The sequence below is a fragment of the Pseudorasbora parva genome, chromosome 16, assembly GCF_024679245.1.
Source record: "Pseudorasbora parva isolate DD20220531a chromosome 16, ASM2467924v1, whole genome shotgun sequence".
Lineage (NCBI taxonomy): Eukaryota > Metazoa > Chordata > Actinopteri > Cypriniformes > Gobionidae > Pseudorasbora > Pseudorasbora parva.
This window is the reverse complement of record NC_090187.1, coordinates 33,269,875-33,414,053: the sequence shown is the minus strand read 5'-3', so window position 1 is coordinate 33,414,053 and position 144,179 is coordinate 33,269,875. Positions and strand designations below refer to the sequence as shown.

The window sequence follows — 144,179 nt, the reverse complement described above, 5'->3', positions numbered from 1 at the left end:
AGAAAAGTAGAAGTATCCACAGCAGACTCCCCAGACCAATGTTCAATCTTAAATTGAGCTTGGTCTGGTGATAGCCAGACAACCTTTAAATCACTACATAAGCAAAATAACGGTTCTCTATTTTAAAAGGTAATTTATTCCTGTGATGTCAAATCTGAATTTTCAGCATCATTACTCCAGCCTCGTGTCATATGATACTTCAGAAATCATTCTAATAGGATGATTTGATGCTCAAGAAATATTCGTCATCATAATCAATCTTAAAAACAGTGGTGCTGCTTAATAGTTTTGTGAAAACATTATACATTTTCAGGATTCTTTGAATAATTTAAAAGAACAGCACTTATTTGAAACAAAGGTTTTGTAACAGTAAAAAATGTAGCGATTTTATCCATCTTTGTGGTAGTGTAGTGTAACTGTAGTTTTAAAGACTTTACTGTTATTCTTAAATGTAGGCCTGTCAAAGTTTACTGGAGCGCATATTGTTTAAATCATTTCATTCTCTTTTATTACTATTCACCATTGTCAGGTTAACATGTACATTGTATTTTAATATGAACAAAATAATTCTCACAAAAATGTAATAATTTCTGTCCTTTATCCCCACTCAGCTATTCAGACTTGTATCACACTCCTGAAGGTCGGACGTCCGGCTCCACACCACGAGGCACGGCAGAAGCGGCGAGAGTTGCGTCAAAAGCAACAGGCCGAGCAGGAAGAACTGGAGCTGAGGATGAGAGAGCTGCAGACGGCCAATGAGAACAAACAGAGAGAGCTGGAGGCCATGAGGAAGGTCTGTAGTGTTTGACAAACAGCTGCTGAGCTTTCAATCTCTAAATTTCTAGCAACTCATAATGCCTCTCTCGGCCCTTTTACCAAAAACTGCATGTTTTGCTCCTTCTACATTTTAAATGTAATTTATATTTGACTTTTACTTTGTGAAATTTTTTTTTAAAAACAAACAATCCTTTGGGAGATGTGACCTTGCACTGTAAAAAAATATTTAGAAAAAAAGTTACCTGGTTGCCTTAAAATTGAGTTAATACAATGAACATTTTTTGAGATTCGACAACCTTTATTAAAATATTATTAAAAGATTTTGTACGCATATTGGGTAATTGTGTGTTTTATTTCTGATGACGCAGTGCTATTTTCATGATTTATAGGTTGTTTTTTTTTGTGCGCTTCAGATACAAAAATATTTTGAGATTTTTATTTATTAAACAAATTTCCTTCATTGTTTCAACTCAAATTTTTAATTTCACTTAACTCAAAATTTTAAGGCAACCAGGTTACTTACTTTTTTAAGTTACACCAACAAAAACCAACACATTTTTTTTACAGTGTGGGCTTCATTTATAAAACGTGCGTAGGCACAGATTTGATCTCGGAGTGTGCGTATGCTAAAATCCACGGCAAAGTTCATATTTATAAAAATGGTCTTGGATGTGGAAAAGTTCTTACCGCCACGTCAGGGTCTGAGCAGACTTACTCACTTTTCCTTGTGGCTGAGTCGGAGTACTGCAGGTATTTGGAAATCTATAAGCAGCATCAATAAAATATATATTCAGGTTTTTCTTTCTCTTGTTCAAAGAGAAAAACTTGTTCAAAATAAAACATAGCCTGCATGGTTTTTCAAAACCCTGTAAGCATAATTACATGGCATTAAAGTTAAATTATTTAGCATTTATTGGCCTATTTTGATTCCACATTTGTAAATTATTTAGACTAATCTATAAAATTATATTAATTAGGAGGTGTTTACAAGGCGGAGCTCTGAAACCATTCAGCTGCGCACAATTTCAAGATCATTTGTGATTTATAGATTTCAGATGTGAATGAGAGGCATATGGACTCTATTGTGCATACGTTCGTTTTTTTTTAATCTCACACACACACATTTGAGAAATGACCTTAGATCAAACATAGGACAGTTTCTACGCAACATGTTATAAATGAGGCCCTCTGGTCTGGAAAATGTGGCTATAGTATGGGACTTGTAGCAAAACTGGTATTTAGTCATGCATGGAATGGCAACACAGCATTATGCACATCAAATTAAAAGATAAAGTGCCGTAGGTGTCGTAAACAGAACTACAAACATACCGCCATGCCGTTTAACAAGTGAAACAGGAATTTGTCTGTTGCCACACTGACCATTCATGAAACAATGTTTCCCCAGAAACCCATGGTGGCTCTTTGTAATCTCTCTCTCTGCTATTCATGAATTTTGATTTCACTGAATCCCTTCTCTTTGATTTCAAGTACCACCTTCCCTATTCATGCCCTCTACAGAAACTTTCAGCAGAAGTTTGTTTTAATCCTAAATAAGCCTGTACTGCAAGATGAAACCAGATTAGCTTGAGTGTGTTGTTTCACACCCTATAGAGAGATGTGGATTGAGCAAAGACATAAGTGTAGTATGTATGTGTGACAATTGGGGGTGGTGGTCTGGAAGAATTGAGGTTTCTCATTTAACCCCTCTTAACATTCTTTCATCTCATTTCTCATTTTCCTAATTATCTTTTCCAGTTGAGGGATTTAATATAGTTAAATCAGGGTTTAGCCAGACTTATCCGCAATTAGTTTTGTCATCAAGTGGATTTAGGTGTATTAAATAAGATAAGCATGACCATAAACAGATTTAGAACACTCCAACCAAGACTCAAAAAAAGAGCGTTTAAATGTTGAGTAATGGGCAGTAAAGGGATTTGTTTCGTTTGTCTGTTTATAGACTTTAAGCAATACTATATATATATATATATATATATATATATATATATATATATATATATATATATATATATATATATAATATAATTTTTTTTTTTTGCCATACAAATACAAATCCATCTTGAAGACTTGATTCTTTGACTAGCTATATACAACAACCACTATAAACAATTTGAAAACATATATATATATATATATATATATACACACACACACACACACACAAACATAGTATTACATATTACATTACAGTATTACAGTATGTGTGTATTTAAAAAAATGAACACTGTAAAGCACATTAAAGCATGAACAGGGTATATGCAGGAATCCTGAAGTTAATTTCAATACCTTTTTAAGACTTTTTAAAGACCTTCTCAAAATATTTTAAGACCTCATCGCACTTCAAGTTCTAATCGGCAACAAACCTTTAATAAACAGTTGTAGTCGAATGTAGACTTAAAATCTCTATCGTAGGCCAATTTTGTATTGTTTATATTGCATATCTGTTTTACAACGTATGGAGGGCGACACATCACCTAACTGCGCATTTCGCAAAATACATGACGTCACCCGTGGACAGCGCTCGCCAGGGATGAAAATGAACTTTTTTCAAAGTCTACCACTCAATGTTTTTACCAGCCACTTTTTTGTTTTTAACAAATTAATACTACAAGCTCTACAATACTTAAGCTGTTTATTTAATCTCAAGTCTCAATGAAATACTGACACTTTCATGATGATTTGTGGTCTTTTATGGCTTCCAGTTTTATGGTTTTTAGTCCCTAGAATGAAACTATTCGTTCTGGCATCTTTGAAGAGTGTTGACAACATACCGAGCAGAACATTCCACATCTCTTATTTATTTTACTTGATTTATTCATAATTCTACATATGTATATATATAGCAACTTTATCCCATTCCTATTTTATAATTTATTGTGCTTTTTTTGTTAATTGTTATTTGCTGTCCATGGAGCGGACCTGTTTACATTTCACTGCCGGTTGTAATCTGTATAACTGTGTATGTGACAAATAAAACTCTTGAACTCGAACTTGAACTCTTGAACATTGTCAGTAGGGATGCACCGAAATCAAAATTCTTGGCCGAAACAAAAAAAGAAGAAACCAAAGCCGAAAACCGAAAAATAAAATTCAAACTAGAATGTTTAACTCGACCTCACTCATGTGTACATTAAATAATAATGCACAGGCCTACTGGCCTGCAGAAAGGTACAGAAATTGAATAAAGTAATCAAATGTAAAATAACTGCATATTTAACTGTTTAAATTAAAGATTAATCCTTATTAAACTTACAAAAGCTATTCAATCAAGAGCATTGTTTAATGTCAAACTAAATATAAGGACATCACTCAGGCAGCAGTGAAGGCTACTGCGCCTTTAAGACCTGATGCAGGGATATGCTCGTCTTTCACTTAAGGCATATTCAGACTATGTCTGCTAGGATACTCATCAAGATGGACATGTTGACATACTTCTTGTGTGAGTTTGTCCGTGTAAGCGCAAGACTTGAAAGAGAACTCAATAATTGCTCGCTGTGAGACGAGCGCGCGCTCTCGGATGATGCACAGCGTCAGATCTTCTCTCAGCGCGCGCGAGTCTCACAGCGCGTCTTCACGCGAGTGATGACGGAGAAAACGACTGGTTATCTGCGCACATACGGCAGCACTCGCATGCATTGAACAAAGTTTACAAAGAGGTGAAACAGCTCGGTAGGTGAAGCGAGTTTACCCGCCACAACTCTAAATCAGCCGCATTTGGCTGGTGGCGGTGCTAATTTCCATCCCTGGCGCACGCGCTCCGAGCCGATCTCAGACTGAGCGCCCCGTTGTTTTTTAATACTTATTGGGATGAAAAGAAATATATTCATAAATACATTTTGGAGTCAAATTCTTTTTACAAAGCTTGAACAAAATACTTTCAAAATTTAAGACTTTATAAAGCCGTGATAAGACTTTTTAATACTTTATAAGGGTCTTAATTTTCCCAAAATTGATTTATCACCTTTTAAGACTTTTCAAGACCCCGCGGATACCCTGATGAATGTGACGCTACTTGAATTTTTTGACAAAATGAAATGTAATTTTTGTATGGATAATGGACAAAAGCAAGCAAAAAAGGTGTTCTTCAAAACTGAATTTTTCAAAAACTTTTTTTGAACTCAATTTTTTTTACTTTTTATAGTAACGTGCAATAATAATTCAAAAGCATTTAAAACCAAACTTGCTGCAAAGTCTTACAGCTGACAGCTGATTACAGTAAATTACACACGACACAATATTCTCTGATAGAAAACCAATCTGACACAGTCAATACAGTGTTAACTGAGAACAATCATTTTATTTATAGTGATGACAAGTTCTCATTGTCTGATCCAATTGTGTCTGAATGGAGAACAGTCCAGCATTGATGTGTCAGTGCCTTTCCCCCTGTACTCTAATACATGGCAGGACAATAGGAGCCCGGGGAGAGAGGGAGAGAGCTAGAGAGGGCCGATCCAAACCCTAAAGAGTTCATACTGGAACAATACCTGCCCTGTCACTCAGCACGGCCACCTGGGATCTCACACTGACCTGCCATCTGACCACAACCATATAGACAGTGATTGAGGGGTGAGACTGTGGTCAGCTGTGTAAATGGAGGATATTGTTGCTGTTCGTTGTATTTAACCAGAAATTTAAAATTTGCACTCTGGCTTTTACAACATTGTGCTGATTGTTTTTCAATTCTGTAGTGTTAAAAGCAAAAAAACATAAGACAATTGACATTTTTTCCCCACAATGTGTAAAAGGGTTATGCGTGCGATTGGTTTGCTGAAACATCCTGCTGTGCTATAGTTTGCATATGATACACTTTCACTGGCCCTAATCCAGATGGTACTGCCCATCTCTGACCATTTGCATTCTGGGTAGTGGTATAATTACCCAATGAGGAGAAGAAAATACAGTTCATTATGTGTATCTGTTTTCCTTACAAATGAAGAAAGTCTTTGTGTTGCACAGAAACTGGAGGAGGCCGCAGCCAATGCATCAGAAGAGGAACGCAGACGCCTGCAGACCCAGAACGAGCTGCAAGATCTCTACCGGGTGGAAATGGAGAAAGAAAAAATGGTACTTGTTTTCTCTGTAAACCTGATTGGTGACTTTTTGGCTAGCACAGGTCCACATTTGATTATTACAGGAAGTACGCTGCAGCATATGTTCTGCTTTCTACTATTATAACTGGAAATGTGGAAGCACAAAATCCGCACACGTTCTCAGATAAAAACATCAGTCTCATTCACTCTGCACTGATACTTTTGATTTTATGAAGGATTTTTTTTATAAAGATTTTATGAAAAAATATTTATTGAAAGAAGATATTTTGGGGGGGAAAGTCTCCAATGAAAGTCAATGGGGGATTGTTAAAACATTCTTTGAAATATTTTCTTTTATGTTCCGCAGAATAAAAATATTTGTATTAATTTCCAAATGTTATGTGTTTTAGGTGCGGCAGCATATGGAGGAACAGGTGGCTCAAAAGTCCAGCGAGTTAGAGCAGTATCTTCAGCGTGTACGTGAGCTGGAAAGCATGTACCACCGCTTAGAAGAAGCACTAGAGGAGGAAAGACAGGCCAGACAGGATGAGGAAACGGTCAGAAAACTACAGGCCAGGTAAATGTGTGTGTATGTAGTCAGGGCTGGTTCTGACCATTTTGGTGCCCTATATCAGCAATATAGATTAAGATGTACAAAATAACATAAGAATTATTAGCCTATTCAAAATATTTGATGGGAAAAAGATCTAGAACTGTTCGGGACATTTTTTTTAAATACCACAGCAAAACTTATGTCATGGTAATGGTCACCCAACAATTGCACTATTTTAGCGTCACATCACTTACAGTGGTGGACTTAAGTGAAGAGAGTCTGTCTCTTCCCATTTGTTCAGTTCCTCACTAAAGTGTATGTGAGAATAAGCTGTAGGCTGATCTGTCCAGCAGTCCCAAAGCAACATATTATTATACCATAGACACACAGTTGAGGCATGAAGGTCATGTGGCACCTGGAATCTGGCAACCGACAAAAGGCCGTCCATTTCCTTGTAAGGTGGGAAGTTGGAGTAGCGTCACAAACACATGATGATGTCTGTTCATGTCTGCAGTTCCTGTTCCCTGTCTCACCCCACAAACCCATCTCTCTTCCTGTGTTTGTGCTGACCCATCACAAGCTCATCACTTTACCAAAACACACACAAACTGACAATCTGAACTATTACCCGTGTGTGAAATCCCCTCATTTATATTCTCCCATATCTTGTACTTGGCTTGCAAGGCCACAACCCATTGCACTTTGGATTCATGTTAGTACTACAAACAGAAATAAATAATAAGTGTAAAAGTGAGCTTTTGATATATAAAAGGTCATGGTAAAATAAAAATATCCTGTAAGTTTCAGAGCTGAAAACATCCTTGTTAGTCAAAGAAAAGCTTTTATAGACACCAGGCCCGGAAACCGATCGTGACGTCATTTGTTGCGAAACACCGTCTCTAATTCAGTAGCCCCGCCCACAAACTCATGGATCTGCAAAGAAAATAGCAAGATATTGAGCTATTCCTGATTGTGGAAGAACAGTCGCTGTATAAGCTTCCTTCGGATCCTAATATTAGGAATGTGTGGTTGAACTTTATTTTTAATGAAGTTTCAGCTGACGTGACATGGTGTTCACTTAATTTCACTGCGGAATCGTTTGTAAATAAATCTCAGGTCGATGCTTGATTTGCCTGACAAGCCAGACCCACATCAAGATGTTTGGTCTGGAAACTCACCAGACAGGGCTCAATCCGAGGGGCGGATAAACGGTTGTCTTTCAAACTCCCTCTACATGCGATAGTTTAGCGCTACAGCCAACCAAAGCAACGAAGGTGAAACAGAGCTTGTTGATAGATTAAACATTCACTGTATCCGGTCGGCAAAACTCCGAACACATCTTCTCTTTGTAAGAATGACTTCAGTGCCGTTCTTTGTTCTTTTTTCAGAGAAAAGCTTAACTCCAAGTCTTCCAGAGTTGCGGTCAAAGCTGATTCGAAAGACCGCCGTTCGCCAGTTTCTGTGTTTACTAGAAGCACGCAAACGCAACTCGGCCGTCGTCATTATGGCCCCGCCCACCGACTCTATACACGATGTGATTGGCCCGGCAAGAGTTTTGCGAATACAGCTCAGAAGTGTATTGAGAGTTTCTAGACGACACTCGCGGACAGATTAGATTTGCTGCCGCTAGGGTGCGTCTAGATTTCTAGGCTATGATTTGCAGGCATTTGAGATTAAAACACAATGCTATATTGTCTATCTTCTATATGGGATCTGACAGGAATGGTGCAACACACCAATGTGCGTAAAACGTGTTTTTTATATGTAATAGTATTGGATTGTTATAGATCGTTTTTCTTATGTGTACGTGTCTAACAGAATATACTTTTTTACACGCTGGACTCAGACATGTATGGTCCTGGGCCTGCAAAGCCCAACGTCCCGGGGCTGTGTGTTCTCTGGATAGGGTACCAAAACGTAAGCCCGTCGGCAGGCCAATGAATCTCATCATATTCCTTTCTTGTTCTGCGCTGTTATCTCTCTCGTCTTTTGACATTTGAAAGGCTGTGTGTGCACGCTTATATCCACTGATCGTGCGGGCTATGTAATACAAAAATAATATTCCAATCAATCGCGAGTGGATGAGAAATAAATCATTGTGACGTTTACAAGCCCTGTGATGAAGAGAATCATTCCGGTGCCGCCTTCAAAACAATCCCTTCCTTATGTGAATTGAACTGATGTCAGGGGAGCTGATGCTCATTAAATATGCAAATCTTATCCAATCCTAGCCGTGGGCGTTTACTTCCAAGTCTCCAGTGGGCACACCTATCAAAACCCAGCGCTCAGGAGAGAGCCTCAAAAACAGTGTAGAAAATAGCCTATTACTTATTCGTTATGATGTTTTTGAAAGTAAAAACCACACAAAGGTCATTAATTGACCTCAGACAATTCATGAAACCTTTAAAAAAAAAAAAAACTACAAAATGTGGCTGGCGAAAAGACGGTATTGATAAAGGGGATAAAGAGTGTCTAAAAATCAACATTTAACCTGATAAATTTCTTCTTTTTTTAAATTAACATGTTATTTCATCTGCAACAAAAATGTTACTTTTAAAACTTTTAAAAGAATCATAATGCAAACACATTTGGTTCTCCACATAAAAAAGACCCACAACTGGTAGATTGTTCAATTTCCTTTTTCAATATGGTAGAAAATTAAATTTAATATGAAATGTGGAGGATTTTAACTGTGGCAAGATGATTGACAGGCAAATTAGATGCAGCACAACATTCTTACATCAGAGACTAGGATTTCCCATTTCCTTCTGCCACTTTTCTATTGGTCTCTCTACCGGTTGTCTACTAAAGATCCAAAAAGCTTGTAAAAGGGAAAATAATAGTTGCATTTGAATATGATTTATATATACATATATATATATATATATATATATATATATATATATATATAATATATATATATATATATATATATATGAGCATATGCACCTATGTCTTCTGCAGTCTGTTGGAGGAGGAGGTATCCAAGCGTGCAGAGCTGGAGCAGATACACCTGTATCAACAGCAGACCATTTCTCAGACACAAGCAGAGAAGCAGGAGCTGGAACGAGAACGGCTGGCAAAGGAAAACGCTTTGCAGTCTGCCATGGAGCAGCTGCAGCAGCTTGAGGCGGACAGACAGGGTGCACTGGAGCAATATGAGGTAAGAGACCAGAATAATATAGCTGCAGGCTGATTATACTGAAGTTGTGATTGTTCTTGCTCTCAAAATTGTTCCTGTGGAGATTGCCATCTAGTGGCTGAATGGTGCAATGCAACCACTCATATATTTCTACTTCCCACGCTGAGTTTGTTTTTGTCTGAACAGGAGGTGATGAAGAAACTAGCAGATGCTGCTAATAATACAAAAAGCTGGAAAGACAAGGTGACTCAGCACGAGGGACTCATACGGCTCATTCAGCCAGGTGATTGTCTTTTTCTTTTTTTAATTTAAAGGGATAGTTAACCCCAAAAATGAAAACTCTCTATAATTACTCATCCTTATGTCATTCCAAACCCGTAAGACCTTTGCTCATCTTCAGAACACAAATTAAGATATTTTGATACTTTCTGTCTCTCGATTAAAGGTGCACTATGTGTATTTTGCAGTAAAATATCCAAAAACCACAGTGTTATATATTTTGTTTAGTTGAGTTCTTACAATATCCCAAATGTTTCCAACTATTTGTAAATTGTGAGAAAACTGCTATTTTAACCAAGGAGCTGTAACGTCTGAGAAAGTCAATTGCGTCATATCTGCGTTACCCTCGGTTTCCGGTTTTATTTGGAAGCACTTTACTCTTAGCAGTGTGAACAAGTGTCACAGCAGCCGCTGAGTGAAAGCACAGAGTAACGACTTAACATCATTTTAAACACACTTAAATGTATCTAATATCATAAACAGAGCTTTGTTTCCTCCTACTCATGACCGGAAAAGCGGAAATGGCGTCGGCGACTGTGTCCCGTCATAATAAAAGTCCCGCTGCTGGCGAGCCTTGTGTTGTGTAACAATCGTTCTAGGGGCCTTGCTTAACTCCACAACACTCTGTCCTGCTTCATACTACAGTAACGTTAATAATCTCATCCATTTCTGTTACACCAGCTGTGAGAATCATGTCCCAAGATTCTGCGCTCAAACTTGGCGTCATCAAACTGTGCCTTTGTTTTTAATAGGCGTCCTTTAGCGGACGGAAAAGTTACATAGTGTAGCTTTAACAGCTACACAACTACCCCTTTGTAGCTTCAAAAAGTTTATAAAGAGATCTTAAAACTAGCACATATGAATTGAGCAGTTTTTAGTCCAAATTTTTCAGCCGCTTTATATGATGAACAGATTGAATTTAGCCTTTTCTTCACATTAACACATTGATCAGTGGACATAAACAGAAGCTCAGCCGAACCTGCTTAATGCGCGAGAACAATCCTATTGCAGAAGCTTAAACGTGCTGTGCAACACGAGAATGAACCTCATTGGTTCTCGCAACTTTTTGAAGCGTCAGTTTCGACAACAAAAGATAAAATAAAACAAAACGAATCTCTACTAACACATCCACACCAATTCTGTAATATACTGTGATGGTTCATCATTTTTTGATTTATTAAATAAATATCATCATCATCATTGTACTTATTATTGGTATTAATAATAAACAACATTACAGTTGACCATAATGTTCTGATAATTCTAGTTTAGATAAGTGTCTGCTGAATGAATACATTTTCATATAGTATTTATCTTATTGTATGTTTGGTTTTTTCAGGTCCTAAGCACCCTCAGAAAATCACAAACTGGGGACCTGCAGCATTTACAGAGGCAGAGCTGAGTCTAAGAGAGAAGGACTGGCAGGAAAAGAAAAACAGGCCTGCTACACCACAGTAGTGCCCTTAAAATGTTTTTAGTTACACTGTGCTGTTAATACACCGTTACTGTAGATAGTCACTAGTGAAGTATGTATGCTGCCTCTGTGGGGTTAGTCTCTGACCACACTAAACCTGTAGGCCACTTGACTTTACATGGGGTAAAGTGTAGCCTGGACTCACCTGAAGAATCGTGTCTCACCATTCCAATCTATACTGAAACATTCCAATGTCATTTTACCCTTCTCTTTGAAGTGATTTTATACATTTTTGTATGATGTTTTTGTTGATTTTGGTGCATTTTCACCAAAGTAGTGGCAGATGTTTCTTCCCTGTAGTTCATGAGTTTAAAACCTTTTTTTCATTTTTATAAAAGTAAAAAAAGAAAGAAAAAAAACCTCATTGACCAAGTAACTTATGCATACATTGCAGTCATCTCTAATTTACTTTTAAATGTATAAAATATTTTACATTTTAGATAGTAATACATCCTGTTAAGTGGACTAATGAAAAAACATTTCGATTATTTATACTAAACATAACTAGCTAGAACAGTTCACACAGCAGTTGTTTCCATACCCATTCAAGAAGACATGATTGCAGTATTAATTAATTATTAACAAAACTTTTTACTACAATTTATCTTTGTTTTTAGGATTATTCAATCATTTTTAATTCCATACCAAACTGCTGTTTGACCAGATTTAAGTCCTGAGACTGTATTGTTTATCATTCAATAAAAGTTATTTAATAGTTGTAAATTATATATTTTTTGAGTTACAGAAGCTACTGCCTTAATAGCTAAAACTAAATGTTGCAGAGTCATTTTTGTTCGGTGCATGCTGATCTGAATAAAACCGTCCACAAGGGGGCGCTAGATTACTATATTTGCAGTGCATCTTTAAAGTGATAGTTCACCCAAAAATGAAAATTGTCATCACTTACTCACTCTGAAGATGTTCTAAACATGGATGAGTTTTTTCTTCTGTTGAACACAAAAGAAGGTATTTTAAAGAATGTTGGTTATGAAGCAGTTGACGGTAGCCACTGACTTCTATATTAGAAAAAAAACTACAGCTAAAATATCTTCTTTTGTGTTCAACAGAAGAAAGAAACTCATACAGGTTTGGAACAATTTGAGGGTGAGTAAATGACAGAATTTTCATTTTTGGCTGAACTATCCCTTTAAATTGCTGCTTGTAGAAATTGTTGAATACTGAATGTGAAGGAAACTAAATTGGGTTGAAAAGGAACATGGCTATTTGTCGAAATCTATTTATAAATGTTTTTTTGTTGTTGTTGACAATTTCAATTTGAGAACACAAAAAAACTCTCACAAGTATATCATTTGTTTTAAATATTATTCAGTTCTATTTAAGATATATATTACATTGGCCAAACTCTGAAAAATGATGGATCTTGAAAGGAAAATTCCGAATGGGAGGGCAGGAGACTGTACAATGTGGTCTTTGAACTGGTGTGTGCATAAATGTGTTCCTGATCAAGCGTGACACAAGGCTATTAAAAAGGTTGGCCACCTTTCAGGCCACCATCATCCTCCAAGGACATGATAATCGGATTCCTGATCCACTCACAGTTTCCATAAACTATTCCTGTCTATAAATGATTGAAAAATCACTTAGTCTAAACAATCAACGCACAAATTTAGCATTGACTTGTTGGAGCAAAGATGTATCGTCAGCTTAATTTCTCAATGGGGAGCCATGTATTCAGATAACAGGGAGGAAATTGAATTTCCTATTTAGCATACTTGCTCGCGTACAGCATGGAATGATTAAAATGAGATAAGAATTATGATTATTTTAAGCTGTAGAATTGACTTTGACCAGAGGTTAATGCTTCTCTTACCTAAGAGGATGACATACATATCAACACTTGCACACACTAAATTTGTATTGCTGCCATTCTTGTTCGGAAGTGTCAGATGTGTTATTAGGCACAAGGGTCCATTTGTTTTCCATGAACTCATCCTGTGAAATATCACAAAAATGCCTAATCTTGTCAGATATTAATTTCTAGTGAGTTTACATAGTTTCTTTTGAGTGCTGCGTGCAATATATGGAAAATAGGAAAGCATTATTACATAGTCAATATTTTTTTTTATAGGTGCTTAAACACAAATGTCAATAAAATGTCATCATTATAATATTTACTATTATATATATATATATATAAACACTATACATTAAAGGGATAGTTCACCCAATAATGAAAATAAGCCCATGGTTTACTTGCCCTAAAGCCATCCTAGGTGTATATGCCATTCTTCTTTCAGACGAATACTTGTACAATCGAATTTATATTGAAATATGTCCTGGCTCTTCCAAGCTTTATAATGACAGTGAATGGCTGTTTCTATTTTGAAGTGCATAAAAGTACATCTGTCCATTATAAAAGTAACAGCTCCACACGGCTTCGGGGGTTAATACAAGCCTTCTGAAGCGAAGGTTTAAAAAAAAAAAAAAAAAAAAAAACTTTACAAACTGTAATCTCCATCTTCCACTAACTGTCCTTATTGTTTATAAGAGAATAAGACGTTCCAGCGTATGACACAGTCATAGTTACTTTTATAATGGACAGATGTACTTTTATGCACTTTAAAATAGAAACAGCCATTCATCGTCATTATAAAGCTTGGAAGAGCCAGGACATATTTCAATATAAATCCGATTGTACAAGTATTCGTCTGAAAGAAGAATGGCACATACACCTAGGATGGCTTGAGGGCAAGTAAACCATGGGCTTATTTTCATTTTTGGGTGAACTATCCCTTTAATGTATAGTTTATATATATATATATATAGTAAATATTATAATGATGACATTTTATTTAAAAGAAAAAAAATGTATTATTGAAAGAATAATGTCATATTCACCTAGGATGTCCAGGTAAAACATGGGATAAATTTCATTTTTGGGTGAACTATTCCTTTGATATAGGTCTACTTAAAAATAATGGTAGCATTTTTTACTACACTGCTCTGTGGAATACTTCTGATTGGTCAATCGCGCCTTCCAGAGGTTCACCTTTGAGTTCACTCAAAAATGTAATTGAACCTTTATTTAACCAGGCAAGTTACTTAAATCAGCACTAGGTAACTTTTCAACCTTCATAATATATTTTTAAGACTCTTGTGATGATAAATCGACTTACAATAGGTTGAATGACACGTCTGCCATAGCCTGATGGGGTCTGTATCGTTTTTAATCGTACTTTTAAACTTCGAGTTTGGGGTAGTAACCCGAGAACAAAAAGAACTACAAAATTCGACTGCTTTACGGCATATACGTCACTTCCACCAACACCCACACTTCCTTACATTCGGACGTGCGAGCCCAACTTTGTTCGTCGGATAATATAGTCATGTCCGAAGCAGCACAGACAAATAAGAAAGAAAAGGTTTTGTTGGAGAAAAGCAATAAAAGGAAACGAAAAAGTGATGGGATTAAAGGCAGGACGAGGATCAACATTGGACCAGCGTTTGCTCATTGGCGTGAGCTGAAGGAGGCGTGCCCGACCGATGCTGTCCTGCTTGTTATGGTGATTACCTACCACTCAAACATTGAACTGAAGTATCATATAGATTCTGTAAAACGGTAACCAATAGACTACTATAATGACGCTGGCTTGTAAACATGAGCATCGTGATTATTTGTCGTTTGAAAAAAATAAAACCCATGAAATGATATTCATATGACATGCTGAAACATATGCCACTGACTGTACCTGGGATGAAGACATTTCACGCGCGCCGCCAGAAGAACACCTGCATGTGAACTCCTCCTGCAGTGTTCAGGTTAACTGTTAGTGCTACACCAACCCGCGGGCCGCTTTTATGAAGTTATTTGGCCCGCCCCGCACCACTGTATATATTTTTACAACCCGCCCCCCACCCGCGACCATTAAATAGACATACGGGGTCCGCGGGTTATGAGACGACCCGCGCATCACTAGTTCAGGGCTATCATGGGTGTCATGTCAACAAATGCACGCGCGATGGCATCCGCTGCTGTAGGATGACAGAGCTTACGACAGTAGTTGAGGACTTTATTTTTTCCAAACTGTAGGAGGACCCTGAGAGCAAAAGTAGCCAAGTGCTGCTTTAAGAACAAGTTCTTATTTTCAACAACAGCCTGGCACTGGCACCTGACATTTTCAAAAATGAAAATTAGTCCATGATTTACTCAACCTCAAGTCAAAGGTGTATTATGAAATTCTTCTTTCAGATAAATAAAATAAAGTTATATTTTAAAAAGTATTTAACGTGATCCACACTGCTCTGGGGGTTAATAAAGGCCTTCTGATGCAAAGCTGAGTTTGTGTAAGAAAAATATCCATATTTAAAACTTTATAAATTAAAATTCTGGCCAATTGCCTTCCATAGGCTATTCAATTTATGGGAAAAGTGTTGAAAGTGTCTCTGCAGTTCAAAAGGCTTACTTGCATCTTGAATTGCAAAAAGGCACTTTAAACACTTTTTCCACGGAAGGCAATCGGCCGGAACTTTACTTTATAAAGTTTGAAATATTGATATTTTTCTTACACAAACGCATCGATTAGCATCAGAAGCCCCCAGAGCCATGTGTACCAAGTTATTTGATGGACAGCTGCATTTATGGACCTAAAAACAGAGCTACAACTACTGCAGTTATAATGCTTGGATTAGCCAGGACTTTCTTAATATAACTCTGATTTTATTCATCTGAAAGAAAAATGTCACACACTTAGGATGACAAGAATGTGAGTAAATCATGGGCTAATTTTAATTTTTGGGTGAACTATCCCTTTCAGCATTAATTTCAACATATATGGTAAAAAAAAAAATCTTTTCAGTAATGGATAAAGATTTCAGTAATTGATAAAAATGGATAAAGGCTTAAAGCAGTTTAGAACTGTTTTTCTTCACGGAAGCTTTGCGTGAGAGCTAATAAAATATTTAAATTCAAAACAATACTTCATGTCTAATTTACTTGAGACAAGTAGCCGTATAATAAGCAGGATAATGTACACCCAGCCAGTTGTTATCACAGAATAAACCCCTTCAGAGTTTTTTGCATAAGTACAATATCCCTTACGTAATAAGGTCACATTTGTTAACAGTTAATACCTTAATAATATGAACTAACAACGGGCAATATGTTTTTTTTTATTGCATTTATTAATCTTGGTTAATGTTAGTGAAAATAAATATAGGCCTAGTTCATTATTTGTTCATGGTAATTCTCAGTGCGTTAACATTTTGATTAGAAAAAATGTAATCTATATTTTACAATACTCATACCTAAATGTCTACCAGTACCACGTATATTGTGCATGTTTTAAAGTGGGAAATGTGCAGATGAATGATATTTTCCCCGATCTGGTTTAGACAAATGATTGTGTCCATGAAGTTTGTACTGCTATAGCTATAGCATACAAACACAGAGGGCAAAAGGTGGACCACATTAATATCTTATGTAACACGTAGGCTACAGCTGCGGTTGTAATAAACGTTGTAACTGACAATACCACTTAAAGCTGTATTTACTGCCACGACCGACCCAGTGACCCCCAGGCCCGTCCAACGATCGCAAAATTTTGCAGTCAATTTATGCTGAAATATTTTGGCTCATTAAAGTAACCCGGTCCTCGCGTGTGTTCTCACATGCAATCAGATATTTGATGATAAAAGCAATATTTATTTCAACTACGTCCCCCGGCTGATTGATTGGCCCCGGTGAAAGACGTCATTAATGATGTAAGTGGGCGATTCTCTGCATTCCTCTAAATCTATCTGATGTACATCCAGAAAAAAAGTGCTGCACGTATTAAAAAATGAGCACAACAACAGAATAATTTGCAATATCGCAGGCAGCCCATATTTATGCATCCATCATCATTTGTCGTTCCGTCACGGACTTCACGTCTCACCACTTGATGCTTGGGTTGAGTTGATGAAATATCTTTTCACTGACCTTCAAAATTATTTATATATTAAAAGAAAAATCTAAGGATTGTGCAAATATCTGCATACTACGTGAGTGACGAGCGCAAGCAACAGGCTATGGGTAAATGTGCACTCCAGATGCAGGCGTTCTGGCTGAACTAACTGGCGTCTCTTTACGCAACGAGATGGAGGGTCATTAACGGCGGTGCTTGCGAGGCGGTGCTCCGGATGCGCCCCGCTCCCCAGCAGCGCCTGTATCCCATCATTCCTCTTTCAAACTTCCCTGAATCCATCAGCTTCGGTTTGGGGCCTTCTGCGCTAGCGCAACATTCCAGAGAAATGATGTGAAACAGAAATGCATCAAATTCCTGATCTGGAATACATCGCTGGGTTATGCCTGTCCGTGGCCCCTCAGTAGATACTGTAAAAAGGGGCTCTGGGGTGTCCACGGAAAGGCATTTTTACATCTGCGCTGTGAGGAGCTGCTAGCACCTCTGGGGAGCCATGTGTTCAGTTTAATTCTTTGAGTCTTTGGAATGTGTGAGTGCTGTAAAAGTCACAGCTATCTATGGAACTGATTAGTGGCTTGTTCTGCATTGATAGTCTGAAAGCGGTTGTCATTTTCTTTCAGGGTTCTAAATAAATTACAGTGAAAGGATTCATAAATGTTACAGTTCCAATAATATTTAATTTAACTCAGGTTTATAGGATAATATGAAAACAAAACAAGGATCTAAGCATTTTTCGTAATCAAAGATGGAAAAGTACAAGTAAATAATGATGTCCACAGCACTTCATGCATATACATACATACATATATGCGCATATATATATATATGAAAAATCTCTGACATAATCTGCTAGTGCTGCTGACATTTTAATAACGGTCACCCCCTTTTTGAGAATAGTCATGCAAATGCACTATCCAAACTTAAAGGGCTGTAATTCAAGAATGCTTGGAATATAGACTTAAGTTTGGTCTTGCTTTAAAGAAGACACTTAGATTATTGACTGAAGTGAAAGCATTTCAAAATATGAAAGAATGAAAAAGTTATGGAAGTTTACATTTTCTGAAAATGAAAAAAATGCCTGTAAGTCTACACGCTGATATTAGCAAATATCCAATCAAGTTAGGGGGTGTTTAGCCATGCTTGAAATGCTGGTGTAGGAGAGTTATACTCACAGAACACTATAGTTATTCACAATCACGAAGGTTCATTATTTGCATGCGTTTTAAAGCCTTGCCCGGTAAAAACATTTCATTAGCATGTTTGCGCAGTTTAAACATGCGCTGAGCGTGCGCACTAAAAGCCTGACAAACACACGTGATTACTGTACTAAGTAATCTTACTGCGCTAATACTGTCAAATACACATAAGGTTAACATATATAAACACAGTCCATTATGTCTAAAGTGAAAGTAAAATTGTGTGTGTCTGTATATGAGATGCCAGCACGAGCGGGCAGCAGCGCACCTGGCGAATATGCAGCTGCTTGTCCTTAAAGGTGGGGTAAGTGATATCCGGTAACCGTTGTTGTTATTTCAAATCACCAAAATAAACACGCCCCTACCCCCAAGAGTCTCAGCCCTAGTTTGATAGCTCCGCCCCACACATACGTAACTCAGGCAACGTGGCAACTGTGTTGTGTGTTTTGAATAATGACGTGCACTGAACCTTTCTCACCACCATCATTATTAGACACGCCCCTTACCTGCTTATTGGCTACACGCTTGTTATTGCGCTCGGCTGAAGTCCGTTTTATAAAATGGTTTTGAAATAATACTTACCCCACCATTAAAGGGACAGTTCACCTCTAAAATTATGTTACTAAAAGAACAAAAGACAAAGAGAAAATCTCTCTTGAATAAAATAAAATAAAAACCTTTAATACAGCGTTAATAGCTTTTAATCAATGTATATTGTATTTTTAAGACTATGTAATTTTACCCTACATTTATTCATTCAATTTCATACTTAAATGCTACTGTACATCTGTACTGAGCTGCCACTGTAAATCTTTATATATAAATTTATGTATTATACAATACTATTATTATTGATATTATACAATACACTAGGAATGTGTAAATGGGGTTTTTCAGTAAAGTTTTAAATTTAAATAAGGTGTCTCAAGTCTTTTAAGTAAAACAAAGAAAAGAGTATTACAATAAAAACATTTTCTCCTTAACCTCTGTCTGTTTCTGACGCCTATGAATATTTAGTAAAAAAAAAAAAAACCTGAAAACCGTGGTTAAAAACTGAGGTATGTATTGAACTGTGTACTAACTGTATTGTTGCATCCCATATATATATATATATATATATATATATATATATATATATATATATATATATATATATATATATATATATATATATATATATATGGGATGCAACAATACAGTTAGTACACAGTTCAATACATACCTCAGTTTTTAACCACGGTTTTCAGGTTTTTTTTTTTTTACTAAATATTCATCTTCCTCTACCATATTACATCTTTTTGTTCGTAATTGACATTATTTTCCAATGACATTATATTCTTATGACATTATTGGTGATTCTCATTATTATGCAGTAATGAATTTCAATGTATGAAAAGTAGTATATTTTTCTCTCTCGCTCAGTTCAACTTAGCGTCAACTTTGCCATCAAATTACTTTTTTATTTATTATTATTTATACATTTCGCAATATTCCTGTTCTTTGGTCAAATAAAATGCAGCCATGGCAAGTATAAGAAACTTCTCAAAATCTTAAAGGTGCCCATTATTTGAAATGATAGCGATATCGCGCGTGCATATGGTTGCCAGATTGCACGTTTAGGTAAAACACTGGATAGTATAGTGTTCTTTTCACAGAAAAGCTCTGATTGAGGATGTAAATGACTGAAATTTGACAAAAGCAAAAACTAACACGTGAGCGCTTTGCTTTTCCCCCCAACAAAGCCAAAACCAGTGCTTTTTGTTCAAGTTTTTCTTTTTTATTATATAACGTTAGTCACAATGTAGGTTATGCAGTGACTGTGATGTACTCTGAAATACAAGCATGCATTTATATATGAATATATATTTTGTACAAATCACTATCGTTTTAACTTATATGGTGGAGAAGGTGACGTTAGCTAGAAGGATCGAGTGAACGATCTGTAAATAGCATACATATCTACGGTTGTATTTTGTAATACAAAATAATATTAACCTTTATCATTAGACACTATTTATTGTTGTATGATACTTGGAGTTTCCTATTGTTACTGTAGGCTACTAGAATCTTGCGTTATAGACAATGCTGTCTAAACTTTCAATTTAATAAGAAATTTTTTAGACAGTCAATAAGTGGATTAAATTACTTACTGCTTGCAGGAATATAGTTGGAATTGCCCCTTTCTTCAGTTTTACACGCTGAGAGAAGCTTGCTTGATATTGTCCCAGGTTAGAAAAACTGTCTGCGGTGAAATGGGCCGCGCAAACAAACCATTTTTAATTAAACTGTTGTGGTATCAGATTATAATAAACATCAACCATGACTGTTGACATTTTTTTATCTGTGGGAAGGCTATGAAAAATCCTCACGTCCCCTGCACAGCCTGGAACATGACATTTGTGTCCATAATCTGCCATTTTCCTTGCGTGATGCTTGTTCACCTTGTTTCTCTATGGCATGATTAATTAAATTTTTCATTCTAGGGCACCTTTAAAAAACAAAAAAACTACAATCAAAATGCTCAATATTATTCTGTCAAAATAATGTTTCTTTTTCGCAAAACCTTATATGCCTCCTGAACACTTGCCATATTATCATATATCACTTTCACTGTATCATTATGCGATACAGTGAAACTTCTGCATCCTTTTTTATAAAGTTGGTCGCCATTCACTTCTATTATATGGAGGTATGCGTGCAGGACGTTTTTCAAAATTTCTCCTTTTGATGTCCAAAAATTATAGAAGGACATAAGGCATTAGAACAACAGCAGGGTGAGTAAAAGATTAATTTCAGAGTGAACTATCCATTTAACCAAAACTGTTTGTTGTTTTACATGTTGCAAGATATATTAAATATGCTGAGCAATGAATTGATACTGAAATCAAAATCATGTCATTTACTTTGCTTATTATTTTCCCGTTTCTTGACCTCTTCCTGAGGTAGTGGTAAAGAACGAGCCCCAAATAATTTGAATCCAAACCTGGATCATTTTCACAGGAAACTCAGTGGGATATTGAACCCTTCCCTTCCAATTGTTCTCTCTGGTTATAAATACGCTCAGTGGCCACTTCGACCTTTGTCAAGCAGTTTATATAGAACGGAGACTCAAACAACACATAAGATAATCATACGTTTCATAACGATGGACAAAAAGTCTACACCGCTGCTCTAATTCATTTCTCTGTCTTTTTCTCTCGTGTCCTATGGGAGCATGGCGTGAGTAGGGCAGAGTGGATTTGTGCATCTGTCTGAAATGGTGGATGTGCCAATAAGTAGATTTTTTTATAGGGACAGTCCTTCCTCATCCCTGTTCCTCTTCTTCTTCTAGCACAGAGGAATGTGCGGAAATGAGCAAATATAAAACATCAGTGCCTCCACAAAAAATGTGAAGCACCCCCCATGGATCCAACCCCTTTCCCACCAAATCCTCACAATCTGTGTCTCCTTATAATTCCTCTGGCTTAGAGATGTCTGGCCTGGTTCAAGAGTCTGGAGTTCAATCAACATATTATTTACCAGCATCCTTTTGAAGAAATTTACAGTCAACCTCCGAAAATAGCAGAAACAGAGAAATAATAATTTAAGGAATAGTGTTTGGTATTCTTTTATCTTATGCATTGATTGAGCTTGAGTACTAGGTTGGACATTTTTGCCTTCAGGACTGCCTTAATTCTTTGTGGCATATGATTCAACAATATGCTGGAAACATTCCTCAGAGATTTTGGTCCATATTGACATGATAGCATCACACAGTTGCTGCAGGTCTGTTGGCTTCATTCCCACATCTCAAAGGTCCTCTATTGGATTGAGATTTGGTGACGGTGGAAGTAATTTGAGAATGTGAACTCACTGTCATGTTCAAGAAAATCCAAGCTTTGTTGGCACATTACCCTGCTGGAAGTACCATTACACCACCACACTAGCCTGAACTGTTGATACAAGGCAGGATGTATCCATGCTTCATGTTGTTTACACCAAATTCTGACTGTGCTGACTGAATGCGGCAGAAGAAAATAAGCCTTGTCAGATCGGATATGTTTTTCCATTATTCTCCAATTTTGGTGAGCCTGTGCAAATTCCTGTTCTTATTAGGCACACAAATTGTGTTCCTCTGATGTTCTAGCTCATCTGCTTCAAGGTTTGACGTGCGTTTAGAGATGCTCTTCTTCTCTTGTAATGAGTGGTTATTTGAGTTACTGTTGCCTATCAGCTCAACCAGTCTGGCACCAACCATGCCACGTTCAAAGTCAGGTAAATCACCTTTCCTAAAGCTCAGCATAAAGCTCAGTTACATTTGGTTTCACAGTTGCACTGATTGCTGTTGGCACTACAAACAGACAAGTCAGATGTTGATCAGTATAGAAGCACTAAGCGCAGCTTGTTATTTTTGGGTCAGTATTAATGACCGGTAGCAGACAGATCCATCCGTCTTGGCTGGAGACTGGAGCTCAGTATCATGACCCAATATCTGGAAAATGTCCGATACAAGTTTGGACAGCCTGTTGCCCTTGTAGAGGGACACAGAGAAATGAAAGAAAAACAAACCCCAAACAAATAAGGATTCACTCACTGGCCTGTTAAATTAATAAGTGACAGAAGCTTAAACAATGAAATGAGGACGTAGGTGGTGACTGGAATATGGTAATACGTCTGAGTGCTTTGCTTGTGACTGTTTAGTTAATTCCACATTGTGCACAAAATATACAACTGATTGTGGGTTGAATAAAGGTCTTGTAGAATTATTTTTCTTTCGATCAAGAAGACAAGTTAAACCCTATACAGAGAAGCAATATAATCTGTTTGTGTAAATTAGTGTTTCTCAACCTTTTTGACTCTCATTGTCCACAACAAGAATAAGAATTTAAGAATAAGAAGTTCTTAAAAAAATAAATAAAAAAAAGACCTTTTCTGTTCACTTAAAAAAAATATTTTGACCTTCATTGCGTTGTTTTTAACGGAAATGCTAATAAAATTACTGGATAATGTCCTGGTCATTTTTTTGCCACACTGTAAAAAATAAAAACAGAAAATGTACTGGTAATTTTCCATCAACTGCAAGATGCTATCCTATCAATATGGGCCAAAATTTCTAAAGAATGCTTTCAGCACCTTGTTGAATCAATGCCACGTAAAATTAAGGCAGTTCTGAAGGCGAAAGGGGGTCAAACACAGTATTAGTATGATGTTCCTAATAATCCTTTAGGTGAGTATATATAGTTAATGTGTAATGTTTTTTAGTTTTAAACACTATTTTAATGACAAAATTTCAAATAAGAGGGCACGTGACAAATATCAGAATACCCAACCCCCCCGAAAAACATAAAATTAGTAAAATTAAAATTCGCTTTTGAAGCTTGCCAGGGATGGTCAAAATGAATGTCTTATAAAGAAAAAATAACAGTAGTATACAGGTTTGGAATGACGTGAGTGAGTAAATAAATGACAGAATACATTTATTTGGCTGAATTATTTTTTTTCTGTCACAGTATAGCTAAATTGCTTTAGATGAGTGATTATATTATAATTATTGAATTTAGTGAAATACCTGATCTGAATATCTTGGCCGTATCACAATGATTCTATTAATAGTAGTATAAACCAAATCTCACACTCACAAGTATACAATTATAGCATATATTGTCTGATGTCATGGTCTCTAGTTGCCTGTGGTTATTGGACAGAGAGATGAGAGACTAATAGAGAAACTCAATAGGGGCACCTCTGACCTTTCTCTGTGTCTGTAGCCAGCTGGCCCAGACTGCTGCATTTAAGAACTGGATGTGCTTAAAATATTACAGGGAAGACCGCTCTGAGGGCCAGTGCAAAAAGGTCAACAATAAATAAATGCAAGTATTTACTCTGGAATACATCTATAAACAACACAGACGGGAAGTGCTAGAAACACGTTTGCAAATGATTAAGTAGGGTGTTTGTGAAAATTCATTTAAACAGTGTTTCACAATGGAAAAATGTTTTTGTTGTTTGTTTACCGTATAGGCAGAATCTGCCGGTTTTGTGTTAAATCTGAAGCAATCACTTGTAAACTGAAACTTGCACATATACCATTAAACTACAATAATTACCCAAATGTCAGCTGATCGAAAGCTGTGAGCCAAAAGTGATGTCTAAAGATTTGTGTTCTGCTGGAATCATAGCAGTGGCTTTAAACAATAGTTTACATTCTTTTAGTGGGGGAAAGCCAGAATGCACCGGAGTCCACTTCACAATACGGTTGTGATGGATATCAACAATAAAGGTAGGTTTGCAAAGTCCTTTCCAAGCATGTCATCATTCAATAAGTTAAACAGTGCAAATGCTGCCAACACTGAGCAGTGGGGTCCCAATCACAAGGCTAATTAAAAAAAAATTGAAATGCCGTAAAATGTTTTTAGGCATCAAACTGTAAACATTCTCTAACATCAAAGGGTTTCATAACCCGGTGTGCTGTTAATTTGACAGAGGCGGGAACAGATCACCCTGTGGCGGTGATCATGTGAGCTTGGAATGTGTCAGACCTGCACTCTCACCCTCAGCAGATCACTCATCTTCTGCATCCTGATCCCAATGGATCACCACTAGAAGTCCTCTGTCATCACTTGTGTAACACTGATGACTGTGTTAACTGAACCTTAGTAAGTGGTTTCTACCCCAGCAAAACTTGTTACATGTGCTTATAAGAGGTCACAATGAATGGGTTATTTAAAATGGGTGCTAGAAAGGACAAAGCAAAATATGAAAAGGATAATTTACAATCAGCCATCATAGCAAAACAAACACGGGAATGGGGGAGATATGCGATTTCTGACGACCCCCAGAAGTCACCACAGAAATGGACGTTAAGAAGAAATGCACCATATGCTGCTACTTATCATTTGTTTAGTGATTATTTACATTTTTAGTGCATATCACCACCTATGGGGCAGTTGAGCAATCATTTTTAATCTTATCTTTTATTCTATAATCAATTTTCATTATACCCTAAACAAAAAGGACATTGTTTGTTTGATGCTAATTGTATATTCAAAAAGAAAGATTGATTGAACTACATAACAGTATGTGTTTGCAAAGATAATATAGCTTATATAGCCAAAGAATATAGTTCTGATGTGCAGCAAAATAGGACGTGTCTATGTTGTCCCTAATGAACGGTGAGGAGGAGAGTTTGCGTGGACAAAGACTCTCCAAAGATCATTGTTGGAGAATCGCAGAGATTAGTTGATTAGGTCAGAAAAAAAAACAAAAAACTACAACCTACATCACCACATGTTTGGTGATGTCAAAAACTCCAGCATATTCAGTTGACAGACATTACTGGAAATTCAAAAGGGACCTGGTTCTATGGTCAGATCTCGGATGAATCTATAAAAGGAGCTTTTTGGCAGCAAACCCACATAATGCTGGTGCAAACAGGTTGTCGATTTGTTAGTTTTAGTAGTGAGGAAATTTCCTTGATTTGCCACGAAGTGGTAGGCCACGTAAAATCACAGAGCAGGGTCAGCTCATGCAGAAGTCGCCAACTTTCTGTCAATAGCTACAGACTCCTAACTTTGTGTGGCCATCAGATTAGCTCAATAAAAGTGTGTATTGAGCTTCATGGAACGGGTTTCTATGGCCTAGCATCTGCATCCAATCCTTAGATCAAGTGCAATGCAAAGCGTCGGATGCAGTGGTGTAAAGCCTGTCGTTATTGGATTCTAGAGCAGTGGAGACATGTTCTCTGGGTTGACGAATCATGCTTCTGTCTGGCAATCTGATTCTGATTCTGAAGTCTGGGTTTGGCGGTAGCCAGGTGAAAGGTGCTTGCCTGACTGCATTGGGCCAAATGTTAAATTTGGTGATTGGTGGGGGGTGTGTGTGTGGGGGGGTATGAGAGAGAGTATGGTGTGGGGGTCGTTTTTCAGGGGCTGGGCATGGCCCCTTAGTTCCAGTGAAAGGGACTATTAATTAAATGTCTTCATACCAAGACATTTTGGACAATTTCATGATCCCAACATTGTATGAACAGTTTGGGGATGGCCCCTTCCTGTTCCAACATCAGCCTGACCTCACAAATGCGCTTCTAGAAGAATGGTCAAAAATTCTCATAAACACACTCCTAAACTTTGTGGAAAGCCTTAAAAGAGGAGTTGAAGCTATTATAGTTGCAAAGGGTGGGCCAACTCCAAATTAAACCCTATGGATTAAGAATGTGATATCATAAAGTCATGTAAAGGCAGGCATCCCAAAACATTTGACAATAAAGAAATGATATATATATATATATATGTAATCTTACCTGTCTAAAATTCTAAAGCATCTGCTAAGAAAAAAAAAATCATTATAACAGCCAAACAAGACGAACTCCACAACAATATTATTGAGATTAATAATGATGATCTCTGAGGACATTTTCACTACAACCGATAACTGAGACAAAAGGAGACATCTGTTTAAATGAATCAAGAGAGAGTGAGTTTGCGATGTGATATGAAAGACATAGAACTAGCACGGAGCGTTTTTTTTAATTTTTTATAGACCAGTAGATAAAGATAAATCTAATTTTGAAGTAATATGATCATATACTATTTATAGCATGTAAAAGTGTGTTGATCTTCATGGTTTCATAATGTTATTTTTTTTAAATGGAATTGGCTCTCATGGAAAATAATAGCAGTTGAGCATTAGCCTACATATCAGATAACAAGTGATTCAGCTTCTCACCTAAATTTATGCTGAAGGACTTGAACCCGTGCCTTTGTTATTCTCTGATGTCTATGAAAACATAACTAAAGAGGAATAGCCTACAGCAATCGAGTCATGCAAAATCTTGCACGATTACCACAGGGTCACAAAGAGAACGTAGAAGAACACGTAGATCTTAGAAGTTCATAGCACATTCAAGACCATAGTAAGAGGTTGTTCTGGGGTGAAATATGACCACAAAAACCCTGCTTTTCTGTCTGTATTTGCATTTAACATTAAAATTCCAGTTATGACAGCAACAATCAAAATAGCTTTTAATGTTTGCTTTGGGATTTCCATGTCACTCAAACTGCATTAAAGCACAACCGGGTCAAAAAATCAGCCTGTGAACATGATGACTTCATTTTTGGCCAACAAATCAGGGGATATGCATTATATTATATATATATATATATATATATATATATATATATATATATATATATATATATATATATATATATATATATATGCAGCTCTGATATGTCAACATATGTACAATAATAAGCATATAAAATGTTATATAAATAATAGTGTTTAGTTTACTATAAAGGTACTACAGAATTCCTGAACTGTAAATAATTTTTTAACCATAAAAAAGTAATAAACTCAATGCCATTAAGTCATTTTCATTATTATGATCCTTAGTGGAAAAGCAAAAGAATATCCCAAGAGCCAAATTAACCCCAGTTGACCTCTGGACTGAAACTCAATCTAAAGTGTTCAGCAGGGACACAGAAGGTGATGAAAAGACAGTCTCCCTTTGCACTGCTGTATTTTTGGAATGTCTGAAGTTAGAAATATCTGGCCTATGACAAAAACAGACAGTTCTGAGACGTATAATCCCAAAACGTGGATTAGGATAACCTAAATGAATTCAGTGAGCAATTTGATATTACGTTCAAATGGCATAGAAGGTCATTGAGGATTTTACAGAGTAAACCCACAAACCAACGAACAATTAATGGATCAAGACAGTCCATTGAAGGGGTTCTCTATATCTTATCACCTCTCAGTATGTACTGCCCTAGGGTCATCTGCGGTACGCCGTAACGGCCGTCTTTGTTTGGAAAGAAAACATTATGATCCTTCCCATCGATCAGCACACTCCAAGCACCATATTTTATTTCAGATCTGTATAATCTTTCAAGAAAAACAAGTGTAACTCTAAACAGCATTAATGAACTGTGTCAGTATAGGAAGTCATGTGTAAAACAGACGATGGATATTTTTCACTCCGTTGATTTTTCTTTATGACTGTTTCCAGAGAGAATTTTCACATTTAACTGTTTTGTTTCAAAACAAATGCTTCTGAAAAGAGGTCAAATACATATCTAAGATTATTTTAACCTCCTTGGAAAACGTGACATTGAGCAATATCTGGGCATTACGTCACACTGAGACTTTTATATGAAATGTTTTATCTGAGCTTGCCTTCTACAGTACATTCTGTGACGGTTATATCAGAAAATTCAATAGCCAAGATTCATCTATAATGTAATTTGTGGTGAAAGCAAATCATTATAATGAGACAGAAGAATTTCTACTGGTGAATCACACAGACTAAATAATCTAATCACATGTCATTCACTTCAAAGACCTCAAAATATATATACATTTTATTCATATATTAGCAAGTTTGTCCATAATATTTTGTGGAAACGGTGACAAATTTTTTAGGTGGTTAAAAAGAACAGCATTTATTATTTTGAATAGAAATCTTTTCTAACATTACAAATGATTTTACTGTCACTTGATCAATTTAATGCATCCTTGCTAAATAAAAGGGTTTTTTACTGACCAGAAATCTTTGAATGGTGTATGTCAAATGTGTTTTTTGTGTGTACTCTTAAACAAATGATGTAAAATCCTTAAACATCCACCATTTCATACTAAATAACAGAAATGCAGGTATTACTCCATATAGCACACCAAACAACACCTTCAACAAGCAAGCATTAATAATACCATTGTGATTCATTCAAATATAAAAATATGAACATGAATCATAGTTTCATATTACTTTTTATTTTTAATTGTATTATCTAATATAATAATACTAGTTGTCATAACTAAATGATGTGCATTATACCAAGGCTAATAGGCAGGATACGTTTCCAACAAAGTTTAATTTGAAATGGTTGGGAAATCGCTGTCGGTTGTTTTTCAGCTAAAAGATACAATAACTGCAGTTTGAGTGACATGCGTGGCTATGAGCATATCAAAGTTGTCAGATGTTAACGATTTATTACTTCAACAGGTCAGCATAGAGAACATTCCATGTTTAGAATTTCTAGGAAATGTTCATCCAAGCCTACGTTTGGTTTCATCTCCATCATTATGTAATAGTATTCGCTTTCTTTTGCATGCCATCTGGGCCTGCATGAATCTGCCGAGGTTTGGCACCAGTTCCAACTGAGAAAACCTACGTGCTGTCTCACCATCAACAACTATCACACCAAACTCCAATTAAACTCTTATGTGTCTAATTTATGCAGCCTATCGGATTGTGGACAGGGTGATAATTCAAAGGAAACCATTGCGTGGGTTATACAGTTGCAATCTAAAAGATTTAGATCAAGATTAAGTTATTTTTCCTTTTACAAAACCTCAAAAAATTAAAGCAATTTTAATCATTTGACAATTATTTCTTAATCCCATAAAATAGCTGCTCCATGTGTCTTTTTGTAACAGTAAAAACTATTTGCAGCTGAGTGATAGTACATCACATCCACCATTGCCATCTTTAACTGCAAGGCCCTTTGACACCTTATAAGGTCTCTAGAGTCAAGTGCAGTGGCGGCGTCCTTCTGACCATACAACAACAGCATTCCTGAATAATTACATTATATCTAAACAAAATGTGGACACCAATCCACTTAAAGAACAACTTATCAGCAGACTTAACAACGATACAAAATCAATGCAAATACTGAAACAGCCCTATAATTCACTGTGTCCTAACCACATCAGAAAAATGATCTTTTCCATGTTAATCAGAGTTTTTTTGTACTAACCAGCCGCAACGGCAATTCACAATGATTCTATTTTATAAGCCACTTTTATTTCTGCGGCGCTCTCTCTTTTTTACCGGTTGCCGAGAGTTGAAAAATTATCAACTTGCGCTGTAAATGTTCAACTTATGCTCATGACTGTCACTTTTTACCCAGCCATCCAATCACAATGGAGGAGGGGCGGGCCAATTACCACACCGACCAACCGCCACATTCTGCTTGTACAACGTCAACAGATGACAACAACAAACATGATAACAGAACAAAATCATTTAAAAGAAGAGCCAGAGCAAATCCTTATATTGTATCAACATTTTTATATAGAAACAATCTATCTGTGAAATGTGATAGTAACACTTCCACGGATATTCCTAATCATAGCAAGCAAAGAGTCTCAACTGAAAAAAAAAAACCCTGCATACACTGGCAAAACTCTCTCAAGAGCTCACAACTAGCCGTTTTAACACAACAGCCTTGCAGTTCCTTCAGATCCAAAACAACAAGCTTATGCTGCACTTACACCATGTCGTAATTACCATAACTAAGAGATGGGAACCCATGACATTCTTGTAAAAGCTGCTCACGTCCTTGCTTTTTTTATTATTGCTTTTTTATGGTAAGTAACACTGGTGAAATGAATCTGCAGCAGTCAAGTAGCACAAGTCACAGCTCTTTACGTGTATAATTATTATTATTGTTGTGAGCTTTGAGACACAAGGTCATTTGCAGACTGCTCTTGCTGTGTTTCGGAGGAGGCGTGGCTTTGGAGAAGCACTGAAGGGTGGATGGTGATCTTATACTATCTTGCTATTGCTAGCCTCTCCAAAAATGCCTACACTACCTTTAAATGGTTGGCGAACATTGCAGTGCAGTTTACCTTTCATTAAGACATCATCACTATGCTTTCCAAAACAAAAACTGAAATCTGGATAGACAGTTACTAAAGCACATGTTTCTCTTGCAAATCCCATATGGCTCAACCACTTATCTTAATAGTGGGATCAATGGTGGATATGGTCCTGGTACATGCTAATAAATAAATGTGAGTGTGAGTATGTGTGACACTTCTCTATAAATAACAGATTGCTGACAATTTAAAGCACATTTAGACACACTAGAAATCTAAATCTCTCTTTAAAGAGCTCCAGGATAATCATTATTAAATATAGCAAAAGCATTCAGTGCAACATCTGTATATAGTGCATCATTACGTAAAAGAGCAAACATCTTGGACACATTAAGATAAAATATCAGGGATAGCCACTGATTAATGTTTTGCCCCAAACTGAACACAACAAAATAATATGTAACACTCATACTCAATTTACTACAGACAAAGGAAGATGTGTTTTTGCTCATCTTATTAAAGTAGTATAGACATGTTTTATTCGTGCAAACTGAGCTTTGATGATAATTGCATGCCACCGTACAAACTAAATGACGGTTTTAAAATGTCTTATGAGTTTTGTTTATAAATACATTTTACAGTGCTTTTTAAGAATGTGAGGAAGGATGTAGGGGTTGCAAAGTGTCCAGAAACTTTCCAGGATTTTTTAAAACTTTCCAAGGTTTTGGGGAATTTTTGGGGAAAGTTTCTGACAATTTACTGGAAACGTTCAGCCTCTTTGCAACCCTAGATGGATGCGTATTAAAACGTTACAGAGCAAATGATAAAATGTGTTAAAGAGGTGGATAAGTAACTTACAGTTCAACAAGTGACATCTAACACACTGTAGCAAAATAGCAGACTTTTGTATAAAGAAAAGCACATGATCTGCTTTTTCAATTTACAAGTATTTAAAATAATTGTTTTGTAAATGATTTTTCTACATGCTATTCTAGACAATAGAGTCCACTAGTGCACATTATTACTTTCACTGTGTTCTCGTTTATACTCAGTGAGGCAAATGTATGTGCATTCCAGTTACATAAATCAATAAAAAATAAATTTAAAAAACTGAACAGACTATAAAAGAGCCCAGACAGTCTGCTCTGATTTATCTGTGGACAATTAAAGACCTTTTCAACACTAGACACTGAATCTACATCAGACATAACCTGTATGCTTCTGAGACACAGAAGGGTTTCGTTTTAAAGATGTTTATCATGTCGGCCTGACTATTAATGACCCAAACCTGCTGTTTCAGACCCAGAACTTTACATGTGATGACGGGTGCATTCTCGAACCCCTGCCCCAAATCCATCAGGCTTTCAATTGCCCAGTTTGTGCTCCTCTGCTACGGTACACATGTGTTTCGCCTTAAGCAAGAGTATTTTTAGATTTTTCAATGGTACACATGGGGGCAGAGGGTGATGGCTGGGGGCAATTGCAAGAATTGTAATTATACGAGAGTGGGTTGAAGTTCAGCATGATTTATATAAGGAGAATGTGAACAATATTACAATGGAATATGATGATGAGAGATGAGCTGATAATTGGTTTAGCCTTTCAAAATCCTGTGTTAGTCTTCCATCTATATCCAGAAAGTGTAGTAAGAGCCTTTGTTACTCCACACATACACACAAATATATTGGAAACACATGGCCAAGTCCCCGTTTCTGTGTGAAGTGGATAAACATTTCAACGTGCAATGCCGAAAACAACAATGTAAACCAAACGAAAGCTCTGCATTCCTGACTAACATTTACTTATTTACTTTTATTTTTAGTAATTTGGATGCTTGTAAAAGAGAGATGGGGTTCTCTGTTGTGGTTTGGTTTGCTGGGGGCATAAAACAGAGTCTAGGAGGATGAATACTATGAATTGTGACATAGAAGAAAAAGAGGGATTTGAGAGGGTGGTCGGCCGTTGCATATATTTCACTGGGGAATTTTGTCTCTCAGAAACCTAGTTTGCATGTTAAAACACCTGTTCCGGTTCTAAAGAGGAGGTCAAATCAGATTACACATAACTATCACATCTAAACTGGAAAAAGTTCTTAGAACGGGTCTTGTTTTGTTTTTTTAAAAAACGTTTTTAGTTGGACAGTTATCGAATGTTATGTTATTGTTAAAACATTTAGAACCATTCAAAGTAACGTTTGAAAAATGTGGAATGGAATATTACATGTACATGGAATATTAACGTTCGCATAACTGGACGTTTTGAACGAAATGTTCTTAGAACATGTGCTTGTTTGCTGGGCTACATTGCAAAAATAGAGTTTGCAAACTATAATATTGCTTCATACAACAGTCCAGTAAACAAGTTGTAAAAAAAAAGTGAATTACTTACTTTTTAGACACAATCGATGTTGCCAGTACTTTATCATTGTTGCTCCGCCAACAAGGACAGTTCAAAACGAAGCAACAGCTGTTAAACATCTTGCTGTTTACTTCCTGAATGAATTTTTTTTAATGATTCAATGACTCAACTCACGTGTTTCTAAACGAATCAGTGTTTTTGAACGCGCCTTTGAGCATGCGCGGTTCACAATTTAACGAGTAGTCGATAAACGCCACCTGTTGGCGTAACGATGTAGCTGCAAAAGGAGTCGAGGTTTTTTTTAAAATCATAATTAATAAACATGTATATTCAAAACATTGGTGTCAGTAAAAAAACAAAAAACAACAACTTTGAATTCAGCAAGGACATTTATAAATTTTCAATTTACAATTTAAAATAAACAAATGTTCTTTTGAACTTTCTATTTATCAAACGTCCTGAAAAAAGGTATCACTGTTTCAAATATATATATATATATATATATATATATATATATATATATATATATATATATATATATATATATATATATATATATATATATATATATATATATATTTATTTTTATTTATTTATTTATTTATTTTTGAAACAGTGATACCTTTATATATATATATATATATATATATATATATATACACATTGATAATATTAAGAAATGTTTCTTGAGCACCAAATCAGCATATTAGAAGGAGTTCTGAAGGATCACATGCCTGAAGACTGCAAGATGCTTATAATTCAGCTTTGCCATCACAGGAATTAAATTACATTTTTAAATATAATGAAACAGAAAACAGTTATTTTAAAATGTTAACATTTTTTTCCCGTATTTTGATAAAATAAATGCAGTTTGGGGAACATAAGCGCCTTCTCACACAAATAAATTTTACAGACTCTTTTTAGTATTTTCTATTCTAAGACATTTTATCATTACCCCAATTAATGTTTCCAACTGACTGAAAAAATGTGTGTGAGAAAGTATTTTTGGTTTGTCTCAATAAAAATAGGCAGAGGGAAATTGAATGCTATTCTCATAATCAGGTGAAGGGACACGTCTTTCTTGTGAACTTCACCTTGACCCTGTCAGCTGTTTGCCGCGGCGCTTCCCTCCTCTTCGCAGAAGCCGCAGTGATCGCCACCCACATGCAGGTGCTTCCTCTCCTCCTCCCTGAGCCCATTCACACTCAGCTCATCTCTTATCTCTGATCTCCAAATTTACCTGCCCTCTCCCCCTCTCTGTTCATGTTTGCCCCTGCCCTGGGTGACAGCGTTTTCCATGAAACTTGGCTTAAGAAGTAGAACATGCTCTCGGTCGCCTCTAATAAACAGTGGAGAGATCCAGCCCTGCGGCGACAAACGGTTAAACACATGACATGTGCTACCTTAGATGACAGAAACCAATCCAGCAGAGGAAGTAAAAAACAAAAAAACAGCAATGAATCTGACAAGTGGTCAACAACAGGCAGAAACAAAGTAGCTTAGGTAGGTTCAAACACAGATGGTTCTTTTTATGCTCTTGAGGTTGAACTTTCAGTTTGTCTTTTTTTTGTCAGTTTGCCTGACACACTCTTTTTCAAGATAGTACTCGGACGGACGTGATCAAACATATCCTTACAACCTCAACCTTAATGTTGTCTTTCGGCATAGCCTAGTGTACGTGCCATCTTCAGCGAGTCCTTAAGAACCAGAGTTCAGTTATGAGGGCATGTTTGTACAGTATCTTAGACACTCAATTAAACAGTTAACAGATATTGTCAGTTGTAAAGCTGTCTTTCTTAAAGTGGTTTGGGTTGATCAAAACAACATCTCACTTAAAGGAGTACTTCAGCGCTGGGAAGATGAATCTGTATTTAAACTGGGTCATTAATGTAGTAGAAATTATACATTATTTTTTAATTTGGTGCTTTCTAGACTGAGAAAAGACAGAAAATGTATTTTTGTCTCATGGGGATGAAAGACAACAATTCCCAGAATGCTTCGCTGCCCTACGAGGCCACTCCCAAAGCCACCGCTACTAGATTACTGGATCACTTTCACTTTCCCACCACGACCGCATTTTCATAAAATCAGTTCAGTTAGAACAGACACTACAATTAAAAACGGAACATGTCTGTTTAATATAATGTGATTTAGCTGCTGAGGGAGTGTCACAGCACAAACGCTGCAGGAGTCAGATCACATTGTCATGGATGAGCTTGTGATGAGAGCTGAGGTAAACACGAGCGCGCTCACGGCATAGATTCACACCGCATGTTCAGTCTGGTGCCTTTGGAAGCTTAACTTTCATAGGAATTAATTTGAGAAGTTAAAACATTCACTTTGCTCTGCCAGCCTCACTGTTTACAGAAATGCCTGAGGCTGCAGCTGCGAGCTGAGCTGTGAGTGCAATCTCCATCCCCCATTCGCGGGTTCGAAATATGTGGGAAAATAGCTCCCTCTGCTGGCTGTAGTCTTCTGAAGAAAGTCGGAAGAAGAAAAATTCAAATGATTTGTTCAAAAGCACAATCATTTGAATTTTCAGGGTTTCTAACGATACAAAGACATCTAATCGCTAATTGCTAATCGCTAAAGTAACCCTTTAAGTGAATGCCTCGCCTTTATAATGCAACAAATAGTTTTTATCCAGATTCTTTATCTGTGCCAGGTTTTAAGTTGTCCTCTTAGACAAATGAGATGGAGGTCAAATGAATACATCTAATTATATTTCAGGATGTCTACTATCAACTAAAGTTATATAAGGCCACATAACATCAAGTGACATAATGAATGCAATCAAGCAATTTTTTTTTAAAGTATTTTAAAAATTCTTCTAATAGCAATATATGCAAATATATGTCCTGCATTTAACGGAAAATCGTATGATCACTATTACTTGAGCTACTGGCACAGCTAAAATTAAAAAATAAAATAAAAATAATTTTGAATTGCACTAATTGAAAAAAGAAAAGAAAAAAAGGCATTAACTTTACCCCATACCATTTTGAAAAATATGCTCCATATTCGAACATACTTTAGGGTGCAATTCTTACTATTAACTTTGACTCTTGCCTCAACAAACTCCTAATTACTTCTTAATAATAGTTAGTAATTAGTTTATGTATTGGGTGATTAAGGGAAGTAAAATGTGGTCATGTTTATTAGGCATTAATATGTGCTGTAGTAAATTAGTAATAAACACTAATAAAAAGTCAATTTTCTAGAAATATGCACGCTAATAAGAAACTAGGTAATAGTGGCTAATTGGACACTAAACTAAAGTGTCACCAATAATTATTTGCTAATCTTTAGCCAAATAATAAAATATGAACTAAATTAATCTTATTATATATGTCCATTTCACAATATATATTTTTAGACTGACATAGATTTTTTTACCTGCTATATAGAAAATTGGTGCATTATAGAAAAATGCCATGATGGACATTTTCTGACTCACATAGCCATATTGTCCACAGAAATATAATGATGAATGAGGCGACACTGACATGTCTAACCCAACTCTTTCATATGGCTTGATTTTCTTGATGTGGAGAATTTATAGAATCTTTAACATAAACACCTTTAATTCTGATTGGGATTCTCAGTACACTCAATAATTAATTGATTTGAGTAGAGCCAACTCAAATTAAACAAATTAGTTAAATCAAAAGAACGTTTATGAGTATTTAGAACTTTCTTTTTCTTATGAGTTCACAAAACTGACAAAGTAATTAAGTAATTGAATTCTTTCATTATTTTGAGTTGTTAACTTTTAATTTACACAAACTTAAATTTAACTGAAACTGGGCTAGGATTTCTATTTAGCATGCTTTGCCATGACACTCAAAAAGAAGAGTAAATGCTAAAATGATTTAGCCTTTATAATTATATAATAGTTGTGTGTGTGTGTGTGTGTGTGTGTGTGTGTGTGTGTGTGTGTGTGTGTGTGTGTGTGTGTGTGTGTGTGTGTGTGTGTGTGTGTGTGTGTGCAAGGTTAATGTTAAATGGGAGATTAACTTTCTATTATATTTTTTGGTTATCATCATGGTGGCGAGTGGCGTATGAGTTTAAGAACAGATACATGTTAAATGTTTTATATAGCTGCTATTCATTCAGCAAGTGCTATGCTATGCTAATGCTATCAATACACAATTAACAGGATAGCATTTATTGAATTAGCTACACAAATTAAAACTAAATGTATGAATTAGCTTACTGAAATATTTAAAGTTTAAACTTTACAAATCTTAACTTAAAAACTGTATGTAACTCATTACCTCAAATGTTTTGAGTTTTGCCCATTTATTCGGGTTTACACGTACAATCAAAAACAGACAGTATTATACTGTACATTAAAACAATAATAAGCAGATAACTTACAATATATCATTTCTTGTTGCTAAAGTACTTTCCAGGATGTGTTTCTATTCTATTCTATTCTATTCTATTCTATTCTATTCTATTCTATTCTATTCTATTCTATTCTATTCTATTCTATTCTATTCTATTCTATTCTATTCTATTCTATTCTATTCAAAACAACAGAGAACTAAAAAAAGAGAAAAGAGAATACATCCATTGTACCCATATTATCTTAGGGTGTCAAACAATAATTCAACAACATATGACACATATTCCCTGATATGAAGTGAAGGACTTTCTATGGTGCATTCCACAGTGAACATAATCTTTTCCATTGCTTGCTCTTATGTTTATAGCATGTCCTTGTGCCCCATAAACAGTTTGAGCAAACAAGCTGCAACGGTTTAAGATGCTTAACATTTTTTGCCTGGTTCTCTGGTCTATGGGGGGTCATTAACTCAGCATTAATCAAATGAGAAAAAAAAAGCCTGTGGTCTGATGGGAGGAAATAGCAAGGAACACAACAGACTTGCAGTCAACACGCAACACTGGCGTGTGCACACTCTTGGAATGGATGCTGTGCCGTGGATGCAGAGAGACTTCGAAAGAGGCTCTAAATAGGAAAAATGTGTCTGTGGCCTCACAGGTTCAAAGAGTTTGGCAATGTGATTTATTCTTTTATTTTCCATGTTGCAATGAAGCTTGGACTGATTTTGGGAAATATCTGCATGGGTCAAAGGCAAAGCAAGTGGATGGCCTATATGAACTGTTGGAAGGAGACAGCTGAAAAAAAACCCACCTAAAAATGCATCCAAATGATTCTGTATTTCCTGTTTACTTTTAACTACTTCCAAGATTTTAGTCGCAATGATGCATCATGCTAAAATATTTGGCACACATTGTTCATTCACACCCTCCTCAGCCGCACACAGCATCTTTGAATCATCAGCGATGACATCATTGCTATTCGTGCTGAAACCTGTTTGAATCTGACAGGTCTCAAGGCAACTTTTTTGTTGTAATTATGGTAATCTCATGGCAACTAGCAGAAATATTATAAAGCAAAGGAACTACTTAGATAACGCTACACTTGAACCAGGGATGGAAATTAACTTTTTTGTCCACCGGCAGCTGTGGCTGGTGGATTTCAAAATCTACCAGCCACTCAATTTTTTTACCAGCCACTATCTTGTTTTTAACCGACAATGTGTAACTGCATGTGAAAAATTAATACTACAAGCTCTACAATACTTAAGCAGTTTATTTAATCTCAAGTCTCAATGAAATACTGACATTTTCTCTATCTCTCTTATACACACACAAACCATGAACTGATATACATTTCATTAAATGAGTAGGGCTCTGTGCTCTGTGTGCTTTTTTTTTTTACTTGGATGTGGCATTTGGATGATTCGTGATCTTTTATGGCTTCCAGTTTTAGGTTTTTAGAGCAGAACATTGTCAGTAGGGATGCACAGAAATAAAAATTCTTGGCCGAAACCGAAACACCAAAAGAAATTATGCCAACTATTAGTACCATTGCATTTATGGCTAATGCTGTGACTGTGTAACTTTACTAAAAATCAAGGCATTGCGATTGCATAAATTATTATTAAAGTTTCAAATATTAATCAATTACAAATTATGCAAATATTTATTTAGCACATTGCAACAATCCACAGTATAAAATACAATTCAAACTAAAATGTTTAACTTGACTTCACTCATGTGTACATTTAATAATATCTAATGTACAAGCCTAATGGCCTGCAGAAAGGTACAGAAATTCAATAAAGTAATCAAGTGTAAAATAACTGCATATTTTAACTGTTTAAATTAAAGATTAATCCTTAATAAACTTACAAAAGCTATTCAAGAGCAGTGAGTGATGTCCTTTTGTTTGACATTAAACAGACAGCAGTAAAGGCTACTGCCCCTTTAAGACCTAGTGCAGGGATATGCTCTTCTTTCTCGACTGTATAACGTTCACTTGAGGCATATTCAGATGTCTGCTTGGATACTAATCAAGATGGACATGTTGACATACTTTTTGTGTGAGTTTGTCCATTTAAGCGCAAGACTTGAAAGAGAACTCAATATTTGCGCGCTGTGAGACGAGTGTGCGTTCTCGGATGATGCGCAGTGACGGATCTTCTTTCAACGCGCGCGAGTTCGTATTCGCGTCTTCTGGTACTACATCCGGGTAATGACGGCGAAAACGACTGGTCATATTCGGACATACGGCCGCACTCGCATGCATTGAACAAAGTTTACAAAGGGGTGAAACAGTATGCTATTTTTATTTACCCGCCACGGTGGCTGGTAGGTGAAGCTAGTTTACCCGCCACAACTCAAAATCACCCGCATTTGGCTGGTGGCGGGTGCTAATTTCCATCCCTGACTTGAACCCTTTATGTGTAATGCCTTATATGGGTATTCTTAAAACATTATAATCAGGTGTTGGGCGTAACAAACTACATTATTATGTAAGTTATGTAATCGGATTACTTTTTTCAAGTAACTAGTAAAGTAACTAGTTCAACCCCCCACCCCCCACCCTACTGTACAGGTGTGAAATTGCTTTTCCTTCAGCCTGAGGGTGTTCATCTTACTTTTGGTGTGAAAGGGCCTTTTAATTTTTTTATAACTCTATCGTTTACGTTATATAAAGCCTTAAAGTTCTGCAAAATTAAGGGCGTGTTTACTTTGAGTGACAGGGTGAACATGATTTTTGTTAAACTAAATATGAAATGTGTATTTGTGTGTAAATGTATGAGAGAAGGAATACCGTTAGGGGATTGGAGTACAATAAACTTAACTATTAGCTATTAGCTAAACGGCACATGGTTGTTGGGTGTGCTCTGGGTTGCATGACATTATGCCATTTAAGTGTTCTGATTCAACTTTTTAGTGAATAAATTACATTTACATTGCCATAGTTTTGGCTGCAGAGAGGGTCAAAGAAAGAGTACAGAAAAAAATAACTTACCTTTGGTCGGTGAGTTGAGGGAAGAGAGGCGGGAATGTTCAAAAGGTTGTAATGGCATTTAGTCGGCACACACTGATGACATCAGTGGCTTGTGATTGGTTAATTAAATGTTGATCCAGGATCAACAAAGGATGTTGATCCAGGAACGCATCTTACTTGGCAAAATTACGTTCACCGAGTTCCAGGTGGATAGCCTTTAATCCGCCGTCTATAGTCATTGCGTCACCTAAGCTCCGCCCACATCCCGCCTTTTTGCCCATTTTCTGTTATCCGGGAGTGACTCGTGATGACTCGCTCGCAAGTTGGCAACGCCCAGCTCGTCTCTACTTTAAAGGTGCACTATGCAACTTTTCGTCCACTGGAGGGCGCCTATTCCAAACGGCTCGCGAGTACCGGGACTTTTATTATGACGGGACGGGACACAGTCGCCGGGCGCCCACACTTCCGCTTTTTCCGGACAGGTAAAAACAGCTATTTTTATCATATCAGACACATTTAAGGGGCCAAGGGCTTCGGCCATCCGTCCACTCTCTTCCCTGAACTGAAATGAAGTAGTGGGCTGAACTTTCCACACGATTGACATCAGGTTTACGTACGCCAGGTTGGCTGGTGGTTATGTTGCCCGCATACCGCCTCCCATGGCCGATACTGGTATTACGATACCTGTCGGGCCGGGGCTAGTAATGCTACTGCTAATTAAGGTTGATATCTCTGCAGCACTATAACTTGACATTTTTTTAATGACATCATCACCCTTATTTCTTCTCATTCTTTTGAATGTTTCACGATTCTTTGATGCGTGTAGGTCATTTTTTGGATATTTTTACCTCAATTTTTACACATGGCACCTTTAAGCTTCAGAACGGCTTATCGGAATCCTATGGGTGACGTCACGGACACTACGTCCATATTTTTTTTACAGTCTATGCATAACACATTACTTTCCTTAAAAAGTAACTACTATTAGTTACTTTTTTTAGGGATTAATGCAATATCGTAATGCACTACTTTTAAAAGTAACTTTCCCCAACACATGATGATAATGCCTTATATCTTATAATCAATTGCGTACAAAGTTAACATGCATTATAATTTTTGCAGATTCCGTGTTACATATGAAATTGGTTGTCATGTGTTTTAATGCACTACGCTTTCTAAAGATATAACAATGAACAGATTGAAGATATAACAATGAACAGTTACAATTATTATTGAAACCATAGAATGCACTATAAGGTTTATTAATGTTTATATTATTTGATTTATTGATTCATCTGATCTTTTGAACATAACTTTATGTCTAAACATCTCTTTGTTTAAAATTTGTTGACTTTCTGTTTAATTATTTTTGATCCCTCTGAGATAGAGATAATATGCAAGAAGAAGAAAAGGATGAAGAAATTGCTCATCTGTTGTCCCCATATTGGCCCCTGTTCTATCAAACATTTACATTCCAACTGAAATACACACACACAAAACATACAGGCACTGCGGTTGTTCTTAGATTCCAGTTTTGTTTTCCATATTCCATTTAAAGTGAATGTAAATCAAATGCAATTATCTCGTTGGCCGTGGGGGGTGAAGTAATTATTTTTGAGATTACAGAAGACTGTTGTGAATTAAATTAGCTGGCTCTGAGAATGTTTAACAAACATTAGAAGGATGACAACCACTCCATCTTACTAAACATGGAATATGATTGGCACTACTAACATAACATTTATCTTTTTCCACTGATAACTCTCCCGTTCTCAAATGCGAACGTTGCGGTTTCCTCTTAGTGTTTAATGAATCGTCGTGAACCTGCTTCTTTTATACGAAAAGCAGCAGGTTCAAAAGCCTAAAAGCATCTTGTCATGTGACTGAAACGCTTTTGCAATATTAGAATGGCTTTGCAAATGCCAAATGGGAATAACAACCATAATGTGTGGGATTTATCACTTTAACTTACATGACTCTTGACTCATTATTGAAAATATTTAAAAATACCCTAGAGGTCTAAGGAAAAATCGTCTACCTGCTGAAAGAAAAGCCTGCTAAGCTATTTACTCAAAATCCAGCCATGCACATAACAGTAAAAGAGCGGAATTCAAGATGACAGTGCGTTTAATCATTACTACAATATGAAGCTTTCAGAGACAGCTTAACAGACAGATAACATTCTTTGGACTATTGCTGGCAAAATATAAATTGTCTTTACAATACCCTTTGGACCCGGTGGAATGAGGGCCTAATTCAATCCAGAGGGTGTCCTATTGGGGTGTCAGATGTTCCAACTGTCCCACGTCTGTCTATTGTCGATCACAGCTGTACCCCCATTCACTAGTAGAACCCTATAAAATATGGAATGATTACAGCTGTTAATAGGCTATATTTATCACATTTCATTGTGTTATTGTGATCCATCAGCAGATGAGCCAGTTGTTAGTGCTGACTGTGTTTGTCAGGATGTTTGTATTGTTGCTGTTGCTACACTGAGAACACGCATCTAGAAATCTCGGGTAATATGATACACACAAATACAGATGACTCCAGTTTTGGGATTAGGGAGTGCAGGTGTTACGGTTACAGCTTGCGTTCCCGTCACTGTTTGTCTGTGCTTGTGTTAGGGTGTTACCCTGGAAACAAAGTGGCAGCCCATGCAAATTACATGCAGTGATCACACCCTGTTTGCTCAAGGTATTAGAATCCAAATAAACAACAACAACAAAACTTCAAAAAAATAAAAAAAACAAAAAAAAAAAACTGAGATTTGATTCTCAGTTCTGTTTTTTTAATAACTGAGACTAAAGAAACACACTCAGATTGAATTAACTGCCACTTAATAACCTTTTTTTTTTTTATTAGTCACAATTTATGTACATGAGACATTTACTTACAATACACCCTTATTTTATTTAGGCAGCGCGAAGTGCAAATAGCGATAGATGCTATTTACACCAAGTATGAATAGCAACTAGATTCTATTTATACTCTGTGAAAATAGCCTATTTTCTTAGCGAGAATGTATATAATTTCTTCATTTTTGTTGCAATGTTTAAATTGTAATTACATGCAATTTATACTTTTTTTGACAGATACATACTATTTGCATCTCATTATTGTTGTACATTAACAGGATGCAATAATTACATTTTTTTAATTTAAATTATTAAATGGATGCTGCTTTAATGGCACAAAAGAAGCCCTCCCACACTAACCCTACCAATAAATGCTTTTATTATTATTAAATATTTCGTTAGGCAATTTATTTCCATTTTCTTGAATATTTTAATTAATTTGTATTGAAAGTAAATGCCTTTCCAATGTGATATGTGATGGTTTTAGGAGCCCTTGCTTTCTCTTGTTTTCTCTTCTCTGTCTGAGGATAGCTGCCAATTAGATGAGGTCGGAGCCTGATTATTCCTAACACCTGAGGCCTGTTGCATGAAGCCTAGCTGAACAAACGCTAAGTTTCAGAGTAGGTTTAGAGTTGACAAATCCAGATAAATCCAACCTGGTTTAGATCAAGTTCAACCGTTTCTGAAAGCTTGGTATAAACTTTCTCTGTCAACTCGGGTTTAATCCAGTCAACTCTCAAGCGCGTGCACCTGAACGTGTGACACGTGCGGCAAACAGCCAATCAGCGTCCGTTTGATTAACTTCTCTTCTGAAGATTGAGAGATTTGAAAATTATTATGAATTTAAATGTGTTTACAAGGCAGGAATAAAAACTTTAGTTTGAGAAGGCAGCTGAAAGAATACCTGACTATATCAATGCATGATGTGAATCAATGAAATATGCCTAATAAGGTTCACAAGAGCTCAAATGAATACACGTTGTTTAAAAGAATTATGAATGCATGTAAGTTTTACTATTTGGCTACTTGTCAGTTAATATAATATTTATATGAAAATAATATGAATTCAAAGTTATTATAATTCATGTAATATAAATATAATAAATCATTTTCACCAAAAGATGCCCAATTTTATTTCTAAAGTTTTTTCATTATAAACTGCTTTAATTTGGAATGAGAGATACAGGGGGTGTGGTTTTATTGCGTCTTTAATTGCAGCTGATGGGTCCAGTTTTGGTTTGCGATCTCTAACCCAGAATAAAAACGGCTCCAGAGCAGTTTAGCTGTGTAGTGTCAGTTACCATGGTGATAAAATACGTATCTTGGTTAGGCTAATGTACGTTTCTGCATTTACAATTTTTTTTTTAAATCAAAAGTTGTATCTGTCAAAAATAGTACACTGTGAACTGAACTAAATGAACAACTGTATTTTTTATTAAAGGGACAGTTCACTCAAATGAAAATTCTGTCATTTACTCAAGTTGTTCCAAACCTGTATGAATTTCTTCTGCTGAACACAAAAGAAGATATTTTGAATAATGTCGGAAACCAAACTGTTGATGGGACCGTATGGGAAACAAATCCTATGGGAGTCAATTGGGTCCCATCAACTGTTTGGTTTCTGACATTCTTCAAAATATCATCTTTTGCGTTCGACAAATTCTGTAAGTAATGACAGAATAGCCATTATTATCCCTCGCACAGATTCTTGCAAACTCAGAAAATTTGGCAAATCAAAATAATCTGTTCTCTCTTTTTATAGCCCCAAAAGTGCACAGATGCTTGAGATATGATGTAGCGACATCGCAGTCACAGTTTGCGTGGCTGGAGACATCAGGACTAAGCACTTAAGAGGTCCCACATCTCCTCGCACTGACTCCAATAAAGCAATGCTTATCTGTGGCAGACCCCCCTTCATCCATGAGGAGTTCATAAGGAAACGGTCTTAGTGCTGCAGGCTATAGGCTGCTCCCACTTATGCTCTGCATACCGCCAACCACACTGATGGATGTCTTGTATTCACAGCAACAAAACAGTACAAAATGTTGAGTCAACATTTTTCCCCGCCGAAAGAGATCATGGTCCGTACTTTTTATTTAAAACAATAAGTAAAGCATAAAACAAGCAAACAAATGATCCATTTATATTTCCATGTTAAAAGAATGTAAGGTTCAATACAAATTAAGCTCAATCAACAGTAATTGTGGTGTAATTTTAAATAAAATAAAAAGTTTTAATAAAAAAAGAAGCAAAAATCAAATAAGTAAATGAAACCAAATTTTGGAAGATTTAAAAGGTATGTGAAGAGCATCAATTAATAAAAACCTTTCAGAAACCCTCCACCTTCCCCAGCTCCACCTGTATAGATCTGCTATGGGTAATTCATGTATGCTAAATTGTACAGCAGCAGCAAGTCTTACTTGCTCACAGCAGCGTGTGTGTATTGGCACTAGCAAGTCCCAAACTTTGTCTGTAGCAGCAGAAATTATTCTTTCAGCCAAACAGAATCAGAGTTATTAAAAAATACCCGGCTCTTCCAGTCTTTATAATGGGAGCGAATGGTACCCTGGTACCCTGAAGCCAAAAAAAAATCCATCACATTGCATCCATCCAACATAAAAGTAATCCATACGGCCACAGGGGGTTAATAAAGACCTTCTGAAGTAAAACTATGCATTTTTGTAAACAAACAAACAAAAAAAATCCATATTTATAACTATAAACTATAATCACTAGCTTCCGGTAAAAGGCGTACGCAAGTCAAGTTCTGGTGGAAAAGCTCTTCTTCTCTTATATCAAAAGATTAAAAAAAAGTTTTAAACTTCTAATTTCTGTTTTGTAATGCTCTATCCTCTGCGGTTCCATATTAATATGTGTCAATACGTCATGCGCCAAAACTAGACCTGCTTACGGCAATTACCGGAAGCCAGTGATTATGGTCTATAAAGTTATTATCCCCCTGGAGCCATATGGATTCATTTTATGATGGATGGATGTGCTTTTTTTGGTCATCAAAATCTAGGGTACCATTCACTTCCATTATAAAGCTTGGATGAGCCAGGATATTTTAATATAACTGGTTGTTTTTGGCTGAAAGAAGAATGTCATATACACCTAGGATGGCCTGAAGGTTAGTCAATTTATGGGATGATTTTCATTTTTGGTGAACATTTTTTTTAACACATTAGTTCTATTTTGTGGCTATATGATTGAAACTTGTATTTTAACATTTTATTTTAAAATGTATGGACTTTTCACACTCACTTCCATTGTAAGTGATTTTAAATCATCTGTTTGTTATAATCAACATTATGCCACAAGTGCAGTCCATTGACTTGCATTGAACAGAAAACATTCCTCTAAAAGTGAAGCAGAAAATGCCAGTTGTATAAAACAACTGTATGCACCTCATGCATCTGAAATAAAGAGTTCATTAAGAGTTAAATACATTCTGTACTGCAGCTTGCCATTCATTTGACTTCTGACACCAGAGTCACTATAAATGCCACACATTCCATGCGCACGAGGTAATTCTGATTGGACACACATGTTCTAACAGTATCTGCTGTCTCATTTCAGCCAAATCATATCTGGGGGATAAACAAGATGCATCTACAGCTATGTTGCATTTCAAAGCAATCATAGCATATTAGTGTAATGACTGAAAAATAGCCACTAAGCACATGTTTTGCATTTCAAACGTACATGTGCAAGGCAGCTTTTTAATTACAAGATGACCCCACCTGACTCTATAAACTCAAGAGTTTCAAAGTTTCAGGTTTTCAAAGCCTGTCGGATTTGACGATGGATGAAGGGAGAACCACAAATGTTTTCCAATTAAATGTCCATATTTTATTAAAAATTAACAATGAGTGCAAATTCTTATGCAGTCTCAGAAACATTTTATATTAATGATGCTTTCTCAATGGATACTGTCATAATTTACCTTTACCATTCACCCTTATGTCATACCAAACCAATCTGACTTTCGATCCTTCTTCTGTGTAACACACAAAAATATTTTTTTAAAGATTGTTTTGTCCATATACAATAAAAAAAAAAAAAAAAAAAAAAAAGTACAAAATTGTACCTTTTGAGGTACTATTGGCCGTCACTGGGGTGTTACACTAGCCTGACAAGCCAGACCCACATCAAGATGTTTGGTCTGGAAACTCACCATTGACAGGGCTCAATCAGAGGGGCGGATAAACGGTTGTCTTTCAAACTCCCTCTGCACGCAATAGGATAGCGCTACAACAACCAGAGCAACGAAGGTGAAGCAGAGCTCGCTGACTGATTAAACATTCGCCGTATCCAGTCGGCTAAACTACGAACACATCTTCCCTTTTTAAGAATGACTTCAGTGCCATTCTTTGTTCTTTTCTCAGAGAAAAGCTTAACTCCAAGTCTTCCAGAGTCGCGGTCAGAGCTGATTTGAAAGACCGCCGTTCGCCAGTTTCTGTGTTTCCTAGAAGCACGCAAACGCAACTTGGCCGTCGTCATTATGGCCCCGCCCGCCAACTCTATACATGATGTGATTGGGCCGTCCAGATTTTGAGGAACACAGCTCAGAATGGTATTGAGAGTTCCTAGATGACACTTGCGGGCAAATTAAATTTGCTGCCGCTAGGGTGCGTCTAGATTTCTAGGCTAGTGTTACACTTCAGGTGTAACAAAAACCACACACTTGCATAAAAAGCCAAGAGTCAAACTGCCCAACTTAAAGAAAACACTGATTACCATAATGGTGACCAAACTTTTTTAAAATAAAACATCAACAACTAAACCTATTTTAATTCTCAATAAAAGCTTCTATAGATGTCTTTTAGGATTGTAGCCAAACTCTGCAAGACAGCGGCACTCTAGGACCGAACTTGCCTCCTCTGCTCTAAGTAGAAGAAAACAAGGGCATAATACCCTAATGACCAATTATGCAACTTTAAATGTACAGTTATAATATACAGTTCTATGTACCCTAAGGAACAAGATTGTACCTTCACTGTACCTTTTTTTCTGAGAGTGTATAAAGTTCCAGTGTTGTTTATAGTCATATAAAATACTTTCATTTGTGTATATACAGAGAGGCTTTCCAACACTAAAACATGATCTAATGTTTGCACAGCATCAAGCTTCATTTGGCTATTCTCTTAAAATCAGCATCAGATTTAAAAATCAGGATGTGATTTAAAAAAACCTGTTTTGAATCATTCTTATTTTGCAGACACGTAAACAGCCTGACCTTTTGACACTAAAAAACAAACATAATCCCAGAGTGACCGTGGTTTACGTGTGCTAAATAAACAGGCAGAAATTCTGAAGTGCTGAGTCAAAATTCATCTGGAGGAGCAAATTCAGTCACGGATCATAAATAAAGGGAAGAATTGGATTAAATCAAGATGTGAACAGGGAATGCGGTCACAGATTAAGAATGAGGAATAGTAAAGGGACAGTTAACAAAAAGCAGATTATGAAGTGCTAAAAATAATGTCTCATCTTAGCGGAGCAACTGTGTTTTAAACTACCCCCTGGTGCCAAACACAGGCCAAGCTAAGCATCAATCATTTATGTTTTCAACAAACAAGAATCTACATTGGCAACAGCCATACACATTTTAATCCAACATTTTATGAACCATAGAGGGGGTACTCGTAAATTCAAGTTGAGCGATAAACAGACCAGGTATTATCTGATCACTTAATGTGTCCGTTTTAGCAATGTGATTGACAGGGGCAATAGATCAGAGCAGATTTTTTATTTATTTTTACCACATGAAAAGTGTCTGAAAGAATGACATTTTGAATTTGGATCTCCATCTGTTTTGTTGAGAAGCTCTGATGAAGCTGTCCCTGGACCGTGCGGCATGTCCAGCATGGCCTCTTTGCAGATGAACGGTCAGGTGTTCTCTGTTGGGCCTAATTCATATTTCATGGTCAGAAGTTAGGAATGTATGAACACAGATTTCTATGGCCGATCATTAATGGAGACATTTTTCAATTTTTTTTGCAATTATAACTACCTGTGCTAACTAATCAAGCACATACTATAGTTTTAAATTTTGAATGTATTGTGGAAATCCTTAGACATCCTGTGGTGAAAATCAAGTTTTTAATCCTGTTTATGTGGTGTTTTTAATATGCTTTAAGACAAACCATGTGCAAAGTCACAAGTTAACACCATTGCTGAGTAATTTCTTGAATAACTGCATTGAAAAAAGGCAGTCTCAAAAACACAGTTTGAAATTGCAGGTGATTCTTACATTACAAACTACCTTGTAACCAATCACGTCAATGTGTGGGTGGGCTTTAACATGTCATTAACTATTCTCTGAAGCACAGGAGTCTCAAAAGAAGCCAGGTTATACTGGTATATATATATATACAGGTACATTATCAGGTACAAACCCGATTCCAAAAAAGTTGGGACACTCTACAAATTGTGAATAAAAAAAAAAAAGAATGCAATAATTTACAAATCTCATAAACTTATATTTTATTCACAATAGGATATGTTGAAAGTGAGACATTTTGTAATGTCATGCCAAATATTGGCTCATTTTGGATTTCATGAGAGCTACACATTCCAAAAAAGTTGGGACGGGTAGCAATACGAGGCTGGAAAAGTGAAGTGTACATATAAGGAACAGCTGGAGGACCAATTTGTAACTTATCAGGTCAATTTACAACTTGATTGGGTATAAAAAGAGCCTCTCAGAGTGGCAGTGTCTCTCAGAAGTCAAGATGGGCAGAGGATCACCAATTCCCCCAATGCTGCAGTGAAAAATAGTGGAGCAATATCAGAAAGGAGTTTCTCAGAAGTTATCATCATCTACAGTGCATAATATCATCTAAAGATTCAGAGAATCTGGAACAATCTCTGTGCGTAAGGGTTAAGGCCGTTAAACCATACTGGATGCCGTGATCTTTAAGCCCTTAGACGGCACAGCATCGCATACAGAAATGCTACTGTAATGGAAATCACAACATAGGCTCAGGAATACTTCCAGAAAACAATGTCGGTTAACACAATCCACCGTGCCATTCAACGTTGCCGGCTAAAACTTTATAGGTCAAAAAAGAAGAAATCCAGAAGCGCATACTTTTCTCTGGGCCAAGGCTCATTTAAAATGGACAGTGGCAAAGTGGAAAACTGTTCTGTGGTCAGACTAATCAAAATTTGAATTTCTTTTTTGAAAATTGGGACGGCATGACATCCAGACTAAATAGGACAAGGACAACCCAAGTTGTTATCAGCGCTCAGTTCAGAAGCCTGCATCTCTGATGGTATGAGGTTGCATGAGTGTGTGTGGCATGGGCAGCTAACACATCTGGAAAAGCACCATAAATGCTGAAAGGTATATTTCAGAACAACATATGCTGCCATCCAGACGTTGTCTCTTTCAGGGACCTTGCATTTTCCAACATGACAATGCCAGACCACATACTGCATCAATTACAACATCATGGCTGCGTAGAAGAAGGATACGGGTACTCAAATGGCCAGCCTGCCGTCCAGATCTTTCACCCATAGAAAACATTTGTCGCATCATAAAGAGGAAAATGTGACAAAGAAGACGTAAGACAGTTGAGCAACTAAGAATGGGACAACATTTCTATTCCTAAACTTGAGCAACTTGTCTCTTAGGTCCCCAGATGTTTGCAGAAGTTTTAAAAAGAAGAGGGGATGGCACAGAGTGGTAAACATGGCCTTGTCACAACTCTTTTGAGATGTGTCATGAAATTTAAAATCAACTTTTTTCCCCCCTTTAAATTATACTTTTTTTAATACTTATCATCTGTTATATTCTGAATAAAATATTAAAATTTGAAACTTCCACATCATTGCATTCTGATTTTATTCAAAATTTGTACAGTGTCCCAACATTTTAGGAATCGGGTTTGTTCATTTAGCAATACTTAAATTCTTAGCAAAATTGTGTGAATTATGTATATGACATATATTACGATGTTATGATGAACTATATGCCTTTGCCCACTGATGTTTTAAATTGTTCAAAGCATTTCTAATGATACTGATATTCAAAAGTCAGCGGTTTGACTCTGAGATGGCGAATGGGAACATGATTTATGTAACATTAGCAACACATTATTAGCAGTTTGAAAACGTAGCCAAGAAAAAGGCTAATCATATTAATTATCATTGTGTCCAACGTTGTAGAGAGCGATACATAAAATGCACTAACATTCTGATCCATCGAGCCTATATGAGGGAGTGGCGCAGGGCTCATTTGCATATTCATGGAACTGCATATTACTATTGCTATTTTAAGGCATGACTCATTTTTTTCAGAGGAAAAAAAAATATTTTGGTGATCAAAGATGAGTTTTGAGGGATGAAATGGTTTAGGTGGACTAGATCCAACACACACGTAATGCAGTGTCACTGTGTGTTTGATAGAATGCCTGACAAAGTTGATGTAGCTCCAGGGAACACATAACACTTGTTTAAACATTATACATGTGTGTGTACAGTGCTTATATGTTCTCAGGAAGTTTATTTTAAACTACAAAAACAGAAAAAAACTGATAATTGGAATCCCATCTTGTATAACATCAGCAAATCCATTCAGACTTTTGTACTCACAACATATGCTGCTCTTTTCAGATGAGGTGTCAATATCGAATTGTCCTGTCCCATAACATTTGACCAACAGTGATTTTACTGGAAATATTTAAAGGCATAAGTCCTGCTGGTATTAATTGGATAAAAACACTTGATGATTTATAATATTAAAACATTAATGTGATAATGACAGTTTGCAAACATTAAAGGTTTAGTTCAACCAAAAATTAAAACATTGTCATTGATTACTCTCCCTGATTTCAGTCCCTCCATTGAAAATCCACACATCTACCACTTTGTCACTTCAAAAAGTTCATAAAGAGATGTAAAAATATATGAATTGAGCGGTTTAGTACAAATGTTCTGAAGAGACACGATCGCTTTGATGAACAGATTGATTTTAGGCTTTTATTCAAATATACATTTTTTTTATTATTAATCAATCTGTTCATTATAAGTTCACATCAGGTCAGTTGAATTCATATTAGTTACAACTTTTGATTTTAATAATGAATTAGTAAATGTTGAAAATTTAATGAACTAATATTAATAAATGCTAGACATATTTTTTTTTATTAGTTCAGGTTCTGACATAACTAACATAGTTAACTATAATGTTGACAAAAAATCTTTTTGTAAAGGGTTATCATTTTATCATTATAGTTATGTAGATTGGAATACGTAACAAGTAACCCCAAAATAACCTTACATTTTAGGGATACTGTCTCAGATTACGTCCTGTACACTCTAACAATTCGTTTTAAAATATTTTAAGTTAATTAATTGAACGGAAAAACTACATATCTGATATTGATAGAATCCTGTTGTAACTTCCCCTTGAATGTGTACTGAATAATAAGATACAAATAGCATGTGCGGGTAAACCTTATAATGGACCTCCAAGAAAGCAGCCTGAAAATGAAGTGATTCCTGAGCAGTTTCATACTGTCCATCTTAAGTATAAAAATTACATAAGCAAAAAAAGGTGTGATTAACACTGGGAAATCGTAGACATCTACAGTACTACCGCAAAGCAGATAACAAGCCAAGAATCAAAGAACTAAACTCCTATAATGTTGAGATGTGTTATCACTCATAATCATTCATGCAATGGGAAAAAATCTATGTGTACTTTGAAAACAGGCGTTATGACAGTCAGTAATGGCAATGAATGCACACTGAGCAGGTTGATATGGTCTCATAGACTTCACAGTACACTGTAACCTCTAACAAGGTGCATATACAAACGTACATTTGAGTAAATTCATTTCTAACTACTTGCAAGTAGACTTAACTTGAATCAAAAAAATTTGTAACTTGCTAAAAAGAATGAAATACTTTGTAACATAGCCCTAATGTGGCTGGAAACAGGATTATTTTAGATTATTTACAGAAATAATTGATTTGAACAAGTTCACCAACAGATGCACTCAACTAATGGTGACTTCAACAATTATTTACAGGAAAACAATATCAACAATATCAGAGCTGAATTTTCAGCATCATTACTCCAGTTTTCAGTGTCACATGATCACAGATCCTTCAAGAGTCTTTGATGGACGAAAAGTTCAAAAGAACATCATCGATTTGGAATATAATTTTTTAACAGCTGTTTTTGTTGATTTAAAGAAATTACTGACCTTAAACATTTGAGTACAGTACATGTGTATTTTCAAATCACAAAATGTAACTAAATATTAATTCTGAGGAAAATGTGAGTGGTGCTTGCCAGTGCCAATGTTTAAACATTGCTAAATGGTTGCTATAATGTTCTTTGGTGGGCACTTGGCCATTGCTTCAGTATTACTCAATGGATTTAATGGCAAAAAAGCCCAGCATCTATGATGATGAGGGCCTCCTTTTCGAAGTCTGATCTTTGCAAGCACCTTGACTAACTACATTATATAAGGACATAGCACATTGGTTTACAGTGTAGTTTTCCATGCTGGCATCTCTGTTCCAAAACTCTACTGGCATACATTATACAGGCATTTCTTTGCCACTTATTAACCCACCGAGCACTAAAAGGTGGACCTCTGGACCAAGAGAATGCTGGTAAATTAAAAACAACTACTTGCTGTTTCAAATTAATGTAATTGCTTGAAAATTCAGGCTAACCTACAAAAAAAGAGTTCCTTTCACTATTAAGGGCATGAAACCTATGGTTCTTTTATGATTTCAGGCATCTTAGCCCTGTATAAGACATTGTTTATTAAGTGTTTTGAATTGATAATCATATCAATAGCTGTAGCCTATCACAATCTAACACATAGGTTCAACCTTATAACTCATTTGGTTAGATTTTATGAATTTATGAATAAAAACTACATTGATGCCGATGATGATCAGGCCCTAATGATCTATGCATGAAAGAACATGAGAAAGACAGCCCAGCAGAAAATGACTGTGACAAGGACGGATGGATGAACACCAGGGCATAATGTTTATGTTTCCAGGAATCATTACTTCAGGTATTTATTCCAAAGCCTAATACTTCTTTTTACATTCTGCTAGACACATAAGTGATCCATAGCGTCTTTAAAATCAGATTAGGCACAATGACTGACCAATCAAAACTCTGCAATACCAGCAACTGTGAGTAATAAAAATCCAGACAATAATTGCTTAAGATATGCCACGGAAGATTAGATGTAAGTGGTTCCAGAGAGCAAAAATGCCTTCGAATTGAAGTGATGATATGACTTAACAAAACAGAGAATATACAAGCATTATTAACTGCACGAACAGCCTAAAACTTAAATAATGACTGTAACAGACTTTAGAGTTCACCAAACAGCTTGTGTTAATTGATTCCTCTGAAAGTCATTCACCTATTCAGGTGATGATTCCCAGAAAGCTGCTGCTGTTAAATTATCTGAAACTTTTTTTTCTTCCTGTTTTAAACTGAAGTTGAATCATGCCCAGTTCCTGTTAGCCTGCTTTCTTCAAGACATTTCTTAGCTTGAGCGAAGAGTATGCAATTCGGAAAGCTTGTTTTCCCAATAAAACGGGGACCTGCAGTTGCCAGGAAGGTATTTTATCTATTTATTAGGGCATGCTTGGATCTTAAACAAGTGAAAACATTCAGGGTTTGGTTAAGTATGTCATGCTTCCTTGAAACATGCTTCCTTTGATTGTGAGGTCAATAACTATAAATATCAGTTAAGAACATGAGCACAGTTTCGCCTATGATGGAATTCACATTCACTTCCAAATATCACACTTAATGAATGTGTACTTGCGGCCTCCATGGTTATATCTGTGAGATTTAAAAAAATGGACTACAGGAACAACTGACAATCTATGTGGCATTCCGTCATTATATTGCAAATCCAAAGAAGGATCACAAGAGCTTAGGACGTCATTCGGGACAAGGCCTTTAAGTTTCGCAAACCGATAAGGCAGCATACTTTATGATGGCACCTAGTGGTGTATATGAAGCATTGTGTTAAAGAAAAAACCCCCAAAAGGCCAAAACACAGATACGAGTCAGCATTTTAGCACTTCTGGTTCGATTGTTCCAAAAGCAATAGTTTTTTTTAAAATGCCTGAAATAAAGTCAGTGGTTAACACAAGCTGAAGATATTTTCACATTTTATTCTACAACATAAAATACATATCAGAAATACTTTACCTTTACCTGTCTTGAAAAAGATGGTCACAAACAAGTAGCTAAATGGGACTACAGAGTTAGTGACATTAAACATTATCACGCCATACAGTGAAACTCATCTGCTTGCGAGTCTGCTTTCACAGCCTTGCTGTGCTTATCATCATGGTCTTGTTCTAACTCAAACTTTCAGAAAAAATGCTTTTAATATAAAGGCTGAAAGAGTTGTCAGAAGCTTAGTGATGGTGACGTTGTGTTCAGTTGTGCAGATTATCATGATGAACAACATTTTAATTGTAACCTTTTGCTGAAAGGGAATAAAAACATCATCAAAGTCGTCCATATGTGACATCATTTGGTTGATTAGAATCTCTTGAAGCATCGGAAATACAATTTGGTCCAAAAATATCAAAAACTACGACTTTATTTAGCATTGTCTTCTCTTCCGTGTTCCTCAAATAAAGATGCAAACGGTCATGAATCAGTGAATCGATCAATGATTCGGATCGCCAATTTTTACAGGATTTCAGCAGTTTGGCAGTTTGATACGTGATCTGAACTGCTAAAATCACGTGACATTGATCCGAATAAAGTCGTAGTTTTTGATATTTTTGGACCAAAATGTATTTTTGATTATTATGTTTTTATTACCTTCAAAATTAAAATTTTGGTGAACTAAACCCTTTAATGTTTATTTTATTCTGTAATCCAAATTCAGTATTCATTTAATTCAGTAATAAAAAAATATTCATACTGGGTTTTTGTCAATGCATAAAAATAAAAAAATAAATTAAAAAAGTGTTCCAATTAAAACATCGAAACATCTGTAAAACAATATAATTACTTATGAAGCAAAATTGCAATTTTCCAGAGAACATGCAATTTTTACAATTATTTTAAGCAGAAATATAAGCACTTAATAATGTATATGTTTAAAAGGGGCTAAGAGAAATACATTTAAAATAAACCATCTGAAACCAAGTCTTATTACTTTATATAATAAACAAATGTAGTGTGCACAAGTTTCCGAGCAGAAAAAAAACCTGTCTCAAAAATCGAACAGAACTACTGCGGTAACTGGCAGGCCACATAAACGCTTCCACGAAACGGAGCAGAAATAACCACACTTCTAAATCTGCTTGTGATTTCTTTCTAAGCACGAAAACAGCATTCACACCATACAAAGACTGATAGTAAAAAAGATATGACCCATTTGTTTTAAATCAAATCCGCTGAATATCCACCGGGGGCTGGTGGTTATACAACCAGCCTGTGAGGAGTGATATTAATTTTGATGCGCAGGTTATTAACGAATAAATAACGTGCTGTCCGACCACTCGGATGAGCAGATGCACAGTCGTTATTACAAACCGCTTACTCCAATATATAGAGGACACCCAATAGCAAGAAGTGTCAAGCAGATAACTTACTGAGAACGGAAGGGATTTTGCCTTGAACACACGCGTGGTTTTCACGATGCATTACTTGGCAAGAGAGCATGTATGTCAGGACATGGGGATGTGATGAGATGTGTCATTTTCATGGAGGAGATTCTCTTCCTGAGGCTTAAAATAATTTGTGGCTGTCTGTATTCATTGACTTGATGATGTTGCAATAACAATGCCTCTAGGGGACTTGCCCCATCTGCTTGGAATACACCCTTGAGTTGTCGCTCCAACACTGATATAACCGAAGTCTGGTTTCAACCTGCTTCAACCACATTTAGCAGCTGTAAATGTATAGACAGGGGGAACATCGCTCTCTTACCAAAAAAAGGAAACTCATCACAGCTGTGCTGTCATACTTACATCAATACATGTGGTCAATACAAAGGTCAAGGTTAGAATCTAATTCTGGTGCACACATTATTCATGCCTTATTCCTCTCCTAACGAGACCTCTAGTCACCCCAGCTTATCAATCCCTCAGTATTTTCTCATTATATTTGTGTGGCACTATAGAAGACCACAAATGGATTCAGTTTGTCACTTACACCAAGAGCAATCAAGCAACTACACTGCTGCAAGACTAGAAACATCTGAGCTGGAGCGCAGCGGATTGCGTCTTATCTTTCCAGAACACATTTTTAAAACTTTTAACACTGTGTTTCTACTTTCTACAGATAAAATGATGAGAGGGAGAGGCTTTGCTCAGGGTTAAATATAGAATTGGGTGTTGTTCAACTCAAAGGAAACTGGTAGGAGTAAAGTTGTCTTTCCTGAGCATGTCTTCACTTGGCAGGAACTTTCCAGCAGCCGTATGAGGCACTTAACATAAAGTTACCATAGTCACGCAGCCTATTTGCAATTCTATTGTGTCTAATGTGTGCTAAAACAGTTGATCACAGCTGTGTACAACTAGTAATACCGTCAAAACATTGAAATATATATATGGTTTCAAAGTTTTGGTGTTTTTTGAAGGACACATTGATCAAAAGTGACAGTAAAGACATAAGTATGATTTTCCACAAAAATATTAAGCAACACAACTATTCTGAACGTTTAAAATAATAATAAATGTTTCTTGAGCACCAAATCAGCATATTAGAATAATTTCTGAAGGATCATGTGACACTGGAAGACCGCTTTTATAATATTTTTAATCAAATAAATGACCAGCCTCGCTGAGCATAAGATACATTTTTCCAAAACTTTCAAAAATCGTACCAACCTCAGACTTTTACGCAATATATATAATGTAAAGGCTGAATTTATATGCCCGTGGACTGCAAAATATGGAACATGAACACACAACAATCCAAAGAGAAGAACCAAAGAACATTTTTGGGGTGAGAAAAATATTTGACCTGAAATAATTACCATCTAGTTTTCCTCTCGCTTCACTTACAAATTTGGGCATGTTCCATTCACAAATGATTTTGGCAAGGCATCCGGTGTCATATTAGCTGTACTCGATATAGAAATCGTTAATTCCACATTCCTAACTTGTTAACAAAATGTGTAGGTGGTTGGAATGTGTGAGGGCTTGTGTGGAGTCATTATCCCAAGGACAACATCTCCCAGTCACATCATTTGAAATAAACTCGATCACCAATTAGATGTGCATTCCAGATGCTTCGCAGGAAGTTAATCATCAGATGTTTACAAGGCTGATGCTGAAGCATATTTGTCTGGTAAATGAATCCCAACTCTGTCCATCTACGATTCAAAACCCCCTGTGAACACACCAATGCAGGAGATATGAAAATGATTTGGAAACAAAACAAATGGTGTCATCTAATTAAAAACGATATTACAGGAATGCTGGAATGATGATTTCTCTCAGGGGTTATATTCCATCCTTTTAAGACAGGGCACGTAAAGTTGTTGGCTAGTTTAGAACAGGGATGTGGCTGCTATCACTCAAGACAACTCCCGCCCCTTCCCACCCCCTGTAAAGTATATAAAGCACTCAGGTTTTTCTGAGTAACTCAGACCATTAGCAGTGTCACAGCTGAATACTCATCCTTAGCCAACCAAGGACACAACTTGGAAATACTCAAAAATACTGACTTCAACATCACCGCTTTTCAAGTGTGCAGTGATTCCTAGAGAGCAACCGAAGTTATCAGGTATGTGGTTTCTTCTCTGACATTGTGGTTTCTAAGGTCAAGGCAAGAACATGGTTAGCAAGACATTTGACTTTCTGGCAAGTCATTTTTATTGCACCCAGCGTGCACTTGTCCCAGGCAAATATAAGACCTGCTACTGGGAAATGACACGGTTGAGCAAAACTTAACCTCTGTGTAACTTTCCAAATAAATGAATGACCAGTGTGGAGTCAACAAGGTGCAGGAACATCAAGTCATTTGGACTTTAGTTCAAAAATCAGGTGTTTTTCATGAGAAGACGCTAAAATGACCATGGATTGGATGTGAATCATAACATTGCTACATGTTCTTCCACAGGTTCCATTCACAATGAACTCATTGCTTCAGAAGGCTTTCCTGTGGTGTGTGCTGACTGCGTTTCTGCCGAGCATCACAAGTGCAAAACCTCTGAATACAGATGGTTTGAGAAGGTACGCTCTCATGACTGAACCACTCTTGTCATTCAGAACTCTCTGATTTTGAATAAAATCTCATGGGTTTCTCTTTTCATCTGCTAGGCTCAGTGTTTGGCTTCAGGGTAAGGTGAGGAAAGATGTCAGCAGCGTGTCTGAGAGAAGCGAGAGTGACTCGACAGCTTTGCTGACTCAGAGTGACAGCGGTACTGAGTCATTTGTACCACAGCACAGGTATGAGTGGATAAAAACACACATCAAGGCCAAACTGACTAATCACTACCAGCAGATAAAGGAAAACTAAATTGCTTTCTGTTTCTTTCCAGGAGCGTGAGGGTAAAACGGACAGAACCAGACTACGCAGTCAAACGAGTTGAAAGAGCGCGCTGTAATCTGGCCACCTGCTCGGTGCACGAACTGGCCCACCTGCTGAATATAATGCACACGAAGACTAGCAACGCCCCCCCTGATAAGATCGGCTCAGGAGGCTACGGACGCCGAAGAAGACGCTCGTTCCCGCAAAACCACCCTGCACTAACTTTCCACGAAGGCCGTCTAAAGCTGGCATGGGTTCGAACCGTCCACAAAGGGATTTAAAGAACAACCCAGGAGCACCTCTGCGGTTTGTCCCGAGCCTTTGGTTTATATTGGCTCTGTTTACTGAGATACTTCTGATACGTCCTTTGCTGAACGTTAGTGTACTCTCTTCAGGCACAAAGGAGCAAGTGGAGCATCCTTCTCTCCATCCTCTGCCTGATGGGTTGGACAGAGAAGGATTCAGGTCGTTTAAAGTGGTTGCGGAAAAAAGGAGTGCTATCAGTTGAGAAAAAATAATGTAAAAAAAAAAAAAAAAAACTTTGTGAGGGTCTAAGGCAAATACGACAGGAAATAGACGGTCAATGCTCTGTGCATGTGTTTAGCATTTTTGTCATTCTTATGGAGCTTTGGGACTTGACTCTCTGTCTCTTCTGCAGCACTGATGCGCCCTCTGTTGGAGGAATGAAGGAACAACCCAGGATTCTGCCAGCCCAAACTTTCAGTGAAGAGGATGGAGAGAGAATATCAAGAGGAAAAAAATAACTAACTTTTATGAAGCTATTTACCCTGGAGGACCAATGATGAAGAACATGGAAGAAATTATTTTTGTTGTCCTCAAGGACATCCACATACTTGAACACTGATTTATCTATACTGTGGGGGCCGTGCAATAATGTAGCTACTTTAATATTATAGTGTAGTCTATTATTAATGTGTATAAAGATGTATATTACGAAAATACTGTACGTTAAAAGTGCATATATTTATATCTACATACTGTATGTATTCTTAAGAAACTATTGTTTATTTTGAAATAAGATGTTTATCCTGTGAGCTCATATCGCTATAATGCGAAGCATTTTTTCCACATGAATCATTCAATAATGTGTTAATGAATAACCTATTAAACTTCAGCAAGTGTGAGTGAGGACATGTTGTGTCTTATTTCCTGGGCAACTTTTAGGTCGTTACCTTGAACTCAAAGATAAATAAATAAGCAAATATATTGCAATTATAGTAAGTAAACATATGGGTGGTAGGCTATGTGGACCAAAAGAAAAATTTAAACATTGTGTTGCCGGCATCATGAGGAACTGACATCATTTTCAACGCTAACACTTAATTTACTTTACAAACAGTTTACATGATCAATTAACGTAACCTAAATAAAGTAGCCACAATAAAATATATAACTTAATAAATCGTTTTGGCAAGTGTTCTGTGGGAAACGGAACTTTTTGAACTACTTTACAAACACAGCAGAGGGCGCGCTTTCCCTATCCATTATACACGCCTCAAGCGTTTCACGTTTTAGAGCAAAAGGAAACAAAATAGTTACAAATAAAAATTATTTATACTTACCGATTCAAAAGCAAAATAAAGTTAAGTTAATTTTACTGCCACTTTATTGCATATAAAAATACATTTACACGAAATATCCTTCATGAGGTGAGTTGGATAGCCTATGCAAAACAGACACATGTTACACTTAAAAGAATGGTAGGCCACTTCTCAGAATTGTTTAAAATATTTTACACGTACATTAGATTAATTGGTCTCAAGATGTGTTTTGTAAAAGTTGAAGTTATGGTAATTCACCACAACATGGTGAAAACACGTGCGAGACGCCTACAACAAAGATGAAAGTCGATAGATAAGAAAAAAGGGAGAAAAAAAAACAGCAAAATGGAACGCAATTTTTTGTGTGAAGGTAAGCATTCGCTTTCATCTCATTGCCAGTTTTATTCTAAGATGAATGAGGATGTAAGTTGTAGGCCTGTGTTAAATAATATAATGCGAAACATATCCTAATAAGTCTTGTCCATGCAAACATGTATTCAAATCTACAAATATAGTCACAAAACGCAGCCACTATAAACGTTCTGAGAACAAAAGCAAAATAAACACCCCCCAAACGAGATTAGATTAGGATCAAGGTTCCCTATACCACTGAACCACTAAGCACGGAAAGGGTTAAGTGCTGTGACATTTTTTCACTTTTGCATCTTGTAAAAGCGTGAGGCATTTATCTTCACACCCAGTGAGCGCTGCACTACAGAACACAGCATAATCTCTCAAGGGACTGTCACACACACACAGAGAGAGAGAGACAGACTAACTTCAAGGATAACGGGCAGAGGTGAGTAGGTTCATATCTCTTTAAAACAAAGTTGACTGACCCTTTGGCTGTTAGGTTACCACAGTATCCTAGGCTGTAACCTGTGGTGGCCTAATATCAAGCATCCCCTGCAGGTCTGAACCTGTTGAGGACTGAAGCTTCATTCCATTACTGCCTCTCTGCAGTCTTAATCCATGTACATTTCTTTTACGATGTCTTTCTTTATGAAATTGAAGGATTATAGATGGGAGAGATTTAACAAGGGTGGTGGTGTTTTTCTGAACATTGAGGCATTTCCTCATTTAGAACTGCATGTTGTCTGTGTTCTTGAGATAAGCTTAGATGACAGCTAACAGCATTTTAGTGTTCATCAGGAGTTATTTCACCCTTAAACACTAGAACATGTTGCATATGCTGTAAAGCAAATGCTCAGGAAATGTAATAAACACTCTAGGAAACATTAACTTTTGTTTGACATTGCAGAATGATCAGATTATAGTTAGTTGGTCTAATGAATTTCCATTTCCTGTTTTTGAAAACCACAAGCTTAGCAGTTAGCTTTCATCTGCTCACTGAGAGGTAAACAGTTGATGTAGTATTCTTAAAATGAATCTGTGTATTTACAGTGGCATTTTTCATTCCTGCAATGCATTTTAAGAACATGAGGAGTTTACTTTCGTCTCTCAGGTGGAAATTTGACTAGAGATCGTGTTGTATCTACGCTGTACAAAATGAGCAGAAAAGGAACCCCTCTGTCTAAGCAACAATCAACACCCAACTTTGGGAGGGGTAAGTTTGGCACAGTATATGATAATATACCTCGCTGCTTCTTGTTGGCTTGCACAATATGCATTTTTGTCTTTGTAAAAGGCTTGTATGTTTAATGTGCAGGTCCACTGCACAAACTCCTAAAAGCTGGCATGCAGACATTTTGTCTGGTATTGTCACTCAATCAATGTAGGTTAAAAGTATAGCGCGACAAGGTGTCCTCAACATTCTTTGCAAGCATGTTATAAAGTGCTGTATCAAAAGAGCACTGAACAGTTCTATAAATAACCTCTTTGCAGTGATGTACTTTGCTCATGCCAGGCTCGATGGCTTGCGCAATCATTAAACACATAGTCTTGCCAAACTATTTCTGTTTTTAGTGGGCTGAACTTTTATGTCAAAATGAAAATTAGGCTCTTCCATCTCTGAGATAAGGGGAGGGGGCAGTGGCTTGATAGGAAAAGCAGGTATGGAGCCAGTGCTACGCTGCAGGGCGGAGTTCCGTTTCTCCCAATTTTTTTCCCCTACAAATGAGGAAAGGTCGGACGAGCCACGGTTTTAATAGGCACAAATAAACAGCGCTATCCTGTCTGTCACCTCTTATACTTTCTCTGGGACACCGTGGTAGCCTGACCTTCTCAAAGTGCAGGTAAATAAGTGCATTTATGAGCTGAGCTGTTGTGTTTTGAGAATGCTTTGCTCATATACTTTAAGCTTAGGGGTCTTCCATCCTCATTTCAAGGTCCAGCAAAATTAGGTGAGTGTAACTTCAGCCATGGAGATGTATGAAAACGGATTAGCACATTATTGGATGCTGTTTGGAAGAGAGTGTTCCTCTGGGTCATATGTGTGTCAACGTGTTCTTTCTAGAAGCTTGCTAATAATAATGCATGTACAGTGAGGCTTATGAGTTATGTTGACTTAAAAAAAGGAGTAACCTGTGATTCTAGTTAGGGGTAGGACATAGTGTAATCTGGTTTAAATCAGGTTGAGCTGTTATACAAGTTGCTAAGGTTGTAGCTGGGAATGTAAACAACCTGTTTTCATTGGTGTATACATTGTATAAGCCAAAGCGTATCCAGTCTTTAAAGGTTCAGTAATGTGACTAGTTAATGCCAAGAAAATGTTATTCCACATAAATACACACACACATATATATATATATATATATATATATATATATATATATATATATATATATATATATGTGTGTGTATATATGTGTATATATATATATATATATATAACAGTGGGCTTTGGGAAATGGTCCTGACAGCTAGCAAGCTCCAGAACCTGCCAGCATTTAGAATAAGCTTCAGTTTGCAGCTTGTTGTGACGTCCAGCCAGGGCTCTCTGCTGATATGATGCTGTCAGAACCTTTAAATAGGGGGGAGCGGGATACTCAAGACTAGAAAACACTGAAGCTGCTTCATAGACAAAATAAGACCTAGAACTGAAGACCACAGTTATAAAGCAACAGGAAAATAGAGAGTCCATACACAGAGATCCAGTAAAACCATGGCAAAAATAGCTAACGAAGGTAAGAGAAAGTGTGTATTCCAACATCGTGTACAATAGGATTGATCAAGCTGAATAAAAGGGGTCAGTGACTGTCAAACAATTGGATATTGAGTTAAATAGATTTTTGGATGGATTTTTCTTCAATAGAAAGGTGACAAGATATAGATATATTTGTAATATATGTATGTATAGTAAACAATTTCTTTGACAATTACTAACATATTTAGTCAAAAATCAATAAGATATACATGCATTATTGTATATATGCATGTCTTAAGAAAAACTAATTATATATAATTTGTTTTTCTTAAGACGTGTATATATAGAATAATACATGTATATCTAATTGATTATATATATATATATATATATATATATATATATATATATATATATATATATATATATATATATATATATATATAATGGCTGCATCCGAAACCTGGAAAATGCTGCCTTTGGAGGACACATTTCAAGGTTGGAATGCATCAAGGCACATCCAAATCTAACGTTAGCTTCACTTCCTGTCTCCTGCGATCTGATTGAATTTTGAATTAATAGGCTATTTTCTACCCTGGTTTTGAGGCTCTCTTCTGCAACGCTCTGTTTATGGGCATGTCACACTGGTGACTTGGAAGTAAATGCCCACAGCTAGGATTGGATAAGATTTTCAGTATGCAGACAGCATGATCAAAACTTCCAAAATTGTATTTTTCCTTCAGATATCAAGTCAAGAGAGTGAACAACGCACATAAAGAAGGGAATGTTATTTTACTATTTAAGATAGCCCGTCGGCAGGCCAGGCTTACGTTTTGGTATCCCGTCTGGAAAACACACAGCCCCGGGGGCGTTGGGCTTTACAAACCCTAGCCCATACATATCGGTACCCAAGTCTGATCCCGAATTGCAATGAACTAGTAACTCCACAAATAAATGATTTTTCAGGCTTTTGATGCACGTAGGCCTACACACAGTATATATCAAATGATCTGTAACAATGCAATAATATCACATATGAAAAAAGTTATGTAATTCATATAATCTTACCCTGTCTGCAATCCAGTCTTTTTTTTCCACAGTAAATTGAAGGAACAAACGTGCAATGTCTGACGCACGTGAGCTGGCTATTTATTAAAAATAAAGTTCACCCATGCATTCATAATATTGGAATCTGAATTTAGCTTATGCGGTATGTTTATTGCTTAGAGGTTTGATCCGGTTTAGCTCTATGTAGGCCTATGTCATGTCATGGCAAGTTGGTGGGCAGGGCTACAAAATCAGGCGTTGTTCATCTTATGTTAAGGCGGTGTTTCACTATACAATGACATCAAGGTGTGGCATATTCTGAGATCGATTGTTTAATCGATTGTGGGTCTGGTGTCAATAAAAGCTTTTTTTGACTAACTAGAAGTTTTCAGCTCTGAAACTTACAGGATATTTTTATATTACCATGACCTTTTATTTTTTTATGATTTCTCAATTCATGACCCCTTTAATGCATATATTACAGTAAGAATATATATGAATGGTTTTTACTAAGATATATAACTGAGGATTTACTTCCACGCGTAAGACACAGCTGTTCTAGAAGTGCGTCTGGTATCTAGGTTTCCTAGATGGGTAGGGCTGAGAGGGGCCTGGAATCATCCATCTGACAGGCTGGCCAAGCGTCTGTATCGAGGGGCTGTGGGCTGTTGACAGTGCTGTGGAATATCTAGTTACATGTCAACACAGGTGGAAGTCAACAATCTTGGACTTGACTTAATAACCCTGCCTGCCAGTTAAAAACTGTTTATAGGGATGTGTCTGACCTACATTCCCATTCAATATGAGCACTCAGCCTCAAATAAACAGATGTCATATCCGGTGTGATATGGGAAATAGAAAGTTGGCCAAGGCATTGCAACTGATATGAAACTATAACCTACTGGACAGGATGCAAATGTTGTTTTGATAGCACAGGGAGTATGTGTGTGAATGAAGGAGGAAGGGTGGTGAGGTTCTTTCTAGTGGCATAGAGACTAGAGAAAAAAACATTCCACAATACCTGAAAAGTCATTTGTGAAATGCTTTGAGACAAATTCAAATGATAAATTCAACACATTACTTATCCAATAATCACATTTTAGAAGCATGCTGCATAACAGGGATTTTCAAATTTTGATGCCAAGGACCCCAATATAAAAATCCCCTTTCAAAAAATATAATGACAGCTATATAAGATTGATTCAATAAAATAAACATTTATACTGTGTGTAGAAAATGTTAAGCATCATATTACTAAGACAACATGTTGTTTCCAGTATTATATTATTTTCACCAAATATTTACTTTGTATTAAGTAAATAAAAATATTAACATATTGTTGTACTCTCTATTAGGATAATGTACCTGTATAAACCTAAAAACAACCAGATTTTTGTAATTATTTCTTAATTAGGGCTGGCAAATTATAAAAATGTGACTAAGTTCATGATTTTTGACCAGATTTTCAAAAGCAGAATGAAACCACAATGTGTTAAAAATATTGCATTAAACATTTGTGTCTTATATGATCAACTTTTAAAACACTAAAACGAGACCATTTGCATTTTCTTACAGCATTGCATGTAAAACTAAACCACAAATTTACACTTTGTAAATGTGTTGCATATACTTCTGCTTAATGGTGCTGGTTATGCATTCTGATATATGAAAGAAAAATGACTTTAACATGATTTAACATGCTTAATTACAAATATCATTTATTATTGTGTAATATATATATATATATATATATATATATATATATATATATATATATATATATATATATATATATATATATATATATATATATATATATATATATATAAAATCAGGATTGCTTACCAAGTATCTAAAGTAATGCTTGCTGTGCACCATGTGTAGTTTGGTGCCAGAGGACAACAACTCGTCTGACACTTTGGGAATCCACTGACTGACCTCGGGTGGTCTCTAACAGGACATGAACTTACAGTAGTTAACCTTATAGATACCTGACTAAGACCATGGCACAATATGCAGAGTGAAATCTGAACGTTTGGGCAGATACTTAAGGACATGTTTCTGTTATGTACAAGCATGATTTGTGCAGCTGCAAAACTCAAACTGCAATGTATGTAAACATAATTACCATCAGTTACATTTACTACCTTCAGTAATGGTTTTACATTGGCAAAATCCAGCAAATAATTTCTTAATATTACAAAGACTAGGCCTACTATTAGTGCCATATCATTCATTCCACAGCATGACTCTCAGTTGTCAGGTTTTGGCAACATGTTGATAACTCAGTCATAACACAAACATACTGTACACTTTCTAGTCTCATTTGACCACAGACAGTAAGGAATTTTGTGGAATAGATACAGGCTCGTGTCATGATCATAGATTGAGAAGCTGATGGAAAATGACACTGCCCAAAGTAATGGAAGTTCCTAGAATATTTTGAACAAATGTGCACCATGTGCATAACATGGTGTTCCTACACCTGATATTGACTAATTATAAAAATAACCAACATTCTTTCTGATGGTGCCACTCCTTGCAGAAATGCCGCGTCAGTTCACTAAGATCTCTCTCCAAGAGGTGGATGAGAAAGTGCGACTCCTGGCTGAGAAAGTGTATGCTTCAGCTCTGAAGGAAGAAGAGACTAAGAACACCATGTCCATGTTCACCGTCCCGGAGGACTGTCCCATTGGCTTGCATCAGGCCAAGGAATGGGAGCTACGCAAAGAGATAGCAGAGGAGATGTCAGAGAAATCTGTCAAGAGGTCAGTGATCTCAAATGTGGCACAAGTTGCAGAACTAATCAGCAGTTTGTATTAATGTGATATTCAATATGTATTTATTAATCATTTTAGGAAACAGAGTTTCAAGTTGATGCGATCCCAATCAATTTCCTTGCAAATCCCAGCTGCTCAAGATTGGGCAATGTCTGTGATTTCACCCATGCTGACCCCTTCCACACCCGCAGACCCTATGGCAGACAATATCCCAGAATTCCAGAGGGTCACCATCAGTGGAGACTACTGTGCAGGGGTAGGAGAAAAATTTGAAATATATAAAATTATACCATGGTCTAGCTGAATAATTGATTCTGATTGGCTGGAAGGTGTGCAATAAAACCCACAGAAACATTCAGGATCTACTTTATCTCTGTCTAATGGCGGTTCATTGCCTCCACGTTGTGCATAAATTTGTTTAATACATACTAGCTAGCCGTGGATTATCCCTTACGTATTTTACATAATTATATATTAAATATAATAGTATGTTATATATAATAAGGTATATAATGTAAATATACTACTGGGCTATTGAATGCTTAAATCGGATTGGTTGACGAATGTTCTAAAGAATGCAATTATTTTCAGGGAAAAGCACAAAAGTAGTTCCAAGAAGGTCTTGACCACATTAATTATTTCAGTTATTTCAAAAGGTCCTTACAGACATTGACCAAGCAAATGAATATAGTAAACAATATGATAAAACCAACAAATTCTTTCCAAGTTTTTACGACAAAATTATGTTGTATTATGTATGGAAAGCACATACTCTTTTTGCCCCACTCTCTCTACCATTTAAACTCGCTCACAGAGTACAGACAAACATTTGCACAGAATTGTGTTGTCAATGTTGCTCTGACAATTTTATCTTTAAAGAAGGTTAACAAATTTAAAACTAGATGACATTTCTCACTAGTCAGGTAAAAATGTTGCTGTTCTTGGAGCAGATAAACTTACAGTTTAAGTAAGTTTACATCTTACAGCTGCCAAACACTGTTGAGAGACACATTTAAATTCACATAGCCTATGTTTAATCTTCCTCTCTTTCGCTCTATTTACTCTATTAGTCTGCTATCAGCCTCCATTACTAGCTCTAAAATGACGTTTTATAATTAGCAATGGAGTCTTGGGATTTGATGCGTAAGAAATTAGTCCTACACACAAGTGTTTAAAGAACAAAAATATATAGTCTAAACAATGTCTTGAGGTGTGGTAACCATAGTACAAGTGGAATAATTGACCAGCATTACCACCTCGGGTGTGCATTATTTTTCTAATTATTTAACGGCCTGTCGCCAATAATTCCTTATGTACTGTATATATTTTATATTAAGGTATGATATAATATAATATAATATAATATAATATAATATAATATAATATAATATAATATAATATAATATAAGGGACAGTTCAAGAAAGTTAATAACTGGGCAGGGTATTTAATTTGAGCCAGACAGCTATGAATTCATCATATTAAAAAAAAGTACAAGCAAGTCACACCTGTGTGACCAATAGAGGTGAGGCTTCAGAATCAAATAGTTTACATCAGCATGTTCTGACTTCATAGGCCTACGTGTTCACACTGCTAATCCTTATTATGCGCACACACATACACCTCAAGGTTGTGTTTTATCTCCTCTTTTGTTTTCTTTATACACTGACGACTGTCGGAGTGCTTTTGAAGGAAGACACATTGTTAAATTTGCAGATGATTCCGTAATCGTGTCTCTCCTTACCGAGTCAGATGGCAATCATGGTCCAGTGGTTGATCACTTTATTCAATGGTGCAAAGACTCTTTCTTAAATATTAATCCTTTAAAAACAAAAGAGATGTACATTGATTTTCGCAGGAAGAACTCTGTATATGTGCCACCTGTTTTCATAGAGGGACATCAGGTAGATGTGGTGGAAGAGTACAAATATTTAGGGACTATAATCGATGACAAGTTAAAATTTGAAACAAATACTGATTGCATTAGAGGAAAAGCACTTAAACGTATGTATTTGTTGAGGAAACTATGAACTTTTAATAAGGATGTGTCTTTTATGAGAATGTTCTACTCCTGTTTTATCGAATCTGTCTTAAGTTTTTCTATTATTTGCTGGTATGGTAATTTGAATGTTAGGAATAGGAGTAAGTTGAATAGTATTGTTAAAATGTGTTGTAAGATCATCGGGACTGATATAAGGACCATTAAACACATCTATGATTATAGGGTGACTAGGAAGGCACAGTTAGTCCATTCAGATGTTACCCACCCATTAAGTACTGAATTTCAAATGCTTCCATCGGGTCGGAGATTTAAACTCCCCTGTGTAAATCTAACAGACACAAAAACTCCTTTATACCTGCTGCTATTGCCTTTCTTAATGATTTGTTATGAATGTGTGTTATTTGATGTGTGTGATTTACTGTGTTGCTATATGAACATGTATTTATGCTGCTATTTGCACAAGAATTGCCTTTTAGGACAATAAAGTTATAAAGTAACACAACATCATTTTCCGGGATCTTTTTAACTTTCCAATTATCAAAGAATGCTGAAAATATATATTATGGTTTCTATAAAAATATAACCCAGTACAATTGTTTTGATAATAATAATAATACACATTTTTTTCCCCTGAGCACCCAATCAACATAATAGAGTAATTTTTGAAGGATTGTGTGACACCGAAGACTGGAGTTGCCATCACAGGAATAAATTAAAATTTTAAAATAGAAAACTAAAACTAAAATAAAATTATATGATATAATATTTCACAATATTACTATTTTTACTGTATTTATGATCAAATAATTGCAGCCTTGGTGAACATATGAGACTCTTACAAACTTTTGAACTGTAGTATATATTCTGTACTCCTAAAGTTCACTCAATTAATTCATATTTGATCACTTCTGACAGATAACAGTCGAGGACTATGAGCAGGCAGCAAAAACTCTGCTGAAAGCACTCTTCATCAGAGAAAAATATTCCCGGCTGGCATATCATCATTTCCCCAGGACCACAGCCAGGTTTCTAAGGAGCGTAAACAATGAGAAATGGAGCGAGGAGGATGAAGTGCTGCCAGGTATGTCATGGTTGGCAACAGATCATGCACCTATAAATTAACTGTTCAAAGTCCTATAATGACAGCATAAGTAAGAAATTACTGTCCTAAATCCTTAGTATTTTGTCTCAAAGACTGTAAGGTGTTTATTAGTTTTGGGAAAGTGATACTACAAACATCTAGTCCTGTTTCTATTTATATCAGGGCATACATATAATGTGACATTAGTATTCATCTGCACTACTGTGTGCTTTATTTCCATGGTACCAGACATCTGTCCCCCTCCAAGTGAGGGTGAGGATCCCTACAGTATGGAAGACCTCCCACAGAATCTGAACTACACACTCAGGATGAAAGATGGAATCATATATGTCTATGATAATGAGGATGCTTTAAAACTGGATCAGCCACGAAGCTTGCCATATCCTGACTTGGAAACTTTTGCTATTGACTTGAGTCACGTCCTTGCCATGATTGCAGATGGACCAACGTGAGTTTGGTTATGTTTTATTTCTCCTCTGTAAATCCATCCACTTCAATGCCTAACCTAACACAATGCAATCTCTCACTCCAAATGTATAACACTACATGCATCTGTTGCTAAATAATATAAATGATAGGTGGAATTCAGCAGAAAAAAAGGAAACATGTTTAGTGGCAATATTCTCATTTATAGGAAGACCTATTGTCACAGAAGGCTTAATTTCCTGATGTCTAAGTTCCAACTACATGAAATGCTGAATGAGATGGCTGAATTGAAGGAACTGAAAGGTGTTTCTCACAGAGATTTCTATAATGTCAGAAAGGTATTTAAAATAAAGTGGCAAAAACACTAATATTTACATTATTTACTACATAAAGACTTTTTTCACTTGTAAATACATATTTGTGAATATTCAGGTGGATACACACATTCACGCAGCTGCCTGCATGAACCAGAAGCATCTTCTGAAGTTCATCCAGGACACCTATAAGACAGAAGCAGAGCGAGTGGTGCAGGAGAAGAACGGAAAGAAGCTCACCCTCAAACAGGTGTTTGACAATCTGAAAATGGACCCTTACGATCTCACAGTAGACTCATTAGATGTACACGCGGTACGTGTTTCAGATTAACTCTTGAGTTCCAAATGATGCTTTTATGATTTTTTTTTTTTTGTGCTAAAAAGTAAGAAAATAAGAAATTGCTCTATTGTTACAGGGGAGACAAACCTTTCATCGCTTTGATAAATTCAATTCCAAATACAACCCAGTGGGTGCCAGTGAGCTCCGAGAGATCTACCTCAAAAGTGATAACTACATCAATGGAGAATATTTTGCACGTCTCATCAAGGTAAAATTGATAAACTTGCATGCTGATACTGATATAAAATTAACTATAACTGTCAAAGTATACCCATTATTTTCTTAAGTGTGAAAAAATCAATCATATTTTTCTGTTGTGCAGGAGGTTGCTCATGGCCTAGAGGAGAGTAAATATCAGCATGCAGAACCCCGTCTCTCAATTTACGGCCGAGCCCCTGAAGAGTGGGACAGCCTGTCCAAATGGTTTATCAAGCAAAAGTTGTACTCCCCTAACATGGGATGGATGATACAGGTGCCCAGGATTTAGTAAGTCCTCTTCTAATGTAAATTAACATATGAATTTAAAGAAATTGAACACAGAAACTTCAATAATCTAACACAACCAAATGGGCAAGAAAATTAAAATATATATATTGTTAATTCCATTCCATTTGATATATGGAAAATCTCAAATTCAGCATCTCAGAAAATTTTAATATTGTAAATAGGTTCAATATTGAAGACACCTGGTGCCACACTATAATCAGAATTAACTCAAAACACCTTCAAAAGCTTTAAATGGTCTCTCAGTCTAGTTCTGTAGGCTACACAATCATGGGGAAGACTGCTGACTTTGCAGTTGTCCAAAAGACGACCATTGACACCTTGCACAAGGAGGGCAAAACACAAAAGGCCAGTGCAAAAGATTGCAAAAGAGGCTGTACTGAAACTACTTTTTTTTCTGTGTCCAATCACATTAATGGAGAGAGACGAAGGAAAAGATGTGGCAGAAAAAAGTGTACAAGCAATAGGATAACCGCACCCTGGAGAGGATTATGAAACAAAACCCATTCAAAAATGTGAGGGAGATTCACAAAGAGTGGACTGCAGCTGGAGTCAGTGCTTCAAGAACCACTAGGCACAGACGTATTCAAGACATGGGTTTCAGCTGTCACATTCCTTGTGTCAAGCCACTCTTGAACAACAGACAGAATCAGAAGCATCTCGCCTGGGCTTAATACAAAAAGGACTGCTTAGTGGTCCAAAATTGTGATCTTTAATGAAAACAAATTTAGCATTTCCTTTGGAAATCAGGGTCCCAGAGTCTGGAGGAAGAGAGGAGAGGCACACAATCCACGTTGCCTGAGGTCCAGTGTAAAATTTCCACAGTCAGTCATGATTTGGGCTGCCATTTCATCTGCTGGTGTTGGTCCACTGTGTTCTCTGAGGTCCAAGTTCAACATTTTTTAAAAGTTTTAGGGCACTTAATGTTTCCTGCTGCTGACCAACTTTATGGAGATGCAGATTTCATTTTCCAACAGGACTTGGCACCCACACACAGTGCCAAAGCAACCAGTACCTGGTTTAAGGACCATGGTATCTCTGTTCTTAATTGGCCAGCAAACTCGCCTGACCTTAACCCTTTCACAGAAAATCTATGGGGTATTTTGAAGAGTAAGATGCGATATACCAGACCCAACAATGCAGAAGAGCTAAAGGCCACTATCAGCGCAACCTGGGCTCTCATAACACCTGAGCAGTGCCACAGACTGATCGACTCTAGGCCACGCCGCATTGCTGCAGTAATTCAGGCAAAAGGAGCCCCAACTAAGCATTGAGTGCTGTACATGCTCATATTTTTCATGTGCATACTTTTCAGTTGGCAAGGACTTCAAAAGATCCTTTCTTTGTCTTGGTCTTAGGTAATATTCTAATTTTCTGACATACTTAATTTGGGATTTTCCTTAGTGGTCAGTTATAATCATCTAATTAAAATAAATAAACATTTGAAATATATCAGTCTGTGTGTAATATACAAGTTTCACTTTTTGAACAGAATTGGTGAAATAAATCAACTTTTTGATGATATTCTAATTATATGACCAGCATCTGTGTGTGTGTGAGTATATATATATATATATATATATATATATATATATATATATATATATATATATATATATATATATATATATATATATGTAAGGAATAATTGACGACGGGCCGTTGAATTATTAGAAAAATAATGCACACCCACACCATTGCATTATTTTTCTAATAATTCAACGGGCCGGAGTCAATTATTCCTCTTATACTACGGTTACCACACCTCAAGACATTGATCCAATGATATATTTAAAGGAATTTGTCCGTTTTTTGTAATTGAACCTCACTAGTGAAAAAATGTAATTTGTAGCCTTTAAGTTGCTTTGTTTTTTGTTTTTGTTTTTTTTAGTCCTGTAAGTTTCAGTCATTACAGTTAACTATGCGAAGTGATATGGAACTGTAATGCGGTCAAGAGAGCTGCCTGGAACTACGTTCACTATATATATATATATAGTTCCTTAAATATAAACCCAGTGAAAAATGTAAAAAATACATTTCTGACTGGGTTTAAATTTAAGGAAATGTATATATATATATATAATATATATATCGTTGAATGCTTCAATCTGATTGGCTGATGAATGTTCTGAGGTCATTTCTGGTTTCAGTTGACATCCCTTCACTTGTTTACTTAAAATGGCACAACCCTGCAACATATATGATAAATATATAAAATTATATTTTTACTCATACTTTCTCAAAATTCATATTAAGTATTTCTAAAAGTAAATCTTCTTGACTTGTGTACTTTGTTTTAGTGACATTTTCCGATCAAAGAAGATTGTTCCCAACTTCGCCAAGATGCTAGAGAACATCTTCCTCCCACTGTTTCAGGCCACCATTAACCCTCAGAAACACAAAGAAATGCACGTCTTCCTGAAATATGTAAGTGCATCAGAGTTTTGTTTAGCTGGCAACTGGGCCGTTTTTAGGCATAGGCAAACTAGGGTTTGTGTGTGTGTGTGTGTGTGTGTGTGTGGTGGGGTTGGGGGTGGGTGGGGGGGTTGTTTCTAAGTTATTGCTGACCCCACTAGTTCCCCCACACTGTTGAATCAGAGAACTGTCAATCTGACGATTCCTATATGCCATTAGATCAGAGTACTGTCAAAAAAGATTACGTTTGGAGCGCTCAACAACACCATTAGATCAAAAAGCTCTGGCAATGCTTTGGCAAGGTAGCACTTTTTTAACCATATAACTAAATTCAAACTAATTGCCAATTAAAAAACGGGTACAGTAAAAAGTGCACAATTAGGGCAGTATTTGTGGCAGTCGAGAAATCATGCTGTGGAATGGGCAGATAGCATTATGGATAGCGTATGATAGCGTAATGGATTTTATACTGTACAAACTGTATTTTCTATCCCCCTACACTGCCCCTGCCCCTAAACCTACCCATAACAGGAAACATTCTGCATTTTTACTTTCTCAAAAAAACTCCTTCTGTATGATTTATAAGATGTTTTCCTCATGGGGACCATAAAATGTCCCCACAAGTTTAGGGCTATACAGATATCTGGCTAAAAAATGGTTTTACTGGTCTTAATTTTGCTTATTTCCTTAATAATCCTTATTATCAAATATATACAAATATAGTTAATGTGTTAAGTAATGCCATTATTTACCAGTTTTGCTTATTAAAATTTGACTGGGGACACCAATAAGGATTTCGTCTATGATGGCATCAGAATGACTAGAAACGGCCCTGGCTGGCAAGACCAGTCAGAGCAGATTCATGCCACATTAGAACATTTTGACATCAACAGTGCAATTAACAGCTTAAGCACAAAACAGTAATTTTACTAGGGAAGCAAGATTTCAATGCCAGATGCCTTATTAACAATTAAATGGTTCTCAGATGAATGTGAGTTCATGTAAAACTGTCACGCACAATCAAATCACAGAAAACATAGATGTGGTTGAACTACGCCCAAAACCGTAAGGTACAGTAATTGTGTGGTTGATTTTATTATTAATTTTTTTTCCACCAAATGTCAACATAATAAAAGAAACACAACCTTGCCTATATATTGGAACAGCCAGAGCAGTCTTTATGTAAATGTTAAGCCACAACTTTTAAGTAAAATAACGGGAAAAATTGGCTATGAAAAGATTTTGATGTTTTTTTTGCAGGTGACAGGGTTTGACAGTGTGGATGATGAGTCCAAACACAGTGATCACTTATTTACCCATAAGAGTCCAAAACCGGAAGAGTGGACCGGGGAGGAAAACCCACCATACACTTACTACCTCTTCCATATGTATGCCAACATCATGGTCCTCAACAACCTACGAAAGTAAGTCACAATAGATCAACCCATTGTCATAACAAATCAAGCTAATATCAAGATAAGCTTTCCCTTTAAATTTAGCCAAACGCTTTATAATTGAAGTCTTAAGCCATGTTAAATAGCATTTTTTTTTGTTGTTGCAGGGAACGTGGTCTCAATACCTTCCAGTTTCGTCCTCACTGTGGTGAGGCAGGATCCATCACCCATCTGGTGTCAGCCTTCCTCACAGCTGACAACATCTCTCACGGACTCAACCTGAAGAAGGTCAGTCTCACACCACCCAACATTACACCCACAGGCAGTGTACTTTCAGGATACAGCAAATAACCAAATCATCACAGTAAGGATTGTTTCAGCTTTCCCCATTTAGGGTAATGTCCACTGCCATCTTTAAAAACATGATGGATTTATTCAAACATTAAATGTTGAAGAGCAAGTTAATGAATGTGCAATATTGCCTATACATTTATCAGAATTCTCCTCTCAAAGTTTATTTTTCTTGCTGACGAGCCAGTTTTGAACATTGAATGGCTTTTCTGAGGTAAATGTAACATAACGTGATATTGTTTACAAGCTGATTGAGTGATTACATGGATTTTGGTAAGTTGTACTGTATCTTCCAACATACTTTCTGATGTTCATTCATGTTTATTTCATGCTGTAACTAGCAATAAATATCAACTGAAGGAGCTATATGATCTGTCGTGCCACATTAAAGAGCACGAAAAAGGTATTTATTATTTGAACTTCGTAATAACATTAGGTGCGTTTACATGCAAACCATTAAACTGACAATGCAAGTAAACCGCGTTTAAATGACTTTATTAATAAACCGGGTTACTTCCTTGTAGTGACGTCAAACATAATAATGTCCGTATCTGACTCGGAGTATTCCAAATGTTACGTCAGTTGTGATGTTAAATAAAGAGTGCACTGTCAGTGGGAGATTTACGGCTCATATTATCCCTCATGCAGTTACAGATGCAGCATTTTGACTGAACCTCTTCTATTTCTGCTGCATGACATGAGAACAGTATCAATTTTCTGGGTCTTAAAATTCTACATTTGTGATATATGTTCTTATTTCATGCAAAACGCTAGCTCGCTTTGTCTGGATGCATTTAAATCTGCTCTAAGTTTGCGTTTTTGTTACCTATCACACATGCGCACTTCAATAAGCCGACAGAAAGCAGGTTAATGCGTTTACATGCAGCGCAAAATCATTGTAAGAGGCAAAGAGCTACCTGCTCAGATCGGTTTATGCTTACGTCGTTTATGACTTCACTCCGATAAAAGAAAACGGGTTACCGCATTTACATGATCATGATCATTGTCAGCTTATTAGACATAATTGGCCTAAGAACGTTCATGTAAACACACCCATTGACAGAATTATCAAAAAATACAGTTATAATTATAAAATTATTTAGTTATATCAGTGATTGTTTTGAAAGTCGCAATCGGAATGATTCTCTTATTCACAGGGCTCATAAACGTCTTTATCAAGCAAACACAATGATTTATTTCTCATCCACCCGCGATTGATTGGAATATTATTTTTGTATTACTTTGACTGCCCGATCGGTGGATATAAGCGCATATGCATATGTCAAGAGAGTGACCAGCGCAGATCAAGAAAGGAATATTATTTCACTATTTGAGATTCACCGGCCTGTTGACGGGCCTCCGATTTGGTAGCCCGCCTAGAAAACACATAGCCCTGGGACGTTGGGGTTTGCGAGCCGTGGCCCATACATGTCTGAGACAGCATGTTAAAGGTATGCTCTGTTAGACACATACACATAATCAAAATGATCTATAACAATGCAATACTTTTACATATAAAACAATTTTTTACTCAAATAAGTGTGTTGCACCATTCCTGTCGGATCCTTGTTTTCAAAAACGATTCCGCAGTGAAATGAAGCAAACATGCATGTCTTCCCCACGTGATCTGGAACTTTATTAAAAATAAAGTTCAACCACACATTCCTAATATTAGGATCCGAAGGAAGCTTATGCAGCGACTGTGTTCTTCCACAACCAGGAATAGCGCAATATTTTGCTATCTTCTTTGGCATTTTTATTGCTGCTGGCTAGTGCGATCCGAACAGCTCTATGAGTCGGTGGGCGGGGCTACTAAATGAGAGGTGCTTATTATTCTGTAGAGGCAGTGTTTCGCCACACAATGACATTGGGATGAAGCACTATCATTTTTTTTCTGGGCCTGGTGTCTATAAAAGCTTTTCTTTGACTAACAAGGAAGTTTTCGGCTCTGAAACTTAAGGATATTCTTATATTACCATGAGCTTTTATATAGAAAAATTTGATTTCTCAATTCATGACCCCTTTAAAATCATCAGATGCCAGTATCGATGTAGTGTTTTCTTGTGGTTTAACATTTGTTCTTTCTCAATACAGAGTCCTGTGCTGCAGTACCTGTTTTACTTGGCCCAGGTGCCCATTGCCATGTCTCCGCTCAGCAACAACAGCCTGTTCCTGGAGTATTCCAAGAATCCCCTCAGAGAGTTCCTGCAGAAGGGCCTGTGTGTGTCCCTCTCCACAGATGACCCATTACAGTTCCACTACACAAAGGTCAGGGAAAGCAGTTACAATGAATGACGCGCATAGCAACAAACACTGCAGACACTGAATGAGTTGATTATTAATCTACTTTGAGTGCACGCGTCTAAAGCAGTCAGAGGTGATGCGATTTGTTTATGTACTTTAGGAGGCCTTGATGGAGGAGTACGCCATAGCAGCACAACTGTGGAAACTGAGCACATGCGATGTGTGTGAGATCGCCAGAAATAGTGTGCTTCAGAGCGGTCTGTCTCATCAGGTACTCTGTCTCTCTCTGTCCTAAGCTCTAAGAAAAAATATATAGTTTCACAGTTACTAATTAATTAAAATAATTTCAGCTCGTCCTCGTTTTCTTTAAAAAACAACAACAAAAAAAAATGGCAAAAACTGAGGTGACATCGAGGAGCATACAATGGTCATAAATAGGACCAATTTGTAGAGGATAAAAAAGCAGAATGTTTTATAAATGCACTTATATTAAAGGTACAATCAGTGCTCGAAATGGGCTGGCACATATTATTATATATTATAGTATGTGAACAAGTTTGATACTGTTAATACTGTTGGTTGGGCTTTACTTGTACTGAAACTGGAATATTTCCTTTAGAAAAAACTTTCAAAGCTAATTTTAAACACATTCCAATGCAAAATGTAACATCAACCCAATAAAAAAGCTGACATTTAGATTTCCCTTGCAGGAGAAGAAACATTTTCTGGGTGCGAATTATCTACAGGATGGACCAGAGGGTAATGACATCCGTATGACAAATGTGGCGCAGATCCGTATGGCCTATCGTCACGAGACCTTGTGCAACGAGCTCAGCTTCCTAGTGGATGCCGTCAAGTCAGAAGCTTTGGCTGCACAGGCCCCGTAAACAAGGATGGATGACAGAAAGTGTAGAGTCCACAGGAGTGGAACAGACATCAGCATAAAACCTTATCTTGCTACAGGTGATGCACTAAAGAGCCATGGAAATACATCATTCAGTTAGCAAGACGTGGAGCCACGTGCCTTCCCAATGTGCCTTGTAGGTGATGGATATATTTCATATATCAAATCTAATGGGACTTTCTGATAAACTGTTTCAGTATTTTGCATGGTTTCTAAAAAAAAATGTTTTTTTGAGGGAGCATACATTTGTTAACTTTTCTAAACAAGGGAGTCTTCATGTTTCTGACTTGAACAATGTATTTTTTTGTTCAGATAAATGTTTTTGTAAAGAGGCACAGGAACACATTTGCCCAGATAAACCAGTTTGTAACCGGAGATTCTGTGTATGTTTATGTTTGGCACAAAATAGACTTGTGTACTTGAACTTGCAGATTTTAAGATGGGTAAACTGTTTTAAGGATGTTGTATAATGCAATAAAAAGTGCCTATGTATGTTCGGCAATTTCTAAAAACTGCACTCAAAGCACAATAAATAATGTGGTCAAAAAAGCCTTGTTGAATCAATTTATAATGACATTGTCATTATTTGCTCGACACTGCAGCCCAGTGGAAGTATTAGGGACTGTTACAGTCTTCAACTAGCTAGAACAAAATATTCAATTTACTTTATTATTTAAGATTTACACAAGAAGAGGGAACCGAGAACATCAAACACCTCAATTTAGTCCATATGTAAAAGACAACTAGGAAGCAGCAACTAATATAATTTTCTGTCTGATAAAACTGTTAACATTCAGTTTAATCTATTGCAGAAATTGACATTTTTAAAACTAAAATCTTGATGAAATTGATTAAATCTCATTTCATAAGCCCAGATCCACATTTTCTCTTATACACACACAAAAAAGCAAGATGAATAGTCTAGGATTTAAAAGCTGAAAAAAAAAAACATTAAAAAGTAACCAACCTCCAGTTATTCTGTTAAACCATAGTTTATAAACTAAGTCAATGTTATTGAATCCATGAGTGACTGAAATATAGTATTAATTTAAAATAACAGAATTGAAAAAAAAGTATTTCTTACCGTTTACAAATAGGGCTGTGAATTTAATAAAATTGTGATTACTGTCATTGTTTGATTCAGATTTATTGTCAAAGGCAGAATGAAACCATAATGATATGAAAGTCTGTAAATGTGTGAAAAATATATTGCATTAAATATTACATTTCTTTCTTATATTATTATCAACTTTGAAAACCTTAAAAAATACAAATCTAATTTTCTGTAGAATCAGACACCAGTTTTAAAATGACACGCTTTCCTTTTTCTTACAGAGTTGCATGTAAAATTAAACCACATGTTTACACTTTGTAAATGTGCTGCATATACTTCTAATTCTGATACATGAGAGAACAATGATTCAATATTTAACATGCTTTATAACAAACATTAATGCATTATTTTAAGAAGTCTACCTTTACATGCACATTAACTTTAATTCTTAATCCGTAGGGTTTAATATGGAATTGGCCTAGCCTTTGCAGCTATAACAGCTTCAACTCTTCTGGGAAGGCTTTCCACGAGGTTTAGTAGTGCGTTTATGGGAATTTTTTATAGAAGCGAGTTTGTGAAGTTAGGCACTGATATTGGACATGAAGGCCTGGCTTGCATCACAGTCTCTGCTATAATTCATTCCTATAGGGTCATGGTCAGGACTCTGTGCAGGCCAGTCAAGTTCCTCCACATCAATCTCGCTCATCCATGTCTTTATGGACCTTGCTTTGTGCACTGGTGCACAATCATGTTGGAACAGGAAGGGGCCATCCCCAAACTGTTCCCACTAACCTGGGAGCATGAAATAGTACAAAATGTCTTGGTATGCTGAAGCATTAGGAGTTCCTTTCACTGGAACTAAGGCGCCAAACCCAACCCCCGAAAAAAGAAATCCACACCAAACTTTGGCACAATGCAGTAAGGCAAGTACTGTTCTCTTGCCATCCACCAAACCCAGACTTGTCCTTCGGATTGCCAGACAGAGAAGCATGATTCGTCACTCCAGAGAACACGTCTCCACTGTTCTACAGTCCAGTGGCAGCATGCTTTACACCACCGCATCTGACGCTTTGCAATGAATGCATTTGGTGATGTAAGGATAGGATGCAGCTGCTCTGCCATGGAAACCCATTCTATGAAGCTCTCTATGCACTGTTCTTGAGCTAATCTGAAGGCCACACGAAGTTTGGAGGTCTGTAGCTATTGACTCTGCAGAGAGTCGGCGACTTCTGCGCACTGTGCGCCTCAGCATGTGCTGACCCCGCTCTGGGATTTTACGTGGCTGAGTTGCTTTTGTTCACAATTGCTTCCACTTTGTTATAATACAACTAACAGTTGACCGTGGAATATTTAGTAGTGAGGAAATTTCACAAATGGACTTATTGCACAGGATTCACTGAGCTCCTGAAAGCGACCCATTCTTTCACAAATGTTTGTAGAATCCTTCTGCATGCTTGATTTTAAATACCTGTAGCCATGGAAGTGATTAAAACACCTGAATGAATTCCATTATTGGAGGGGTATCCTAATACTTTTGGCAATATAGTGTACATAACCCTAAACCTTATTTTCCATTGTGGTTATTTTATTGTGCCTAAAATAATTAATTATGATTGCCTACCAAGTAACTAAAGTAATGCTTACTGTGCACCATTTGTAGTTGTGCCAGAGGACTCAACAACAACTCGTCTGACACTTTGGGAATCCAGTGACTGACCTCGGGTGGTCTCTAACAGGACATGAACTTGCAGTAGTTAACCTTATAGATACCTGACTAAGACCAAGGCACAAGATGCAGAGTGAAATCTGAACTACTAATAGTGCCATGTCATTCATTTCAAAGCATGACTCTCAGTTGTCAACATGTTAGTACCCACAGTAAGGGATTGAGAAGCTAATGGAAAATGGCACTGCCCAAAGTAATGAAAGTTCCTAAAATACTTTAAAAAAAATAAAATACATTGTGCATAACATGGTGTTCCTACACCTGATAAAGAACATTGACTAATTATAAAAATAACCAACATTCTTTTTGATGGTGCCACTCCTTGCAGAAATGTCGCGTCAGTTCACTAAGATCTCTCTCCAAGAGGTGCATAACAAAGTGCGACTCATGAATGAGAAGTGTATGCTTCAGCTTTGAAGGAAGAAGAGACTAAGAACACCATGTCCATGTTCACCGTCCCGGAGGACTGTCCCATTGGCCGGCATCAGGCCAAGGAATGGGAGCTACGCAAAGAGATAGCAGAGGAGATGTCAGAGAAATCTGTCAAGAGGTCAGTGAACTCAAATGTAAAAAAGTTGCAGAATTAATCAACAGTTTGCATTAATGTGATATTCAATATGTATTTATTTTTATAAAGACAAAATACTCCAAAGCACTGGTGGTGAAAGTAAAAAGCCTTTAATTTACTAGGCTAAATCATTTAAAACAAGTAAAGGTGTAGACCTACGATCTAAAGATTTAGCCTGGTTAATTAAAGGCTTTTTACTTTCACCTTAGAGAATTTCATCTTTATAATTTGATGTTTACCTCAAGTTAACCAATGAGCACCAGTGGCCACATAAAGACACTGTGTAGTACTCTCTGCTTTTGTTGTTTTGTAAATGTATTTTATTATTCTGTATGCCCCATTTTAGGAAACAGAGTTTGAAACTGATGCGATCCCAATCCTTGCAAATCCCTGTCCCTCCAGACTGGGCAATGTCTGTGATTTCACCCCTGCTGACCCCTTCCACACCAGCAGGCCCTATGGCAGACAATATCCCAGAATTCCAGAGGGTCACCATCAGTGGAAACTACCGTGCAGGGGTAGGAGACAAATGATTATGTATATTTATATGTATATTTTAAAATATATATATTCAAAAGTTAGGGGTCAGGGGTTAATACTTTTATTCAGCAAGGACACACAAAATGGATCAAAATTGACATGAAGGCATTTATAATGTTACAAAGATTTAAAAAGATGTAAAAAGATTTATAAAGGCTATTCTATTATTAAAAGAATGCTGAACATGTATTATGGTTTCCACAAAATATAAGAGACTCCTTTCAAAAGAATTTACCAACTTTGTACTTTTGAACTGTAGTGTTTATGCTGTACTCCTAAAGTTCACTCAATTAATTCATATTTGATCACTTCTGACAGATAACAGTCGAGGACTATGAGCAGGCAGCAAAAACTCTGCTGACAGCACTCTTCATCAGAGAAAAATATTCCCGGCTGGCATATCATCATTTCCCCAGGACCACAGCCAGGTTTCTAAGGAGTGTAAACAATGAGAAATGGAGCGAGGAGGATGAAGTGCTGCCAGGTATGTTATGGTTGACATCAGATCATGCATTAATAAATTAAAGGTACAGGCAATTTTCGGAGCGGCTGGCATTAGCAAACTAGCTTTGAGAGCATTACATCCCACCCTCCCTTCAATGTGCTCAATAAAACGACGCCTCCTTTAAAACACATGAACACACACAGCGGAGTTTGCAAAGCGTCACGAACAACAGCGTTAAACTACCAACCTCATGTCCGGGGAGGGCTCCTCTTGTGTTCAATTAGGTTTAATTATCTGAGCCTGCTCCACTTGTGTTTATATACACATATAATTGTCTGAACGTGCTTTTCCCGAAATTAGTTCATAAAACTTCAATAATGAACATATACAACTAAACCTTTCTTTATACCCTCAAATTTACCAAAATATTTTCCCCATTGGGGCCAATTGGACCCCAGAAATTTAAACCTCAAGAATATGATTTTTTTTAAAAATGATTTTATGTGTCAGGTACTTTTTTGGCTTCTTAAATAAGCTTTTAAATAAAACACCCTCATCCTGCACCGCCGCCTGCCCATTATTCATCCAGAATCCCTTTTTCACAACTAGGGGACAAACTTGAAGAAAAAAAAAATCTTGTTGATTGACACAAAATTGAAAAAAAAATTTTTTGTTTCAATGCCATTATGTTATACAATTCCTGTTAGCAAGTATAGTGTCATGTATTATGTTTGCCGTCAGTTTGACACCCCCTTGGAACCACCCCACACATGGATGGTCTCATGCTTCTTCACTGTTGGCACGACAAAGGACTATAGGGTGAAAGTAGGGTTCACCCTTTTCTTCTTCTGACAATCCATTTTCCAGATGTCCCTAAAAAAAGGAAGGGGGCTTCATCCGAAAAAATAACTTTGCATCGGCCTTCTGCTGCCCAATCCTTGTAATTCCTGCCGAATTCCGGTCTGTCCTTTAGGTTTTACTTGGAGAAAAGTGGCTTCTTTGCTGCCCTTCTTAACACCCGGCCATTGTCCAAACATTTTTGCCTTACTGCGCAGATTCACTCACATCCACCTGCTGCCAATATTGAACCAGCTCTGCACTGGTGGTGACAAAATTCTGCAGCTGACTCCTCAAGAAGAGAGAGTTCTAGCACTTGCTGGACACCCTGGGACGTCCTAAAGCCTTCTTCACTGCAGCTGAACCTCTCTCCTCAAATTGATGATCCGGTAAATGGTTCTTTGCTGCCATTTCCTTGCATGTGAGCCCATTTTGATGCAAAGCAGAGGGATGTTTTTTTAAGATGATATAATTCCACGGTTGTGGTGCTCAGTGACTGCATGGTATGAAATATGCTGATGACGTGTGATGTCTGTGCGAGAAGTGTGTGCTGAGGTATTATTATATGGAATTATGCACGTTGACAGGCAGGTTGGACATTTTATGGTCCTACAATTTCCGCAGACAATATATTTTTACTTACATTTAGACCATTTAACTTAGTGATTGCTATTAGGACTTTAAACCAGCATAACAAAAAAACTGTATGCCTACCCAGCCATTAACTATTCAAAGACCTATAATGACAATAGCTTTGAGAAATACATGAGTTACTGTTCTAAATCCTTATTATTTTGTCTCAAAGACTGTAAGGTGTTTATTAGTTTTGGGAAAGTGATCCTATAAACATCTAGTCCTGTTTCTATTTAAATCAGGACATAAATATAATATGACATTAGTATTCATCTGCACTACTGTGTGCTTTATTTCTATGGTACCAGACATCTGTCCCCCTCCAAGTGAGGGTGAGGATCCCTACAGTATGGAAGACCTCCCACAGAATCTGAACTACACACTCAGGATGAAAGATGGAATCATATATGTCTATGATAATGAGGATGCTTTAAAGCTGGATCAGCCACGAAGCTTGCCATATCCTGACTTGGAAACTTTTGCTATTGACTTGAGCCACGTCCTTGCCATGATTGCAGATGGACCAACGTGAGTTTGGTTATGTTTTATTTCTCCTCTGTAAATCCATCCACTTCAATGCCTAACCTAACACAATGCAATCTCTCACTCCAAATGTATAACACTACATGCATCTGTTGCTAAATAATATAAATGATAGGTGGAATTCAGCAGAAAAAAAAGGAAATATGTTTAGTGGCAATATTCTCATTTATAGGAAGACCTATTGTCACAGAAGGCTTAATTTCCTGATGTCTAAGTTCCAACTACATGAAATGCTGAATGAGATGGCTGAATTGAAGGAACTGAAAGGTGTTTCTCACAGAGACTTCTACAATGTCAGAAAGGTATTTAAAATAAAGTGGCAAAAACACTAATATTTACATTATTTACTACATAAAGATTTTTTCACTCGTAAATACATATTTGTGAATATTCAGGTGGATACACACATTCACGCAGCTTCCTGCATGAACCAAAAGCATCTTCTGAAGTTCATCCAGGACACCTATAAGACAGAAGCAGAGCGAGTGGTGCAGGAGAAGAACGGAAAGAAGCTCACCCTCAAACAGGTGTTTGACAATCTGAAAATGGACCCTTACGATCTCACAGTAGACTCATTAGATGTACACGCGGTATGTGTTTCAGATTAACTCTTGAGTTCCAAATGATGCTTTTATGCTACATTTTCTTGCTGAATAGATCTTGCCGCAATTAAGAAATTGCTCTATTGTTTGTTACAGGGGAGACAAACCTTTCATCGCTTTGATAAATTTAATTCCAAATACAACCCAGTGGGTGCAAGTGAGCTCCAAGATATCTACCTGAAAAGTGATAACTACATCAATGGAGAATATTTTGCACGTCTCATCAAGGTAAAATTGATAAACTTGCATGCTGATACTGATATAAAATTAACTATAACTGTCAAAGTATACCCATTATTTTAAGTGTGAAACAATCAATCATATTTTTCTGTTGTGCAGGAGGTTGCTCATGGCCTAGAGGAGAGTAAATATCAGCATGCAGAACCCCGTCTCTCAATTTACGGCCGAGCCCCTGAAGAGTGGGACAGCCTGGCCAAATGGTTTATCAAGCAAAAGTTGTACTCCCCTAACATGGGATGGATGATACAGGTGCCCAGGATTTAGTAAGTCCTCTTCTAATGTAAATTAACATATGAATTTAGAGAAATTGAACACAGAAACTTCAATAATCTAACACAACCAAATGGGCAAGACAATTTTGTATTATTTATATACAAATGTATTTATATATATTATATATATATAAACAAAATAAAATTCCATTATTTTCATAATATATTACAGTTTATCTGAAGTAATCTGCACTGTTTATGAGGTATCTCTTCTCACTATGGCTAAACAGAAATGTGCACAGTTGCAAAATTAAACAAATAAGAGAGCATAACACTGTGTGACGGGTGCATAATTCCTAGAAAGGTTCCTGGAGGGCCACTGCCCTGCATAGTTTAACTTCAACCCTAATTAAACACACCTAATCCAGATAATCAAGTTCTTCAGGCTTTTTTGAATACATCTTGGGTTACAACTGGTTTCCTGAAAAGGGGATGAGATGCTTCAGAGAATTCAACGCTTTTGATGGATTTCGCGCGTTACATTTTACATTTACATTTATGCATTTAGCAGACGGTTTTATCAAAGGCGACTTACAACTGAGGAGTACAGGAAGCACTCTATCATGAAGAGGCGAAGAAACGCAAAAAAATGCCTTAAAAACTAAGTTTTGGATATTACTCAGAGTAGCAAAAGCTAGAATAGGGAGGGAAAAGAGAAAAATAGAGGAAGACGAGTTAGAATTTTTTTATGATAAGATTCAGTCCTCATGGAAGAGATTATTTTTTGATTCTTTACCTGTCTTTAGATTCTTTACCTGTCTTTTGAATGAAGTAAGTGATTCTGCCATGCAGATGGAGGTTGGAACGGTAAATTATAAAGTTCTGGAGAGGGAGTTCATGCCTCTCTGTAATGGTACCACAAGCCTCCACTCCTTAGCTGAGCGAAGGCTTCTGGTGGGGGTGTAGACTTGTAGGAGCGAGTCGAAGTTTGCGGGTGCTGAGCTTGTGGTGGATCCATAAGCAAGAGTTAAAGCTTTTAACTTGATGTGGGCAGCGAGTGGTAGCCAATGCAGAGAGATGAAGGGGGTGTGACATGAGCCCTTTTGGGTTAGTTGAAGACAAGACGTTCCGGAGCATTCTGAATCATTTGAAGCATTTTGCTCCGCCAGACAGTTTGAGATTTGTGCATGTACTGTGGGATCATCTGGTTGAAATAAGAGGTAGAGCTGTGTTCCATCAGCATAGCAATGGTATGAGAGGCCATGTGTCTGTATGATGGGTCCCAATGATGTAGTGTAAATGGAGAAGAGGAGAGGTCCAAGCACGGAGCCATTTTCACCATTTTCCCTCTGCTGCTCTAAGTTTGGTCCGGTGTTCACAATGGCAATGATCAAGTGAAAAGCATTAGTCCTCCGGGAAAAGTCCTCCTTTGTCATGAGCCACCACTGCAGGGGTCTCAAATGGTCCCACAGTTGCCATCAGACCCAACGGTCTCTGAAAGTAAGTGGTCTAATTTTAGCTTGTTCATGGCTGCGAGAACTAAATTCAACACAACAAACAGGAGAAAGATGTGCCTGCAACATAGGCAAATCCCACACCATGCCTAGAAAAGTGGTTCTCTGTGCCGGTGAAAGCACACTCTTCATGCCATTAAGTCTCAACCCCAATTCTCTCATTGAGGCCAGAATGACATATCGATGCCGAACCGTCCGCTGTTCTAAATGAGATCAACCAGTCATCTATGTAGTTCAGTACACAAATGCCCTGAAGTCACAACGGAGCCAGTGCTGCCTCCACATTGAAGAACCAAATACTGGTATGCTTTGTTCCCGAATGTGAACCTCAAGAACTTCCTGAGTAGTATGCATCCTTGAGATCGATCGTGACAAACAAGCCCTCTGACCTCATTTGTGACATGATTTGCTTTAAAGTCAGCATTATGAACACAGGATTTTTCACCAAATTATTTTTGTCATAGATCTAAAAAAAAAAAAAAAAATCAGATGCAACGCCCCTTTGGAACAATAAAATACTGGATGTAAAACCTGGACTCTCTGTCGGAAGAAGGACCATGTTCTATGGCCTCCTTCCATAACAGAGCCTTTTCCTCCTGTTCCATAACCAGAGCCTGCATGGAGCCTATCACTGTGGAGCCTATTGAACCTGGGCAGGTGTGAGGAGCAGGTAGACAGCTGGGTCTGCTACTACCCAGCAACCCGAGACCAAGAGAGCGGCAAGGTAGATACACTATATTGCCAAAAGTTTTGGGACGTCTGCCTTTGGCTCACCCTCTGCAACTATAACAGCTTCAACTCTTTTGGCTTTCAACAAGGGAGTCTGTTGATGGAAATTTTGGAATCACGGTACCACGCTTGAATTCACTGAGCTCCTGAGAGTGACCCGATCTTTCACAAATGTTTGTAGAAGCAGTCTACATGCCTACGTGCTTGATTTTATACAACCCGTGGCCATGGAGGTGATTGGATCACCTGAATTCAATGATTTGGTGGGGTGTCCCAATACTTTCTGCAACATCTGCTTTTTTGCCTCCTGAAACCTCTCAATGACTGAGAGGACAGCGTTGTCAAAGTGAGGGGTTCATGAGAAAACTCTTGTCTTTCTCCTTCATTCCAGACAAGTTTATCTTACTATTGTGATGAACGGCCTGACAATTTAAAATGCTGTTTGTTCACCATTCTACATTCTTTCAACATAACTCCTGTCTAATACAAAGAATTGTATATGCTTGTGACAGACAAACACCAAATAGACAGACAATTTCACAGAAAGTTTTCACTGAAGACACAGAAGCTAATGCTGTTTGGTCCAGGAATAATTTATAGTTTCCTGGTCACTCGCCTGTAAAATTCCGGCATTGCACTGACTTCACATGTGCTTCACAAAGCAATCACACAGAGGCATTCACATAGCATCACATTTTTAGAAACAGCGTGAGATCTCTTGAAAGGGAACTACAGGATTGCGTGTTGGAGCCAGGTTGGAACTAAACTCTACAGGGCTGTTGCCCTTTCAGGAATTTAGTTTTGCACCCATCATTCATGACTTCAAAGAAAATGATGCAATATCAGCTTCAGATGGCATCATTCATTGTTTTGCTTAAAAACCAAGTAATGTCCAAACCCAGTCATTAATTAATTAATTGATGATGTATTTCAGGTTGAGATCCCTTCCCTTTATTACTCACGTATTCTGCATTCTTTTGAACTTGTCAGTTAAAATTCTCAATTCAGTTCTGAACGGCACAACCCTGGCAATATATTACATTTCCATTCAAACTTAGTTCGAAATTTGCTTCAATTAGAAATTTGCTAATCATACTTGCTCATAATTCATATCCAGTATTTCTAAATACAAATATTTTTGACTTGTGTACTTTGATTTTAGTGACATTTTCAGATTAAAGAAGATTGTTCCCAACTTCGCCAAGATGCTAGAGAACATCTTCCTCCCACTGTTTCAGGCCACCATTAACCCTCAGAAACACAAAGAAATGCACGTCTTCCTGAAATATGTAAGTGCATCAGGGTTTTGTTACGCTGGCAAGACCAGTCATAATAGACTCAGGCAAGAATAGAACATTTTAACACTGTGCAATTAACTGTCAGGGTTGAGGTAAGGAATGAGGTGAGGAGTCAGCTTGACTTGGCAGTACACAACATGGCATCAGGAATCGCGCCAAAAGGAATGTAAGACAATGAACTAGCTCATGACTGAAAACACAAGGAGAATACAAAGGGAGAAAATAAGGCAGGTGACGAGGGAGAGCAGGCAGGGCAACTGAAACAGTAATCAGACAACAAGAAGGGCAGGGCTACTCAATAAACATGTCAGCACATGGCACAAAGAAAAAAACATGACATGCCATGTGCTCACACCAAACATGATGTGAACACGTAGGTAATGAGAACACTCATAAGCCACCTGTTCACACAACATGACAACATGAGCCGCATGCAACACAACGAGAGAGTACCAAAACCAAACTGGACCAAAGTGCTCCACAAACTAAACAACTCACATGGCCAGAAGAGCGTACGGCCCAAGCCAATTTGGAACTGCGTGCTTACAATGACAAGAAAATAGCAGTATCAGAGCTGTGTCACCAAACCAAGAATAAACAAACCAAAGTGACAGAACCCTGACACTAACAGCTTAAACACAAAACAGTCACAAGATTTGAATGCCAAATAAAATCACACAGTCAAGAGATGCAAGTTTCTCCCCCACCCCACAGCCTGATTACTCACCACGTAAAGAAACATTTTCAACCTTTAAGAAAAAATAGGGCAAAAAAGTGGCTTTGAAAAGATTTGGATGCTTTTTCTGCAGGTGACAGGGTTTGACAGTGTGGATGATGAGTCCAAACACAGTGATCACTTATTCACATATAAGAGTCCAAAACCGGAAGAGTGGACCATGGAGGAAAACCCACCATACACTTATTACCTCTTCCATATGTATGCCAACATCATGGTCCTCAACAACCTACGAAAGTAAGTCACTATAAAGATCAACCCATTGTCATAACAAATCAAGCTAATATCAAGATAAGCTATTACCTTTAAATTTAGCCAAACGCTTTATAATTGAAGTCATAAGCCATGTTAAATAGCATTTGTTTTTTTTTGGTTTTTTTTGCAGGGAATGTGGTCTCAATACCTTCCAGTTTCGTCCTCACTGTGGTGAGGCAGGATCCATCACCCATCTGGTGTCAGCCTTCCTCACAGCTGACAACATCTCTCACGGACTCAACCTGAAGAAGGTCAGTCTCTAAATCAAATAGTGTACATCACACCACCCCACACAACACAGGCAATGTTATTTCAGAATTTAAAAAAAATATTTACACCGCTTTCAAACTGTAGGGATTGTTTTAGCTTTCCCAATTTGGGGTAATGTTCACTGCCACACAAAAAAAGCATGAAAAAGTATTTTTTGCAATTACAGATTCATCTTTATACACTTTTTATTGTATTTGTAAAATTTATAGTTTTGACATTTCATTATTTAATATTTGTTGTAGGATGATCAAAAATACAGTTATAATTATACAGGATATACCAAGAGTCATAAATTCATATAAGCCTACATGTTTTGTTCATGAACATGTTCAGGAAAATGATGGCACACATATGTATTAAGCATTGTTACATTAATACATAAGTAATGGGTGGAGTCATGTGAATGTGATGTCATGGGAATGACAAGGTGCGCTAGAGAGAATGTATGCGTGCAACGTGAGCATTAAAGAGATGCAAGTTTTCCGTTCCTGACTTAATATTCCTGACTCTTCTTTAGTGTCCTCTGTTTTTATAAAAAGGGAGAGACACGACAACATACTAAATCATTCTTGCAATGTTTTGTAGAAAAATGACCCTCATTTATGTTAGCCAGACAGATAGTCCGGTTGACTAGACTAGTTAACCAGAAAAAAAACTAACAAAAATTACGATACAATACTGGCCAATTGACAATACTGTCAACAGGCCATCTTTATTATTGAGCCCTGAATGCTAAGTCTCTAAGAATAGGGTAATTCAACAACAACCACAAAACCTTAAAATCATCAGATGCCAGTATCGATGTAGTGTTTTCTTGTGGTTTAACATTTGTTTTTGTTAATTTCTCAATACAGAGTCCTGTGCTGCAGTACCTGTTTTACTTGGCCCAGGTGCCCATTGCCATGTCTCCGCTCAGCAACAACAGCCTGTTCCTGGAGTATTCCAAGAATCCCCTCAGAGAGTTCCTGCAGAAGGGCCTGTGTGTGTCCCTCTCCACAGATGACCCATTACAGTTCCACTACACAAAGGTCAGGGAAAGCAGTTACAATGAATGACGCGCATAGCAACAAACACTGCAGACACTGAATGAGTTGATTATTAATCTACTTTGAGTGCACGCGTCTAAAGCAGTCAGAGGTGATGCGATTTGTTTATGTACTTTAGGAGGCCTTGATGGAGGAGTACGCCATAGCAGCACAACTGTGGAAACTGAGCACATGCGATGTGTGTGAGATCGCCAGAAATAGTGTGCTTCAGAGCGGTCTGTCTCATCAGGTACTCTGTCTCTCTATGTCCTAAGCTTTAAGAAAAGAAATATAATTTCAGATTCAGAGTTAACTTACTAATTAATTAAAATAATTTCAGCTCGTCCTCATTTTCTAAACAAAGAAAAAGATAAAAAGGGCTACATTTAAGAACTTACAATTGCAGTAAACGGGGCAATTTGTAGACTATTTAAAAGCAGATCACAATGCTACTGCAGGTGAAATATAATGTGGACACCACTGAATAAATATATTTTTGTCAGGTTAAATACTGACAGTTAGTCAGTTATCCCCCTTTATCTAAACTTCTCTACTACCGCATGCTTAACTTAACCGTCGGACTCGCACATCCGCCATGTTTGTAGTTTTAACACTTTTTAATCCGCGTTTGTAGTTCTAATCGAATCCTCGGCCAACTCGCAATGGGTTGTGGGCAATATCAGTAGAATTGTGGACTTTTGTAATGACACGTTTGGACATTAACTTTTAAATGTATCCGTATATTTAAACTGCAAACACATGAGGAGAGTCTCTGCATTAAAGACCAACAAATGGCAGATCAATGTGCGGCTACATTTCTCTCCCATACGGTAGGAGATTAATCTGAATGTGGAGGATTTGAACTGTGACGAATCTGACGATGATTGACAGGGAAGTTAAACGGTGACGGGATGCACTAAGTCCGTTAAAGATGGGAAAGTAAGTTAGTATATCCCGAAGCTTGCATAGTTTTCTGCTATACAATCAAAGTAGGCCTATATGCTTTTTCTTCACAAAAAGAGTGCATAATTTTAGGACGTAGTATAAGTACGTTGGGCGAATTGGGACGCACAAGTAGAGCAGAATCCGAAATTGCATTCAAATCATTCAACGCACAGCTAGCAGTGGATTATTTCGCTTATAACATGGTCTTTTTCCAGCATTGACCACGTATAGGGTTAACGTTAGTTCACCCAAAAATGAAAATTCTGTCATTAATTACTCACCCTCATGCCATTGCAGACCCGTAAGACCTCCGTTCATCCTCGGAACACAAATTAAGATATTTTTGTTGGGTATCATGATTTTGATCGTGTGTCAAAAACAGCCAAACTGCCGACATCACGTGACTTTGGCGATCCGAACCGCTGATTCGATACACTGATTCATAAAGCTCCGATGTGTTATTTTTGTGTAAATACAATCTAGTTGCATTTTTATTTGCATTTAGTGTAAATAGCAATTTTCACTAAGAAAATATGCTGTTTTCACTTAGTGTAAATAGAAGAGTTGCAATTTGGTTTTATTCTGTGGCAGAAACAAGCTTCCATACGTTTGGCTGTCCTATTGAAAATTTTTTTTAATTCTATTAGTGCCTCATTTTAGTTAGATTGTTGCTTTTTTACTTTAAATGTAAAAAATTCTGTTGGTTGGGCTTTACTGCTACTTAACCTGGAATATTTCCTTTAGAAAAAAAATCCAGTTCTTAATTTAAACACATTCCAATGATAATATTAACACCAGCCTTCACGTATAGAAAAAGCTGTCATTTAGATTTTCTTTGCAGGAGAAGAAACATTTTCTGGGTGAGAATTATCTACAGGATGGACCAGAGGGTAATGACATCCAAAAGACGAATGTGGCGCAGATTCGGATAACCTTTCGTCACGAGATCTTGTGCAACGAGCTCAGCTTCCTAGTGGATGCCGCCAAGTCAGAAGCTTTGGCTGCACAGGCCCCGTAAACAAGGATGGATGACAGAAAGTGTAGAGTCCACAGGAGTGGAACAGACGTCAGCATAAAACCTTATCTTGCTACAGGTGATGCACTAAAGAGCCATGGAAATACATCATTCAGTTAGCAAGACGTGGAGCCATGTCCCTTCCCATGGTGCCTTGTAGGTGATAGATATATTTCATATATCAAATCTTTAAAAAAAAAAAGAGTATTGTTTCAGTATTGTGCATGGTTTCTGAAAAATATGTTTCGAGGGAGCATACATTAGTTAAATTTTCTAAACAAGGGAGTCTTCAGGTTTCTGACTTGAACAATGTATTTTTTTGTTCAGATAAATGTTTTTGTCAAAAATTCACAGGAACTGGAAATAAAACCAGTTTGTTTGCAACCATTAGATTCTGGGTAGCTTTTTATTTTTGGCAGAAAATAGACTTTTGTACTTGAACTTGCACATTTTGTACACCAACAGAGATGGTTAAACTGTTTTAAGGATGTTGTATATCAATGAAAAATGCCTGAATGCTACATATGTTCGGCAACTTCTGAAAACCACTCAAAGTATAATACATTTGGTCAAAAAATCATAATGAGATTGTCTATGGTTCATATTCCAGATGAATAGAAAAAAATAATTTGCTCAACACTGCAGCCCAGTGGAAGTATTAAGAACTGTTACAGTCTTCAAACAAACTAGCTAGAACAATATATTAAATTTACTTTATTATTCAAGATTTACACAAGAAGAGGGAACCGAGAACATCAAACACCTCAATTTAGTCCATAAGTAAAAGACAACTAGGAAGCATCAACTAATGTCGTTTTCTCTCTGATAAAACCTAACATTCAGTCCAAATCTCTATACATCTTTGAGAATATTACAGAAATTAACATTTTTAAAACTAGATTTATAAACTGGATTAAATCATTAAACTGCCACACAAATGTATATACTGTATACAGGTATATAAAGTTTGAGCTATACCTATCTTTTATAATACAAGTGAATTCCTAAAACCCACAAATTCACAGTCTCTCTCATACACACAAAAGTGCAAGATGAATAGTCTAGGATTTCAAACCGCAAACAAACAAAACAATAAAAGGTAACCAACCTCCACTGAAAATGTCAGTGATGCCCTATAAAATTAAGGTTTCATTTGAAACTCATTATGCTGCAGAAGAAAACAAGCTAATTAGTTAATCAATTTGAAAAACCCAATTATTTTTCATAATGAATGTAATATAACAGAAATATGCCCTAATTAACATTTGGTCCTTAAACTGAGATTAAGAGTTCATGTCAAATGGATCACTGTAATTATTGTTAGACCTTAAATTATAAACACATCAGCATTATAAATCATGTGTGACTGAATTATGTCAACAATACTATTAAACTGTTGCACATGCTGATACTGTGATGTTTTTTCAGGTACTACAAGGCCTTTACGGAACAAACGCGATTAAGTGCAATTATTTTACAAACAAGATAAAGCGGCAAGTGCAAAGAGGGAGTGATGTTCTACAGCTACATGTCTAGAATTTACCAACATGCGTTCACAGTTTAGGAAATAATTAGGCATTTTAATGACGCATTAACCTAAAAAAATGTTTTTTACAAAGTCAAATATTCAGCAGTTATTGCCTCCAGTTAATGACACTATATAGTGCAACAAACACCCATAGTCACCCTATCAAATAACTATTTAAAGAAGGTCCTCTGTTATTGGGAGTCAGTGAGTTTGACAGTGGCACAGTGCTTCATTTTAAGGTCTGTGTGGGTGCCCGGCTTCATCCGCAAGATTGAGAATGTACCCAGCTATATCTTCCTCCGTGGGAGCATCTGACATGACCCAAGATTCATTAGCGGCAGTCACCTGAATTCGGCAGACAGGGCAGTTTCGGCTCTGACCGCTCCTATGTTGAGGGATGGACAAAGAAGAGCAGGGTTTGTCATGGCGGATTAAAATCATTTATGAATTGTGTCTTTATTTATTGTCATAATGTTGTTCCAAACTCATCTGACTTATGTATTATCCCACATTAATGGCAAGCGATTGCTTATGATCTACTGTTGATGAATTGTCAACAATGGTTGTGTGAGAGTGCATATTTTATCTTCTTAATCCTTTTAGTGAGCAGCTGGAAGTAGTAAAGCAAAGGCTTTTATCATTTAAAGTCCAACATTATGCATAAAAAAATGTTTTCCAGTTATTATTAGCATTTTAGTTAAATAATAAACTGTATCTAGCATTTAATTCAACTTTCGTAGCTTCTCTCTAGGCTACCCCATCACAGGAAGGAAAGCCTAAGAACAGTATATATATATATTAGGGCTGTCAATAGGTTAAAATATTTAATCGCGATTAATCAAATGATTGTTGTGAGTTAACTCGTGATTAATCGCAATTTAATCGCACATTTTTAGCTTTATTTAGCACATTTAGCTTTATGCAAATGTACATTTATTATTAATGAAACCATACTTATTCAATAATAATCAATAATACAACATGAAGACTAGACGTATCAAAAGTCATAGATGTTTTTAAAGAAATTGTTCATGTCTCTTAAGCCTAAACTTAAAAATTCAGAATAAGCAGTGATTTCTCTCATTTTAAGAATATAAAGGGAGTTTTTACACTGGCAGTATAATTCAGAACAGGGCACAGTTTGTATGAAAAATTGGTCATGTGAAAGCTGTCATGCGGACCTAGGAGCGCACCAGAACCACACCATACCTGGAGGAGGTCCACGAGTAGGAATATAGTTTGGCCCCTTTAAGAGATCCGCGTTTCCTATTGAACTGCCGGTATTTTGTGTGTGTGTGTGTGTGTGTGTGCCGCGATTCACGTGAATAGTGTGAGTAACACGGACTCGGGAGTGCTCTTGTTCAGAAAAGTAACATGTGCATTTGTTTTAGCCGATTGTAATGTATTTAGTTCGATAAAACACGTGTACTGTAAGTGGTGATGGTGTTAATGTTTACCTCAGATATGAGCGAGTGAGCTTCAGTGTATCGCAATCGGACTGCAGAGATTGTGCTCAGTGAAAAAAAAAAACACTTTTCTTTCTTTTAGACCTGGAGTCTAATAAAAGTTAAACAGAAAATATGGTAGCTTGTAGTCAATAACTGCACTTTTGGTTTAGAATAGTAATGTTAATGTCAACCCTTTTCTTTCACTATTAATGTTTGCTGCTCCATCCTTTGCGTTTATGACTTATCTCACTTTTTCCAACTATGGGCTAAGCCATGGATCAAACAGAAAATGCGTGCTGCGTTAACGCGCGTTAATAAATTTAGTGCCGTTAAAATGAATTTGCATTAACGCGTTAACTTTGACAGCCCTAATATATATATATATATATATATATTAGAGGTGGGCATAGATTAATTTTTTAATCTAGATTAAAATGGCTCATCTGAATTCTGCTGAAGGCTTTCAGAATGTGCGTGCTACCCTCTCACATACGTTATGCTAGGGGTGTAAGTTAACAGTACAGATTGCTCACGGTTCGGTTGATATATCGGTTGTAGGTTTACGGTTTCGGTATGGTTCTGTATTTACCGTGTTCAGGGAAAAAAGGACTACTGTCAAATAAAAATAAAGAAAATAAATAACAAATACAAGCAGCACACAAATAAATACTATTGAGCAAAGATACTAATAAAATAAACAATGCTTTTCAGGTTTTTCAGGTAATTCTAACATTAGTTTTTAGGTATAGAAATTGAATAAAGTAATCAAATGTAAAATAAGTGCGTATTTCGCTGTTTAAATTATAGATTAATCCTTATTAAACTTACACAAGCTATTCAATCAAGAGCAATGAGTGATCTTTTGCTTAACAGACAGCAGTAAAGGCTACTGCCCCTTTAAGACCCAATGCAAGGATATGCGTCGTCTTTCTCGACTCTATACAGTTCACTTAAGGCATATACAGACTATGTCTGCTTGGATACTCATCAAGATGGACATGTTGTCATACTTTCTGTGTGAGTTTGTCCATTCAAGCTCAAGACTTGAAAGATAACTCAATATTTGCGTGCTGAGAGACGTTTGTGCGCTTTGGGACAGAGTGCACAGAGACAGATCTTCGCACAGTGCGCGTGAGTTCTCATTCGCGTCTTTTGGCGAATATACCCGGGTGATGACGGAGAAATGACTGGTCACATTCGGACATACGGCAGCACTCGCATGCATTGAACAGTTTACAAAGAGAGGCCGTTTTGCCCACGTTTTTCTTTTATTATCGCTGTTGAAATGCATCACTGAGAAGCCAGCACGTGTATCCATCAACAGAAACATGCCTAAAGCATTATTTTCAAGTTACAACCCATATTAAATATGCGTCATCAGATGCGAGATGAACCGCGGTGCAAGCGCACCTTTTGCATGGCACCCCTGCTCTCGGCAGCCCTGCTCTTGTCAGACGGCACCTCGGTTGGGAAACGTTGGCATAGACCCAGCTCCCAACTTTGAGAATAGATTAACGGCGTTATTTTTTTTAATCGCCTGATATGAGTCTCACGATAACGGCCCACCCCTAATATATATATATATCAAAAAATTCTGAAACCGAACACAATGCTGTACTTTACTCTGAAACATGCGGCGTGTCAGAATATATATTTGTATAATTAAACCACAACAGTATTTAAGACTTGAAAGCCAGTCCTGACCAGAATTCAGAATCAGATATTCTCCTTTTTTGTTCCACGGAAGAAAGTAAGCCATAAAAGTTTGGAACAATATGAGGGTAAGTAATTCCTTATTTGGGAGAACTAATCAATAAATGATTCATGCTTATGAATCATATATTCTTACCACTTGTCAATACACTTCTGACAGAAGCTGTGTGCACAGGGCAGAATAAGGTCTGCTTTCCCATCCATACAGATACAGCATTCTTCCTCATCAGTCAACTGTTTAACCCTGTTACAGGGATAGCATATTTTTCTTGGTGAGACAATGAGTCATCCATTATGCATCATTACATCAAGTACAGATTTGACAAACAGAACAAAAGCAGTCCCTAAAGTACCTGCCCATCCACATGCTGGCCTGGCAGGTGTCTTCTGATGACAGCGGTCCAGAGGATCCCTCTGCTGCCACCTCTGTACTCAAGACTTCAGCAGCCTGACTGGTGATGTCTTTATAGAGCTGGATAAACTGGTACAGGTTCATAATACGGGAGGCCTCCACCATTCCATTCTCTTTGTTAATCTAGAAGCACACACACACAAAGAGAGGGAGACAGCAGCAACAATTGCCATCCATTAACCACACAAAGCAAATTACTAATTTTTATATTTGAGAATACAGTTCGACTTCATTTTAATCATATTAATATATGGATCTGTTCATTGATCTCACCTTGGTACACACTATTCTCACAGCAACCTTCCATAAAGCAGTTGCATCAGATCCAGGCTGCACTTCAAACAAAAGGTGTTTCTTTTGGCCAGAGGCTAGTTTAGCAGTTCTGTGGAATAAAGTCATTCCACTGTCAAAACACATCCTGTTATTGTTCAGATAATATATATATATTATATATATATATATATATATATATATATATATATATATATATATATATATATATATATATATATATATATATATATATATATATATCCCCCCCCCATTTGTCATTATTTTTTAACTATTATTTGTATTATTATTTAAATAATTAATTTAATATAATTATTTTTTTTACACCTTCTTCAAAATTTTTATAATATGTCAAATATAATATATAGCTTTTACGAGATGCCACATTTTTATCAAACACCAGCAGATTATTAGGTCACTATAATTATTATTTTTTAATCATTATTATAATTATTTAAATATATTATAATTTTTATTGTTTTACATATAATTTTCAATATAATAAAAATAACAATTAATTTAAAAAAAAAAATGAGATACCACATTCTTATCAAACTCCAGCAGATTACTGCACAATATTGATTTATCCTTAAAGCCTCACACACTTACACATCATTGAGCTCCGCCACACGACCCAAGAACTCATCATAGGTAAGGTAGCCGCTGTCACGCACTAGCCCCACATGTTTGATTAGTTTCTCAGGCAGTCTGGTCATTGCCTGGCCAGAAAGATGCTGGCCCATCCTGGCTCCAGATGGAGGGCTGCTCTTTAACAACTCTAGACCTCATTCACTGCTGAAGGCCCTAGACAAGAGAGGATGACATGACGTCAAGCAGTGAGAACCCTGCCCTGTAGTGTGACATGCTGTATTTAAAACAGAATTTCCTTACACATGCAATTTTATGTCCTCATTTAAATTCATAGAATACTCTAAATATATGAACATCACAACGAATATATATTTAGGTGTAGTAAAATTTAAAAAATTGGAGAGCTGGAGTCCAGTAACAGCAGTTAAAATATAGACTTTCCTTTATTCATGCAAAGTGGGGCCCTAAAGTCTGAGACAACACTGACAACTGGTTCCAACATTTAAATAAAGGTTTAAAGGTTACACCTTTGAGGTGTAAAAAGGTAAATACGTATGTTGTAAATATTTTATGTAATGTGAAAGAACGCAACAGGAAGCTTTTTCATTAGTGCTCACATGCATTTGGATCCCACTCTATATAATATCAATGAAAATGGATGTTTATGCTCATGAAACTATATGAACTTCTTGGTGTGCAACAAAAAAAGCATTCGGCCACATAATTGTAACAAATTATCTTAAGTTGTCAGTGAGATCAGTGGTAAATTTCGCAGACTTTTAAATAATCATTGAAACATTAATTCATAACAAATGTGCAACAATGCTTTCGAATTGAACAGACGATTATTTATTTCCTTATCTGCCCAATATGTTCTAACGTTACCAAAACAACAAATACAACGAACTCTCTTTTAAAATAACCAAGTAGACAAGTGGACAACAGATTTATTTCGGAATGTGAGAATGCGGTTTAAATATAGACGAAGTTTGTATATCGAATATTACTATAGAAAAACAACCATCTGGCTACTCGTGTTAGCTTGCCTTAACCAAAACAATACATAAATCTCTCAACACAAATACACTAAACGTTAGTATTAGCTACAAATGAACCCAGCAAGATGCAAATAAATGTGTACAAACCCGATGACATTTGATTTATCCAGGCAAATATTCGAAATGACAAGAAGGATAATAGCAAGAAACCCTTGTCGCTGAATGATGACGTCAAGGCAAGCCATCGAACCTTGATATAAACAACAAGCTTAAAAAAAAAAAAAAAAAAACAAGCTTGCAAGTGTACAACTAAGGAATTTAAAGAGTAGGGCTTACACATTATTTTCCTTTAGCCTATTTTATTAATGAATGCTCAAATTTAATCAAAAATGACCAAAGAAAAAAAACAAATTAGTATTTGCATCAGTCAAATGAACAGCAAACTAAAAACATAAACGCAATATCATTTTTAACCCTTTTTTTAACCCCAAAGATGAAAACTATGTTTCAAATCTGTAGGACATTCTTCAGTGGAACACAGAAAAGTAGAAAATCTGAATAATGTGCAGGTTTCTCTTTTACATGACAGGACTTTTAAATACAAAGTTTAGTGTTTTCATAGGGAGAGTCTGGGTCTTGTTCCATTTGAAGGATGATTTTTTTGCATTTCTTATTGTTATTGCCTTTGCTGGTCTGTTCTGGCAAACAATGCCTCTCAATTATTTCTTTCCACATCTCTGTTTCAATATTCTGCATTGTCCTCATTCTTCTCCAAGAAAACTGTTGTCCTCTTTTGCTGAAAAAAGCATGAAGTGTAGACCAGTCAGTGATGCACACACACACACGTCTCTCATAGGCTAATATAATTAAAAGTAAAAACATACATTTTGATGTACCAAGCTGCACCTGCTGCTGCCAACAAGAGCAGTAACACAAAAGAAATGATGACAAATGTTTTGGGAGTTGCTAAAATATAAAAATATAAAAAGACAAATGAGTGTGATCAAATTAATGTGTATGTTATATTGTTATGAGGGTTATATAACGTGTAAAACCCAACCTCTGGATTGTACTCTGTTGGGTGTAGTGGTCTGGGACAGTTCAGGCTGACCTGTGGAAGTTAAGGTATGGTAGGAATAGGATACTTTGTTAGTGGTCTGAGAGAGTGTAGGCTGACCTGTGGAAGTTAAGGTACGCTGGGAATGGGATGCTTTGTAAGTGGTCTGGGACAGTGCAGGATGACCTGTGGAAGTTAAGGTATGGTAGGAATAGGATACTTTGTTAGTGGTCTGGGACAGTGCAGGATGACCTGTGGAAGTTAAGGTATGGTAGGAATAGGATACTTTGTTAGTGGTCTGGGACAGTGAAGGCTGACCTGTGGAAGTTAAGGTACGCTGGGAATGGGATGCTTTGTAAGTGGTCTGGGACAGTGCAGGATGACCTGTGGAAGTTAAGGTACGCTGGGAATGGGATGCTTTGTTAGTGGTCTGGGACAGTGAAGGCTGACCTGTGGAAGTTAAGGAATGCTGGGATGCTCTACTAGTGGTCTCAGACAGTGCAGGATGACCTGTGGATGTTGAAGTATGCTGAAAAAGAAAATGAGTGGATGAATGAGAGGAAGACGAGGGTGGTGAGGTTGAGAATTTGGGTGAGGTTCTGGAAGATGAAACAGACAGAGGGCTTGTTGTTGCCTGGGAACTGTCACTGATGTTAGATGTTATGAATGTTGTGGAAGAAGTGTTGAAAGCAAGGAAAATGGATGTGTAGGCAGGAGAAGAGGTTGACTTCATGGATGATGGATGGGTTGTTTCAGTGGGATAATGTTTGTTTGATGGTGTTCTTCCTCCTGTTGTAGGTTCAGGCCTGCCTGATGTTGTTTTAAACGATCCATCTGTACCTGAGGTGCATTGTGAGAGACATCTGATTATTTTGCACATTTTACTGATAAAGTATGTAAGTAGATTTATGTACTGATTTCATTACATACATTATATGTTCTCATAATTCCAAGCATAGATCATTTTCTTTGTAATCACATCATTGTTCCCTATATTTCATGACATTGATTATTATGGTGAAAGCATTTTTAAAAACAGATTATAATTACCTGCTGGTTTAAAACAATAAACATCAAACTCTTTGCTGACGCTAGCTCTCCAAACAGAAACACCTGAACTGTTTCGACCACATTTTTCATTTCTCTCAATTCGAGGAATAACTGCAATATTCTCTTCAATCCAACCAAATCTGTGTGAAAGAATGACATTGCACTCTTAGAAGAAACATAATCTATAGAGTCGAAATCTTAATTTAAATGTTCTAGAAGTATTTTACACAATTTTTATATCACTTTTGGCCACTATATATATATAGTAGTGGCCAAAAGTGAGGGCCGGAGGGGGCACAAATTTTAATGACGACCCCACAAGTTTGATTAAACCATTAAAATTAGGAAGTTATTTTAGATTTACATATTAAAAAAAATAGATAAGAACAAAATACTAAACTTGCTTAAAGTATTTATATGATAAAATAATTTTGCTAAGAAATCTACAGCTAGAGGGTTTTTATTTTATTTTAAAATAATTAAAAAATAAATGCAAACAAAATGCTCACAGGAAAACCGCATATACACATGATCAGTTATTACATTTTTTTTTGTTTGTCTCTTGTTTACATAATTCATTTCTATGATAGCATGGCCAAAAATTATGTAATGAATAATACATAAACAAAATTTGGCATGTTTTTTTGCATTGTCACAAATAAAATAATTGACTAAGCACCACATGCAAGATTCTTAAACATCTCTTGAAAAACGTTTGAATAAGCATGTGACAACACATAATATGCGATAAAGCAGGCTCATATATTATTTTTTTAATATTGTCAAATTTAATAAAGCATCCATTGTAAAAAAAAAAAAAAAGTCATTTAGAAATAGGAATCCTTTCTAAGCAAATCATATTTATATATCTAGAATAATATTTTAATTTACTATTTATTTGTCTCTATTAAATAGCGTATTACCTGCATGTCTGTAAGCCATTTTGGTTTGCTGTCTCCACTTCGGCTAGTTTCGCAATTCTCATTTTAATAGCCTCACATGCCTCTTTGGCTGTGGTGGCATTAAAACTGTACTTGTTGGTCTTGGCTTGGACTAACAACACTCCAGAAATTCCATCATTTGTTGGGACTAAACAAACAACCCAAATTAAAATGCATTAAAATGCATCACAAACAATTAAAAACAAATTGCATTTAAGTCAACAGAAAAAAAAGAGAGAAACCTACCTAGGATTTGACTCACGTCTAGACAGAGTGTGCTTGTAAATAAGAAGAACTGTAGACAAAATGCTAACCAGGCTCTAGCCATGACTGCAGAACATGCCAAAACTGCCCAAGATTGAACACACTCAGTCTGTTGATGCTGCAGAAAGAGAGACCCATAAAAATAGGAAACAGGAGGTTGAGGATAATCTGTAAGATGACCTTCCCAAAGAGGGCATTTGAAGCTGGGGCAGAGGACAACTAAACCCCTTTTGCTTCCTGTGGTTGTGCACCAGTTATGTCAAATATCTTTAAAAACATTCTATACATCATGTGCATATAGACATTCTGGACAAGTTGGGAAAATAGCCAACTTCCAGGCAGCTATATTGGGCACAATGGAGCAAGTCTATTATTGGGTACCTATACCTATTGGTAACCAGCTGGTTAAGGCTCATTAACCTGTCAACTGTTTCCAACATTATTTAAAATTTGTGTTCAACAGAAGACGGCAACTCAGAGGGTTTTAACAACTTGAGGTTGAGTAAGTAGGGGAAAGTGGGGTCAGTTGAACCACCTCCTTTATCTTGGCAAACGTACACTTTTATTGTCATGTGACCATATATTTTTGAAACAAAATCCATCATTTCTGCCAAACTGTGAACAAGAGAAGCACATGGGAGGAGTGGAAGGTACCCATTTACTTTAAAAACTGTTTTTGGGTTTTCAAAGTAAACTTTTAGCATGTCAGATTTGCAAATTTGTCCAGGTCTAAAAATATTTATGATGCATGTTGGTGATTTAGCAATGTAAAATCATGTATATCATTTAGCTAAATATTAGGCACTGTATGTAAAAGAAACCATGACCAAGGACAGCAAATCCTTCTCTAAAACCAGCATATGCTTAATCATATCTTTCAGTAGTCCCTAATGGCCTAGCGTGTTTGATGCTATATGCCAAGAACCGTTTACTAAAATGTTTATTAGTTTCAGTGACATTTATTTAGTCATTCTAATTCTGTTTTTATGTAATTTTACTCAACATACCCTCTGTTTGTTCTGTTTTTGGGAATGTTATAGCATTGGTGTTCAACTTATTGTTTCAAATTAAAGATATTGAAAGTTTTACTTCATTTGGTTTGTTTTATGTTGTTAAAGAAACTACTATTTGTAAAATTATAATTGATTATTAAATTACTTTTTAACAGAGGTAAATCATCTTTTAACATCCTGAAATTACTTTAGATACTATTATTGTACTTCTGTCTAATTTTCTCTTATCTTAAGGACCACATACCTCTCCCCTAATGGCAAAATTGATTGTAATTTTTTGTGGGTCTTATTCATTTATTACACTGTCGATGTCCTAGATATATATGATTTTTTTCCAAATTAATATTTCCCCTCAATGTGTCTGCAGACAAGTGAAAATTTTATAAGCCTAGTCAAGGTAGGTAGGTCTGCTTCCTTCTTCAGGTCATGAGGGACTGAGAACAGTGTCTATAGCGAAGACCTGACAGACAAACACAGAAAGCCTCTCTTAATGAACCCACAGAGATGTACAAAATGACAGGAAGTTATTCAAAGCATCCTGTGCCATTCTGCAGATTCACATGATTTACTATCTTATCTCCAAATTCCTGACTCAGAACACACACACACACAAAATATTTCCCCTACTGTGCTAAGAGCACAGGAAATGAACCATAACAATTTCAATATTATTCTTTTGACTTTTGAAAAGGTTTGTGTTCTCTGCTCATTTTATATCACTCACAAAAAAGTTAAAAGAAAATCAGTTTTTGTTCGCAAGCAAGAATCAAATGCAATTTAATGTTCACAGCAAAATCACAAGCAAAGTTAGCTGGGCCAGTGGAACTTGTCCTATTGGTGCTGCTTCACTCTGCTTGAATAATACATTTACAATAAGAGGGGTTTGAGTTTCCATGCCTAGTCTGTAAAGGAAATCAATCTTGTATACTTGTAAACAGCGTTGAGGGTAACACATTACAAGTAATGTGGATGACTTAATCAGATTATTTTTTTATAAAGAAACTTGTAAAGTAACTCATTACCTTTAAACTTACAACAACATATATTTGAGTTACCTTTTCAATAAAAAAATGAATAAAAATAAATAAAAAATAAAGTTATTTGTTAATTCCCATTTATTAACTCACACTTTTGAAGAGAGAAATCGGGAGAAAGTGCAGGGTGTTGTGTGCTCTGTTTAAACTTCAAAACGTCTATTGTGAATTAGACTTCTTGAATTAGCTTATTAGTTCTACTGTGAGCATACCCATCTCACTTGCACAAAAACAGGTTCATGATCCCCCAAAATGAATAAAAACAGTGAAATACATTCACACATTATTATTCTAGTAGGTACATGATGCAGAACCATTTTGAATAATCATTTATTTAATTAATTAAGTCATTTGTATGCTTTTATTTATTTTAGCATGTTAATCACTCTTGGAAAGTGTTTTAAACATTTGGCAAGTTGCTTGTAATTACAATGATCACCCTGAAGGTGTAATAAAGAGTAACTGGACATGAATTATTGATTTAATTTTATGACTATTTTTAATATTCTGTAATAATATTATTCACATTCTGTATGTACAGCCACAGGAACGTCATAGAATGTGCCACCTTACCAAATGCATTTTTGGAATATAAAACAAGAAACGTTTACATAGAAAAAAAAAATAGAAATGCAGTGCAATATGGAAAACATGTTCTTTGTGAACGGTTCCTTACCATGTGCAAAACAACAGTTTTACCATGTAGAAAACAGTAAAATAACCTCTTACCATGTACAAAACAAATATTAGACCACTATATGGTGCAACTGACCAATCAGAAACAAGTATTTCAGAGACCATTGTAATAAAACTGTGTGCTGTAAATAACCTTGAAATTACATGTAATTTGTCCAGCACATTGTGGTTCAAACATGAATGATATCTCAAATTGTAGGTTTTTTTTATGGAGAGATGTGCTATTATTTTTATAAGTATAGTGATCAGGTTTAAGATTTTTGCTTGGTAGACAAAAAAATGGGGACTTTACAAGACAAGATATGGAATGAGCCATATGCAATGATCAGACACTTTTGAGGAACCACCCAGACACCCTAGCATCTTGGAAGCAGAATTTGCTAGCTAAACACAACTCACATTTTCTTCAAAAAATGTACAAATCTAGCCAGTCCTCAGTCCTGGTGTCATTACCAATATGCCGTGAACCCTAACCAGCTCATTTCAGAATGTTGAGAGGCACTATGGTGCAATTAGTCAAGGTTGAGGAGAGCTGTGTTTCAATCCTTGTGGTAGCATAGAGTTTCTGCTCCCTCTGAAATGGTATAACATTTCCTCATAAATAATTGAACTAGGCTGGATGTTGGTGAGTCTCCTTAGTTCCCATTGCATTCACTTCTACAGGGACTCTGGGTTGGCAGGAACAAATTTTAAAAACATTTTAAAAAGGCTCGAAATTTGAATTTTGAAACTGGTTTCAGCGTCCAGTCAGAACGATGACCCTAAGGGCCACCTCTCATGGGGAGCTCCAGGCTCTGACTTCATTGAAGAACTCTGCTTCTGACAGCGGTATTTTTAAGTCCCTTTCTCACAGCAGCAACAACATGGGGGGACGATTCGAAAGCATTGAGGAGATTAAAGGAGTCTCGAAACCCACACACCCTCCTCGAAGACCTGTACGTGCAGTCCGACCTGTCAGTGCCCTGAGTGCCAGCGGCTCCTTTCTGCAGATCAACCACCTGCAGGGAGAACTAGTGAGGAAGAGGAAGGTAGGTGCTGACATGATGGAAAACATTAGGACAACTTCCTGGAAACCTATGAAAGCATATATATATATATATATATATATATATATATATATATATGGATGAAAAATAACACTATATATATATATATATATATATATATATATATATATATATATATATATATATATATATATATATATATATATATATATATATATATATATACTCTCCTCAAAGACCAGTACTGTGTGTATGAATGTATGTATATATACATTTACTGGCATTTAAAATAATTTAGTTTTAATTTAGTAATTTTAAAAATTAAATTAGTAATTTTTAATGTATTCATTTAGTAAATTTAATTGTGTGTGTGTGTGTGTATATATATATATATATATATATATACACACACACTATGTACTATCAACTATATACACACACACACACACACACACACACACACACACACACACACACACACACACACACACACACACACACACACACACCTCCGCTCTAATTCATCCCAAATGTGTTCTATCGGCTTGAGGTTGGGAACAACAGCAGCCCAGCTTGGAAGAGGTAGGCCAAGTAAAATCACAGAACGGGGTCAGCGCATACTGAGGTACACAGTGTGCAGAAGTAGCCAACTCTCTGAAGAGTCAATAGCTACAGACCTCTTTATGTGGGCTTCAGATTAGCTCAAGAACAGTACGTAGAGAGCTTCATAGAATGGGTTCCATGGCCGAGCAGCTGCATTCAAGCCTTACATCACCAAGTACAATGCGAAGTGTGGGATGCTGTGGTGTAAAGCACGCCACCATTGGACTGTATAACAGTGGAGTTGTGTTCTCTGGAGTGACAGTTCATGCTTCTCTGTCTGACAATTTGATTAATGACTCTGGGTTTTGCAGTTGCCAGGAGAACGGTACTTCATGACTGCATTGTGCCAAGTGTAAAGCTTGGTGGAGGGGGGATTATGGTGTGGGGTTGTTTTCAATGGGTTTGGCTTAGCCCCTTAGTTCCAGTAAAATAAAATATTAATGTTTCAGCATACCAATGCATTTTTGGACAATTTCATGCTCCCAACTTTCAGGGAACAGTTTGGGGATGGCTCCTTCTTGTTCCAACATGACTGCGCACCAGTGCACAAATCAAGGTCCATAAAGACATGGATGAACGTGTTTGGTGTGGAGGAACTTGACTGATCTGCACAGAGCCCTGACCTTGACCCAATAGAACACCTTTGGGGTGAATAAGTGCCGAGACTGTGAGCCAGGCCTTCTTGTTCAACATCAATCCCTGACCTGACAAATGTGCTTTGAGAAGAATGGTAAAAGTTCCCATAAACACACTCCTAAACATTGTGGAAAGCCTTCACAGAAGATTTGAAGCTGTTATTGCTGCAAAGGGTGGGCTGACTCCATATTAAACCCTATGGATTAAGAAATGGTATGTCATTAAAGTTCATGTGCATGTAAACGCAGATGTCCCAAAACGTATAGTTAAATTAGTTATAATAAGAGTTAAAAAGATAAGCATTTAAAACATTCTTGATCAATATACTTTGTGTCTTGGGTGCCTAGTGACCCTCATTGTCAGTGTATCTGTGTTCAGGAATGCGAGGACCTGAAAAAGGAGAACAAGTATCTGTCTAACGAAATTCACATGGAAAGGATCATGATGAGAACTGAGAGTGAGCTCACCATGAGAAACCTGCGCAATCTCAACCAGGAACTCCAGGCCCAAGTTAAAGAGGTGTACACATTACACATCTAGAATAACACATGATTAACAAGTCTTTGAGAGGGAAAAAAATACAACTAAAACCATGATTCTGTCCCTTCTTTCCTTTGTTATAAGCTGAAACAGAAGCTCCATCTCAGCCAGCAGAGGGCGACACTGTGTTCCAGGGCAGCTGAGGATGCTGACAGAGCACGAGCAGAGGCGGATAAGAGCAGGGCCCTGGCGGAGACCCGAGCACTAGACAGCAGGCATGAAAAAGATTTTGCACTAGCTGATAAAACACGGCTCTGCGAAGAATTAAAACAGCTGAAGAAAGAGGTACACATACAATATCATGCAAATATACACACAGGATGAAAAATAACACTATATATATATATATATATATATATATATATATATATATATATATATATATATATATATATATATATATATATATATATATATATATATATATATATATATATATATATATATATATATATGGCTCTACTGAATACATTTGCACACTGTCATCCATAGCACAATGATGTCCAGCTACTTTTAGCACAGGCTGAAAAGAATTACTTTGAGACCAAGCTTAAACTAGACAGGGCGTCAGGAGAAAAGCATGCTCTCCTGGAGGAGAACAGAATATTGGAAGATGAGAGGAACACGTTACGACACAAACTGAAAGGACTGACTGAGGAGAATGTGAAGATAATGGAAAGGTAAGCTTACACGCATTCAGCAATGTCATTCATCTTTTGTTATTTAAAGGGGTCATATAATGGTACATGCACTTATACAAGCTGATTGTATGGAAATGTGTGTTGGCAGTGGCTGTACAAAACCATCCTATAATGATAAAAATCCATCCAGTGTTTTTTTTTAAACTCTCCTTATGTTTTCCCCTGTCTCAAATTGAGCCGTTCAACCTTTTGACATCACACGGTCGGACACCCCTCCCACAATTGTTGATTGACAAGCAGCGTTTCAACTCAGACCCGCCCTGAGAAAGCTCTCATCATCCTCATAGTCCGCCATTGTTGATACGCTTGAGCAGAATGGCTTCTAAGCGATTGTGGTGTTCTGTTCTTGGGTGTAATAAAATAGACAGGAGTCATTCTGATGTTCCTAAATTTGAACCGCTAAAGGTGCAGTGGTTGAGTTTTGTTTTCGTCAATGCTTTTATGTTTGCGCGAACCGCAAAGCATTTCTCACCAGACTTCATTATAACCGAGGGTCAGTATAAAGCAGGTTTTTCTAAGAAGCTGCTCCTGAATTAAGGATTCAGATCTGTACCAGCTATTCGTGTTCCTGCTGCCCCTCCAGAACAAATGAGTGTAGTTTAAAACACTTCACAATGAATGCGGCTAAAGTGGGAAAGTTAAATTATCAATATAATTCATAATCCCACGTTTGAACAGCGCGTTATGGTTATTGTGTTATTACAAAATGTGTATGCTGGTTTCAAAGTCAACGTGGATGTGGTTACACTACACTAAGCTTATTTATGTAGATGGTTTATAACGGTGTCTGTTACTGTAAAACAAAAAAGTGTTGTAATAGATATTACAATGCTATGCATTACTGACATACCAACATTAACAGAAACGTTTTTATTGGCATTAGCTGTAACATCAATCTGTCAATGAACTAATGTTCACATCAGCAAACACATAGCATTCGTATCTCACTACGCTAACGTTACCCTGCCAGTACATAAAGATAGGTCAAAGTGACATTACCTTAACCAACCATTCAGAAACGTCCAGTTTAGCCTTCATTGTCGAATTTCGTTGGAGCTGTCATCTTGTCTCGGGTCCGACTCCGGTTCAAATTGATACAGTTTCATAGATGTGTACTCAGAAACTCCCAAGGGGGTAATCTAGCATTCGGAAAGCGTTCCACCCATAGGGGCTGCCATTGCTAATCAAGCCATCACCTGCTGTTAGCATCCCATTGACTCCCATTCATTTTTGAGTCACTTTGACAGTGAATAACTTTACATCTGAGGCGTTTAAAGACTCCATTTGTCCATTGTTTATTTATAAAGAAACACGGCAATGTATAAAAGGCTCCATTACCTTGTATCTTACACTTTCGCCCCGTAGAAGCTGTTTTTGTAAAAATAGGATAACAATTGCGTCATAACCAACCCGACTCTGTCGAACAGGCGAGAAAATACAGTATAGACAGGAGGAGACGCTCAGAAGCAATCTTTTACTGTCTATGAGACAGTCAAGGGGATGTGGAGACATAAAGTCCGATAAAGTCAAGGGGGAAGAATGGGGAGATGCCGATAGTGAGCCAAAAGCAATGGGAGAAAATATTTAAACAACGTGATTCAGATTTCACTTTCCACAACTACTAGAAAACCTACAGCTGTCAGACAGGTTGCTTACGTCACATCTACGTCGTCAAGCTCAGTCTGAGCCTGCGCAGTACGCTCAGCCATTAGGAAGTGAGTGCCTGTAATTGACCTAATTTTCCTCCATTAACGTCTATGGGATCGCCCTGTCCATTTCTTTTACTGTCTATGGAAACTCCCAATTATTTCCCCTCCACTGTTCAGTAGGCAACGACTCCACGTGAAAGCCTCACAGAACAGAGGGGCGGGGTGAGCAAAGCTCATTAGCATTAAAGTCATATGCACTGAAATGGCTTGGCGAAAACAGCTGTTTTTGACCAGGTAAAATTAGTTATCTTACAATACTAATGAGAATTTTAATTAAAGTATATTACAAAGTTTTCATTTAGACACTAAAGAATCATATTATCTTGTACAAAAATGGCATTATATTACCCCTTTAAGCAAAGATCCTCCCTGGCATGCCGAATTCAGGCCATTGTAATGTAGTAACAGCTAAACAGGAGTGGCTCATGATGCTGCTATTCTCACTGTCATCCCCTCCGTAGGGAGGTGAACTCCAGACGCAGAGCTTTAGTTGCGGAAGAACAGAGTGAGAAGGCCAATAAAGCCCAGCAGGAAGCTGAGCAGGAAAGACATTTAGCTGAGCAGGAGAGGCAGGATCGCACCAGGGAGTGTCTCAGCTGGAGAGAGAAACACCAGGCCCTGGCAGAAGTCATCAGAGCCCAAGAAGAGTTTAAGTCTCTGAGGCAGACCAAAGCAGTAAGTCTTGTTGGGTCAGACGATGAAAAGAGCTCATTTTGTGTCCATCATGAATATTAAGAGTAAGCACTGAATTTTGCGTCTTATTTTATAATTTTTTACTTGTCTTAAGATAGACTTTTTTTCTTTTTTCAGTTCACAACAAATATCCAGTAAAATGTTTTTTATATATACACTCACCCAAAGGATTATTAGCTCCTGTTCCACCACATCCCAAAGATGCTCTATTGGGTTGAGATCTGGTGACTGTGGGAGCCATTTTAGTACAGTGAACTCAGTGTCATGTTCAAGAAATCATTTTGAAATGATTAAAGCTTTGTGATATGGTGCATTATCCTGCTGAAAGTAGCCATCAGAGGATGGGTACATGGTGGTCATAAAGGGATGGACATGGTCAGAAACAATGCTCAGGTAGGCCGTGGCATTTAAACGATGCCCAATTGGCACTAAGGGGCCTAAAGTGTGCCAAGAAAACATCCCCCACACCATTACACCACCTTTAGCATCAACAAGGCATTTTTGCCCACAGGACTGCCACATACTGGATGTTTTCCCTTTTCACACCATTCTTTGTAAACCCTAGAAATGGTTGTGCGTGAAAATCCCAGTAACTGAGCAGATTGTGAAATACCGGCCCGTCTGGCACCAACAACCATGTCACGCTCAAAATTGCTTACATCACCTTTCTTTCCCATTCTGACATTAAGTTTGGAGTTCAGGAGATTGTCTCGATCAGGACCACACCCCTAAATGCATTGAAGCAACTGCAATGTGATTGGTTGATTAGATAATTGCATTAATGAGAATTTGAACAGGTGTTCCTAATAATCCTTTAGGTGAGTGTATAGCAATCAGGCATAAGTGAAGTTAATAACAATGATTATCTCATCACAGCACCTGTTAGTGGGTGGGTGGCAGGAAGTGAACATTTTGTCCTCAAAGTTGATGTGTTAGAAGCAGGGAAAATGGCCAAGCTTAAGGATTTGAGCGAGTTTGATGGCTAGACGACATCTCCAAAACTGCAGCTCTTGTGGGGTGTTCCCAGTCTGCAGTGGTTGGTATCTATCAAAAGTGGTCCAAGGAAGGAACAGTGGTGAATCGGCAACATGTTCATGGCTGGTCAAGGCTCATTGATGCATGTGGGGAGCGAAGGCTTGCGGTCAGATCAAACTGACGAGCTACTGTAACTCAAATTGCTCAAGAAGTTAATGCTGGTTTTGATAGAAAAATGTGCATCGCAGTTTGTTTGCAACGCAGTTTGTTTGTTTGTGCTTCTCGTTTACCTGTGGAACACATGGCCTGGATGAACTATGGGAAAAAGGCAAGTTGGGAGAGGCAGTGATGTTTTGGGCAATTTTCTGCTAGAAAACCTTGGCTCCTGCCATCCATGTGGATGTTACTTTGAAACATACCACTGACCTAAGCATTGTTGCAAACCATGTACAACATTTCATGGAAACTGTATTCCCTGGTGGCTATCCCTGGTTCAGGAATAGTTTAAGGGGCACAGCGAGTTTGGTGTTGATTTGGCCTGCAAATTTCCTAGATCTCAATCCAATCAAGCATAAATGGGATGTGCTGAACAAACGAGTCCGGTCCATGGTGGCCCTACCTCACTACTCACAGTTTACAGATACTGTTAGATACTACAGCACACCTTCAGAAGTCTAGTGGAGTTAATGTGTCAGGGCTTTTTGGCAGCCAAAAGGGCACCAACACAATATTAGGAAGGTGGTCATAATGTTATACCTGGTTATTTATATATATATATATATATATATATATATATATATATATATATATATATATAAAAAAAACTATAACTTTATGGTCAGAATTATTGGCACCCATTCATATTAAATTATAATAATGCAATAAAAATCTTAAAAACATAAATGAAGTCAATACACAATCACTGAAATTCTCTTTATGGCACTAACATACTCATCTCTCTTCAGTGTCAAGCTAATATTAAAAGCTACTTCCTGTGTATGACTGAAAGCGACCAGAGGGTTAAGATCTTAAAAAATCAAGATGGCACACCAAGGAACTTCACGGTAAAGTTTTTCTTTTCAGCACATTGTTAATGAAATAATAAGAAACACAATTTGTTACTAAATAGCATTGACCATTATGTACCCAACAGGAAGGAGACCCTGTGTTTCTCTCCACACCTGACCTAAACAGTGATGATTCAGAGAGGAGGTCAGGGAGGTAGGCCTCTAAACATTTTTACCAATGCTTAACTAAGACGAATAACTGTCTCAACTTAATTTGTTTTAATTCTTCAGCAGAACAATGTACAGAGTGTCAGCACCTCGAGTTGGACGAGAGACTGGCCCACCCCACTTCAGTGAGCTTTCACCAATGGCAGATTCCCATGATTCTGGTTTTTCAAGGAGAAACAGGAAAGTTGAATATTTCTGGATCCCCACTGATGATGAATAATTGCACCTAAAACACTTAAGCTGATCAAGTTTTTCCTTTATTGTAAATTCAGCAATAGTGGTGATGAATACAGCACTAAACAGCCTTACAATGACATGATCATAAGCCATTTCATTTGACAATTGAATTGCAGTTAACATGTTGGCAAATGTAAGTTTAACAAGATTAACTGTCAAATACAATTAAACACCTGTCAATAAAAGGTTTTGAGAACCCCTTATTGACAAGGGCAAAAGCATTTCCCCTTAAATGGGCATCAAGGATTTTTGTTTACGTTTAATGACCAATTAAAAGGCAGGTTAAAATAATCCACCAGATTGAGGTTTAAGATTGAAATAATTTGCAGAAGTTTAGAGGGACCTGAAGGGTAAAATTACTACTGCCATCAGACAGAATACATCTCAGTTACCTTGTCAGAACACACTGCAGACAACATTATAGTAAGGCTGGGGCAGAAGAGGCATTACATTGACCCTAGTAGCTCGACATCTGAATCTTCAAATGGAAAGCACTTTAACTCTACTGCAAGCTGAGATATTAGGTAGTGTTGTGCAAAACTGAATGACTATGCAGTTGTTCTGGATCTTAATTCAAGACTAAAACTTTAGACATATCAGAAGCCTGCACTAAATAATGCTTATTCAGTAGGAGGTAGAAGTGAAAACTGCTAAAAAGTTACAGTGATTACAGTTTTAGATGGTTAAATCATGCACAAGGGTTGAAGGATATTGCAACCGACCCAGAATAACACAAAGTGTCTACAGCATAACCCATGAAGGCCATTCAACTAGGATCTCATGATTCATTTTAAATCAATCCCCCACACAGACTGCAAACAAATTGGTTCTATATAGGTGACAGCTTCACTTTCGCTGAGACACTTAAAGGTTTCCTGTCCTGTGTCTTGTGAAACAAAAACAGAACATGTAAGGGAGATCTGACTAACACATTCTACTGAAAAAGCATAGTGGTTGATTTATCATCTACAAATAAACCAGATGACAAGCAAACAGATGTTATGATATTGGTATTACTGTCTTTCGTTTAATTCATGAGCCTAGCAGCAGTGTAATATAGTAGGCCGAGTGAGCTACCGCAAAGTGTGGAAACCAAAGAGAAGACATCAAGTCATGTAGCAGGAAATTAATATGTACTATGAGGATTAGTCCCTCAGTCGGCTTCCTCCTCGGACTCCTCTTCCTCAGCTGTCTCAAGCCAAGTCAGCCACTGGTTCACCTGAAAACAAAAAGATCTGTAAATGTGCATGCAAAAAACAAAAACAACATGAGAACACTGTAGAGTTTGAAATTAAATAAACACCTGGAATAAGGCTTTTCCTTTCCCAGGAAATTCCTGGGAAATGTCTTCTTTCCATGCGAGGAAAGCTTCCTCCTCAATGATCTCCATGTCATAAAAGTTGACAAAGTAGCGAAGCAACAAACCTAAATCGCAATAAATAAATACATTCAAAAGGGACCCAAACATCAAATAAAATAGGTCATGTTTTATTGATTTCAAAAAGGGCAATGTTATAGTCGGAGTAAATTCTGTACCTTTTGGGAAAGCGTTGGCATTGCAGTGCACCTGCAGGGCATACAGGGCGCTGACCTGCAGGTCAGTGTGATCGTGGAGGAACTTCTGCAGGACTGGCTTAAAGGAGAGTAATAGTTGCTTCTCCTGGTCCAGCTGCTCTTTAGAAGGGGAGGACAGTTGCTCGTCATCTTCGGTCACACCAAGCTCAGCAAAGAAGTACTGCAGGAAGCTGTTAAATGGAAAAACAGCAAGGTTTGTTAACTATGACATGAATAATAACAAAATCTGAGTCTTGCATATACTTTATGCATGTGATGCAAATACATGTACTGTACCTAGTCATGAGTATGTTGACAAAGCCCTTGTCTGTGTGGAGTTTGGGAGAAATATTGTCTTTGATCCACTTGTAGATGGTCTGAGGGGAGGGGTCTGCCTGGATTTGCTTCAGCAGTTCCTTCTCCAGTTTCAACAAGGGGAAGAGGAAACTCAAACCTTTACCCTCAAGAACCTCCAACATACGGTCCTTATTCTGGTCAATTTCTGAGAAACAAAGTTCTAGTTAAAAGACTGCAATCCAAATCAACCCAATTTCATAGGAAAAAAATCTAACCAAAAAAATAATTAGATTTCAGAGAGGACTTCTCTACTGATATAGCAAAATAAATACAAATTGTAATTCATAGCTTTTTTTAAAGATTAAAAGCAGTGATTGACCAATAGAATAAAATAAAACAGTATAGGAGGGAGACTTACCAGGAAGCATCTTCTGCATGTTGACCTTGCTCTGCTGGAAAAGATCTGTGAGCCACTCGCGGTCCTTGAGCTTGGAAGCTTGCTGCAGGCACAGCAGGAAAAGAGGAAAGTGGTTGCCATTCTCCAGAGGATGAGCTAGTTCTGCTACACTGACCAACTCAGCGATGATGGCTCGTGCTGCAAACTGGGCTAGGTATGACTTTACCAGAGGAATGTCCACCTCGATCTTAGGGCACTGATCCAAGACGTTCAGCAGAGCCTAATGAAAAAACACAATTATTAGAATTAGCTAAATGCAATTATTGGAATGAGATGCTAAATGCAAAGCTTTTGATTCCTTACGAAAAAAAATAGCAAGGTAACTTACAGACATGAAGTTTTCCCCAGTGATGAAGCCCTCTGTACGCAGTGTATTGATAAGAGTGCTAGCCTGTTCTCGGTCTTCATCAGTCCTCTCCAGAGAACAGAGGATGATCTTACTTAACATCTCTGGCAGAAAATGTTTGGGAGCTTTCATCTCTCTCACACCACTGACGGCATCCTCCATGTTCTTACTGTTCAGATACTCAGTCACAATGTTCTCCTATTGTTAAAAATCAGTAAACCATTAGAAACGATCCAACCGGTAATGAAAACTCTTTGAACACAATAGTACATCAGACAGATACCCACAGTCATTTTCAGGAGTTCTTCCTTAGCAGGAGGTGGTTTCTTAATGGTCTTCTGAGGTTTCTCCTGGATAAGAGGTGGGTTGGTTTTTAGACCAAGTTGAGGAGGCTAAAAATAACACATGAAAGATGAGCAACATATGGCAAGATAAGACCCACCCAAAAACAACAATGAATTGCTCCCATATGAAATCAGTTGTCAAAAAGAACAAATTCAGCAAAGATTAGAGAGATTTATACTTGTCCAAGAGGTGGAGTCTGTGTCCGTGGAGGCTGAGCACTGGGAGGAATCATGGTGGGAATTTGGGGCTGCAGTTTTGGCACTTGGTTTTTATTCAAAAGGAAGAACTGAGCAGGTCTAAGGCTGATCTGTAAGAATGGATAATAGAAAAACAAACATTGTTACATAAATTAATAAAATGTAAATGTTTAAGACCAATGTGACAATTTGCACCCTCATATCTCATAATCGCAGTCAGCGGACTGGGTAGGAGTTTAAGAATGAGGGATAGGAGAGAAGCAGCATAAGGAGGAGATGAAGAAAAGGAAGAAACAGAACATAAAGAAAGAAAGAAAGAAAGAAACTACCATCCAGTTGAGTCCCTCAGAATAACGCGTCTTTTTATAATCACAGGGTGCAAGAGGTTTTGAATTGACTCAGTATTTAGTGTCTCTGGTTTACCTCATCTGCATTGAGCTGCCCCTTCTTGAAGCGTGGAGGCATGTCTTTAGATTGAGCTTGCTGCTGGTTCGAATGGTTCTGGTTTTGATTGTGAAAATGCTGATTCTGTCCCCAAGGACATACAATTATTTAGCAATCTCATAAACCGCTTTTAAAAAGGCATATTGTTGCTAGTGCTGAAAAAAATTGTTTATGCTTACCTGGTTGGATTTGATGAAAGGCTTCGTACCCAAGTCAAACTGTGACTGTGGTTGGGAGGTCATATGTCCACTGTGGCCATTAAAAAGAGGATTTGTACGATGACGTCCTAGGGTGGGGGAAAATCTGTCCTGGATCACACCTGGACCAGTCCCTATGCCAATACCTGCATATAGAAATGCAGTTAATGTGAAGACGTGGTACATTTATCAAGATACAGCTGATAAATACAATTCCCAGGTTCTAAACTCACCTGGAATCTGACCAAACATATCGGCTAATCCCCCGAGAGTTTCTCTATCCAGTTTCATCCTGTTCGGCATGAAGGGACCTTCCAGGAAGAAGTCCATTCTCATTCCCTGGTTCATGGGTGGAATGAAAACACCCAAATCCTTCACAAAGGGAAAGATAAAAAAATATCTAATAACCAACACTATATTGTTACATGAGTTTGTAACAGCAGAGTCAATGATTCCATAGTGTAAAAAATGCTAAAGAAAAACCTCACTGACTCACCTTCACTGCATCTTGACGAATCTGGTTAATCGTCTTTGGTCCGTTATCGATGAAAGCTTTGCGAGGAACCCAATTGTTCTCTCTCAGCTCCACAGTGTCCTGCAGTAGGAAACGAATCCTTGCAGGCAAATCCTTGTTGTTCATTAAGGATCGCATACGGCCAAAGTACTGATCCATTAAAGACTGTGAGAAAGGAAACAATAAATGGAGTATTTCCACAAATTGCAATCATGCTACTTAATGGCTGTATCATCCCCTTAAAACTGCTTTAGAAATAATAATAATAACAATTCCATCTCAGTCTAAGTTTTGTTTATGAAAAAAATTCTAAAAGGTTCTTCAAAACTGCTTCCAAAAAATCCCAATACCATTAGTCCGGCTCTTTCAAATACAAGGTCAGTTTATAAAAATAAATATTTAAAAAAATCATACATTTTAAGAACAAGGTGAAATGAAGTACCTAATTTTCCAGACTATAAGTCGGAATACAAGTCTCATCAGTCAAAAATTGCGTCATGAAGAGGAAAAAAACATACAAGACGCACTGGACTATAAGTCGCATTAGGGCAGAAGCAGAGCAGGAGCCGCGCGCGCATGCATGTACCCGCTCGCGCCCGCTCACTGTGCATAACCAAGCAGAAGAAAGAAAGTTTGAAGTGAGTGAGAAACTTATGAGACTGGCGAAAAGCAGACGATACTTTAACTGTAATGAAGAAAAAGAAAGCTAATCGCAGACTAAGCAAGATGGCCAGAGCTGAAGGAACGAGTCCACAGATGCTTGAACTCTCTGCCGGGAGAGGCTCAGCCGCGCGAGACGAACGCTGTGTGAATTGTTCTCGGCTGCATATGTTACTACATGCAGTTTGTAATTTGCAGAATTAGGGCATTTTGTTTGTGTTCAGTCTTTCTAAGTTGTTGTCTAAGTTTTTTTCTGTTTTCAGTAATTTTTTTCAGGAACATATCAGAACAGGAGCAGCATAGAGCGCCCTCTCGCGGCTATATGTTTATTTTTGTCAGTAAGTATGAATTAAATTTGATGTATAAGTCGCACGACCAGCCAAACTATGAAAAAAAAAGTGCGACTTAGTCCGGAAAATACGGTAGTCAGTTTTAGAAAGAGCAGGAGCCTGCAACACACTTATGGTTGAAACTCATCCCTTACAATCACTGACACCCTAAAAATCAACCTTTAATACCTACACGTGTTTTTCATCAAGAAATATTTTATTTTAATGCTCATATTTAAATGATATATTTGTGCACTTTAAAGTTAAACCTTTAATTTTACTTGAAACAAGATCCTTCAAAATAGTAAAAACTTGAAATGCATTAAATTGGCTTCAATCACTCAATATCAAATAATTAAATTAAGAATAGTGACCCTTAAATATTCTTGGGCTAGGTCTTACCTTGGCTTTTTCATGGTCGAGTCTGGGCCCTACAGTCCTCATTATCTGACAGAGACACTCCAGATCCTCTCCCATGTCTTTGAGCTGGACCCTCTTCTTTTTCTCCAAAAGCTACAGAAAGCATAGAGTGATACCATCAACAAAAAAATGTTCACTGACTCACCATTAACCAAAGCACAAAATGGAGTGGAACTAAATGTTGAATGGGATATGTTGAATGAAATTAAGTGGGATACGCACTGTTTTGATGCACTTATGAAGGATAGATTCATGGATGAGGTCAAGTTTTCCGAGTTCTCCGATGAATTTGATATTGCCAAGCATCTTGAACTTGGCAATAGCACGCTGCTCCTCCTCCTCAGAGGTGAGAGGGTTGTCTTGTTTGTCATAGACTAAAGGCAAAGACATTTAAATATTAGAAACTTTCCACAGAGCATAATATTGCCTTGCAATAAAACAACAAGTAGGATAGAGTAAAAAAAAAAAAGTGACTCACTGTCAACATTTTTGGCGCGGTTCTCAAATTCATCTTGAAGCTTGGTAATTAGAAGTCTTCTGAAAGTCTGCAGGCAAATGTACATTTATGAAAATAAATATGGTTCACAGTGAAAAAATTTAACTAAAAGGGCAATTAGCTTGGCAACCAATGATTTGGTTTAGAAATTTAAGAAACACAGATATGACATTCAGGTACTCACTGTGCTTTGCTTTTGTGATGACTGGATTTCAGGTGTTGGGCCATCAAAATTTGGTGCATCCTCTGCCAACCGCAGACATAGCTGAGCATAGAGTGAGCTGTATTTGGGCTCTTCTAGGGCTTTGTCTACGATCTACAGGAAACAACAGAATGAATATGTAGCCACATGTATTTCAGTAATGAATGGTAAATATAGCTATATTTATGGGTTAATTTCATTGTGCCATGCAACTGACGCTTAAATTTCATAAAGAGATTGTAAAATAAATCCATGTGAATCAATCGGTTTATTCCAAATTTTCTGAAGAGACACGATTGCTTTATATGATGAGCAGACTGGATTTAGGCTTTATTCACATTTGTGCTTCAAAGATAAGTCTTGTGAGTTACGAACGACATGAGGGTGAGTTATGAAATCGTTTTGGAGGGTGAACTAACCCCTTTAAAGGGTGGTCCAAACTTCCGGTATTAAGTGATCGAAAAGCTATGAAATGAAGAGAAACATACTGTTGGGGTATGTTAATGTTTTATTAAGAGGTCAATAAAGATTTTATGTAAGGTTTTAACAGGTGAGCAAACTCATTTCAGTGAAGATAATAAATCTTACATCATGAAATGATATCACAATATAGTTTTTTCGCTTAAAAAAAAAAAAACGGTGGGGGTGGGGAGCAGGTTTACTATATCATCTCTTTACATTAGGGATGGGCAACAGTGGTTGAGTACTCGAAAGTGCCAGTGATGACCGATCACGGAAAAAAAAAAGATCACCCTGACTTTAAAATATATATTTGTCTATTTTTCTGATTGGTTAAAGCAGCATTTTGGGCAGAAACTGAGGTCTGATTGGTTAGCGTTAGACAGCTCTGAAGCACCCACTGCAGGGATGTCTGGAATCACTGTGATCATGAAATACAGTGAAATGCAAGATGTGCAGTGCCAATCTGTCATATACATGGCACTATAATAAGAACACGATTGTAATAGTCGTAAATCCTCTGTGCTTTAGTTCCCAGTGTATCAGCTGTTAAGAGGAAATCCACAATGAGAGCTACATCAGACTAGTGCGGTGATGTGCCCATCCGCATCCTTTTCTGCAGATGCAAGTTGTAAGATTACTTATGTAGTCTATATCCAATTAATCTCAGAGGATGCGTTTGGTTGAGTTTAATAAAGCGCTGCCGTTATACCGGTGGACATTCATTCTCGTCAGTCTCAGCTCAAATGTAATGCCCATCATCATAGTATTTGGGTATACTATTACATGTACAGTGTAAAATGTAACAAGAGGTTAACAATATCAAGATCTGCCTGTCTGACAATATTTTCACGGACTAACACGTCATATATCTGGCATAGACTACTAGGAGTGTAACAATACACACACACTATTAAAATAATATTATTATTATTTGTGTATTATTATTAGGACCCACAAGTATTCCCCCATTGCATAATTATATTCATTTAATGTAATAATGTTACTGAAACTCCATAAACTTTCATGTTTTCCCCTCACGCATTACTCATGCCTCCAATACAGACAGCATCTCCCAGTGCTGATAGCATCATGCCTCTCCCGATATTAATACACTATACATATAAGAATAAACCATCTAAAAATGCTTTGAACAATCATACTTTGAACAATCATACTGCACTTTCACTAAAGATTGCCGCTTTAAATGAGGTTTCCGCTTTGACATTGAGAAGTGTCATTCCAGCGGTGTGTATGCTTCAGATGATCAATACAATCCGTCTCAGTTCTAACTGCAAGAAAGCATGTCAAAATGGCTGCTCTCAAACTGTAAATGTTTAGTTTATCCAATAATTTTACTCACTCGAGTTTTTGCGCGCCACGCAATCATTTTAACGTCCAGGTTTACTACAGAATGTGCGTTGCTGTAAATCTGTTCATCATGAGCCATCCTTCAGGTCTCTTCAGAAGATTGATTTGGAATAGACACTCGATTAGTTATTTTTACGATGCCTTCATGATATTTTTTGGGGGATCTTTTAAGTTTGAGAGGAACGATACATTTTAAATGGAGGGACAGAAATCTTAGGTTTCATAAATAATATCTCATAATATCTGCGTTTCAAAGTTAAAAGAAAAACGAAATGATGGTAAGTAGCCTACATGATGACAGTATTTGTAAATGTGTTTGGGTGAATTATACCTTATAAATAGGCCAACTAGAGCAAGTCGAGCCTTGGGTAAAGCAACTATATCACAAATCATATTGTTTCCATCAACGATACATATCGTCACATTTGTATATTGTGATATATCGTTTAACGATGTGATGTTACACCACTGTAGACTACAGTATTTAAAATAGGATATGCATGAGTTATATTCTCACTTTAATTTACAGAGCAATCCCTGTAAAGTTTTTAGGTTAACTATAGAAGAGACTAGGATTAGTGTGTGTCACAGGGCGTGGCATCACAATGGTTACTATGTCAATCTGATTTGTAACATTACAATGATCCAATCAAATTCTTGAACACCTTTTAAGCCAGAAAATAAAAACAAAGCAGCCAGTAATCAAGCTATGTACACTTTAAAAAAAGATGCAAAATCATCTTACCAGCAAGATGACTCCTTTGAGGACGAGTTTTGAGTCTACGCCCACATTGAGGAGCTCAAGGCATAGCTTGTCAAACTTTTCAGGGGTCAGCTTATTAAGTATGCTGAAAGAGAAAAGCAAAGAATCAACATCTTGTACCAGTTAAAACAAAGACCACAGTTTACCACATGTAAAGATTCATGCTTATCTGAGCTAGAGAGCATCAGCTGACAAACAAAAACATGCTCAATAGGGCCAGAGCACAAAGAACAAAAGAGCTCAAAACAGAGACTTCTTTAATCTCATCACTGCTGAAGTGAATATTCATACTCCTTAAGGACACTCACCCTCTCACTTTCCTAAATATTGCATCATGATGTTCTTTTTCATTGGAGGAGTTGACATCTCGTCTAGTGCTTCGTGAAGGAACCCATCTCTGAACGCTAGGCCCTGGGGTTTTCCCCAGGTACTCGCTAAAGAGAAACAAAGCAATTAGAACCTCAAAAGCATGTTACAAAGCTGGATTGTTCTGGACTTTAGCAAGGCATACCTGTTACCGACAGTCTTGGGATAGTGCTGAGGTGCACCCCTACCTCCTCCTCCGCCCGAAGAAGCACTAGAACAAAAGCGATATTAGATTAGACAACTTCAAAATGTTTTTCACGCAGCAACCACCACAAACCCATACTTAACTGGCTTACACTTATCCAATTTGTTGTGGTGTGGAAACCATTTTAACAGCAAAGTAGCAGAAAAAGGAACTAGTGGACCAGTTAATACACCTTATGACTTTATATTTAAATGTGATAACCCCAACATCTGAGTGACTCAAGTTAGGACATTTTAAGATACCCATCTTAATCAAAGATGATCAATTAATTAAATCTTCAATTCAAACATCCTTTTAAAAATTCAGGCAAATTCTTTACCCCTCTGTCATGTGTTAAGTTAAATCGACTGAACTGTCCACTTGCTCAAGGCGATTGGTGCGGCGTCAATGCAGATGCTCGGGTCTAAAACGCAACTGAACCAGTGTGCGATAGAGAGAAATGCCAGTCATTACACAATGTTCATGGTGTTTAAACTGAGAGTAGACCTATACATATCATTTTGACCTGAAAAGCTTCAACATTGGGAAATCCCATTGAAATTGGGTGCCTCAAAATGAAGCATTTGGCTGAACAAAAAATGATGTAAATATATTTTAGGGTAAAAAGTCCCTACATTTTTTATTAGACTATAACTAAACTACATATCTTCTGATGTTAAGAAAGACTAGTAGCAAAGTCCTGGCCAGTGATTGATGTTTGATCTCACCTGAAACGAGAAGCACCCCCTTCTGCAATCACACTCTCCACTTTGGCGGCTTGACAACGAAGAATCTTCAAAAGAATAATAATCAAAGGGCGGGGTGGGGAAATCCGAACTGTATAAGGGAGAAATAATAAAAACAAGATTAGGAAAGAGTCAAGGAAGTGAGAAAACACAACTAACGTGTTCAGTAATGATTGCGTACGTTACACGTACACTGGAGGAAACGTTACTAGTCTGACAAGAGATTTAACGTTACTGATTTCCTCTTCCTTAAGACGAAAAGGCCTAATTTGCATCAGAGATTGAGGTTTAAATATTAGCAAACATTTTATAGTATGAATATTTGGTCGGTAATTAATCGTTGCCCTCCTTTTATAACAAAAGAGACTAACGTTAGACATTTAGCTTGCTAACACAGTAACGTTAACAGAGGCAACAAAGAAAAAAAATCGCAAACTCCGAATAACGCCTTTCAGTTTTCATTTTCGTTAGCACGAAAGACGGGCGAATTAACTAACCAACACTTAACGTTAACGTCAACAAAACGTAAACAGATATAACGTTACTAACATTTATTTTGCGTAATGTCTAGCTTGTGCGGTGCCTTTGGTCACGTGGCATTTTCCACGCTTCGGGCCAAAATATACGTATAAATATGTCTAACGAACGACTGACACATATTTTAATATTTTATATTAACAGTAATACAAACAAAAACGCTCTCAGGTGTTTGTTCTATAACGACGCCATTTTCTGCCTTCACGCTCTCACAAGAGCAGCCATTTTAATTTACGTTATACAAAAGAACCTACCTTTACTAAGGCAACCTCAGTTTTGATTTTGGTCTCGTTCTTGTCAAAGAGAAAAAAAGATAAATATAAAAATAGATGTTTTTGTGAGTATTGAGACGATAACCGGTCAGCCACGATTGCAGCTCACTGTGGGAGTGTGGGTAACAAATGTTATGCGCGAGCCTCCTCCTGACTGACTGCCTGACGTCACACAGGAACTTGATTTGTATTCGTCAGGACTTCGTTGTCAGTATTTTTCCGTTATTAGCCACATACGGATAGGCAAACAAATATCCATTCTCCAAAATATTGTTATTATTTTTTTGTACCTGTGTGTAATTCATTTTTATTTATTTTTTATCTTTTATTTGATTATAAACAAAACGGTTGGTCATAAAACTATAATTTGTTTTACACCTGGGCATTAACATCCCATGAATCCAATCTCATTTAACGTTAAGTCTTTTCTGATTTTCTCTGTGGAAGACACAATTAATTCCGGATACTTTCAAATAATGCATAACATGGAAGTCTTTAAACTGCACCCCTTCAAACGGGGGTTTTCACAATATCTATCTATCTATCTATCTATCTATCTATCTATCTATCTATCTATCTATCTATCTATCTATCTATCTATCTATCTATCTATCTATCTATCTATCTATCTATCTATCTATCTATCTATCTATCTATCTATCTATCTATCTATCTATCTATCTATCTAAAAAATAGATTTTAATTTATTTATTTATTTTCATTCCCAAGAATCTCAAAGTGCAACAATGGAAAAAGGGAAAAATAACAAAAATGAATAAAAAAGTAAAAATATAGAATAGTACAAACAATCAACACATAAAAGCCCTCAGTTTCAGTCAATCTCATGTCAATCTTGAGTACCTATAGAGTAGTATTGCATCCTTCATATCTCCGAAAATCTTTAGTTTGATTATATTTATAAAAGAAATATAGGCTGTACCGAGTCTTTCCTGAAAAAAAACGAGCGCCTGGAGGTGTATAGTGTGGGCGGAGCTAAAGAATGAGGAGCGCACGCAGCTACTGCATGAGACCTTCTGAAAGCTGACATCAAGCGTGTAGAAGAAAATGCTACCCAGATTTAACTAATACAGATATGATCCAGAATCAGATCCGGAGGATGAAATAAATTGAACAGGAGAAGCAACAACAGCAGGACGTCTGTCTCTGTGGTATGTACTAAATTTAGTGGCCTGTCAACATTTGTGTGTGTTTACTCGCAGCTTATGAGGACATGATTTGGTTTATGGACTATTTTATTCGACTAAACATTAGCAGTAGCAAGCAAAATGGTTTTGCACGTCAGACTAGTGTAAAGTTATACATAGAACAACAATAGAGTAACCGTTAGTGCATTTGAATGACGAAGCACGCTTTGTGAGGACGTCCCCTAGGTTTATGTTTGGGTGGTTTTACAATAATCAAACTGACACCTATAGTGGTCAGCTAAACAAATGTATTTAAACACACACCATAGATCGCATGCTCCATTGATAAATTAACTAATGTTATACACGATCATGTTGTTTACTAATGTTTACTTACGCGACGATAGCCAACAACATAGACATTTGAAGCAGTTTTACTCACCGCGCACGACCGTGAACCTTTATCTTTGGGACCTTTCTGTCAAAAACACACTTCTTTGGTAACTTGATTTCGTGAAGTCCTGTGACAGCAGTGACCGTGGAGATCGACGCGACTGAAGCGTGATGTGACGCTTCTCGTCATTTCTGTGTTCAAATCGATTCAAATGCAGCGCTGCCTTCCCGGAATGCTGTGCTGAAGCGTTGAAGTTGCTTGATGTCACCCATTGGAATAAAGTGAAGTGTGGCGCCACAGAAGTGTTGCTCAGACTGGATCTGAACCTGAGAGAGTGTTTATGGGCGGCGTGCATTTCCTCTCTCGCTCTGGTCAAGCTTTCAGGCGGGGGTGCACGGCGCTGACATCTTGGGAGTCTGCGCAGTAGCGATTTCGGGACCGGAGTTGCGCAGTAGAGCGCAGGAAGTAGAGCAGGAAGGACAGCTGCGAAATCAAAAGCCCGCCCACACTCTCGCAGATGCAGAACAATTAATTATGTTGGTGTGAAATAAACATTTATGGAAATGTAGAAATTAAAGCTAAAGCACCAATCTGCTCCCAAAAATTCCGAAAAAAGTCCGTTAGTGCCTCAGTGACAACTTCACTCAGAGAAGACGTCAGTCTCAGCTGTCAATCATGACTTCACACCCCCTGTTTTTAAAGCGTCAGATAACTAACTAAAACTAAACTTATTTTAAAAACGAACACTTGAAATGAAATCATCGTGATGATAACTGCCTTCAATGACATAATCTAACTTTGGGGAAAAAATATTTGAAGTGTAATTTAATTGTTTAGTTTGTCTCGCGTCCATTAGAAAACACAGAGGGGCGGCTATACTGGGACCGGTCACCGGGGGGCGATCGAGGCGCGAAAGCTTCAGTAAATGAGAGGGAGACTGCAGGCTTGGAGAAGAGCCCCTATGGCCCATACAAGGACCTTCCGCTCTGTTGACGTCAAGCAGACCCATACTCGAAAAAAACTCTTAGAAACTTGTGAGAAACCGGAAGGAGTATTTTTGACACAGAAATACTCCATCAAACGCCCAACATTAGTTTTTGAAACTTTGTCTATGTTTAGGATGGGAATCCAAGTCTTTAACAGTGTAAAAAGCTCAGTATGCATGAAACAGCATTTCCCCCCTTTAAACTGGTCCAGGCTCTACTGCTCTCAGCTCACTGGGAAGGTGGCTCCAAAGCCGCAGTGCAGCCGAGCAGAAACTCAGTCTCCCATGGTACTAAGCCTGGTGGTGGGAACTTGAAGAAGCACGTGGCCTGAAGATCTGAGGGTGCAGGTGGAGGATTTCAAAGTGATGAGTTCCTGTAGATATGGTGGTGCATGTCCGGTGATGCATTTATGTGTGAGCAGGATGATTTTGTAGTCGATCCGGGATGAAACAGGGAGCCAATGCAATGAGTTTAGGATGGGTTATGTGATCATATTTATGGACTCTCATAAGGACTCTGGCAGCACTGTCCTGGATGTGTTGAAGCATCTGGATATTTCTGCCAGAAATCTCACAGAATAGTCCGTTGCAGTAGTCCAGCCTGGAGGAGACAAAGGCATGGACAAGTTTCTCTGCATCTGGAAAGGTTAAAAGGGAACAGAATTTGGAGATGTTTCAAAGGTGGTGGAAGGAAGTTATACAAATGTGCTTAACGTGGTCATTGAAGGTCAGCTGTGGGTCAAACCAAACCCCTAGATTTGTGACTGAGGAGGAGAAAGTGATGACCTGGCCGTCAAAGATGAGTTGGGATAAGGAGGAGGAGGGGCTCTGATGAGGAGTACCAGGAGTACCAGGAGTACAGGAGTACCAGGAGTACAGGCTGGAAAACTGGGTTGGGCTTTCTGGAATGGTCCTCAAATGGTTCAGGTCATACTTAGAAGGGAGAGGTTATTATGTGAGTATAGGAGACCATAAGTCTGAGTGGACATCCATGACATGCGGAGTCCCACAAGGGTCCATTCTTGCACCACTCCTGTTTAACCTGTATATGCTGCCACTGAGCCAAATAATGAAAAAGAACAATATTGCTTACCACAGCTATGCTGATGACACCCAGCTCTACTTAGCACTATCACCTAATGACTACAGCCCCATTGACTCCCTGTGCAAATGCATTGATGAAGTTAACAACTGGATGTGCCAAAACTATCTTCAGTTAAACAAAGACAAAACCGAAATCACTACATTTGGAAACAAAGATGAAATTCTCAAGGTGAACGCGTATCTTGAGGCTAAAGGTCTGATAACAAAAAATCAAGTCAAGAATCTTGGAGTGATTTTACAGTCCGACCTGAGTTTCAGTAGTCATGTCAAAGCAATAACTAAATCAGCATACTATCATCTGAAAAATATTGCAAGGATTAGATGTTTTGTCTCCAGGCAAGACTTAGAGAAACTCATTCATGCTTTCATCACCAGTAGGGTGGACTATTGTAACGGCCTTCTCACTGGCCTTCCTAAAAAGACCATTAGACAGCTGCAGCTCATACAGAACGCTGCTGCCAGGATTGTGAGCAAAACCAGAAAATATGACCATATCACACCAGTCCTCAGGTCTTTACACTGGCTTCCAGTTACATTTAGGATCGACTTTAAAGTACTATTACTTGTTTATAAATCACTCAATGAGCTAGGACCCCAATACATCGCAGATATGCTGATTAAATACAAACCCAACAGATCACTCAGATCAGCAGGATCAAGTCAGTTAGAAATACCAAGAGTTCACTCAAAGCAAGGAGAGTCTGCTTTTAGCTATTATGCCAGCCGCAGTTGGAACCAACTTCCTGAACAGATCAGATGTGCTCCAACAGTAGCCACATTCAAATCCAGACTCAAAACACATCTGTTTAGCTGTGCATTTACTGAATGAGCTCTGAGCACTGTATGTCCGACTGATTGCACCCTATCTTATCTCTTTATTCTTTTTATAATTGTTTTAGTTTACCTTTGTTCTTATCTCTGGTTATTGTTTATTTTATATGTTCTTTTGAGTTGAATATGACGAGTGAAAACTGGGTTTGATGGAAATAGTAAGTTTGACAATAAGGTTTGAGTATGTGTAAATCTGTGGAGGGTATGATGAGTGAGTAAGGGTTTTAACAAGAAGGTTCCTGAGTAAAAATCAGGGAATAGTGATTAAAAATGGATGTTATGAACGTGTTTGAGAAAGAAATGAATGAGAGGTGTTCTAATTAAGATGGTACATGTTTGTAGGCAGTAAACTGAAGAATGTTTATTTTTATATCAGACCATTATTGTGGATCTGACCATTTTATTTTATCTTATTTTTTTTTAAATTATTATTATTATTATTATTATTATTATTATTATTATTATTATTATTATTATTATTATTATTATTATTATTATTATTTTTAATTACTATAACTTTACGACTGTTTTAACTATGCTTGTTTTTAATTCTTTATTCGTCCATATGGTATTCTTTTTTTTTCTCATGCATTTGTTACCACTGTTTTAATTAATTTCTATGTAAAGCACTTTGAATTGCCATTGGGTATGAAATGTGCTATACAAATAAACTTGCCTTGCCTTGCCTTGCCTTGCCTTACCAACCAGTAGTGCCTCATTTTTACTGGAGTTCAGCTGGAGGAAGTTACTTTCCATCCATTCCTTAAAGTCCCACTGAAATCTAAATTTAAGTTGTTTAGCTTTTAGTATGACTGTGTTAGCCTTAAAGTTATGAATAAGCGGTTATGTTCCAAAACAATGACAAAATTTGCATTTAGGAGATATAAGCATTCCAAATTTACAGTCTCTATACTTCAGTTAAAAAGAATCTCAGATTTTGATGACATCATTGCAGACTTCACCTTCTCGTCAAATCTTCTAGAATCTAAAGCCTGCCCCCTACGCTGTGGCTGAAATTGTCAGTTGTTAACACACATTTACTTATTTCTACATAGTGAAAGGCACATAGCACACTATATAAGTGATAGGAAACGATTCAGTGTAAATAAGCTTTCATATGAGGTGAATGAAGTCTGTTTTCACATTAGTTTCACGCACCGCAGCAGCGCACACACACCAACGGTTCTGGTCTAAATTTAGACTACAGACACGAGAGCCCAGCGCGGATCATTTGCAGCGCGGATCAAGTCGGCGCAGACAACAAACATATCAGACCCATTTGAATTCTGCACAGAATGCTGCATTTCAAAGCGGTTTAGGCTACCAATATCAGGTCCTTCCATTTGGCCTCACCCAACACATACACAAAATGCATGGATGGAGCTCTGGTTCCATTGCGACTCCAGGGCATTTGCATTCTAAATAATATAGACGACTGGCTGGTTTTGGCCCAGTATCAAGGGCTTGCACTTTGACATTGGGATGCCCTCCTCACTCATCTCATATATCTGTTGTTGAGGCTCAAAACCAAGAAAAGCATTCTCTCTTCTGGCAATAGGACAGAGGTGTTTAGGGGTCGTATGGGACTGGGTCACAATGCGGGCACAGCTGTCTTCTGCACGTGTTGAGTCCATCTTAAGCACCATGAGCAAGATCAGAATAGGTCAGGAAATTACTTTAAGAGAGTTCTAGGTCTTATAGCAGCTGCATTCTCTGTGTTACCTTTAGGCCTTCTGCACATGAGACTGTTTCAGTTGTGGCTCAGAGCCAGGGGATTTCATCCAAGGGCCAATCCTCTGAGGCAAATAAGGGTTACACGCTGCAGGCTTTTATGTGGTTCAGACCCTGGTTTCTCAACTTGGGTCCCACTCTAGGTGTGTGTTTTCATACAGTTTACTACAGATGCTTCCTGCATGGGCTTGGGTCCAGTCTTAAATGGCTGTCCAACCCAAAGGATCTGGAGAGGTTGTCATCTCGATTGGCACATCAATTGAATTGATGGCTGTATTTCTGGCCTTGACGTATTATCCCAGCATTTAAGGGGCTATCACGTCCTTTGGTTGTCACCTACATAAATCGGGAAGGCAGACTGCAATTGCACCGTCTGAACAGAGCACAGCAGGTTCTGCTGTGAGTTCAGGACAAGTTCCTTTCACTTAGGGCAATTGCAGTTGAATGTGGGAGCAGACTTTCTTTCCAGAAAATGGAATCTCCATTCCAAGGCCTTTAAACAGATTTGGGAAAGATTTTACGAAGCAGAGGTGGACCTCTTTCCTTCACAAAAAAAACAGTGCAATGTCCCCTCTACTTCTTCCTGAATCACCCAGCATCCCATGGGCCTGGACACCATGGCCCATGCATGGCCAAGACTACACCATTATGCATTTTCACTGAACGCTCTGCTCTCGGGAGTCCTGGCCAAGGTCCGTCAACAAGGGTTTTGCCTCTTATTGATAGTGCTTGGCTGGTTGGCTAGTTTAGCTCTCAGAGATAAAAACCCTCCTTGACCACTCACCTTGGGTGATTCTGATCAGGAGACCCCTTCAGGGGACGATATTTCATCCCCGACCCAAGCTTTGGAACCTTTACATTTGGCTCCTGACGGGTACCAATTAAGATAAGCTGGGATTTTAGCTGATGCAGTAGAGACTGTTCTGAGTGCCAGTGCTTCCTCCACTCGCTTCATTTGCGAGGCTAGGCATCTGAGGCCTCCTGTCAGAGTGAAAGCCCCTTCGTGGTACTGAGCCACTAGAGTCAGAAAGTTTTTTTCCCATGGCTATTACTTCGCTAGAGAGAACTGGGCAGGCTCTGTCTGTCTCACCTTCCTTTTTAGACTTTACCCCTGGTTTGCTCATTGCTATTTTATACCAACAGTACCTATTGCACCCTCACCTTAACTCTCTTCCCAAAGTTCCATTCTCAACTGTGCATCTGGTCATTAATGAAGCCATTCACTGCGCCGAAGCAGGAGAAGCTCCACTTACTGTGTCCAGTTTGTGCTCTTCAGACTTACGTCCAACACACCAGCTAGTGGCATAAGTCAGAGCAACTTTTCATTTGCTATGTGGGCCGCAACCCTAACCCTAATACAATGTCACATTGGGTGAGGGATGCCATGAGGGATGCTATGAGGTGCACAGTTAAACTTTGCCACTAGGAGTTAGGGCTCATTCTATATTTTATATTTGGATGTTCATGCTACCCTGGGCTTTCATGAGTCAACATCCCAAACTTGTGTCTGAGACTTCTCCAATTTTTGTGCGTGCACACACTACACAACCTTGAGAGATCCAGACACTTTCTCAAGTTGGCGGCATTGGTATTATCATTCCAATTATGAAACACAGCATCAAGTGCAGATTTTGACCAGCTCATGTGTCATAAGCTCTGCACCTTCTGAAACTTCTTGTTTGATCAACTTTCTGAGGTATATAACTATGTAGCTGGATCCTATCATGGCATTGTTTGGATTTGTGGCACCTGTAGCAGTGTAGGTCAAATATAAAACACAAGCTTTTACCCCTCACCATGTTTGCAAAACGTCATGTGAAAAGATTCTGTATTTGGAAAGGGTTTGTTTTATCAAGGAATAAAAAGTGCATGTTTTTTTTAGCATGTGATGGACAAATCTTGTTTGTTTTATTGTCCCTGTTATGTTAGTGTGTAATACAAGAAGTGAGATATGGTTGTATTATAACTAAAAAATAATAATAATTTGAGGGGAAAAAAGAAAAAAAAGAGAGTAGATTTTGATAGGGAATGAAAAAAGCATAGATTTTAATAAGGAACGTCTTGAGTTATACTTGACTGTAACACTGTTCCCAGAAAAAGCAGAAAGGAGATGCTGTGCATCATTACCGCACTGTGGGTGTGTCTAGACATCTCTTCAGACAAAGTTATAACATGAAGGCATCTATTTATATCTCCTGAGAACATTTATATTCATGATCACACATTTATATCCATGATCACACATTCCAGTGACGTCATCATCAGAGGTTATTGAAGTTTGCCGCGTTTGACACACATGCCTCACAACTGTTCTAACAACACACAATCTCATTAGAATATGAAACGCAGCATCTTGTTCCCGCTTTATCAGGAAGTAACCCGAGACATTTTTTAACCCACATCATGACAACTTTCCTCCATTCCTTTATAATGAAGATTTAAGTGCTCTTCATGTTGCACCCAAATATGCATATTTAATGCCATCAAAGTGTTTTGTTTTCAACATAAATTTTTCTGTCAGAAAAATAATCCATCTTATATACAACAGGAAAAAAGAAGGCTGCATAATTAACTCCTCCAATGATAAAAAGTGAGAAAAAGAATTTGTCATAGCAAAGATGAGAATGCATGGATTTGAGTTCTGACTGCAGATAAGAGAAAAGGGATGGGAAACAGAAAATGAAGTCTTGAGCAGGCGAGCATTTAGTGGATTCAAGACAGAAATTGCTTATAGTCTCTTCAGAGAGAACAAGACCAGTGGCATCAAGCAAAAAGGAAAGCTTATATCACAAAGTGTGACTGAAACCAAAGAGAAGATAAGAAAGAAAGAGTGGACCCATCTGATCAGGTGCACTTGGACAGAATTACCCACAGGCTTGATATGGACAACGAGAGGTGAGTACTCTGGCTGTGATTAAACAAATAATGTTTTGGATGTATGAATGTAATGTTTTTAAACAGAAATAACTTTTTGGAGTTTTGTAAGATGCCATGGGTGAGACTAATAACTTGGTCACATGCCTATTGAATAGATTGTAACATGCACACAGTATCATTGCTGTGGCGAAAAAAGATTTTATTTGTAACTAAATGTTCCTTCCCTTTTTGCATTGTACATATATTGTAAAATAAAGCAGGCATATGTATAGCATATTTTAAAATTCATTAAAATGTTCATAAACTGAAATGTTCTTTTGGATTTCAGAATAAAGACAACAACAAAAAAACACATCACACACACATTTTTTTTAAATACTTTTAAGAACAGTATTACAAATATCAATCTAGTCAAAGAATGTAATGCAAATATACCAATTAAAAAGAATTGTAGTGTTGGAAATGTGGTGTTGAATCTTTTTAGAAAAACTACCCCATTTCTTTTGTTGTCCAACTTTTTTTGTGGCAAAAATCAAACCAACATTATTCCAATTCCATACATGTTTAAATTGCATTTCTGAATTTAGCCACTAAATGGCAGTAGAAACCTAAATATCTTTTCAAAAAAGAAAAAGCCCAAGCATGTGCAGTAGCCCAAAAATAACCTCTATGGATCATTCGCAGAAAGCTTTAACAATTCAACTGTAGGTTATATACATCTACACTGAACAAATATATGTTTGGAACTTATACAGTGTATTCTTTTTTATTTATTTAAATTTCATCATGTATATATTTATAACTACTAGTTTCTGCTATAGATTGTATTTAATTTTTTAATCCACACGAGTAAATTGTAAATCCACATGTTTAATGTTCAATAAATGACGAAAGAGCCAAACATTGGTTTTGGTATGATGTCATAAATGTAGGCATCCATGCATGCAGTGCTTGGTAGATGTAATTTTTACATGTAATTTGGATTATATAAATAAATTCCTAAAATGAAATACTTGTAATTAGATTTTATTACATTTTAGTCTACAGTCTCCCAATAGCCTTTAAATCTTTAAAATGTTCCTTTCAAATATAGCCTACTGCCTATCTATGTTCATAAGGTCGTCTAGGTTTGTGAAAGACCACAGGTTGGTCAAAATCCACATTATTGGATTATTGGATTTAGTTATAATGCTGTGTTCATGGTTTACAGTAACAAAATTATGTTCACGGTTCTCTGATTGGTTAATGGTCGCATGACATGCAGGCAAGCAAAATATATTTTAAAATCTTTTTAGCAAGTGGTGTATGATTTATTTTAATTTTTTTATTTACTTAATAGCTTTTTATTTTTAATTACTTAACTGTTGATTAAACTCACAAACCCCTGCAGTTCCATGATGAATCCGAGTCTGGGAAACCTTGACGTAATGTAATATTAAATGCACTTAATGTTTTTGATAACAAAGAATGGAATAGCCAATATCTACACTCAAAAAAATAACATGTTGAATGAACATAATTAAATTAAGGAAAACATTTCCACGTAATTCAATTATGCTTTTCCAACAAAATTGAATTGCTTGAAATAATATGTTGCAATCTTGTTGTATGAACTTAAAATCATTTGGTTACAACTACAAGTAAATACATTCCAACTAAATAAAGTAGAATAAAAAGGGGGAGAACTGATAACCATATTTAGTCTTTATTTCTATAAAATCTATTAGTCAACAACACTTAAGCACATACTAATTACAACATGTAAGTAATGATCAAGTAAAGCATTTTCTTCACTGGCATTAGCACAGTTAGAGCTCATTGAGAGCAGCACAACCTACCCACAAGGTCTACACTTCACGATAATGGTAACCTAAAGAAATTGAAACAACATAGCACAACTTTTAAATGTCAAATATAACTGTAAAATATAACCTCAAACGTTAACAGTTAATTCCCTTTAGTATAGAAAACATTAAACAGCACTTAATTTCAACATTTTCTCTCCTGATTCATTCCAAGCATGCTGGGAACTAGAAATACACTGCCCTGTTAAGTCAGCACAACATAAATGATTAATGTAGTCCCAACACAAATGGTTTAGGTTAACTTAACATTTGACACATTTTTGTTCATTCAAACTGAGTAAAATGGCAATTAAGTAAAAAAACAAAAAACAAAAAAAAAACACCCCTCTACAGTTATTGCAGTACCAGTTTTGGCCACAATCTTACATACACTTCCTTTAAATGTATAATGTAATGGATGAGTGTTAATATGGAATCAGTAACTGACTAAGTAATCTACCCACAACTACAAAACACTGAGAATGAAAGTTTACTCTTGTTAATTAAAGACCTTCAAGACCTAATTGAAGACCTCTAAAAAGTCAAGTCTTTTCAGTGTTTTATTTTATTTTTTACATTGAGATTATTTTATCTTACTCTCCCCCCAAGATGGAGAAAGGGTATAAAGGTCATCAAAATAGTGCCATCAAATCCATTATACTCATATTATATTAGAATGAATTAGTGCTGGGGAAAAATGAATTGTGATGAATCGCATCCCCAAATAAAAATTTGTTGTTTACAGAACATGTCTGTACTGTATGCTATTCATCACGCTTATTTTCCCGCAGCACTAGAATGAATCCATTCATTTAAAGGCTTGTAGCATATCAGCTTAGCTTAGATGTTGCTGAAATCCTGGACACTTAAAATGTCTGTATTGTACAATGCAAGTGTGCACGCTGTACATTTTTTCCCCCTGAGAGTGCAGTGAAAATGTTAAGCTCCCTTGTAAAGTATAGTCAGCTCTCATGGTGCACTGCGTTCCCTTATTGCTTCATCATTTGCCCTGTTCTGTTTCCTGAGAATGCTAATTCTTTAATCAGAATTTCAAAGGCCCATAAGCCAGTAGGCTACCAAGTAAACCACAAAGAAGTTTCAGAAATTGGGAATCGGCTTTCCCCGCGGAGATTGTTCCCACACAATCAAAAACATGCCTTCGTCATGGGAACATTCACATTACCTCTAGTTTAAAACAATATGTTCATAAGGTCCCTAATGAAATAATGTTCAAAGTCATATCTAGTCTCTCGGGTGTCTCTCACAGTATGACTTTGCATTGTGTTTGTACTGCAGACCCATTGAACTACGAAGGATACACACAGTGACAAAAATAAATTTGCTTTGGTAACAGCCACTTGATTTCTTGTTTACGTCCCACTGCTGTTTTGTCCTTCAACTGCGACATGATTTAAAAGTAATGATGTAAACTAAGGACACCTTATTTGTTTTCAGATGTGCTAACTCAAGCACTTGTTATGAGAAGATGTTCAGTGTAACATAAATGGACCCTTGCTGTCTGCTTCCACAGTCATGAAGATAAAATGAAACTTTGGTTGCTGGGGTCGCACATATTTTTATCCAGTATCTAACTTGCAAAATCACAGTCACTGAGGTTGAATAAAAGGTTAAGCCTCGGTGTATTTCTCCAGGCCCTGCCATAATAGTGCCAAAGATTTGATGCAGCCAATCATTTCATTCCCCTCCTGAAGACAAGCGAAGTGGTCCTTGTGATAATTAAAAAGCCATCGCTAACAGGAATCTTCTGCCTCATTAAAACCCTTCAAGCTCATAGATTTTATCTGCTGGAGGGAATGCGCACCAGTAGGGTGGCAGCCTTCAAATTAGGAGATGAATTGTGACTTCAAGGTTTCCTAAAGGTTGAATTTTGGCCTGTTTTAACATGATCACACATTAGTAATGGAAAGGATGAACAGTAGGTTTAGAGCTGTAAAAATTAACGAAAATCAAGAAAGGAAAAGGGCAATAGTGGAATTGAGAAACAAAGAATCATGGGTTGTGACTGTGTAAATCTTAAACAGCTTTCCCTTTTGTCATACTGTGGTTTTAGTTTTGGCTAAGAATGTGATTGAAATGTAATATTCACAATTGACCATGATGTACACTATATTGCCAAAAGTTTTGTGTTTATGGGAATTTCCGACCATTCTTCTAGAAGCACAATCGTGAGGGGTTGATGTTGGACGAGAAGGCCTGGCTCGCAGTCGCCACTCTAATTCATCCCAAAGGTGTTCTATCGGGTTGTGGGACTCTGTTCCATCCATCGGATTGCCAGACAGAGAAGCATGATTCGTCACTCCAGAGAACACGTCTCCACAGCCCAATGGTGGCATGTTTTACACCACTGCATCTGACACTTTGCATTGCACTTTGTGATGTAAGGTTGCAGCTGCTCGGTCATGAAAACCTATTCCATGAATATACACACTGTTCTTGTGCTAATCTAATGGCCACATGCAGGAAGCTGGAGGTCTGTAGCTACTGACTCTGCAGAGAGTTGAAGACTTCTGTGCACTGTGCACCACAGCATGTGCTGATCCCGCTCTGTGATTTTACGTGGCCTACCACTAAGTGACTGAGTTGCTGTTGTTCCTAATTTTATAATACCACTAACAGATTGGAATATTTAGTAGTATGGAAATTTCATGAATGGACTTATTCCACAGGTGGCAACCTATCACAGTGCCATGCTTGAATTCACTGAGCTCCTTAGAGAGACCCATTCTTTCACAAACGTCTGCGTGCCTACACTGTAAAAAATTATTTAGAAAAAAAGTTACCTGGTTGCCTTAAAATTTTGAGTTCATTGAAATTAAAATTTTGAGTTAATACAATGAACATTTTTTGAGATTCTTCAAACTTTATTAAAATATTATTAAAAGATTATGTAAGCATATTGGGTAATTGTGTGTGTTTTATTTCTGAAGACGCAGTGAAATATGCCAAATAGTGCTATTTTCATGATTTATCAAATTTTTTATATGGTTCAGATACAAAAATATTTTGAGTTTCTATTTATTAAACAAATTTCCTTCATTGTATCAACTCAAATTTTTAATTTCAATAAACTCAAAATTTTAAAGCAACCAGGTTAATTACTTTTTTTTAAGTTAAACCAACAAAAAATAACATTTTTTTTTTTTACAGTGTATAACTTTGGCCATGGAAATTATCAATGATTTGGAGGGGTGTCTCAATACTTTCTGCAATAAAGTGTATTTTGTGTGCAATAACAAGTATATTTTAATGAGGGGTAAAACGTTTGCATTTTTTTAAAACTTGCTGTTTATAACCAATTTTACTTCTACAATATTACATACCAGAACACTTACATACCAAAATGGAGCCAGACTGATTTTTTCAATTCTCGTTTTGAAAATGTGGCTATTGGCTAATGTTCACTAGTGAAATTAGTGGAAAAGCTAAAAAAAATTAATGGTAATGTGTAAAGTTTACAAAGGCAAACAACATTTACTGATAAACTGCTCACAGTGTGACCATGCATTAGAGGAAGCAAATAGGATACATTTTTTAAATTAATTTTGACCTTAAATGAGTCGTTCAAAAACATTGCTCAGATTTGTGAAATAAGAATATCTCGAAATAATTATTTTAAAGAGTACAGCAATAAAATGAGAAATTCATCATAATATCAAATGATTTGTATTCAAACATAGGACACATGGAAATGTAATTTTCTTTCATCTGCCCTCAGCATTATTATACAACTGGCCTATATTTATTGGTGCACATAGGAGTGTTAATATTCATGTCTGAGGTTCAAGGGAGATTCTTTATTTTACGGTACAGACACATCGCACATGAAAGACTGAGAAGAAACACAAAAGTCGGTTTTATCAGTGTAAAGTGTACACTTTTTCTGGAGTTTCTGTATTAGCATGATGACCCCGGGGCATTTTATTTCCTGTATTGGAAATATCACCCTTTTAGATTTGCACATGAAAGGCCAGCACTCTTCTCAACAAAAAAGGGACATTTTTTAACTTCAAAGAATTCAAATGATGAACAGAACTTTTGATAGGCTTTGTGATAACGCATGAAAAACACGGAGTAATTTCTTTAAGATTATGGCCTCCTTGATTTCCTCAGAAGTTAAGGGCCATGCTTAAGACTTCACAAAGCTAAATGATTGCCACACATAAGGTTTGCTTCTGATACTGCATTCAAAATTATATGTATACACAAATATGAATATCTTTCACAGAACCCCTTAACCAACGCAACAACATAAAACAGCAATTCATGGTTTATGAGTTCATTAATCAAACACACCTGTGCAATCATACAGTTTCCAACACTATCAGATTCATTGCAATAAAAACTTCAGAGGTTTCCATGAAGGATAATTTTAATCAACAAAATTGATGATATGCAGTATAAGGTTTTTCTGTTCTGAGCTTCATTGTTTATTAAAGAAACGCTTTATTGGATGTAACTTCAATTGGTATCATATCCTCAAGAGAAATTGACTTAATCCACATTTCGATCAAGATTCAATCTAGAGGATTCCATAAAGCCACTACTTTTGAAGATGAAGAAAGTCAATCTACCACTAGACTTGATCATGTTGATGTATTGCCATTCAAGTTTATTTTTTTAACAGTGTTCTGCCACAGTACAACTAATTTTAAAGAAAAAAGGTGGAAAATAGAATAAAACATATGCCAGGTCTAGCTTCTTTTATGTTGTTTATGGCTCAGGTGCACAAATACACAGGTGAAATACAAACAGTTGCTAAATTTAACTGTTAGCTTGGGTTGAAAAGTCGTTTCAACTCGACACCCACAACCTTGACAGAAGAAAGGAGGCAGAAATAATGGATTCCAGGGGGAAATGATTGGAGGTTGTCCCATAAATCTGCAGCAAGAGAGCCATTGAGGGATAGCCATGCTGTGCACCAGCTCATTCTGATATTTCATGTCTTGAGCATCGCCTACTACTGCCATGTTTGAGGGTGCAATGATATTCATTTTGGTTCATGTCTGTGTTTCCGACTACTTCCCTTTGCATTGCAATCAATTCGACTTTACCAAATAATGCAGTGATAC

The 144,179-nt window shown here is 37.1% G+C and overlaps 8 protein-coding genes and 1 non-coding gene across 14 annotated transcripts in view; 5 read left to right on the top strand and 4 right to left on the bottom strand.

Annotated features, from left to right (window-relative positions):
• Window positions 1-11,990, top strand: part of swap70b (switching B cell complex subunit SWAP70b) — a 23,794-nt gene extending 11,804 nt beyond the window's left edge. Inside the window, exons 7-12 of the mRNA XM_067420377.1 lie at window positions 612-793; window positions 5,755-5,862; window positions 6,239-6,405; window positions 9,346-9,544; window positions 9,710-9,806; window positions 11,142-11,990. Coding sequence (XP_067276478.1) covers window positions 612-793; window positions 5,755-5,862; window positions 6,239-6,405; window positions 9,346-9,544; window positions 9,710-9,806; window positions 11,142-11,260 — 872 coding nt within the window. The 3' untranslated portion in view covers window positions 11,261-11,990. The remainder of the gene's footprint in view (window positions 1-611; window positions 794-5,754; window positions 5,863-6,238; window positions 6,406-9,345; window positions 9,545-9,709; window positions 9,807-11,141) is intronic.
• A 47,165-nt stretch (window positions 11,991-59,155) lies between these two features.
• admb (adrenomedullin b) lies at window positions 59,156-61,179 on the top strand. 3 transcript variants are annotated; one of them, XM_067419743.1, is made up of 5 exons: window positions 59,156-59,287; window positions 59,624-59,736; window positions 59,824-59,952; window positions 60,045-60,340; window positions 60,693-61,179. In XM_067419743.1, the coding sequence occupies exons 2-4, from the start codon at window positions 59,636-59,638 to the stop codon at window positions 60,313-60,315; spliced, it is 501 nt and encodes a 166-aa protein (XP_067275844.1). In that variant the 5' UTR covers window positions 59,156-59,287; window positions 59,624-59,635; the 3' UTR covers window positions 60,316-60,340; window positions 60,693-61,179. The 3 variants fall into 3 exon arrangements, with proteins under 3 accessions (XP_067275844.1, XP_067275843.1, XP_067275842.1); XM_067419742.1 differs by having other exon boundaries at window positions 60,430-61,179; XM_067419741.1 differs by having other exon boundaries at window positions 60,045-61,179.
• Window positions 61,180-61,926: 747 nt separating this feature from the next.
• On the top strand, window positions 61,927-81,012 carry ampd3b (adenosine monophosphate deaminase 3b). Of its 4 annotated transcripts, none has more exons than XM_067420372.1 (16): window positions 61,927-61,966; window positions 63,062-63,163; window positions 68,235-68,457; window positions 68,548-68,725; window positions 71,385-71,550; window positions 71,800-72,019; window positions 72,206-72,335; window positions 72,430-72,624; window positions 72,728-72,859; window positions 72,974-73,137; window positions 75,456-75,582; window positions 76,831-76,994; window positions 77,132-77,252; window positions 79,410-79,583; window positions 79,720-79,830; window positions 80,270-81,012. In XM_067420372.1, exons 1-16 carry the CDS (start codon window positions 61,942-61,944, stop codon window positions 80,444-80,446), a joined length of 2,409 nt encoding a protein of 802 aa, XP_067276473.1. In that variant the 5' UTR covers window positions 61,927-61,941; the 3' UTR covers window positions 80,447-81,012. The 4 variants fall into 4 exon arrangements, with proteins under 4 accessions (XP_067276473.1, XP_067276474.1, XP_067276477.1 ...); XM_067420373.1 differs by lacking the exon at window positions 61,927-61,966 and adding an exon at window positions 62,258-62,395; XM_067420376.1 differs by lacking the exons at window positions 61,927-61,966; window positions 63,062-63,163 and adding an exon at window positions 63,338-63,791.
• A 3,689-nt stretch (window positions 81,013-84,701) lies between these two features.
• On the top strand, window positions 84,702-97,349 carry LOC137043876 (AMP deaminase 3-like). The gene is made up of 12 exons (XM_067420370.1): window positions 84,702-84,835; window positions 86,575-86,794; window positions 86,982-87,111; window positions 87,205-87,399; window positions 87,508-87,639; window positions 87,751-87,914; window positions 91,269-91,395; window positions 92,214-92,377; window positions 92,526-92,646; window positions 93,520-93,693; window positions 93,830-93,940; window positions 95,477-97,349. Exons 2-12 carry the CDS (start codon window positions 86,616-86,618, stop codon window positions 95,651-95,653), a joined length of 1,674 nt encoding a protein of 557 aa, XP_067276471.1. The 5' UTR covers window positions 84,702-84,835; window positions 86,575-86,615; the 3' UTR covers window positions 95,654-97,349.
• rnf141 (ring finger protein 141) lies at window positions 96,348-102,896 on the bottom strand. Its single transcript, XM_067420371.1, has 6 exons — window positions 102,779-102,896; window positions 101,652-101,846; window positions 101,025-101,133; window positions 100,693-100,874; window positions 100,476-100,583; window positions 96,348-97,563 (listed from the first exon to the last, which is right to left on the bottom strand). The coding sequence occupies exons 2-6, from the start codon at window positions 101,783-101,785 to the stop codon at window positions 97,413-97,415; spliced, it is 684 nt and encodes a 227-aa protein (XP_067276472.1). The 5' UTR covers window positions 101,786-101,846; window positions 102,779-102,896; the 3' UTR covers window positions 96,348-97,412.
• A 25-nt stretch (window positions 102,897-102,921) lies between these two features.
• Window positions 102,922-106,049, bottom strand: lyve1b (lymphatic vessel endothelial hyaluronic receptor 1b). Its single transcript, XM_067420369.1, has 6 exons — window positions 105,926-106,049; window positions 105,662-105,827; window positions 104,739-104,878; window positions 103,692-104,528; window positions 103,516-103,597; window positions 102,922-103,427 (listed from the first exon to the last, which is right to left on the bottom strand). Exons 1-6 carry the CDS (start codon window positions 106,005-106,007, stop codon window positions 103,226-103,228), a joined length of 1,509 nt encoding a protein of 502 aa, XP_067276470.1. The 5' UTR covers window positions 106,008-106,049; the 3' UTR covers window positions 102,922-103,225.
• Window positions 106,050-109,441: 3,392 nt separating this feature from the next.
• LOC137043249 (tropomyosin-1, isoforms 9A/A/B) lies at window positions 109,442-117,023 on the top strand. The gene is made up of 8 exons (XM_067419440.1): window positions 109,442-109,714; window positions 111,311-111,451; window positions 111,557-111,757; window positions 111,965-112,152; window positions 114,344-114,557; window positions 116,516-116,614; window positions 116,704-116,771; window positions 116,849-117,023. The coding sequence occupies exons 1-8, from the start codon at window positions 109,442-109,444 to the stop codon at window positions 117,003-117,005; spliced, it is 1,341 nt and encodes a 446-aa protein (XP_067275541.1). The 3' UTR covers window positions 117,006-117,023.
• Window position 117,024: 1 nt separating this feature from the next.
• On the bottom strand, window positions 117,025-128,347 carry eif4g2b (eukaryotic translation initiation factor 4, gamma 2b). Its single transcript, XM_067420368.1, has 22 exons — window positions 128,161-128,347; window positions 127,352-127,460; window positions 126,964-127,058; window positions 126,585-126,650; window positions 126,382-126,507; window positions 126,056-126,158; window positions 123,463-123,594; window positions 123,261-123,327; window positions 123,005-123,156; window positions 122,765-122,875; window positions 121,356-121,538; window positions 121,093-121,231; window positions 120,842-121,005; window positions 120,642-120,746; window positions 120,200-120,328; window positions 119,964-120,068; window positions 119,659-119,874; window positions 119,292-119,550; window positions 118,874-119,078; window positions 118,559-118,767; window positions 118,326-118,447; window positions 117,025-118,241 (listed from the first exon to the last, which is right to left on the bottom strand). Exons 3-22 carry the CDS (start codon window positions 126,972-126,974, stop codon window positions 118,176-118,178), a joined length of 2,670 nt encoding a protein of 889 aa, XP_067276469.1. The 5' UTR covers window positions 126,975-127,058; window positions 127,352-127,460; window positions 128,161-128,347; the 3' UTR covers window positions 117,025-118,175.
• Window positions 120,410-120,598, bottom strand: LOC137043997 (small nucleolar RNA SNORD97). Its single transcript, XR_010898605.1, has one exon. It is a non-coding gene; the product is annotated as a small nucleolar RNA SNORD97 (small nucleolar RNA).
• Window positions 128,348-144,179: the final 15,832 nt, after the last annotated feature.

Coding starts and splice junctions, on each gene's coding strand:
- LOC137043876 (XM_067420370.1), top strand. CDS start 86,616: ATGGAAGACCTCCCACAGAATCTGAACTACACACTCAGGATGAAAGAT. Junction 87,112..87,204: donor ACTTCTACAATGTCAGAAAG/GTATTTAAAATA, acceptor GTGAATATTCAG/GTGGATACACACATTCACGC. Junction 93,694..93,829: donor TACAGTTCCACTACACAAAG/GTCAGGGAAAGC, acceptor TATGTACTTTAG/GAGGCCTTGATGGAGGAGTA.
- lyve1b (XM_067420369.1), bottom strand. CDS start 106,007: ATGGCTAGAGCCTGGTTAGCATTTTGTCTACAGTTCTTCTTATTTACA. Junction 105,828..105,925: donor AGACGTGAGTCAAATCCTAG/GTAGGTTTCTCT, acceptor TTGTTTGTTTAG/TCCCAACAAATGATGGAATT. Junction 104,879..105,661: donor AATGGCTTACAGACATGCAG/GTAATACGCTAT, acceptor TCTTTCACACAG/ATTTGGTTGGATTGAAGAGA.
- ampd3b (XM_067420372.1), top strand. CDS start 61,942: ATGGAACGCAATTTTTTGTGTGAAG. Junction 61,967..63,061: donor ACGCAATTTTTTGTGTGAAG/GTAAGCATTCGC, acceptor TTCGTCTCTCAG/GTGGAAATTTGACTAGAGAT. Junction 71,551..71,799: donor GGAGGATGAAGTGCTGCCAG/GTATGTCATGGT, acceptor CCATGGTACCAG/ACATCTGTCCCCCTCCAAGT.
- admb (XM_067419743.1), top strand. CDS start 59,636: ATGAACTCATTGCTTCAGAAGGCTTTCCTGTGGTGTGTGCTGACTGCG. Junction 59,737..59,823: donor AATACAGATGGTTTGAGAAG/GTACGCTCTCAT, acceptor TTCATCTGCTAG/GCTCAGTGTTTGGCTTCAGG. Junction 59,953..60,044: donor TCATTTGTACCACAGCACAG/GTATGAGTGGAT, acceptor GTTTCTTTCCAG/GAGCGTGAGGGTAAAACGGA.
- rnf141 (XM_067420371.1), bottom strand. CDS start 101,785: ATGGGCCAGCATCTTTCTGGCCAGGCAATGACCAGACTGCCTGAGAAA. Junction 100,584..100,692: donor GCCAGCATGTGGATGGGCAG/GTACTTTAGGGA, acceptor TCCCTGTAACAG/GGTTAAACAGTTGACTGATG. Junction 97,564..100,475: donor CAGAAGTGTATTGACAAGTG/GTAAGAATATAT, acceptor CCCTCAACATAG/GAGCGGTCAGAGCCGAAACT.
- LOC137043249 (XM_067419440.1), top strand. CDS start 109,442: ATGACCCTAAGGGCCACCTCTCATGGGGAGCTCCAGGCTCTGACTTCA. Junction 111,452..111,556: donor TCCAGGCCCAAGTTAAAGAG/GTGTACACATTA, acceptor CTTTGTTATAAG/CTGAAACAGAAGCTCCATCT. Junction 111,758..111,964: donor TAAAACAGCTGAAGAAAGAG/GTACACATACAA, acceptor TGTCATCCATAG/CACAATGATGTCCAGCTACT.
- eif4g2b (XM_067420368.1), bottom strand. Junction 121,232..121,355: donor TTCGTCAAGATGCAGTGAAG/GTGAGTCAGTGA, acceptor CCCTTTGTGAAG/GATTTGGGTGTTTTCATTCC. Junction 119,551..119,658: donor CTGGGGAAAACTTCATGTCT/GTAAGTTACCTT, acceptor TTTTTTCATTAG/GCTCTGCTGAACGTCTTGGA.